The 144,179-nt window shown below is 45.6% G+C and overlaps 2 protein-coding genes across 2 annotated transcripts; both read right to left on the bottom strand.

Moving 5' to 3' along the window:
* Window positions 1-57,260: 57,260 nt before the first annotated feature.
* Window positions 57,261-120,958, bottom strand: LOC134574882 (uncharacterized). The gene is made up of 13 exons (XM_063433929.1): window positions 120,940-120,958; window positions 120,539-120,898; window positions 108,782-108,855; window positions 107,103-108,561; window positions 103,170-103,285; window positions 102,750-102,926; window positions 102,543-102,666; window positions 91,754-93,465; window positions 90,305-90,388; window positions 71,410-71,496; window positions 60,170-60,316; window positions 59,967-60,090; window positions 57,261-59,366 (listed from the first exon to the last, which is right to left on the bottom strand). Exons 1-13 carry the CDS (start codon window positions 120,956-120,958, stop codon window positions 57,496-57,498), a joined length of 6,354 nt encoding a protein of 2,117 aa, XP_063289999.1. The 3' UTR covers window positions 57,261-57,495.
* Window positions 119,785-134,015, bottom strand: LOC134574620 (zinc finger protein OZF-like). The gene is made up of 3 exons (XM_063433755.1): window positions 133,955-134,015; window positions 125,672-126,463; window positions 119,785-121,589 (listed from the first exon to the last, which is right to left on the bottom strand). The coding sequence occupies exons 2-3, from the start codon at window positions 126,318-126,320 to the stop codon at window positions 121,171-121,173; spliced, it is 1,068 nt and encodes a 355-aa protein (XP_063289825.1). The 5' UTR covers window positions 126,321-126,463; window positions 133,955-134,015; the 3' UTR covers window positions 119,785-121,170.
* Window positions 134,016-144,179: the final 10,164 nt, after the last annotated feature.

Raw genomic sequence — 144,179 nt, 5'->3', positions numbered from 1 at the left:
TGCACAGGGGTGCCTTAGGCTGGCCACAATAAAAGGCCAAACACACACTACACCCCTCACTCACACATACAGACTTCCTGCCTCATACACACTACACCCCTCACACATGCACTATTCCCCCTCAAACACGCCCTGCCCCCCACTCACAAATACGGCTCCTTTCACATCCGCACAGCACCCCTCACCCACACACTGCTGCCACACACAGCATTCTTCAGACACACATAGAAAAAAAAGTAGAATAGAAAATAAAAAATAAATTTTAAGTACATATTTAGAAAAAAAAAAAGTAACCCACCTGTGACAAACTGCCATTTGCCACTGGGCATTGGAGAGGACTGATTGCCAGCCTCCTGCCCTGCGACTATGGCCCTGGGATGTATTGCCCTTTAAGGAACTGAGTTGGGGCTTATGGACTTATATTATGCTGTTTCTGGCCCTTTAACTGTGTTGTACAAAGAATGGGTACGTTTGATATGGCACTTCGGATACAGCCGAAGTAGTTGAAGTGGCCGCCATTAGACAGTCGAACACGTGGCAGTGGCCATTTTAATCCAGTCGAACCGCTGACCTGTACCTTCCCCTGCCCTTCGACACTGCTGCTGGAGACGAAGTCCCGTTCGAAGATTCGAAAACACGTTCAAACGGGACTTTGTCATTTTGGGTGTAAAATAGACCTCCAGTAGACAATTGAACACCACGGAAACGCAACCCCGGTTTCACTTCGTCACTTCAACAGAAGTCGAAGTGCGTTCAACGATTCGAACGCCGCCTTTGGATGGGGCCTGAATCTGTGGAACTGTTTTGGGCAGGATTACCAGTACCTACTGGAGCAGGATTACCAGTACCTACTCAGCTCCAGTCAGTTCCAGTATACCTTGGAGGTACCGCCAGGGCAGTGGGAGTCCCAGGGAGCCAAAGGTGTCATCCTTCCTCCCCAGTGGCAGTGCGAGTTACAGGGAGCCGAAGGTGTCGTCCTTCCTCCCCAGCGGCAGTGCGAGTTACAGGGAGCCGAATGTGTCGTCCTTCCTCCCCAGCGGCAGTGTGAGTTACAGGGGGCCGAAGGTGTTGTCCTCCCCCCCCCCCAGCAGCAATGTGTCCTACAGGAAGCAGAGAAAGTTGGTCTCTCTCCCCAGCAGTAGGACAATGTTACGGGAGTGGAAACAATCGGTCTCCCTCTCCAGCGGCAGCATGTGTTTCAGGGAGAGGAGCACAGCCCCCTTTCTCCCCAGCGGCAGCTTACCCTACCAAGGGGAGACACCAATTTTCCAGACGGAGCAGATGGGACCGTGGTCTCTGTGCCTGACCCACAGGGATACTGGACAGCCTGTCCAGATCCCCAGCTACCATCGCAGGAGTATCAGGAGGAGGAGGTAAGCCAATTCTCCCCTCCCCAGCTAACTCCTAACTTGGCCCCAGGGTTAACAGAGGAGATGTTAACCCCCACTGACCCCCACGTTCCCCTGGTTACTGAGCAGAAGAGCTGGCAGCTGGGCAGAGCGCCGCTGGCCTCTGCCCTACCGACCCCCTTGTTACAGGACTGGCCTGTACCCCCGTCACCCCAGCAGAAGTGCTGACATCAGGGCAGAGCGCCGCTGGCCTCTGCCCCTCAAGTCCCCACAGCATGTTGCCCCATCACCCCAGAGGACTACCCAGGTGCAGTAACTGTTTGTTGTGGGTGGGCGGCTCTGGCACTTGCTTATTGTGGGTTGGTGAATCGACTAACATAGGCACTGACGACAGAAGGTCAGGTGCCTGTTTGTCTTCCCCCCCCCCCCCCAAAGGGGAGATATGTGACAAACTGCCATTTGACACTGGACATTGGAGAGGACTGATTGCCAGCCTCCTGCCCTGCGACTATGGCCCTGGGATGTATTGCCCTTTAAGGAACTTGGGGCTTATGTTATGCTGTTTCTGGCCCTTTAACTGTGTTGTACAAAGAATGGGTAAGTTTGATATGGCAATTCGGATACAGCCGAAGTAGTCGAAGTGGCCGCCATTAGACAGTCGAACACGTGGCAGCGGCCATTTTAATGCAGTCGAACGCGGTCAGCGGGGTGTGCCGTCAAATCCCCGGAACGGAAATTGGCCACACATTTGAACGAACACCGCTGACCTGTACCTTCCCCTGCCCTTCGACACTGCGGCTGGAGACTAAGTCCCGTTCGAAGATTCGAAAACACGTTTGAACGGGACTTTGTCATTTTGGGTGTAAAATAGACCTCCAGTAGACAATTGAACACCACGGAAACGCAACCCCGGTTTCACTTCTTCACTTCGACAGAAGTCGAAGTGCGTTCAACGATTCGAACGCCGCCTTTGGATGGGACAGAAATAGACCGACCACACAGCCTGAATCTGTGGAACTGTTTTGGGCATGCAAACAGGCGTGCAGTTGGTCCAAAGAGACTTATTAATATTTCTGGAACCCCTGAACGGATTTGTATGAATTTTGAATATGTTTTTCCCTAAGTTGTGTTGTTCATAAAAATATAAGTTGTATTCCTGTGTGATGAAAAATCATAAAGTTATAAAAATGCGGGGGGCGGAGCCGACTGCCAAACCGCATGGACGTGTGTTAGCTGAGCTCCTCAATCTTGGAAAACCAATCCACTGCCATCGGGCACTAAAACTCTTAAAATGGGTCACCCAAAACGCTCCACTGCTGGACAGCACCCTGCTGGCAAGACACTGGCAGGAAAAAACGGAACTATGACTAAATTTCTCAGAGATACTGCAGAACATGCACCCGACCCAGTAGGCCCCAACGAGGCCCCAGACTCACCTCCAACGAGCCCAGCGGGGTCTGAGGTCTCCTCACATTCGACAGACCCAGACATCAGGGAGATACTCAAAGCTCTCCCCTCTAAACAGGACCTGGCCTTCATGCTGCACAAGTTAGAAGCCTCGTTTCAAACCAAGCTGGACGCAATAGGAGCTGACTTCAAGCAGACTAAACACAGGATATCCTCCCTTGAAGAAGATAGAGACACGATGCAAGCACAAATTAGAGCGCTCCGAGACACAGTGTCAGCTCAAAATAATCAGGTATCAATCCTACAACGATCACTGGATGATCTGGACAACAGGGGACGGTGAAACAATTTGAAAGTGAAGGGACTTCCAGAAACAGACCGGGAAAACCTTCCCAACATACTGCAGGAACTCTTCAACCTTATATTTAGCCGACCTATAGACACACCGTTAAACTTTGATAGGGCCCATAGAGCCCTACGCCCTAGGAGCACACCGTCCGATATGCCCAGAGATTTGATTTGCAGACTGCACTACTACGAGTGCAAGAATAAAATTATGGAGGCTTTGCGTCACTCTCAGCAACCCCTTCTCTACCATGAAGCCCCGATTGCAATTTACCCTGATCTGTCATGGATGACACTGCAGGCCCGCAGAGTGCTGAAGCCCATCACCGATCAGCTCCGAGCTCGGAACCTGCGATATCGCTGGGGCTTCCCACTCTCGCTCACATCTACCTACAATGGGGCATCACACACTATCTCCTCGATCCACGATGTTCCGGTATTCCTAAGAGATATGGACCTACCCAACATCCAGGTTCCAGGCTGGTACGGCACTGTCCCTCCGCCTAACTCCCCACAACTGCCGCACCGCAATCAGTGGCAACAAACGCCCAAGAAAAGAAGAACAGATCGAGCAGCAACCACCCCAGAAGATTCAGCGCACCACTAAATGACCAGCACCCACAGCTATGACCACAAGACAACGCCTAACTGCCACGGACTCACACCACCCCTTCATCTTGCCCTGTCAGACGACGACACCCCACAGAGGAAAAGATACCTTGCTGGGACTCATACTCACCGACATACCGCAACAGCAATGGGAGAAGCTCCAGCCAACACCTCCGTAGCAGCACAGCAACCTCTGACGAAGAGACTCCACTTCTGTTGGACACGCAAGTAGTGCTTTAACCAATGACTATGGCCTTACCCCCAGGGTAGCCCCTGGTACACCCTACTCATAATCAGTAACCCCCTCCCCCCCCGTCCCATACCTCCTTAGCTTAAACTGCCCTCAAGGCACGGAACCGTGCAGAGTGCCCAAGGCTAGGCACAGGGAAGCAGTGAAATATGGCCATATAAGTCCCTAAGCTTGTCATCTGCTAACCTGAACGTTGGACTCTGGCTTACCGACCCACGACCTAGGCAGGTTCATAAGTGCCTACTGTGGTTCACAGGGGCCTGATACTCCCCGATAGATGTGGACTCCTAAACTCAAAGTGTTTTTACCAATATTTTCTATATGATTGTTTGATTTTCCTCCCTTCAAGCCCTGCACATACCTAACCCCCCCTTATGTACCTTACTTTCCCATTTGCACCGTACCCCATTCCCTCCCTCCCTTTTGTAACCGCTCACAACATGGTATACAGTAGTTAGGCATGATCCTAACTGACATGTGATGTTAATGTAATATGTGTGAATGATATGTGGGGCTGAGATAGGAAGGGATTTGGTCTCCGGAACGCTATCCCCGGGGCTATCAAACTCCATTGTGGGCTGTGCTATTTCCACTCTAACCAAGGTAAATTCTCGACCCGCCCGCCCCCCTCTCCTTTACCTGAAGGACCTGCACGCCGCAGAGGCGTGCGGGAGCTCCAGTCCCTAACCCACAGGACACAGCGGCAACAACTGCATAAGCCCCTGAGCCTGTCACACGCCAAGCTGGCCATGACGCAATTCAGCTTAAGTTAAGCTGGCCACTACGCGCTACACGAGCACTCCCCGGGCTTGGCGACACCTAACAGATATGTGCCATCATAACCAGATGTGTTTATAAATAAGCGAACACGGGGCTATCTCAGCGTCTCAGTATTGCGACCATGTTGTCCCCTCCTCGTTCATACCCAGATGTCATTATGACAAGATGTGATACTCTCTGCCAACAATGTCAAACTGTGATGCAGAATTTGTTGTTTGAACATTATACGGGGACATACTCCCTACCCTTACCCTCCTCCTCCCCCCCCCTCTCTAACACGATCCGAGATGAGGGACACATCCGTGACTCCTGTACCCCTTGAGGAGCGATGCAAGCTTAGCCTCGACGGGCTGTCCTTAATTATGTAAATGAGACTTGTCACCAAGGCTGCATCGCTATCTCGAAGGACGACCCCCCCATTCCCTCCCTTTGCCTGCCCCACTCCTTCCTGACAGTATGCCCAAGTATTCCGACACTATGGGACAAAAAAAATAATACAAAAAATAAATAAAAATAAAAACAAAAAGAATAATAATAAAAATAAGATGAATAAATAACTAAAAATAAAGCCCATATGTATATATGTACAAATACCTCTACATAGTGGAGCTCGCCACATCCAGAGACAATGTGGCACTAGCCTCCAGCAACAGTAACTCCCAGATGTCTCACTCTGACATGCAAAATAGACCACACATATTAGAGATCCGATATACCCCTTGAAGTCCATCCCATCCAGCCCCAAGTAACTCATAATGAATCTACCAAGGGTCAATGTGCAGTAGCAGAGGGGACTGGTACCCTGTTATACATGCCCCTCATTATAGGACCCGAGTAACACTAAGCTGCACAAGCGAAACACTATGGCGACTACGCTACAACACCCAAGGCAATGGCCGCTGCAACACGATTGCGCTGGACAATGCCAACTTAAAAACCTAAGATATACACACACAACCACATGGCCCGACTCCTACCTGTCCTATTACCCTCCATTGGAGACTTAGAAATAATAGTGTTAGCTGCACGTCACAAAAAGACCAGGGAGGCCAAAATCCGTACACTTACAGATGACATAAGAACACTAGAGACCAAACACAAAACAGACACACAACTGAGCACCTACACAGCCCTCACAGCCAAACGATCAGCCCTTCAGGATCTACTAAATGCTAAAATCAAACGCACACTTATGCTCACAAAGCACTCTTACTTTGCCCAAGGAGGTAAATGTGGCCGCCTACTCGCAAACTCTCTGAAACAACAAAGGCAGTCGACCTTCATCTCCAAAATTAAAACCCCCTCAGGAGCTGTATCATATAAACTCCCAGACATACTGTCAGCCTTTCACGACTTTTATACTAAGCTTTACAACCTAAGAGATTCCCCTCCACCAAGCCAAGACATTGAAATATTCCTGAATGCCAGAATCCACCAGAATATACCTACCAATGTCCTTCCAACACTAGATGCACCACTATCCACCGACGAAGTTGCCTTAGCTATAAGACACCTTAAACTGGGGAAGAGTCCAGGCCCTGATGGCTTCACGGCCAAATACTATAAGACGTTCTCGACCTCCCTATCTGAACCCTTCACACAAGCATTTTACTCTCTCGCCCACTCTGCTACCTTCCCGAAGGCATCATTGGAGGCCCACATAGCCCTCATACCCAAACTGGGTAAAGACCCGACCAACTGTGGCAGCTACCGCCCTATATCCTTGATAAATTTAGACGTGAAAATATTTACGAAAATATTAGCCACCCGTTTGAAACCACTGCTCCACACTCTGATACACTCAGACCAGGCGGGCTTCGTCCCCAATAGAGAGGCAAAACATAACACCACAAAAATCCTAAACCTGATATATATGGCACAACGCCTTCAAACTGAGAGCCTCCTACTCTCAATTGACGCGGAAAAGGCGTTTGACAGGATAGACTGGTCACTATTGACAGCCACCCTACGAAAGTTTGGTTTCGGACCCAGATGGTTGGAGTGGATAGAAGCCATTTACTCCAATCCCACAGCCCGTCTAAGAGTCAACGGACAACTCTCAGACCCAGTTCAAATAAGAAATGGTACGAGGCAGGGCTGCTCCCTTTCCCCACTCCTCTTTATCATCGTATTAGAACCTTTCTTAAATGGAGTAAGAGACAACCCAGGTATCAAGGGCATCCAAATACAAAGCGCAGAATACAAAGTCTCAGCGTTCGCTGATGATTTACTATTCACCATACAAACACCAGACTCTTCGTTGCCCCCCCCCTCTTAGAAGAAATCACTCTGTACCATAAACTTTCCAATTTTCAAGTTAACTACTCGAAAAGCGAGATCTTGCCACTTCGAATAACCCCCCTCTCATGCACGCACCTGCAAGCAGCATTTCCCTTTGCGTGGGCGGACATATCCATTACGTACCTAGGTGTCCGCCTATCAGCAGACCTATCGTCCATATTCGCTCTGAACTACGACCCATTATATCTAGCCATCTCGAAGGACCTACAAACATGGCACAAACCGCAATTCTCATGGCTCTGTAGAATCAACATTCTTATGGGAATTCCTGATGGGAATGTTGTTTTTCGGAACAAACCCAGAGTCTATGAAGTTCTCAGCAGCCCCGGAATCAACCAAGGCTAGTATGTTTTCAGCTATACAACTCTCTCCCATATGAAGAGAAACAGGGAGAAGCAAACGGTTAGGAGGCAATTTAGGAGACTTAGATATCACACCCAAGGCCAGTCCCCTATAAGGTCTTAGGTGCGAGAGTTTTCCGGAAGCAAAGGACATTCCTTTACCATATGGTCTCTCCTACCACAGTATAGGCAGAGTCCGTTTCTTCTCCTAAGTAATTTTTCAGTATCAGAGAGTTTGGCAACCCCTAATTGCATGGGTTCCTCCTCAGATACTTTAACACTCTCAGGTTTATCAATTCTGGGGTTAATAGGTGTAACAAAACGTCTATTCCTGTTCTTAGTATAGAGCCTGGCACGAATCCTATTATCTATATCAATGAGGTAATCAATAAGCTCCTCTAATGCAATAGGAAGCTCCCTTGCTGCTACCTCATCCAATATAGTGTCAGATAAACCTTCCATGAACGCAGTAGTTAACCCATTATTGGTCCAATCTACCTGTGAAGCAAGGGTACGAAACTGAATAGCATAGTCAGCTACAGACCTAAAACCCTGTTTAATTCTCATTAATGCTCTTGCGGCATTCTTTGGCCTTTTCGTTGTGTCAAAAGTTCTACGAAAAGCCGTAAGAAAACTATTGAAATTATGCACCATAGGTCCATTGGCCTCCCAAATAGGATTTGCCCACTCAAGTGCTTTGTCAGTAAGTTGATGCATACAAAACCCCACTTTAGACCTATCAGTGGGAAAGGAACATGGATACATCTCAAAGTGAAATTCTATTTCATTAATGAAACCTCTGCATGTTTTAGCTTCCCCTCCATACCTGGGAGGGGGTGTTAAATGGGGCAAAGTATTAGGCAAATTGGATACTTCGGGAAGAGGAGGGTTAGGTGCGGTAGCAGGAATCGTTCTAGACAAGAGCGTCTGGAGAGCCTGAGCTATCTGATCCATACGGTGATCCTGCTCTACAAACCTTGCCTCATGAGAAGCCATTTGCTGAGCCAAATCTGCGGGGTCCATGGCCCTATCGTAATGTAACGAAAATATACCCCAATTTGCAGGATTCAACTCGACAAAAGACAACACAGAGGAGAGATACGTCTACCGGACCTTAGAATGGCCGGACTCGACGTAAATGAGAGGAGACTGTGCTCTTGACCTTGGATCGTTCCTGACTCTGAGAGACAGCGTAAACTAGGACTAGCCGGGGTCTGGTACACAGTAAACAGCAAGCCGGCAAACAGAACAGATAAGGATAAAGAAAGCCAGAAAGCCAAGGTCAATACAAAGGAACACAACTGAACACAACAAGCGCTAAAGGGAACTGAAACAGAAACCACGATAGGGCAGGGAGTAAAGGGAGAGGTAAGTTTAAATACTTTCAACTTATTCTTGATTGGCCCCTGTCATGCCCATGCCCCCAATGTGAGATTATGGGGAGTGTGGGGTGACAGGGGCCAATGGGAGACCGATTTGATTTTGGGCTCCCACTTCCCCTTTAAGAGCGTGCTCGTGACGTGCGGCGTGCTCTCAAAGCTAGGTGGGACACGTGACCGCATTCCGCGGTCAGCGCCCGCCGTCATCGGTGCTCTGAGCGCACCGAGAACAGAGGACCTCAGCCGGCCCCCGGACAAGGTAAGTAACGCTACAAGGTGTCCGTTACACCACCTTTCTAAAAAAGCAAACAAATAAACAAAAAATCACACTTGCGCTATAAAATTAGTTACTGCGGCGGGCGGTAAGGACATTTTACCATCAACAAAGATACAAAAGTGGACGGTTGGTATTAAAAGGTTGACTACCCCTGCTTTAGCTAAATGCCATCTCTTAAACTTACTCTACGTAATTTCATATATGCTTTAACTACTTTCTTCCTCCCTAACCAAATTTCTTACTGACTCTTACTTAGTAATTTGCCTATTGCAATTAAACAAGCTGTGAACCTGCTTAAAAGAAAGTTACTGGATGGCATGTGTAACGGAGCTCCGTTGATGGATGCTCCTAGCGCTCTCAGAGGACTCCAAGCACTGCAGACGACACCACAACCACCGCAGGCTCCACAACCGCCGTAGCTTAACTGGAGCCGCGCCGTCTTCCGTCCACCCTGGAATGAACCTTCAGCATTCAGGAACGTGTGGGGAAGATCTCTCCTCCTGGAGAGCGTATCCGGAACAAGCTCTTAAAAGAGCTAAGTGATTAAGAGCTCAGGGGAATATGCAGCGCATAGCAATCCCCAGTGTGATATAGCAGTTCCCTCCAATAACGAGACAAGGCTACGTATTGAGGGTCAGAAGAGGTCTGAGGACTGGAACACCCAGCCTGCTTTTTATTAGGATAAGGTACACACAGGACACTCCCAGGGGGAGGATGAAATTAACCAATAACAGCATAGTACAGCCCACAGGTTCCCTCCCCTCAGATAAACAGTTAAACCAATTATTACATACAATAAAAATACAGTTTTCACATACACACTGTAACTTTAAAACCATACATTCAATTTCAATAAAAGTTGCATATTCAGATTCAGCATACATCAAACATAAACACTTTCAAAAATCAGCCAAATCCCTCCAGTGGATCAAAAGTTAGCTGGAAGTCCTTTATGACTGACCACAAGCACAATTTCCTGCCCAAAACAGTTCCATAGATTTGGGCTGTGCGGTCGGTCAATTTCATGCGGAAAAACGACTAAGTCCCATTTTGAACGCAAGTTCAGTATGGGAGAAGGTAAGGGTCAGCGGTGTTCGGCAAAATGTGTAGCCGATTTTTAGTTCCACAGAATCTTTAGCATACACCGCTGACCGCATTCGAATGACTAAAATGGCCGCCGCCACGTGTTCGGCTGCTGAATGGCGGCCACCCAGCGCTCGGCAATTAACCTGCAGTAACCTCACAGCCTGGGAGGTAAATTGCCTACACTCTTTAACTTCTGGGTGGTCCGCCTGTGTGGTACTTGGTTCAGTAAGCCCTATTTACTGAACCAAGTGGGAGAGAGCCAGGGGCAAGTTATTTTACAGGTCTGGGGACATAGTCTTAAAGGGGTATTGTTCAGCAAAGTCACAATATGTCCCCAGACGGTTCTTAAAGGGCCATACACACCCAATAAAAGTTATTACATTATCAGGGGCACAATCTTCCAGGGGCCATAGTCATGAGGAAGGAGGCTGGCAAATAGGCTTCTCCACAATCCAAGGAAGCAGGGCAATTTTCCATTTAAAGGGCCAGTTACAAATAGCGATTTGTAACACATCTCCCCTTTGGGGGGAAGACTAACCAGGCACCTGACCTTCTGTCGGTCAGTGCCTCCGTTAGTCGATCCACCAACCCACAATAACCAAATGCCAGAGTAGCCCACCCACAACAAACAGGTACAAGGGTGACCCACCCACAAGACACAATTACTGCACCTGGGTATTTTGCTGTGGTGATGTGGTAACATGCTGTGGGGACTTGCGGGAGGGCAGAGGCCAGCGGCGCTCTGCCCTGATGCCAGCTCTTCTGCTGGGGTAGCCTGCAAGACATCAGGCTCTGGACCAGGGACAAAGGTAGGGCAGAGGCCGACTGCACTCTGCCCAGATGCCAGCTCTTCTGCTGGGGTAGCCTGCAGGACATCAGGCTCTGGACCAGGGACAAAGGTAGGGCAGAGGCCGACTGCACTCTGCCCAGATGCCAGCTCTTCCACTGGGGTAGCCTGCAGGACATCAGGCTCTGGATCAGGGACAAAGGTAGGGCAGAGGCCGACTGCACTCTGCCCAGCTGCCAGCTCGTCTGCTGGGGTACTGAGACCATAGTCCGGCTCAGTAGCCAAGGGAACATGGACGTCAGTAGGGGTTAACATCGCCTCTGTTAACCCTGGTGCCACGCTAGGCGTTAGCGGGGGAGGGGAATTTGTACTTACCCCCTCCTCCTGTTGTCCCGGTGAGAGCAGTTGGGGATCTGGACAGGTTGTCCAGCATCCCTGTAGGTCAGGCACAGAGACCACGGTCCCATCTGTGCCGTCTGGGGGATTGGTGTCTCCCCTTGTTAGGGTAAGCTGCCGCTGGGGAGAGGGGGTGCTGTGCTCCTTTCCCGGAAACACAGGCTGCCGCTGGAGAGGGAGACCGCCTGTCTCCACTCCCGTAACATTGTCCTGTTGCTGTAGAGAGGGACCAACTGTCTCTGCTCTCTGTAGGACACACTGCTGCTGGGGGGGAAGGTCGGCACCTTCGGCCCCCTGGGGTACACACTGCCGCTGGAGAGGGAGACCGCCTGTCTCCACTCCCTTACCATTGTCCTGTTGCTGTAGAGAGGGACCAACTGTCTCTGCTCTCTGTAGGACACACTGCTGCTGGGGGGGAAGGACGGCACCTTCGGCCCCCTGGGGTACACACTGCCGCTGGAGAGGGAGACCGCCTGTCTCCACTCCCTTACCATTGTCCTGTTGCTGTAGAGAGGGACCAACTGTCTCTGCTCTCTGTAGGACACACTGCTGCTGGGGGGGAAGGACGGCACCTTCGGCTCCCTGACACTCACTCTGGGGTTGGGGATCTTCCCAGTAAACCTCTACGATATCCTTCCAGCTGAAGGGCTCTAGACCTGGTTCTGCTTGTCGGGTAGGTTGGGGCTGCACGGAGCTGAGCAGGTGTAGGTAGTCTTGCTCCAGCTCCCACTCCCTTGTTACCAGGTGGGTCATGTCTTCTCTCACCTCGCGTTCGTCAGCCCAGACATACATGCCCATCCGGTAATCGTAGATGTCCCAAAACCTAAACTCCTCTGTGCTGCCGAAATCAAGCTCCTCCGCCATGGCATCCTGAAGTAGGCCAGGACCATCGTAATCATCCCCCTCCGGTAAGTCGTGCTCGGCTGTCCAGGGGGTAAGTCGGATGGTATGCCACCAGAGGGCCTGGTATGCGTTGTCTAGCCCGATCTCTCGCCATACCAGGGTCTCCAGTCTTGCCACCCACTCATCTAGGGGTTGCTCTCCCAATAGACCCATTCGCATTGCCACACGCTTCTGTAGCCGCTGCTCATCACTGGGGAGCCTCTCACCTCGCCGCCACTGGGCATCTTCCAGGGCATCATACCAGAGTTCCCCTCTGGCTGCATCCCTGTAATCTGCGGCCTCCTTCTCCTCCTCATCATGGAACGCTGTCCGCAAACCAGCTGATTCCATCCTGTTGTAGCCAGGGGCGCTGCCCAATGGCTAGCGTTGCCCTCAACTGTAACTCCAAACGTTACCAGTGTCTCTGAGCTGCTTCTCCTCGCACTAGGACGCCATCCCACCGCTGCCACCAATGTAACGGAGCTCCGTGTACTCCGACCGAGTACCCTCCGTTGATGGATGCTCCTAGCGCTCTCAGAGGACTCCAAGCACTGCAGACGACACCACAACCACCGCAGGCTCCACAACCGCCGTAGCTTAACTGGAGCCGCGCCGTCTTCTGTCCACCCTGGAATGAACCTTCAGCATTCAGGAACGTGTGGGGAAGATCTCTCCTCCTGGAGAGCGTATCCGGAACAAGCTCTTAAAAGAGCTAAGTGATTAAGAGCTCAGGGGAATATGCAGCGCATAGCAATCCCCAGTGTGATATAGCAGTTCCCTCCAATAACGAGACAAGGCTACATATTGAGGGTCAGAAGAGGTCTGAGGACTGGAACACCCAGCCTGCTTTTTATTAGGATAAGGTACACACAGGACACTCCCAGGGGGAGGATGAAATTAACCAATAACAGCATAGTACAGCCCACAGGTTCCCTCCCCTCAGATAAACAGTTAAACCAATTATTACATACAATAAAAATACAGTTTTCACATACACACTGTAACTTTAAAACCATACATTCAATTTCAATAGTGGATCAAAAGTTAGCTGGAAGTCCTTTATGACCGACCACAAGCACAATTTCCTGCCCAAAACAGTTCCATAGATTTGGGCTGTGCGGTCGGTCAATTTCATGCGGAAAAACGACTAAGTCCCATTTCGAACGGGACTTAGTCTCTGGAGCTGCAAGTTCAGTATGGGAGAAGGTAAGGGTCAGCGTTGTTCGGCAAAATGTGTAGCCGATTTTAGTTCCACAGAATCTTTAGCATACACCGCTGACCGCATTCGAATGACTAAAATGGCCGCCGCCACGTGTTTGGCTGCCGAATGGCGGCCACCCAGCGCTCGGCAATTAACCTGCAGTAACCTCACAGCCTGGGAGGTAAATTGCCTGCACTCTTTAACTTCTGGGTGGTCCGCCTGTGTGGTACTTGGTTCAGTAAGCCCTATTTACTGAACCAAGTGGGAGAGAGCCAGGGGCAAGTTATTTTACAGGTCTGGGGACATAGTCTTAAAGGGGTATTGTTCAGCAAAGTCACAATATGTCCCCAGACGGTTCTTAAAGGGCCATACACACCCAATAAAAGTTATTACATTATCAGGGGCACAATCTTCCAGGGGCCATAGTCATGAGGAAGGAGGCTGGCAAATAGGCTTCTCCACAATCCAAGGAAGCAGGGCAATTTTCCATTTAAAGGGCCAGTTACAAATAGCGATTTGTAACAGCATGGAAATGGTTAATTGCATGGACATCACATCACGATACATCACAACATTTCAGATCATACGATACCACAGTTCAGGGTAGATGATCATCCTTCTGCCTCCAAATCATTAAGATTTAGGGTGACAAGCACGCAACTGGTTAATGTAAACACATTTTTCAATACAATCACTATCTTTGAGAATCTTGATCTTATACTACGGGAGAAATTTTGTCAATAATGTGGTGTGACGGATCACCTGGCATCCTGACTGGTCACCTCTGCCAACAGATGCTTCCTAGCTGATGCTAAGGACCGTAAGCACCGCACCGGACACCACAAGCACCGTAGCTTAGCTGGGATCTCGCCGTCTTCCTCCCACCCTGGACCAACCTCTGATATCCAGGACCGTGTGGGAAAGACCTCTCCTCCAGGAGAGTATAGCTGTATAGTTCTTATATGTGTTGAGGGTTAAGCAGGACTCATTTTTAATGGTGCCACAGCTGGCCTTATATGCAAGTCCCCGTGCAAGGGAACACCCACATGGACCTTGTTGAGAACAAGATGACAATTGTTAGAAGCCAATGGTAATGCAGTACAGTAGGTGACACTCCCACACATTACACACAATCTCTCCCCTCTGCATGGAAGATAATCGATTAAAGTCCTGTGTGTAACTCAATTATCTCCAGGCAGAAAAACACAACATATCCCCATAAATGTCACATCCGCTGATAGCCCTGATCTTGGTGAACAACATATCCAAAAATCATCCAGATCAGAGCAGGGGTTCAGGAAATTACGGGAAGTCTCCTTTTGACTGACCGCACGCATGATTTCATGCCCAAAACAGTTCCAGTGAATCCAGTTCCAGGCTGTACGGCCGATCTATTTCAAATAGTCAAAATACCGTTCGAATTACCGAACGTAGCCATTCGTGAATGTAGTCAGTATATGTCCCCTGTTCATGGGCTTGTGCCCACCGAGTGCCGTTCGACTCCCGTTTGCATTGCCAAAGTTCCATGGAAGGTAACTGTTCAGCAGTGTTCGTGCCGTCGCGTGTCCGATTTGAGTTCACTCGCCGACCAATCACAGCTGAACACTTTCGACTAAACAAGATGTCCACCGCCACGTGTTCCACTATACGAACGGTGACCACCCAGCCGTTTGTCAATTTGGCTGCGGTTAAATAGGCTGCACACTCCACTTGTGTATGGTCCGACTGTACGGTGGTTCGAAGTGGCACTTCGAAAGTTCGAAGGATCATTGTCCAAAGTCATAATAAGTACAAATAGGGTTTTTAACCACAATAAGTTAAAGGGGCCATAGTCACAGGGTAAAGGGCTGGCAAGTAGTCCCTTCCAAACCCCAGTGGCAAAGTGGCTTTCACCATATGTGGTTCCTTCCAAGAAGGTAAAAAATTATTTTTCTTAACCTGGTTTCAGGCAAATTTAAACTTGATCTCATATATCATATTCTTTCTTAGTGGTTGTTAAATCGTAATAGGTTTTAACGCTTGTTGCTGAGTTTTCTAGATTCTTTTGGGCAAACGCATGCTGTAAATTTGGTAAGTGTTATCTATATCCCAGTCCTTCCCTTAACTCAATGAGAACATGTCTAATCTCTATGATCAGTTTATCAAAAGAAGTGCTTTTTAGCAAGACCTAGTCCACATAGGATAAACTTTCTCTTTCGAGTGCATGAACACCGCAAATGCATGACCAAATTTTATGTAAACAAGTCATACGGGTCCAAGTATACTGCTCTTTACTAAAAGTGATGGCCAGTTTGTATTGGTCTTCCTCCTGGACTGGAACAGTCCAATATCCCTGCACACAATCAATAGCAGTAAATATTTTGGATCCCTTAATTTGCACTAAACATTGGTCTATATATGGCACAGGCCATCCAGACATATAGACAAGTTTATTAACTGACACAAGTCAGAATTCCAAAGATGGGGTCATTATACGAACTGTGTACTGGACGTATAATTCCTTGTTCCTTCAAATTCCAAATTATGTCCTGTAGTCCATCATATGAGGCTAATATAAGTCCAGGGCCGGCCTTAGGCATTTGGGCGCCCTGTGCGAAATATCTTCACAGCGCCCCCCCTTCACGTCCCCCCCTTCCCACACACCCTGTCACACACACACAGGCAGACAGCCATACACACACACACAGACATAGAATGTGACGGCAGATAAGACCATTCGGCCCATCTAGTCTGCCCAGACAGTCACACATAGGCAGTCACACACACAAACACACACAGGCAGACAGCCACACACAAACACACACAGGCAGACAGCCACACACACAGGCTGGCAGTCACACACAGACAGCCACACACAAACACACAGAGGCAAACAGCCAAACACACAGTCACACACACACAGTCACACAGACACACAGTCAAACACACACTGGCAGACAGCCACACACACACTGGCAGACAGCCACACACACACTGGCAGACAGCCACACACACACTGGCAGACAGCCACACACACACTGGCAGACAGCCACACACACACTGGCAGACAGCCACACACACACTGGCAGACAGCCACACACACACTGGCAGACAGCCACACACACACTGGCAGACAGCCACACACACACTGGCAGACAGCCACACACACACAGGCAGGCAGACAGCCACACACAGAAAGTCACACACGCAGACAGACAAACACACACACAGGCAAACACACTAACAGACACACACACACACAGGCAAACACACTAACAGACACACACACACACTCACCCACATTAACAATTTTTTTTTAAAATTTATTTAAACACCCCCTCAGCCTCCTTACCTTTGGGAATGTTGGGGGGGGGGGTCTCTTCCTCCCTGGTGGTCCAGTGGCTGCTGCTGGGCGAGTGGCACTGGCTGGCTGGCGGGCGGCTGGCGAGGGAGCACTTCCTCTGAGCTGTCTGCTCAGCTCCCTCGCGCGCCTCAGAGTGAGGCTGGGAGCCGGCATATGATGTCATCTTCCGGCTCCCAGCCTCACTCTGCGGTGCGCGAGGGAGCTGAGCAGACAGCTCAGAGGAAGTGCTCCCTCGCCGGCCGCTTACCAGCGCCGCCCGCCCAGCAGCCCGGCATGTCTGTTAGCCGCAAGGCATTTGGAGGGCGGCTTTTTTTTGCCGCCCCCTGGAAAATGCCGCCCAAGGCAAATGCCTTCTTTGGCCTTGCGGCTAATACGCCCCTGTGTGAGCTATGCGGCTGCAGGGCGCCCCCTGCTCCACGGCGCCCTGTGCGGCCGCACAGCTCGCACACCCCTAAGGCCGGCCCTGTATAAGTCTATACTGTTTGCTAAACACAGGTGGTAAATCTGGATCCATCTGTATTCTGGCGACATGCAGATTAGTTAACCCACAGTCGTAAGAATCTTTAGCAAAGACATCTTGGAATTCCATTAGGATTTCGCTTAGCTGTTGCCGCTCTGCATCATTGGTGGAGCCGTCCACTAAAGATATTTGCTCTTCAAGCCTTTCCTGAAATTCTGGAAAGATTTCAGTTTCTTCAAGCCTAGAAATTAGGTAACTTCAGTACTGACTTACTTTTTCATTTTGGTCATGATATTCTCGTGATTTCTGCTCATTGAGTGGATAACCAAAGATGATAGATTAATTTCTTTAATCTTGCATGAGCCTTCACCAATACTAAAAGAATAAACTGATAGAATTGTGAATAATCCTTCCTCATAACATTATGAGACGCTATGCTGTTGACAACAACATAGATCTGATTTTGACCAATACTTACCACTGGTGTAGGTGTACCACTATCCCTAACTGCTGCATCCTATTGGATAAACAGATTAGGGCATCAGGATTTCTCAGTCTCTGATCCTTGTTTACCTGTATGGGTAAACAAAAATTATTGTCCCTCATGGAATGTTTACATCATCAGACACTTGAATAATTAACCACATGTGGCAGTACTTGTCTTGATTTCAGGGCATCTTCTTAGGGGATCAAAATTTCTACAAAGCAGAACCTTAGCTCCATGCCTTTCCTTGAAGAAAGTTGTTACGAGAGGCTATAAAGGAAGATTTTAAACAAGTATTTGTGCCATTGGACCATGATCTAAGAAAATGAATCATTTTGAGAAACCTGGACCTATCGACCAGGTGAAAAATGTATTTTCAATTATCAAAATGGAGAGGAGGGCAGTGTACAGCCATTTAGTTCTCTAAGTCCAAGACTTTTCCTTCAAGAATACTGGGAAAAAAATCAGATGGTGGCAGTGTCCAGATTGTGCTGGTACTCTTACAGTTTTGAGGTGTCTTGGAAAACATTTCAGATGTCTATGAAGAATCATTAGTAACAGGAGATCAATAAGAAATCCACTACTTTCCACTATGAGGAGGATTTGTCCTCCAATAGATTCCAAGAGATTTAGAGAGCATCCCTTTCTTTGTATAAGCATCAGCCTTTGACAGGCACATAATAGAAGTACCATTGAGAAAAACATTCCAGAGATCTTTTTCTACCATTTTCCTTGTCAAAAAGACCGTGGGGAAATGGAGAATGAAGTTTTATCTACATTGCCTAAGCAAGTTCTTAAAAATTAACATGTTCAGGATAGAATCTCTATCTTCATCAATGTATTAAATGATCACTGTAGATCTGTGTGATGCATATTTCCGTAACAAGGGGTCACCACAGATTCCTTCAGTTTCACAGTTTTCAACCTACACTTTTGATTCAGAGCAATCGAGTTTGCAATCAGTATGTCATCCTGAATGTATACAAAGGTCATTATTGTGGAACAGAAAGGTATTGATGTCTTGCTTGTATATCTCAGCAACATTCTTATGGTGGCTCCAAGCAAGGATGTCATGAAGAAGCGCAGAGTATTGGTTCTGGAGTACATAGAGCATCATGCATGGGTCATCAATTTCCAACTAACGAATACCAAAAGAATGGACTTCTTAAATGCCCATTTCAACACCATGGATGCATTAGTTATAATTAATGAAGGAGAAAGAACTCAAGCATCCAAAAGAAAATTCACGAAAACTATAGGTACACTGTCTACCTTAATGCTGGTGATATGAAGATAGTAATACATATACACGATTCAATGATCTTGTCTTCATAAGTTCAACAACAATTCGGAACAGATGCTATCACACAAAATTCTCTATAATACCAGATGGGGACATCGCTGCTGGGAGTCCGGTGGCCGGGGAAATGGTGGCCGGGGGGGGAAGGGTGGAGAAAACAGGTAAGGTTGAGATTTCCTTACCTGAACCTGTATCTCGCAGGTGCAGTCATCTTGATCTGGCTGGCGGGTCCTCTTCAGTTGCAGAAGCCGATGTCTCTGCTGTGCTCTCAAGCATGCACGTGAGTACGGCATTGAGCACTATTGTAGATCATGCAAGTCCACGGGATCCTCCATAGACAGAGCTAATTCCCTGCAGCTGTCACTGCTGATGGCTGACGGGATTGACACTTAGACTCCGCACTGAGTCTAAGAAAGTCAGAAGGAGGAAATCTACAAAGTCAATGTAGTCCCTATTTTGATTCAGTATATATCTTGACTATGTTGGAATTGTATTGTCCATGTTGGGGACTCTCTCTGCTTCCAAAATGTAACAATACATTTTTTTGCTGCTATCAGCATATGAGTGGCTATATATCCATCTTTTTTTTTTATTCTTTATTTTTGTAGTGCGTATAGTAGTCACAGGCATACATATGGTACCCCAACGGCATTCCATATGCAGGTTTCAAGACATTAGTTACAGTAGGGGGTAAATAGACAATGCACTTTTTTTTTGTTATTTGTAAAGACGAAATATGCATGAATAACAGGTGTATAAAACAGGCTTAGACGACAGGCATATAAATCGAGCTGAGAAAACAGGCTTGTAAATCAGGCTTTTGAGTCAGGCTTTTGAGTCAGGCTTTTAAATCAGGTGTATAGAATATCTGACTATGCTATATAACGATTTGTCACGGGTAAGATGCAGTGCAACGCTACTTAAAGCGTAAAATAGAAGGGGGTGATGGTCCCCTGGTACAGAGTAGGTCAAAGTAGTGTAGCTAGGGTGAAAAGAACTTATAAAGTCCCAGTTATATGGGTCAGCCTGAGCTAGCATTTTCCGTACAGATATAAGCTAACATCAGAGAGAGCTCTCAATTCGTGACAGGCTAAGAGGATGTATGCAGTTAAACCGGGCATATCTTGAGCATGAGTAACAAGGGGAGAAAACTTAACAAGAAGCTTGAGGGAATTATGCCCATGAGCGGTAGCATGTCATTCTTACCCGTATGATAGGTGACAAAAAAATGCAATTGACAGGAATATCATACATACAATATAAAGCTAGTCACTATAATTATCTGGCTAGGTATACAGAACATATGAATATAAGCTTGCCAGTATCCGAGTTTCACAGGTTAGGAAGTCCTGCATAGGCTTGGATGGGCTAGGTAGGTGAAATACGAGAGTCAGCTGTGGAAAAGTGTGTCGGTAGGTTCTTAAAGCGGGAACTATTGTATGCCACCGCGAGAGGCTGCGCATCCCATGCTTCGTGCCTCATGTCCCAGAGTGTCCCCTTTATCCTATGCCTTCGAGAATGTCTGCCGTGCTGTATTTTCCACTTAGGGGCTCACCTATCTCGGCTGTCGGGTCTGGGTGCTTCGGGGACCCCCATGTCCGCTTGCTTAGGTAGTGAGAGGCTGCTGTTCCCTCTGGAACCCTTGCCCGTGTGGTAGGAGTCTCTCTGGTGTTGGGACTCTGGCTCCTGCAGGTTCTGGCAGTGGATTGCACTATGGTTGGTTGCTTGGGTGGGGCTGGCTGTGTTTTGCGCCGGGTGATTGTCGCTTTCGGGCGCCGCCATTTGCTTTTCCCTGCCGGCATGAGAGGGATTCTTCTTCTGCGCCATTTTATTTTGGCGCGCTTTGTCTGCCTAGGTGAGTAATATGGACGGAAGGGTCCTTTGCTGCCGCCACGTGGGCGCTGTGAAGATCGGGCGCCATAACTTGCTGCAGTGTTCTGTCGCATGTGCAGTTCTAATTTGTGCCAGAATGATTGAAAGATGGCATCCAAGTGTGCCGCATATTCAGAGCGGTCTGCTTGGTCTCATGTTGTGGAGTCAGGTGTGTCCGCCATCTTGGGTGTCACCGCTTGTATTCTGCACGAGGGTGTCACCGCTACCTCTACTTTGTCCAGGGCTGCAGTCGTCCAGCTCGGCAGGGACCGGGATATCCCCCACCGGTCCAGGGGGGGGGGGGGGAGGCAATATAAGAGTGCTCCCTCTTTAGCAAGAGAACCGGGAAAACGGCCGCCTCTCCTCGGCTCCCACCTGTGTAGGCCGCAGTCTGCGATGTGGTCGGTTCAGCCACGGAGGGTCTCATAACGGGTATCCCCCGATGCAGCATCACCCCCTGGTTAGGGTTATCGCTATCCACAGCTCGTACGCTTGGGTGGTCGGGCGTTAACACCCAAATCTTGGCCTCAGGCTCAGGAGCTCTCAGCAGGCACGTCTGCTTTGCTCGGCAGGCAAGCTCCGCCCCTCTATATCCATCTTTTTGCGACATTTTAGGCCAATCAAGATGTAATAGGGCAATTTTGCGAGAAAACATCATACGAGCGCCTGTAAGATTCTCTAATATATTATATATTAATTCCCAAAAGGGTTTCAATTTCTGACCATTCCACCAGATATGTATATATGAACCTTCTAGGTGATTGCATCCCCAACAAAGAGAGGAATATGTGGGGAACATTTTCTTGATTTTTCTTTGGATCCAAATGCCATTTATTTAATATCTTGTATTGTAGCTCTAAGATTGAGGCAATGTAAAGATTTCTTAACCTTTGGTATAATCTTATACCAATCTGAGATATGAATCTCTAGTTCAAGATCACTTTTCCATTTATTTATAATGCTGTGAACTGGATTAACTCTAGATGGATCTTCATCATCGAAAATAGGGCTTTTCGTTAAAGTTCTAACATTTTCTCCATATTTTAATAAGGAATCTAGTCCTATGATTTCATTATCTTTTTTTTTTACATGTAACATTTCTCATATAGCTTTTAATTCTGAGATAGGAGAACACTTCTTTTGGGGGAAGATGGAATTCAAGAGCTATCTTATAAAAAGATTTAACATGAGAGCCATTTAAAATATCTTTTAAAGCATTTATACCATTATTTTTCCATGTAGATAAATTCATTTCTTCCATATTATATTCTAGAAGACCTATGCTACTCTTCACTCTAATACTATTATTCCATGTTAGCTTATGTTCTATCTTATATCTGGACCAGAATTTTAGAATTTGATATGTAAAATAGTTTTTCCCACCTTTATTATCCAAAATTCTGTCGGTACCCAATCTTTTAGGATCAATCCACAGTATAAGGGAGAGATCCGATATTTCCAGCATACATTTCTTAATGTCATACCAAGAATCTTTAGATTCTGTTTTAAACCATTTAGAAACCTGTTTAAGGATAGCAGCATCATGGTATTTTTGATATTGGGGATTGCTAATCCACCTTTATCTATGTTTTTCTCTAATATCACCCATTTTATTCTTTACGTTTTTCCTTTATCTATATAGTCAGAGAAGAGTCTCTGTATTTTCAGAAGATTTAATCTATATAGGCATGTGGGAATGACCCCAAAGAGAGAATTCCAGATTGGAAGTACATAAGATTTTATGACGTTAATTCGTCGCAGCCATGATAGTTCCCAAGGCTTCCAATCATTAAGCAATTTGGTCTGATTTAACAGTACCTCCCAATTGGCTTCAATTACATTTTTGCCTGAGAAGTAAGAATTATGCCTCGATACTCAATGCTTTCAGCTTCCCATTTAAAGGTATATTCTCTCTTTAAAATGTCTGTGGCGAAACCAACCTCGCCACTGGGCCCTGGAGAAGCCTGTTTGCCCGCCTCCTACCAGCTGACTATGGCCCCTGGGTTATTTGGGGCATATTGTATTTTATTGTACTGCTGCTGGCCCTTTAAGAACTGTCTGGGGACATATTGAGACTTCGGGTAACAATACCCTTTAAGACTATGGCCCCTGAAAACGAATGGACTTTTATTTGGTGTGTATGGCCCTTTAAGAACCGTCTGGGGACATCTTGTAACTTTGGTGAACAATGCTCCTTTAAGACTATGTCCCCAGACCTGTAAAATAACTTGCCCCTGGCTTTCTCCCTCTTGGTTCAGTAAATAGGGCTTACTGTACCAAGTACCACACAGGCGGACCACCCAGAAGTTAAAGTGTGCAGGCAATTTACCTCCCAGGCTGTGAGGTTACTGCAGGTTAATTGCACGTGGCGGCGGCCATCTTTGTTCAGTCGAACGCGGTCAGCAGTGTATGCTAAAGATTCTGTGGAACTGAAATCGGCTACACATTTTACCGAACACCGCTGACCCTTACCTTCTCCTACACTTCGTTTTTCAGCTCCAGAGACTAAGTCCCGTTCGAAATGGGACTTAGTCGTTTTTCGGCATGAAATTGACCGACCGCACAGCCCAAATCTATGGAACTGTTTTGGGCAGGAAATTGTGCTTGCGGTCAGTCATAAAGGGACCTCCAGCTAACTTTTGATCCACTGGAGGGATTTGTCTGATTTTTGGAAGTGTTTATGTTTAAAGTATGCTGATTCCAAATATGTAATTGTTATGAAGATTGGATGGTTTTAAAGTTATAGCACATGTATAAAAACTGTATTTTCCCTGGCTGTAATAATTATGTTAACTGGTTATCTGAGGGGAGGGAACCTGGGGGTTGTAACCATTATGCTATTGGTTGTTTTGTCCCTCCCTGTGGGCGGTCCTGTATTCTCAACACTTGTAATAAAAGCCAGGCTGGATGTGCCAGTGCTGAGTTCCTGTTTTACCCTCAAAGTGAAGTGTCGTCTCATTATTGGGGGAAGGATTTATTGTATGCTGTTCCAGTTGACTGCTAGGAGTGTAAGCCTATTCGTATGGTTCCTATTCAACGGTCTACAGCATTCAGAGGCTTGAGAGGATTTATATGCTTCTCAGAGTTGGTGATTGTGGTGTCTGCCAGAGTGCTTGGAGTCCTCAGGAAGCGCTAGGAGCATCCTTTAACGGAGGTACCCAGTCGGGGTGCCAGGTGATCCGTTACAATGTCTATGGAATCCTTATCTAGATTCCAACTCATAATAGTAGATTTTGATGTATTAAGCTTGGTATTTGACATATTACCAAATATTTCTAATTCTTTCAAAAGATGATTAATAGAATTGTCAGGGTCTGTTAGTGTCATTATGACATCATCAGCCTACAAACTTAATTTTGACTCTCTGTATTCATATTGAATTCCCTTGATGTTTTATTCAATCTAATATATTAGGTTAAGGGCTCTCAGGTGAGAATATATAGCATAGGGGAAACGGGGCAGCCCTGCCTAGTTCCATTTCGAACTTTTTTTTTTTTTTTATTCTTTATTTTTGGTGCATAGAATGAAAAATACAGACAATCTGGCAATGCCCCAACAGTTGTTGCCAGCAGATGATTTAACATAGATCAGTGTTAGTTAGGCATGAGTAACAATGCACATTTTGTTTGTTAAAGTAGCGTAAAACATTAGATTGCTAGTACAGACTATACAAAGGAACGTCCAGTATGTATTTCTTTATGCTTAAATATATTTAACCACCAGGGGGCAGCAGAGCGCTAGGTTTTCCGAATCGGCCTCACATGCTAGCTCAGGCATTGTAACGCTGCATAATTGCTCTCTATGGGGAATCACAGAAGGAGAGTCAGCTGCAGTGTGCACACAGCGTTTGTTACAGGTAAGGTGCTGCCTCTTTGTTGAGTCGATCAGTGTCCTTGCTGTGTTCAGGTCCCTTGCCAGGGATGTGTTTAGTCTCTTGTGTCTGCTAGTGGCAGCCTCGAGTATATGGAAGAGGGAGCATGTGACCCGTCAGGGTTAGAGTCCCGATTGAGTTCCCTCAGATCTGCAGGTGACCATGGTGAGACGTTGACTCAGGTATTGCAGGTGTGTGCCTTCCTTGCGTTCTGCTCGTTTCCTCCACAGAGTGTGTCTGTGTGACGCTCATTCTGCCGCTGGTGATGGATGCGGCGGCCATTTAGTTTTTTGCCGTGCGGTCCCAAGTTGCTTGGTTTCTCGCTCGGGCTCCATAGGTAGTCGCTGCTTCCCCGGTGGGGTCCGGGATACCCCCCCCTGGCCCACAGAGGGGGGGGGGGGTGAAGGGGCCCTCGCTAAGTGTGTGGGAGGTCCCTCCGGACTAAGCACAGGAGACCGGCCGCATCTCCCGCCAGAGCCTCACGACAGGCCACAACCCCTCGCCAGCAGGACGGGGGTCAGTATTCACTCTCAAAGTTGTGCTCGGGTCCCCCCTCACTTTCTTGCAGTAGCTGTGCTGTTGTTCAGGAGCGAAAAGATTGTTTTGAGCTGGATATTGGGGATTCATTGAGGAGCCGAGGTGCCCCACGTCCAGCCAGCTCGGCGGTCAGGCCCCGCCCCCTCCATTTCGAACTTTGAACCAAGAAGAAGTAATACCCGTTCCTATTATCCTAGCTGAGGGATTGGTATAGAGAGCAAAATTGCCTGTAGAATCCATCCATTAAAGTCTCTATTATTTAATGTTTGAAACATAAAAGTCCATCTTACTCTATCGAAGGCTTTATTCGCATCAAGCGAAAGTAAGATAATCTGATCGGTCCTTCTGTTAGTTAAATCTATCAAGTCTGCTACTCTACGAATAGTGTCAGATGGGTACCTTCCCGTTACAAAGCCTGTTTGCTCGGAATGGATTAAATATGGAATTATAGGTTTCAATCTATCTGCTATAATGGCAGAATATAATTTTATATCAGCATTAATGAGTGAAATAGGGCAGTAATTTTCAATCTGGGAAGGGTCATTATTATTTTTTTATATGGGTATTATATTTGCCTGAAGTAGTTCGGCTCCAATTTCACTTCTATGTGAAAAGAAATTAAATAATTTTGTGAGATATTTGCATAAATCATCTTTCATGGTTTTATAGAATGATCCGGGAAATCCATCAGGGCCAGGGGCTTTTTAAATTTTTTTTTTATCTATGGCTAACCTCACTTCTTCTTCCATTATTGGTTGGTTCAAATCCCCAATTTGATCCTCTGTGAGGGTAGATAGTCCACATTTCTGTAAATATTCTTGTATCTATTTATTTAATGTATACCATGGATGGATGGTATACACATTTGGACGGTGTATCTGAGGATTTCCACAGGGATGTTTGTGATGGAACTCAGTCACTGAGTGCCATACCGACATGTGCCCCCTCCCCCCCCACTTGTCCAGTCACATTGGACCCAGTCGTGGGTCTGGCCACAAGTCTCTCTATTTCTATGGGGGGGGGGGGAGATATGTGATGGATGGCCTGATTTGTTTGCCGTGGGCCACAAGCTTGCTGGCGCCATTTTTGTGACTGTTTTACATGTGTCTAGATGTCACAGCAGCTCTATAGACAGTAAAGTTTAGTTAAGTGAAATATATTGCTTGTCTGTGCCTCTCCCCTTCCCCCTTCCTCTTTCTGTCCTAGCAGGGCGTTATCACAGGGGCACTGACAGCCCAGTTTGAACTAGCTGCTTTGTCCTTCTTCCATCCCCCAGTAGGTTCTTGGGATTGAAACCCCTGGTGTATTGTGTTGGAGATCACATGTAGGGGTCTGTGCCTGTAACACCATGTGTGACAAAATAAACAGAGTTCAGTTTCTAGTTGTACTCCCAGAGCTGTGTCCCCCATGCATTTACTGGGGGAAATGGATGCCTGCTGGCTGTAAGGGTTCTTGAGAGGCTGAGGGAAGGTATTAGCAGAGGTAACCAGTCGGGTTATCCACGGTCTGCTACAATTGGTGGCAAACGGTGGGATGGTACTTCCCAGCCAAACGGAACCAGCATTCGTTAATCGAACAAGCTTGGCACCCAACTGCACTGAGGAAGAGGACTGCTGGCTTACTATGGGCCCAACTTCACAGAGAAATAAGTACACCACACAAGGAAAATAGTGGCCGAGTACCTGCAGCACACAGCAGAACTGGCAAGTGAGAGGGCACGGTGGGTTATACCCACGCCCCAGCAGCAGTGTGCGTCCCAGGGACAGAAGTGTTTCGTCCTTTGTCCCCAGTGGCAGTGTGAGGTCCAGGGAACAGAGACACCCGGTCTTGTTCCCCAGCAGCAGGTTCCAGAGACTGGGTACTTAATAGACTTCACAATTGAGATCCAGGGAGAGAAGTGTTCCATCCTTCCTCCCCAGTGGCAGTGTGCATTCCAGGGAATGGAAACAACCGGTCTCGCTCCCCAACGGCAGTGTGAGGTGCAGGGAACGGAGACAACTGGTCTCGTTCCCCAGCGGCAGAGTTAGTTTGCGGGAGTAGAGACAGTCGGTCTCTCTCCCCAGCAGCGGAGTAAGATCCAGGGGGAGATGGAGTATTGCTGCTTGCCCCACCCCCCCCTGTATCCTGAGAAGCTCCAGGGGGAGAGCACAGTCGGCTCTCCTCCCCTGAAGCCAGCCACGACCCCAGCGAGGAACTGGGAACGGAGCCATGACGGACACTCCAAACGACACCCATCATCCTCAACCAACTGGGAAGACAGCGGGAACCCAGGTAATGGATTGGCGGGGGGGCACACTTGTTTGTAAAGTTGGCCAGACCCCAGAACTGCAGGGGCTGGCCAAGGACAAGTGTTGTTGCAGGCATGGCACTCACCGACTATGTGTCCACTCCAGACAGCAGCGAGCTGATCCATGTGGATCATGCTGTGGCTGTCGGAGGTGGACAAGGGGGAGATGTGTGACGGAACGCCGTCCCTGAGTGCCATACCTACATGTGCCCCCCCCACTTGTCCAGTCACATTGGACCCCAAGGACTTGGACTGTAGACTCAAGGGGATCCAACCGACTTGTTGCAGGCCCGTTGTGGGTCTGGCCACAGGTCTGTCTATTTCTATGGTTGGAGGTATGTGATGGATGGCCTGATTTGTTTGGCCAGCTCAGCTTGAAGTAGCTGCTTTGTCCCTCTTCTATCCCCAATCATGTTCTTGAGATTGAAACCCCTGGTGTATTATGTTGGAGACCCCATGTAGGGGTCTGTGCCTGTAAAACCATGTGTGACAAAATAAACTGCGTTCAGTTTTCAGTTGTACTCCCAGAACTGTGTCTTGTCCAGCTCCTGCGGGGAAATGGATGCCTGCTGGTTGTAAGGGTTCCTGAGTAGCTGAAGGAAGGTATAAGCGGAGGTAACCATTCTGATTACCCGTGGTCCGCTACAATGTTATTTCTGTCTTTGTTGCTGTGAGTACAAATTATAATAAAGAGTATTTTGTAAATAGGTAACCATACAAAACACAGGGATGTGAGTGCTCCAAGATAAACTTCAAAATTAAGTGAAAATTAAAAAACTCATCTCTAACAGCGATCAATAAGATACAATTTTCAACTCTCAATATATGATAAACATGTAGAAATGCCACCATCTACTAGGTAATTTTGTAAATAGGACATTAGTCAAGTGGAAAAGTAAAGATGTCCTTTCAAATATGAATGCCATATTCCTATTGTCCCTCCAAGATCTGTGTACTGATTCACATGACCACCAAATGTGATCCAATTTCTTTATTACATCTCCAGCACAAATTAGCATTATATAGGCTAGCAATGTTTATGACTGGTCCACGTCATCTCTACGACTCCAAAATGATTGAAAATGGGGTAGCCTGGATGACATGGTCACTTTAAGTGTGGGCGTAAAGTCACAACATTTGACTTATAAAAGATGCGCCATTCAAGTGGGCAGCATCTAGTATTATGCAGGGAAGAGAATTTCTGCCCACACAAACCACCTGAGGGATCTGTTCACAGGGCCAAATGGTAAGTATTCCCTGTTTAGGCCGCACAGCCGCGTGGAGTGTTGTGACCGTGTGATCTGAGGAGGGGAGCATCGCAGGCTCCATGAGCAGGTAAGTTTTTGACAATAATATACAAATGCAGGCACTCTGCAGGAAATGGTGGCTGGAGCAGGATTACCAACACTTGCTCAGCTCAACTTGGTCACAATATACCCTACAGGGAAATCCGGAGAGCAGGGTCGCAGATCCAGACCTGCTTGTATTGAGGTAACCCACCATACAAATACCTCTAAAATTAAAGCATATACATCTCCGAAATGTCTCTACCTAAGTTCATTCTATTCAGGCTGTTTCAAAGTCATGGATTGGTTAGGTAGAAGTTTCAACAGAGAACATATGCAAAGCAACTAATCGATCTTTCCTGAATTCATTTATTCTACACTGTCATCTAAATGTGACCTCTGTTTAAAGTTATTTATAGCATTACATTTCCTTGTCTGCTTTGCTTTTTTTTTTTTTTAAATTCTTTATTTATTCCAGTGCAAAACATCACAAGCAATACATGCACAGTAATACAGAAATTCCAAACATAAAGCAAGTATATTGATACCGTTACATGAAATACCAACAAGAGGAGTGAACTAGCATGAATTTCCAGGTCACCCTGTCTCGTATCCCCATAAGCATGCCCAACTCCCGTTCACCACAGAAATCAAAAACCCCACAGGAGCTTGGATGTTCCGCCTGGCTTTTTTGTTATTATATAAAACAGTAATCGGTTAACCGATGAATAAGGTCGGCCGCACCTCCATCGCAAATTTGAGGAAAGAAGCATCTCGATAGAGTTTAGCACCCCAGCGTACTACCTTTCCTGTAGCATTAGCGTCACTCAAAAATAGTTCCGCTACGTGCGGCTCAGCCGTAAGAAGATTAAGAGACAGGAGAAAAGAGAAAGATGAAAGGTAGAGCCCGAGAGGTCGGGGCCTTAGAGAATGGGAGAGAGAGAGAAGGAGGAGGGGGGGGGGGGGGAGGGGGGGGTATCCGAGGAGTGAAGCCCCTCACGAAGCCTCGTGAGGGGTATGATGCCCGCTCACCACTGTCTCATACAGGATTAATTAGTTCTTCTCCCTGTAGGTCGTATCTAGTCCGCCTAAAAAACCGCCTAACACAGAGGTCCCCTAGTAACATCTAGACGCCCCAATCAGTCCCTACCGTCTTAATCGCTGACAGTGCAATCTATCCAGGGGCCCCAAAGTTTGTCAAATTTCTTCGTTGTCCCCCTCACCCGAGCTGTCAACTTGTCCATCAGAAAGGTGTCTTTTATTTTTTGTATCACCGTCGCTATCGTAGGGGTCTCCCCCTGTAGCCATACCTGCGCCAGAGCTCTCCTAGCCGACAGATTTATCTTTTGGACAAGGGCCTGTTCCATTTTCGTCCAACCATCCATGGATCTAGACAGTAGGAACACCCACGGGTCTAGCCTCACTTCCCTGCCTAAAATTTCCCTCAGTAAAGCAGCTACTCGTTTCCAATAGGCTTGCGCCTCCAGGCACTCCCACCACATGTGGATATATGTGCCCTTGTGACCGCAACCTCTCCAACAGAGGTCCGTCGGGTTTTTGCCCATCCGGTGCAGCGTTACTGGGGTTGTGTACCACCTGAATAACGTCTTATAGGATTGTTCCTGCAGCGAGACGCACACCGACGATTTTGCCGCGGCCTCCCATATCTCTTGCCATTCTATTCCTTCCAATACCTCGTTAAGATCTGCCTCCCACCTATGTATGTATGTGATGTCACCCCATTCTAGCGTACTTGTGCTCAAGTGGGAATACAAGCACGAGATCAGGCCCGTAGGGAACTGTTCCCTCTTACACATTTTTTCAAAGAATGTTAATTGCATCGTTGCAGCCGCCTTGATCCTGAAACCCCGGGCAAAATCTCTGAGCTGCAAGTACCGGAAGTAATCAAAGGGACGCAGAGGAGCTCTGCTCTGTAGTGCATCGAATGTGATGAAGGTGCCGTTTTCAAAGAGGTCGCACAACCGCTGTAATCCTGAGTTTTCTATACCCTTGAAATCTCGAGGGCACATGCCCGGTATAAACTTTTTATTTCGCAAAAATGGGGTCATGGGTGATGGTACAGAAGCCAGTCTGTATTTAAGTACTGCAGCGTCCCAGACCCTAAGGGAAGTGTGAATCGCTGCGCAATCCACTCGATCTGCTGGTCTATGTTCCTTAGGAATCCACATAAGAAATTGTGGTCTATCTGGGCCCATCATGGTGGATTCCAGATCCACCCACCTCCGCTCCCCTGGGGGGGAGTGCCACAGTGCAATCTGAGTCAATTGAGCCGCCACATAATAAAAATATAAGTTCGGGAGACCAAGGCCTCCCCTGTCTTTTGCCCTATACAGGACGTTGCGGGAAACCCTTTGCCTTTTATTCTGCCAGATAAACCTTCCTATGGCCTGTTGAAGCGGTCCCAAGGCGGATTTACTCAAGTGGACTGGCAGAGCCTGGAACAAAAAAAGTATCCTAGGCAGCACATTCATTTTTACTGAATGCAATCTTCCGATCCACGAGATCGGCTTGTCTACCCATGTCTCCATGTCAGCTATCAACTGTCTAATCAGTGGGATATAATTTTGCCTATGGAGTTGAGAGGGGTCCGCTGTCAACCAAATGCCCAGGTATTTAATCTGGTCCTTCTCTATCCGTAGGTGATAGGTCCTCCCTATAGACGCTGCGTCTTCGTCCGTCATACCTAAGGGGATCGCGCTCGATTTATGCAGGTTGACCTTATATCCCGACACCTCCCCGTATGCTTCCAGCATCCTAGTCAGTGCCTCCATGGAGGCCTCCGGTTCTGTTAACGTCAACAAGACGTCATCTGCGAAACCCGAAACAACGTATTGTGTGTCTCCCACCAAGATACCCTTAACATCAGGAGCTTCTCGTATGGCCTGCATGAGGGGCTCCAGCGAGAGCACGAATAGCAGCGGTGAAAGAGGGCAACCCTGCCTCGTACCATTGCTCAGGTGGAACGGTTCGACTCGCGCTCCCGAAATTTGAATCTGTGCCCTAACGTTGGAGTACATAGCTTGAATAGTTGTAATAAACGGGGCCGGCACGCCATAGTGTCGCAACACCTCAAATAAGTAAGGCCATTTCACTCTATCGAATGCCTTTTCGGCATCTAGGGACAACAGTAGTGTCGGGGTGCCCTTCGTGACCTGCCTCCCTATGAGATCTATATTGCGTCTCGTGTTCTCGAAAAGTTGTCTCCCAGGTATAAAGCCCACCTGATCCGGGTGAATCATACCCGTAAGGAGTGGGCCTAATCTGCCCGCAAGCACCTTTGCCAAGATCTTTGAGTCGTGGTTGATCAAGGAAATAGGGCGAAAGTTCTCCGGGACCGAGTCGTCCCTTCCAGGTTTGGGCAATAGAACGATATTCGCCAAGGACATATCTCTATCAGGCGTCCCCCCATCCATCAACTCATTAAACCAGGGTTCCAAGTGAGGGAGGAGTTCTTCCCGGAAGGTTTTATAGTAGCTCCCCGAAAAGCCATCAGGTCCAGGTGCTTTGTTGCTTTTCAAGGCGGATATTGCCGCGTCTATCTCCTCTCCCGTGATACGGCTTCCCAGTACATTCGAAACCGCTGCTTCTAGTTTAGGGAGTCGTAATCCAGATAGGAAATTCTGAATCCCTTCTAGTTCCCGGCCCGTGTCCGTGGCGCCTTCCGAAGAGTGGTTATAAAGTTTAGCGTAAAAATCTGAGAACACCGTGGCTATGTCTGTGGGGTTTGTCTGGTAGATACCCGCTTCATTCTTGATCCTCGTAATGTGTGTGCTCCTTTGCCGTGGTCGAAGGGATCTAGCTAGCAAGGTATCCATCTTGTTCGCCTTCTCATAGAAGGTGCGCTTGGCCCATATCATAGCCCTTGCGGTATCATCCAGGAGCGTTTCTCTAATCGAGATCCTTATGTTCTGCAATGATGTCAAATTGGCAGGCGTAGGGTCCGATTTGTGTCTGTTTTCCGCCGTTCTCAATGCTTCCAGTAATGTGGCCAATCGTTGAAATTTACGTCGCTTCCTCAACGTCGCTTCTCTGATCAGTACACCCCTAATGACCGTCTTATGGGCTGCCCACACCGTAGCCTTCGTAACTCCTGACTCCGCTTCCCTTTCAAAGTAGTCCCTGAGTTCCGAACGAATAATCTCTACAATAGCTGGATCTTGGAGTAGAGACGTATTCAACCGCCACGACCAAGGGGACGCCGCGCTTAGCCTGTCTAGGGTTAGGGAGATATCTGCGTGATCCGACCAGGTTATGGACCCCACCCTGGACTCTGATACCCTGGGAACAGTTAGTGAGTTTACAAGAAACAGGTCTATCCTTGAATACGTGTCGTGAGGTGGCGAGTAGAACGTATAGTCAGTATCGTCTGGATGTTGAGCCCTCCATATATCCAGCAAATCAGTGTGTTGTATAAAAGTGTGTAACAATTTATCTTGCCCTCCCCGTTTATGCGATCTCGGAGCTCCCCTACAGGGCCCCCTGTCCATTGCTGGGGATGGAGCCGCGTTAAAATCCCCCCCTACGATGACCATACCATGTGGCAGCGAGTTGACCACGCGGGTCATCTCTGTCCAGAATTCCCTGGACTGCTCGTTAGGGGCGTAGAGATTGAGAACATGGATAGTGTGAGAGTGTAAGGACCCTGATACTAAAACATAGCGTCCGCTCGGATCCGTACTGACCTTGCTAACCCTGAGCGGGCATCTATGATGTATAAGAATAGCTACCCCGTTCCTCTTATTGAGTGCTCTGGCCTCAAACGAGGTTCGAAATGTATGATCTTTAAGGGCAAACTTAGCTGATTTCGGCAGGTGCGTCTCCTGCAGGAAGGCTATATCCGGGTTTATGCGCTTCAGTTCCCGAAACATGAGACGTCGCTTTTTAGGGGCATTTAGACCCTTAACATTAAGGGACATTAGTTTCACAGGCATAACTCATCTTGTGGAATATCGCTATTGTGGAGCCTACCGACACTACCATCTGTGGCCAAGATACTGAGGGCGTTCCTCGATTCCCCCCCCAGAGGAGAGATATGATGGGAAAGGGCAGAGTGGAGAGGGAATAGAAAAAGTAAAGAGAAGAAGAAGGAAGAACAACATAACATATTGTACAAAAGTCGCCTGGTCTTACCTAAAGCCAGGCTTATCCGGGGTATATGTCCCGTCATCCCCATAACTAAGAAAAGGTTCTGGGATGCTCGGGACATGGACCAGCCAATAATGGCACTACTTGAGTGCCAACTGAAGTTAAATATAGGAAAAAACACTGCAGACCCTGCATAACCCTTAACGGCAGGGAGGGCAAACAAAACCGAGTAAATGAGCCAGAGTATCTAATATCTTATGCTCCAATATGCATAACCAGAGGAGACATAGTTGAGAAGGTATTAATCGTAATTGAACAAATGTATTTCTTTTTGTTGTTTTATTTTGTATTTATTTTTTTTTTTTTCCCCTTTTTTTTTTTTTTTTTTTTTTTTAACTATTATTCTTGTTTTTTTTTTTTTCTAATATAAGATATATAGTTTTTTTTTTTTTTTTTTTTTTTGCTAAGTAGAAGTCGTACACACCAATAAAGCAAGCCTAATATAAGGCAATGAATAAACGAATAACCCGGTGCTGAGAGAGTGCTGCAAAAGAAATAAACGAATGAGTACATAGGTATAGTGCAAGAATAAACTCGGGCGGATGGCCGCCGGTGCGGAGGGGCGTCCCCCAAGGTGAGACTACGTTCCCATGCCAGGGATAGGAGGGGCCAGGAGCAGGGAGGGGAAGGTCACTCTACCCCATACTACCTAGGGGGATCCCGGCGCCATCTCGTGGCTCCGGCCCAGACACCACCCTCCCCCACCCATACGGGGACGAGAGAGCGAGCCCACGCTTCCATGCCCCCTGTAGGGCCTAACCATCTAAGCCAACCATAGCAATTACACCTCAAAAAACTAGGGCCCTATTGCCCACCCGGCTCCCCACGGTTCCGTCCCCCACCCGTGCAAACATAATACAACGCAATACAATTGCGCAAAAAAGTACATAGCGACATACATAACAGTAGCCAGACATCATCCCCCCACCTCCCTCCTTGCGGCCGTGGGTTATATAAAAACAGTAGCCCGGGAGAGAGAAAAAAAAAGAAAAAGGGAGGGGGGGGGGGGGGACAATATCGTCCAAAGGCATGATAGTTCCGCAGTCTACCTTGAGATGCTGGCTAGGAGGCAAATGACCCCCAGTCCCGATCCTCTCCGATCCCCGCACCCCAACATGAGAAAACAGAAATATAAAAATAAACGGTGAATCTGACCACCCCGGCGTGCAGCCCATAAAGAAAAAACATAGGGGGCACGCATAATCAATGAAGGGGCGTCATGTCTCAGCAACCCTAACCCACCCAATAAGGGGAATAGGTGCTCCACGAACCCACCCGGGCCCGAGGGCCTTCTCAGGGACCCTCACGGGAGCTCCCCAACCATGCCCCCACTGGGTGAGCCCCAATGGAAATTAGGCTCCAAAAACCCGCCATACCATCCGCATCTTAAGAGCCCCCCCTCCGGAGTGGAGAGACAAAAAACCCGATCTCCTCTCCGCCAACCACCGCCGGATCCGGGTCGGCCTACCACACCGGGACTCACTCACCCGCCGTGTCCCACTCACCGGGGAGGGGACGCAGCTCCTCTACGGCAGGAGGAAGCTCCGACAGCTCGATCTGGTCTCGGATATCCAGGCTCCTCAGAAACGCCGCCGGGTCTCCGTCCGCGTACAAGGTTTTGGTGCGACCATCCCGGAACGCCAACAAACGGAATGGAAAGCCCCAAGCGTATTTCACTCCATGCCTCTGTAGGAGCCCCGTCACAGGGCGCCACAGCCTTCTTTTTTGGAGTGTGGCCGGTGTCAGGTCTTGAAACAGGGTGAGTTCTACCCCGCCATACCTGATTGGGCCCTCTCTACTCCTCTTCAGCAGGGCTTCTTTCGTCTGGTAGAAGAGAAACTTAATAATCACGTCCCTCGGGCGGTTGTCAGTCGCTCTTCTTGCCCTGAGAGCTCTGTGCGCTCTCTCGATATGCCACTGATTATCCGGCATGTCCGGCAGCAAAGGCTTCAGGATCTTGGTGACCACTTCCAGCAGCGGGCCCTCACCTTCCTGTTCGGGTAGACCCCGAAGCCTGATGTTGTTCCGCCTGGACCTGTTCCCCAGGTCGTCCAGGGCAGATTCCGCCGCGGTCAATCTGGAAGACAGCTGGTTAATCTGAGCCGTAGCGGCATTGTGGGCCACGACCGTGGACTCCACACGCTGCTCCAGCACCGCCGTCCTCGCTCCCAAGGCCTGAATTTCGGCCTTGACCTCGTGTGTGTTTCTGGTGATTTCCGCAGCTAAGTAACCGCGAACCTCCGCCAGTTTTGCTAGGATTTGCGCAGTATTAGCTTCCGACACCTCCGAGGCCGCCGCCGCTCCCGGGCTAGAGGGCGATCTCGGAGCCATCGGGCCCTCCCTTCCGCCATCTTGGGCTTGCGATCGCATGGCGCGGGAGGCCGCAAACAGATCAGTCACCGTGGCTCCGTGTTCCGATGGCTTTTTGGACTGTTTCTTCGGTGCCCGCCTGTCCATAATGGCTCCCCCGGTTATTTTCTCGTCCAGGTCAGTGTTTTTAGCGCTATTGTAAGCTTATGGCATCGTGGTCCTAACGGAGCTTCAGGAGGACACGTCCATCTTGCTCCGGCTTCAGACCACGCCCCCGTCTGCTTTGCTTTTTATTGCATCACTTGTGACTCTGTCAATGTGGCTTATTTTCATGCTCCCATAATTTTGGCACATTTTGATGCTAGACACTCTGGATCTGCATTAAAGGCATATAAGATGGGGTACAGAAGAAAAGCAAGGGAAACGTACGAGTGTTTAACAGCATAGGGTTGATACATCATGTGGCAAAATTATATTACATTTCCAGGATAGTGATGCCTCATTTTTAAATTTTTGTTGCGAGTCTATATCAAGGGAATAATACAGCGATAGTGTTAAAGCAGTACCTTTCTAGTATAGTGATGCCTCGTTTTGTAGTGTTTATCATTTAACTCAAGCGTGGCCATAGTAGATAGGGGTTACTAGGTTAACTTGGGATGCATGCTTAACTGTAATGTGGGTACATCAGGGTTTAGAGTATGCTATTCTCATGACCTCACAGTTAGTGTGGAATTAGTGTGTTAGGTAGTTAGTCAGCCCCGTTCTTCTAGACTGTATGTTAACAGTGTATGGATGAGGTACATAGTCATCCAACCAGCCCGTATTGTGTTCCCACGTCCGGGCAGCTCGCAGCGACCATATCAAGTAGTAACAGGCTAAAGAGATGCTAGGCCGACAGGACCAGACTGAGGTTGGCTAAACAAGGGGTTTAACGTGCAGTGAGAACCACGGACGGTACATGTGGGATCAAGACATAAGTAACTGGCAAGTCATGTAGTAATGTAGCTAACATTCTTTAGCGACAGCTTAACCGTATTGCTAGGCTAAGAAAAAACAAAAAACACATGTTTTTAACATTGTTTAACACACTGAGCGCACTCCAGGAATGTGAGGGTCAGTGATTGGAGCGTTTGCCAGGCTTAACATGTATTAGGTATTCTAGTATGAGCAGTGTTAGCTATTCAAACCCTTACGAAACAAGGCATGTCCATTAAAGAGTCACAGCAGCGAGTCCAGCGGTATCAGGGTTCATTATCAGGCAGATAGCTATGCAGTAAGTCCAGTGGGATGCTTATGCCAGATAGGGGGGTTCGTGTTGCATAGTCATGGGCCATTCCGGTCCTGTCCCCAGAGATTCTCAGCCTGCAGTGGTGCTTTGGGGCAGCGGGATCCCGATTAGCCGATCCCTCTGCTGGGGAAGGCTGCTGCGTGGGCTGGGGTAGTCCGTTGGGGAGTAGAGTGGTGCGGGCTTGTGTGGGCCGCCATCCAGCCCCAGGTTGGAGTGAAGGCCTGTACCTGCGGTCCGCAGACTCGGTGTCTCAGTGAGGCCGGGTCTCCCCTTCGTCGGGCGCTGCGTGAAGCCTGGGTGTTACGTCGCCGCCAGGGGCGGTCAAGCTTCCGGCGATGCGGTAGGTACCTTGGAGGCTTACTCCTTGTGGCCTTCAGCCTGGGAAGGTTTTTGGCGCGGTCTGTGTAGACTGTTCCGTGCGGCTTGCTACGTGGTGACCCCCCCTCCTTTCCCCCACTGACTTCTTGTGCCATTGTCGCGTGTTGAGTTTGCTCATTCCTGTTGCGGCTTTCCAGGCGTTCCCAGAACCTCTGGAAGAGCCTGTCAAGCCGTGCCATAAGGTGGTCCACAGGGTTAGTGCCCTGGAGTAGGGTCTGTGTGCATGCTGATTGCTGTCGCTCGGGCGCCATTTTGTGAGGCCATCTGGCCGTGTCGTTTCGTTCATGGAGATGTCCGTCAGCCTGCTGAGCTGTGGGTTGGGGGCTGGTGGGGACCGGGATAACCCCCACCGGTCCAAAGGGGGGGGGGAGTTGCAGGGGCCCTTGCCAGAGTGTGAGCGTGTTGCGACCGAGAGAGAGCGGCCGTCCCTCCCCTGGCCATTCCACTTGCCATGCTGCAGACCAGATCACGTCGCCGGGCTCCGGTTCCCGCTGGGCGATCGGGAAGATTCAGGTATCGTTAGGGGTCTCGTCGAGTGCCAGGCAATACCCGGTGTCAGGCTGCTCGTTTCCAGCGTAGGTAGACCCGGGTGGGTCAGAGATTATGCCCGCTGCCGCCGGAGCTAAGAGCAAACGCGTCTGGCCATCTTGGCTGCCAGGCCCCGCCCCCTGGATCTGCATTTTTTAATTCATGTCATACCCTGCATAATAATGACATATGGCACCCTGCATTATTCCAGGGACAATGTACACGCACATTCCAGGAAAGCAAAGACGATGCAAGATACTCCTCAGGTGTCCATCACTAAACAAACCTCTCAAAACCTGCCTCACATCTCCCTTTTATGGTTCCTTAGTGGTCCCAGTAACACATTGATTGTGATGTGAACATCTCTGATTTTTGATGTGGCTTACTCCCAACTCCTGATTTCTGGTACCTCTGATCCGGCATGACTTATTGCTCTCGTATTCCTTGACCTCTGTGTGACTCTCGTTTCTCTCTCACTATATTAGCCTTTTATAGGTTTTAGCATTGAGACTGGCATTCTAAAAAACATTAATACACATCTATGCTTTTCCTATTTGTAAGATAATATGGGTTCAAGTATTGTGTATTGGGGTATACAGTACCATGACAATCTGAAAGTCAGGGCCAATTTGGACATTTTACAAAATGTAAATGAATGGTGGTAGATTTATAGAACTGACTGTCTATGGTATTATTCATTTCTTAATGCTGCCATGATTAGTCAGGAATAAGGAAAATGTGCTCATGCGTACAGTCAGTTTATTTTCCAGGCTATTTTTCACAGCAGCATTTACTACCTAACCCTATATAGGAGACTAAACACAAAGCTGCTGATAATCTACTTACACTTTACATCAGCTAATGGAGGAGCTATCCATATGTTAATGCTGCTGTGAGTAATAACTAGGAAAATACAGTCACAGTTAGCATTTATACATTTCCTTAGGAATATATTTGGTCTAAAAAGACTTTTTCTTTCTGCTCGTTTAAACATCAGTGTGCAGTTTTGTTTGATTCTCAAGAGTTGACCCTTAGGTGCATTCATTAACCACGGAAAGGCAGCATTATTTCGAGTAACTATTGACATTGCGCTTTAAAAACACAAAAAAGGCATTTATTTGCTATTTATTATTTTCTATATGAATTTACAAGTACGGAAATTTAAAATTGTTTCTACTAAATTGACAATTTTATTTCCTAATTATTTGTGTTAAGATACCCAGAGAATTAGTTTAGTGACTTTTCTGATCCATCCAAATAAAGAAAGGATCTGTGTCTCTTACAATATAATTGGGTTTCATCCATGTGCTAGTGTAGTGGTCATGTTGCCAGGAGTAACCCGGCCCCCTCCCTCAGTAATCTATCAACGTCTATTTGAACAATTTGACACCTTATCTGTGTCCCCAGGCGCCCACGCCACATCCGGTCTTCTCTTGCAGGAGAAGCCATATCTTCACTGACCCAAGTCTTTGTGATCCAGGTCCATACTCACTGGGTGAGAGTGCTAAGCTGATGCTCTAAGGCAGGCAGGTCCAGCCCACGGCCCAGAACCGCTAGTAATGTGGCCCGGTTGCTGGCTGGGTTGCCAGGCGGTGAGGAAAGAAAGGAGCACTTTACTTACTGTACTCCTGCTGCACAGGTCATCACCTCCCTGCAGTGAGCCGGCAGTCAGGATAAGACATCATCCCTGCTTTGGCATCACTACTGGGTGTGTGAGGCACCTGTGCAGGAGGAGCACAGAGATCCCAGCATAGCAGCAAATACTGGCCACAAGGGACAGAGCAAGGTAGGGAGACTGGATGGACCTCTTCATTACTAAATGTGTGTGAATGTGATTTTTTTTTTTTGTGTGGGTATGTGTGTGTCTGTGATTGTGTGTATAGGTCTGTGGTTTTATGTTTGTGTGTGTATATCTGTTATTGTGTATGTATAGGTCTATGATTGTGTGTGGATCTGTGTATGTGATTGTGTGTAGAGGCATGTGATTGTGTGTATGTATATGATTGTGTGTGTGTGTGTGATTATATACACATGCACACAATCACAAACGGAAATACAATCACAGACCTATACACACAATCACATACACACACATCATCACAGATGTACACACACAGTCACATACGTACACAATCACAGACATACACACAACCACAGTGTGCATATCTGTGGTTATGTGTGCATATGTATATACATGTGTATGTGTTTAGTAGATAGTAGATAATTTGGTGTCCTTACATATGGCAATCCCACATAAGGATAACAAATAAGAGAGTTGCATACTAAACAAGTGAAAATTAAGAAGAGGGCTTTTAAAGTTATATTATGTATATACACTAACTATATTATATATTAAATGTGTAGTTGGAAACCCACAGTCCCCAAATACCCCCTACCAGTCCAGGATTTAGGGATTACCCTGTTGTGCCCAAAGTGTTTTTTTTTTTTTTTCTTAAAACACCTTAGACAACTGTCTGGGCGTAGGAACCCCAAAAAATCTGGGGGGGATAGCATTTTTACTCGCCGGGTATATTCTTATTCCGTAAACTAGGAGTTGTTTACCCCATTGTACAGCGCTACGGAATTTGCAGTCGCTATATAAAATGATATTAAATAATAACATTAAAGGGTCACTACAGGGAAGGGGTTTTACTTACCCGGATACAGCACCGGGATCCTCCTGATTAGAACCACCCCTACCCTTCCCATGAATATTAGAACCACCCCTACCCCTTACATGCACAAAAGAACTCCACCTACCCCTTCCACGCATATTAACCCCCTACCCCTTCCACGCATATTAACCCCCTACCCCTTCCATGCATATTAGTACCCCCCTAACCACTTCCATGCATATTAGAACCCACCCTACCCCTTCCATTCATATTAGTACCCCCTAACCCCTTCCATGCATATTAGTACCCCCTAACCCCTTCCATGCATATTAGAACCCACCCCTACCCCTTCCATGCACAAAAGAACCCCACCTACCCCTTCCACGCATATTAACCCCCTACCCCTTCCATGCATATTAGTACCCCCTAACCACTTCCATGCATATTAGTACCCCCTAACCCCTTCCATGCATATTAGAACCCACCCTACCCCTTCCATTCATATTAGTACCCCCTAACACCTTCCATGCATATTAGTACCCCCTAACCCCTTCCATGCATATTAGAACCCACCCCTACCCCTTCCATGCACAAAAGAACCCCACCTACCCCTTCCACGCATATTAACCCCCTACCCCTTCCATGCATATTAGTACCCCCTAACCCCTTCCATGCATATTAGAACCCACCCTACCCCTTCCATTCATATTAGTACCCCCTAACCCCTTCCATGCATATTAGAACCCACCCTACCTCTTCCATTCATATTAGTACCCCCCTAACCCCTTCCATGCATATTAACCCCCCTACCCCTTCCATGCATATTAGTACCCCCTAACCCCTTCCGTGCATATTAGTACCCCCTAACCCCTTCCATGTATATTTGAACCCTCCCTACCCCTTCCATTCATATTAGTACCCCCTAACCCCTTCCATGCATATTAGTACCCCCTAACCCCTTCCATGCATATTAGTACCCCCTAACCCCTTCCATTCATATTAGTACCCCCTAACCCCTTCCATGCATATCAGTACTCCCCTAACCCCTTCCATGCATATTAGTACCCCCTAACCCCTTCCATTCATATTAGTACCCCCTAACCCCTTCCATGCATATTAGTACTCCCCTAACCCCTTCCATGCATATTAGTACCCCCTAACCCCTTCCATTCATATTAGTACCCCCTAACCCCTTCCATGCATATTAGTACCCCCTAACCCCTTCCATTCATATTAGTACCCCCTAACCCCTTCCATGCATATTAGTACTCCCCTAACCCCTTCCATGCATATTAGTACCCCCTAACCCCTTCCATTCATATTAGTACCCCCTAACCCCTTCCATGCATATTAGTACCCCCTAACCCCTTCCATTCATATTAGTACCCCCTAACCCCTTCCATGCATATTAGTACCCCCTAACCCCTTCCATTCATATTAGTACCCCCTAACCCCTTCCATGCATATTAGTACTCCCCTAACCCCTTCCATGCATATTAGTACCCCCTAACCCCTTCCATTCATATTAGTACCCCCTAACCCCTTCCATGCATATTAGTACTCCCCTAACCCCTTCCATGCATATTAGTACCCCCTAACCCCTTCCATTCATATTAGTACCCCCTAACCCCTTCCATGCATATTAGTACCCCCTAACCCCTTCCATTCATATTAGTACCCCCTAACCCCTTCCATGCATATTAGTACTCCCCTAACCCCTTCCATGCATATTAGTACCCCCTAACCCCTTCCATTCATATTAGTACCCCCTAACCCCTTCCATGCATATTAGTACCCCCTAACCCCTTCCATTCATATTAGTACCCCCTAACCCCTTCCATTCATATTAGTACCCCCTACCCCTTCCATGCATATTAGTACCCCCTAACCTCTTCCATGCATATTAGAACCCACCCTACCTCTTCCATTCATATTAGTACTCCCCTAACCCCTTCCAATAATTTTTCTACCTCCCCCCACCTCCCATCCATATTAGTAGCCCCCCTAAACCCTTCCAATTATTTTTCTACCTCCCCCTCCCCCCTATCCTTATTAGTAGCCCCCCTAACCCTTTCCAATTATTTTTCTGCCTTGTTAACTAACGCCAGTGCTGGAGTGCCGCCGTGTTTACATTAAAAGGCCTGCAGGGACAGGCTATAGACACCAGAACCACTACATTAAGCTGCAGTGCTTCTGGGGACTATAGTGTTTCTTTAATGTGAGGTAAATTAGAGATTAGTGCCACGAATAATATGCTAGATTGCCTACTTACAACCAGATGAGGATGATGATGGGCTCTACCTGCAGTCTGGCTCCACTGGTCTGGTGTAGAACAGGCTCTCTGGAGGCTGTTTGTAACTGTGGTCACAAAAATCAATGTTCTGGGAGAACGGGAAGCAGCTCCATTTTTTGAGGGCCATTTACACAGCTCAAGGTCTGGGTCCCAGGGTCCACCTTCACGTTCCACCAATGAGTTTGTTCACAGGGGGTGGAGTGTGTAGGGGATGTCCTGATATGTGTGTAAGGAATGCATTGTGTGAATCTGTGTTTGTATGTGTAAGGGCTGCAAGGTGTGATTCTGTGTATGTACGGGATGCAGTGTGTGCGTCTGTAAGGGGTGCATTGAGTGTGTGTAAGGGGTGCATTGAGTGTGTGTAAGGGGTGCATTGAGTGTGTGTAAGGGGTGCATTGAGTGTGTGTAAGGGGTGCATTGAGTGTGTGTAAGGGGTGCATTGAGTGTGTGTAAGGGGTGCATTGAGTGTGTGTACGGGGTGCATTGAGTGTGTGTAAGGGGTGCATTGAGTGTGTGTAAGGGGTGCATTGAGTGTGTGTAAGGGGTGCATTGAGTGTGTGTACGGGGTGCATTGAGTGTGTGTAAGGAATGCATTGTGTGTTTCTGTGTGTGTGTGTGCGGGGTGCATTGAGTATGTGTAAGGATGAATTGAGTGTGTGTAAGGATGAATTGTGTGTTTCTGTGTGTGTAAGGGTGGCATGATTGTGTGTGTGTGTGTGATGGATGTCAATCTCTCTCTCTTGTCACTCTCTATCCCCCTCCCTTGTCACTCTTTCTCCCCCTCTCTCCCCCTCTCTGTTTCTTTCTCCCCCCTCCCTGTTTCTTTCTCCCTGTGGCGGAACCCACCTCGCCACTGGACATTGGAGGGGCCTGGCTGCCTGCCTCTTACCCGCTGACTATGGCCCCTGGAAAACTGGTACATTTAAAGATTTATATTTGGGCTTGTTATACTGTATATTGCTGCTACTGGCCCTTTTAACAGCATCTATGGACACATTGGGACTTTTGGGACTACTGTCCCTTTAAGACTGTGAAGCATGTTCTATTATACTGCCTGTATATCGTATATGTATTTATGTATGCAGTTAACCTGGGTTATATATATATGCAGCCTTCATCTGATTGTTCGGTAGAATCACTCCATTCATTGTATTGAGGAAACTACCGAACAACCAGACCACCCAGGAATAAGTGTGCCTCCAATTACCGTTTGCAACAATGTTGCAAACGGGTAATTGGCAATCATGTAATGTGTGCTGTGTCCTCTGGGTGGCCGCCATTCAGGAAAACCACCACGTGGCGGCGGCCATCTTTAACTGCCGAACAGCGGTGTTTTGCCGTCGAGTGTCTGGAACTGAAATCGGACACTCGACTAGGCAAACACCGCTGAGACCTCCAGACTTCCAGGATTTCGTGGGGAAACTACCGAATGACCCGCCGTTCGGTAGAAAGAAACGTACGAACTAGGGGATTCATACGAATTCCCCTTAGTCTCTATAACACCAGTAATTCGTGTGTTTCATTCACCTGTTTGTGACCGACCGCAGGGCCAAAATGCATGGAACTGTTTTCGGATACTTTACCCATGCGGTCGGTCAAAACTTTGCCTGCTCATAACTCCCGAACCCCTGGTCCGATCTGGGTGATTTTTGAGTATGTTGCTCACCCAGATCAGGGCTATCAGGGGATACCTGTTTTAGGGTTGTATCATATGTATTTGGGGTACATCCAGGAATTGGGGAAAAGTGTGTACTATATAATTGGGTTAAGTATTATCTAAGGGGAGGAGATGTGTGGGCTGAACCATGTGTGTGATTGGGTGTTTTATGCCTCCCCCTGGGTGGGGACTGTTTGTGTAGTATTGTAATAAAAGCCAGGCTGGATGAGCCAGTCCAGAGTTCCTGTTTTACCCTCAAAGTGATGTGTCGTCTCATTATTGGGGGAAGGATTTATTGCATGCTGTTCCAGTTGACTGCTAGGAGTACAAGCCTATTCGTATGGTTCCTATTCAATGGTCTACAGCATTCATATGCTTGGGAGAATTTAAAGGTCTCTCGGATTCGGTGATTGTGGTGTCTGCCAGAGTGCTTGGAGTCCTCAGGAAGCACTAGGAGCATCCATTAACGGAGGTACCAAGTCGGGGTGCCAGGCGATCCGTTACATTGGTGGCAAGCGGTGGGATGGCGTCCTGGTGTGAGAGGAACAACACCCTGGAGACACAGGAATTATTATGGAGTGGCATAGAACCAGCGAGTCCCTGGACAGTGCTCCAGGTGGAAGAGGAGTTTAACCGGAGGTTACAGAACCTCTTAGCACCACTGGTAAAGCCAATAGTAGAGGCAACCAGGTTGGACTGCAGTGACAGCGCACGACAAGAGATGTGGGAAGAAACCCTAGAGGGTGTCCAGCGTTGGCGAGGGGAGCGTCTTCCCAGCAAGGAGCAGCGGTTACAAGGTAGAGTGGCCCTACGGATATCTATGCTGGGAGAACAGGCTCAGGAGGAATGGGTGATGCAACTTGATTCACTGGCATGGAGAGAACTGGGTCTCGAGGACGCATACCAAGCGCTACGTTGGTACGCGGTTCAGCGGGTGCCTGGAATGGCCAAATTTGGCAAACCCGAGGGCGAGGATTATAATGGCCCTGGCTTATTATGGGGGACATTTGCAGAACCAGAATTTGGGAGTGCGGCAGAGTCACGGCTTTGGGACATATTTGACTACAGAGAAGCCGTGCTGGATCTCCCTATGGCCGAGGACCTAAGGCCAGACTTGACTGAACTGGCTGTCCAGGAATGGGAGCTGGAGCAGGATTACCAACACCTGTTCAGCGCCAGTCAGTTACCATATACCCCACAAGTACCACCAGAGCAGTGGGAGATCGAACAGAATTATGCGGACTTATATGATCCAGTGACACCGCCTGTCTCTAACCTGATGGGGCTTCTGGACTGTACACCATTGGGAGCGGTGAGTTTTGTTCCCCCTCCCCAACAACTAAGCCCGCCAGTAGGAGACCTGCATTTAGTACCTCCTACTGCCCAACCAGCCCCAGAAATGGGGGACCTTATCGACTGGTCCTGGGAAGACCCACAGATGGCAGGTGGAGATGGGACCGTGGTCTCTCTGCCGGCCCTACAGGGAGGCTGGGCAGTTGGCCCAGATCCCCAGCGGCAGTGTGTATTACAGGGGGCTGAAGGTGCCATCCTTGCTCCCCAGCGGCAGCCTAACACACCAAGGGGAGACAGTAAGCCCCACACCAGCACAGATGGGACCGTGGTCTCTGTGCCCAAGCTACCGGGAGCTGAAGGAGATGTTCTTGCTCCCCAGCGGCCGTCTACGGTTCAGGGAGAGGGGTTTGTTGTTTACTCTCCCCAGCGGCAGCACAGCTCACCAAGGGGAGACAGTAAGCCCCTCACCAGCACAGATGGGACCGTGGTCTCTGTGCCCAAGTTACAGGGAGCTGAAGGAGCCGTCCTTGCTCCCCAGCGGCAGTCTATGGTTCAGGGAGAGGAGTTTGTCATCCCCTCTCCCCAGCGGCAGCTTAGCACACCAAGGGGAGACAGTAAACCCCACAACCGTGCAGATGGGACCGTAGTCTCTGCACCTACACCCCTGGGGATAGGGACAGTCGGTCCTAGTCCACAACAGCCAGACAAAATATCGGAAGGGGAGACAGTCGTTTTTCCCCAACCACAGCTGTGTTCAACCAGGGGAGAGGACACCCTGGTTACTTTTTCCCCAAGCCTTGGACTTACAACTGGACACGAGTGGCAGGGGGCCATCTGGACAACTACCCCCTGTAAGGACAGCCAGCCGACTGGAGGTCTGGAGTCTGGATAGTCTAAATGGGAAAGGGGAGAAATGTGGCGGAACCCACCTCGCCACTGGACATTGGAGGGGCCTGGCTGCCTGCCTCTTACCCGCTGACTATGGCCCCTGGAAAACTGGTACATTTAAAGATTTATATTTGGGCTTGTTATACTGTATATTGCTGCTACTGGCCCTTTTAACAGCATCTATGGACACATTGGGACTTTTGGGACTACTGTCCCTTTAAGACTGTGAAGCATGTTCTATTATACTGCCTGTATATCGTATATGTATTTATGTATGCAGTTAACCTGGGTTATATATATATGCAGCCTTCATCTGATTGTTCGGTAGAATCACTCCATTCATTGTATTGAGGAAACTACCGAACAACCAGACCACCCAGGAATAAGTGTGCCTCCAATTACCGTTTGCAACAATGTTGCAAACGGGTAATTGGCAATCATGTAATGTGTGCTGTGTCCTCTGGGTGGCCGCCATTCAGGAAAACCACCACGTGGCGGCGGCCATCTTTAACTGCCGAACAGCGGTGTTTTGCCGTCGAGTGTCTGGAACTGAAATCGGACACTCGACTAGGCAAACACCGCTGAGACCTCCAGACTTCCAGGATTTCGTGGGGAAACTACCGAATGACCCGCCGTTCGGTAGAAAGAAACGTACGAACTAGGGGATTCATACGAATTCCCCTTAGTCTCTATAACACCAGTAATTCGTGTGTTTCATTCACCTGTTTGTGACCGACCGCAGGGCCAAAATGCATGGAACTGTTTTCGGATACTTTACCCATGCGGTCGGTCAAAACTTTGCCTGCTCATAACTCCCGAACCCCTGGTCCGATCTGGGTGATTTTTGAGTATGTTGCTCACCCAGATCAGGGCTATCAGGGGATACCTGTTTTAGGGTTGTATCATATGTATTTGGGGTACATCCAGGAATTGGGGAAAAGTGTGTACTATATAATTGGGTTAAGTATTATCTAAGGGGAGGAGATGTGTGGGCTGAACCATGTGTGTGATTGGGTGTTTTATGCCTCCCCCTGGGTGGGGACTGTTTGTGTAGTATTGTAATAAAAGCCAGGCTGGATGAGCCAGTCCAGAGTTCCTGTTTTACCCTCAAAGTGATGTGTCGTCTCATTATTGGGGGAAGGATTTATTGCATGCTGTTCCAGTTGACTGCTAGGAGTACAAGCCTATTCGTATGGTTCCTATTCAATGGTCTACAGCATTCATATGCTTGGGAGAATTTAAAGGTCTCTCGGATTCGGTGATTGTGGTGTCTGCCAGAGTGCTTGGAGTCCTCAGGAAGCACTAGGAGCATCCATTAACGGAGGTACCAAGTCGGGGTGCCAGGCGATCCGTTACACTCCCCCCTCCCTGTTTCTTTATCCCCCCTCCCTGTTTCTTTATCCCCCCTCCCTGTTTCTTTATCCCCCCCTCCCTCCCTGTTTCTTTACCCCCCTCCCTCCCTGTTTCTTTACCCCCCCCTCCCTCCCTGTTTCTTTATCCCCTCCTCCCTCCCTGTTTCTTTATCCCCTCCTCCCTCCCTGTTTCTTTATCCCCCCCTCTCCCTCCCTGTTTCTTTCTCCCCTCCCTCCCCGTTTCTTTCTTCTCCCCTCCCCTACCTCATGGACGCACCAGCCCGGGCAGAGCTGCAGCCGCCTGAGGCTCTCTGCAGAGCGCTCGGGCGGCTGCAGCAAAAGGGGGGCCGGCGGAGCTGGGGGGGATTTCCCCATTACCTGTCCCCCCCGCATGATTTGCTGGGGAGGATGCGTCCCCCCATCCCCCCCGGTTCCTACGCCCATGCAACTGTGTAATCCGTAAATCCTGGACTGGTAGGGGGTACTTGAGGAACCACTGCTCTATGGCACTGAGTGCAGCTCTGAAAAATCTTGCGGACTTTTTTTTAATGTTAATGGCTGATTTCCTGGTTTGGCTATCTTGTTCATTGCTCAAACCCCATGTGAACCGAAGTCTCCTGTGTTCTTTTAAGTTCATTTGAGCAGGACTTTCACCATCTCTTCTTTCTATCAATATTATTCTGTAGGTCCACTTCTTATTGTCACTTATTCCATTCTAGGATTGTAAAGCTTTGTGGAAAATACATGTTATTAATAATTAATGAATTAATTTATTGTAGAATTTGCATTTCAAGTAAAAGGCCTTCCATGTACCTTCTTATTGTGTTATATATGGAACAAAATACATGTTTACTGGATGCTTCATCCTACATTGTCTTGATCAGGGTTTTACCTCCACCTGAAATAGCTCAGACTATATTTCGCAGTAGCACAGAACCTACTTTTGTTTTGCTTACTGAACTTTCCTGCTACTTTGACTTTCTGCCACTAATCTGTACTAAATACATGATTGCTAATGTTTGTGTTGCCTGATGGTATTGTTTATGTATAGAGTTTTTTTTTTTCTTTTTCAATTCTTTATTTTTAGTTATAAAGAAATAAGATCCCTGATAAAAACGGGGTCTTATGGTGTGTCCATAGAATCTTAGATAGGGGATAACCCTTAATGTCGAAATGAATGTAGGAACTGCTGGTGGACCCAAGCCCAATACAAAACAGGGCACAGGGGCACCAAGGAAGATTCTATGAGTTTACTCTTGTATGGAAATAAAACCACCTTTATTATAGGGTACACATTCCCCAAAAATTAAAGGAAACTTATAAATAATGCTAACACATCTAATAAAATAAATCGAGGGAGGTAGTAATATATATAAATGAGACAGGAGTGAGTGATAGGGTACCTAAGACCCTTTGACCAGGGGAAACTTATGTATCTGAGAGGTCTGTGTAAAATACAGACACGGCTTGTTGAGGGCTAAAAGAGCCCTTGAAAGAAATCGTATTATCTGTAGAGCTATAACTTTGTCAACAATGCGATAGATACAGTTAGGTAATAAAGCTTAGAACATAGTATCAAATGTATCCAGGACTGAAAAAAGTCCTATCTATTGCTCGATGCTTCTAGTTGCTGGGCTTCAACATATGGCCACTTGATTAGGCTGTCCATAAAAAGAGTTAAGGACGTTCCCAGTGCTTGGTGTACTGCTTAAACACTAGGATAGAAAAAATATCTATTTAGTATCTAGCTCGAGTAGCGTGTAACCACACTGTTGTGCCTATTAGAAATAATTTGCCTTCACACGAGTGCCAAGAATACACTATTCGTATAGGCTTAAATTGCCGGACGATATTGTGCCTATTGGAAAGTAGTTTAACCTTCATTTGTGTTCCAAACAATACATTATTCGTATAAGGGGTTTGGATACCCCAAAACCATATGTGAGTTGCTCAGCCCAGAAGTAAAGGGCTATTGCTGTGGTATGCAACAGCATAAGCAGCAGATAAACACGCTATTACTCTTATCGGAGGGTTATTAAACCTATATCTCTGAATCTGCGTTGAATTATCTACAGACGGGGTAAATGCCCCAAGTTGCTGTTGTCTAACCACTGAAAATCTTATGCAGGCATCATTAAACTAAAGTCTCTCCAAAGAATTGCAGTACACCCTGGGTATAATAGTGATCCCACTGGTACTCCTTAATATAATGTTGTTTAACCACTGGAAATTGTTATACAGGCATCATTAAATTGCAGCACACCCTAGGCATAATAGTGATCACACTAGTACTCCTGTCGCAGAGGTGCTAAACTGAAGTTCTGAACCTGAGAAAACACGGCCACAAAGCTCGAAGAAGCCCAGAATCACTCTAAACTGATATATCCATCAGACTCCTATATACTCATCTACCTCCCCCCACCTAGTGAACACACACAAAGTGCTCGGTGATAGTTTAAAAAAAGCATTAACCTAACGCACGTTTCGGCGCTATGCAAGCGCCTTTCTCAAAGGTAAAGAAGACACTGCCATCGGCTCGTTTTTATAACACCTTCCTTTCGTCAGGTAGCCAATCAGAGGGCGCCCCTATTGGGATACTCTCGCGCCAGAATTATAGTGGGCGGTCTATGTATCATAGCTCCGCCCATCCACGTCATTGGGGGCGTGTGTGAGACTGTCGCCCATGTGATCCTGAATTAGCATGGCCGAAAAAGGGGGGTGTGGGACGAGATAATTGTGTTGCACATTATATCGATCCTGAAGATCGATCCGAGACACAATTTACTCCCCTAACGGATTGTAGAGAGGGAGTATACATCCATTACTGTCCTATTACCCTACTGTACCATAATTTATGTCTTCAAGTTGTCCCATATTCCAGGGAACAAATTGCTTTGTTGAATGCAAATATGATCAGGGGGAAATTTACTCTATTAGGAATATACAGAAATCCTAAAAGAGATACTACTAGGACAATATAGTGTGATGTGCATATCCCAATATGAAGGCTAATAGATGCTCACTTAAGGAGGATACATTTTTTATTAAGCCGGGTCGAGGTGTGTAGCGGTAACAGAGGTTATCACCATTTATGGTTTGAATAATTCTGTTATCCTCATCTCAGACTCTTATTGAGATGCAATAAGAGTCTGAGATGAGGATAACAGAATTATTCAAACCATAAATGGTGATAACCTCTGTTACCGCTACACACCTCGACCCGGCTTAATAAAAAATGTATCCTCCTTAAGTGAGCATCTATTAGCCTTCATATTGGGATATGCACATCACACTATATTGTCCTAGTAGTATCTCTTTTAGGATTTCTGTATATTCCTAATAGAGTAAATTGCCCCCTGATCATATTTGCATTCAACAAAGCAATTTGTTCCCTGGAATATGGGACAACTTGAAGACATAAATTATGGTACAGTAGGGTAATAGGACAGTAATGGATGTATACTCCCTCTCTACAATCCGTTAGGGGAGTAAATTGTGTCTCGGATCGATCTTCAGGATCGATATAATGTGCAACACAATTATCTCGTCCCCACACCCCCCTTTTTCGGCCATGCTAATTCAGGATCACATGGGCGACAGTCTCACACACGCCCCCAATGACGTGGATGGGCGGAGCTATGATACATAGACCGCCCACTATAATTCTGGCGCGAGAGTATCCCAATAGGGGCGCCCTCTGATTGGCTACCTGACGAAAGGAAGGTGTTATAAAAACGAGCCGATGGCAGTGTCTTCTTTACCTTTGAGAAAGGCGCTTGCATAGCGCCGAAACGTGCGTTAGGTTAATGCTTTTTTTAAACTATCACCGAGCACTTTGTGTGTGTTCACTAGGTGGGGGGAGGTAGATGAGTATATAGGAGTCTGATGGATATATCAGTTTAGAGTGATTCTGGGCTTCTTCGAGCTTTGTGGCCGTGTTTTCTCAGGTTCAGAACTTCAGTTTAGCACCTCTGCGACAGGAGTACTAGTGTGATCACTATTATGCCTAGGGTGTGCTGCAATTTAATGATGCCTGTATAACAATTTCCAGTGGTTAAACAACATTATATTAAGGAGTACCAGTGGGATCACTATTATACCCAGGGTGTACTGCAATTCTTTGGAGAGACTTTAGTTTAATGATGCCTGCATAAGATTTTCAGTGGTTAGACAACAGCAACTTGGGGCATTTACCCCGTCTGTAGATAATTCAACGCAGATTCAGAGATATAGGTTTAATAACCCTCCGATAAGAGTAATAGCGTGTTTATCTGCTGCTTATGCTGTTGCATACCACAGCAATAGCCCTTTACTTCTGGGCTGAGCAACTCACATATGGTTTTGGGGTATCCAAACCCCTTATACGAATAATGTATTGTTTGGAACACAAATGAAGGTTAAACTACTTTCCAATAGGCACAATATCGTCCGGCAATTTAAGCCTATACGAATAGTGTATTCTTGGCACTCGTGTGAAGGCAAATTATTTCTAATAGGCACAACAGTGTGGTTACACGCTACTCGAGCTAGATACTAAATAGATATTTTTTCTATCCTAGTGTTTAAGCAGTACACCAAGCACTGGGAACGTCCTTAACTCTTTTTATGGACAGCCTAATCAAGTGGCCATATGTTGAAGCCCAGCAACTAGAAGCATCGAGCAATAGATAGGACTTTTTTCAGTCCTGGATACATTTGATACTATGTTCTAAGCTTTATTACCTAACTGTATCTATCGCATTGTTGACAAAGTTATAGCTCTACAGATAATACGATTTCTTTCAAGGGCTCTTTTAGCCCTCAACAAGCCGTGTCTGTATTTTACACAGACCTCTCAGATACATAAGTTTCCCCTGGTCAAAGGGTCTTAGGTACCCTATCACTCACTCCTGTCTCATTTATATATATTACTACCTCCCTCGATTTATTTTATTAGATGTGTTAGCATTATTTATAAGTTTCCTTTAATTTTTGGGGAATGTGTACCCTATAATAAAGGTGGTTTTATTTCCATACAAGAGTAAACTCATAGAATCTTCCTTGGTGCCCCTGAGCCCTGTTTTGTATTGGGCTTGGGTCCACCAGCAGTTCCTACATTCAATTCTTTATTTTTCCTCATTCCATATAAGTGTAAATCATTACACAGGTTAGTCTAACATAATCTTGAAACAAAAAACAAATCTAGCAACATCCAAGACACTGTTTACAACCATGGTATAAAGAGAGGAGTAATGTATCTACTATAGGAGTAAAGAGTGTGGAATGAGGGCTTTTCTATTAAATGAGAATGTCATATAGTATATACCAGTGGAATGTTATCCCACAGGATTCCAAAGTGTTAACCATCCCAGTGAAGACTACCCTCAGTGGGATTACTCCCCCAGTGGGTTTACACTTATGTTGTGTATTGGGGAGGAGGGGATTGGGTTTTCCGCGGTTACATTGTGAAATAGTTAGCGAAAGTGTGTTGCAAACCTGCATGCCCGGCTTTCATTATTCAGTAAACATATGATTGTGACTAGTGAGTGTCTCCCCAGAAATGGGACTGTGCAAAAGAAAAGGAGGAACAAAAGGCACAAAAGTAGGGTTGCTTGAATTACAGAGAGAAACAAAGTAAGATGAAATTGGAGAAGAAAAAAAGGGTGAATTTTGAACGGTTCAGTGGGTTTCAGGGTGGGAAGAGACTCTCGGTGCCATTACACTGCTCTTTTGTCAGGTGATGGCCTTAGCGATTGGTGTGTACAAAGCAGCTCTAAGTGTGAAGTCCCAGATCTGTTCCGGATCAAAGGCAGCCAGCGCAGTCTTGGTAATGGCAGGCGTGTTGCTGAAGCCCAGTGTATGTAGGTGATCCTCAAGGTCTTGATATGATTCGGCTCTAAAGATAGTACCTTGGGCCATGATGAGAAGGGCCCTTGGTAGCCCCTATCGGTAGGGGATGTCTCTTTTTCTCAGGAGTGATACAAGAGGTTGCAGGGTCCGATGCCAGTCGATAGCCTTCAAACATGATGGACGATTTGCCTCTGACAGCTGCTTGAAATTGGGCTTTGTCTTGCAAGGATTGGAAATGGACGATGAGGTCTGGAGTGGCAGAAGGTGACACCCTCCCTTGGCTTGGGTAAGCGAAACATGCCATTTAATTTTATAGCCTTGGCCTGTTTTAGTGGTAGATGGACCACAATGAGCCTCTGAATGAAATGGGGCAAATTGGTGAGTCCCAAAGTCTAAGGAAGGCTCCTGATCTTTAGATTACATCTGTGTATGTGCTCTTCCAGGGAATCCATTCTATGCTCATTACACAGCTTGCGTTCCACAGTGGTGAGCCTGGTGTCTTGCATGCCATGGGCGATTTTTACAGATGGGCACTCCACAGGTTTTTTTTTTTTTTTTTTTTAAGAAGGACATGTAAGTTGCAATATTCAAGCGAAGCTCAGCCAGCATGGTCTTGAGCACTGTCGTGGTGACCAGGTATCAGTCCTCCACTATAGGAGTTTTTTGTCCTGATTGTTGGGTGTAGAATGCTCCTTCACCAGGGTGCACCAGGAAGTCTTCAGATAACTATGAACAGTCTTCCTCAAGAAGCACCATGTTGCCCCAGGTGACCTTCTGGGAGTTGCAGAACAAATTGCCGATATCTCAGCCTGGGAACCTTTTTGCCCTCTGGGTTTCTTATTCTTTCAACCCATAGTGTGTCAGCCTTCTCAGGTTATGTTAAAAGATCAGGTAGGCACCAAATATCACCATAAAACAGTCTGACACTTTTACACAGAGCTCCTGTGGAATGAGTCTACTCCAGTTCACAGCTGGCTCAGCCCCCCCGGATGTACAGAGTATTATATCATCAAATTGTACCCCATGTCATATGCTACATTGCTACTGTTCATGTCCTCATCCACCTTTTTGTCCATGTCAATTTGCACACCTGTTACCGTTTCATTACATTAGTAATATGCATCATCCCCATCCACAGTTTATTTTCCCTGATACGCCATCTTTATCCTTATCTGCTGCTTCCCTGCCGCCTCTATCACCATCTTCTTTTCAGCCCAGATATGCAGTCTCTATCCTTGTTCTCTTCTTCCCTCTCTGACACACCATCTCTATCCCTTTCTGCTGCTTCCCTCTCCTATATATTGTCTCCATACCCACTACTTCCCTTCCCCATGTGCCATCTCCAACCACAACTTCCTCCCACTACGTCATCTCTATTCACGTCCACTTCTTCCCTCCCTCTTGCGCTGTCCATATCCCCACCGCTGCTTCCCTCCCCATTGCATAGTCTCTATCCCACTCTGCTGCTTCCCTCTCCATGTGCTGTGACTATGCCAGTTTGCTGTTTCTCTCTCCCATTTGCCGTCCTTCTCATTCTCCTCAGTACTGCACTACAGCCTTATTCCTGCAAGTCTGAACTTTAGTAAAAGCTCTACACTTTAGTCACTTTACATAAACCATACTGCACTATTGATCGTTTTTGTCTTTACATATTTCCCTGTGACCCATGGGAGAAATCATACTTTTAGCCATATCCACTAGAGCAGGGATAGGCAACCTTCGGCACTCCAGATGTTGTGGACTACATCCCCCATAATGCTCTTACACCCATAATTTTGGCAAAGCATCATGGGAGGTGTAGTCCAAAACATCTGGAGTGCCGAAGGTTGCCTATGCCTGCACTAGAGGGTATTGTACCACTACTGGAGCTTTTATGATAGCTCTAGTAAATGTGAGTGGGCACTTATGCACTTTATGTTGTTTGTTATTCTTTGTGTTACATACTACACTATCAGTATCTTCGTTGTTTCTATTTTTTATCTACATATGCACCTTTGAAAACCTATTCCACCATATAAGATTTGAAATCATTAGAAGAACATTAAGACTAGTTATTTCATCATGCTTTACCTGTTGTTTTTATATCTGTTCATTATACCTTGTTTTCTATTCACAACTTGTTTTCTTGTCTCTTTTTATAATGTCTCCATCCGCTGCATCCCTCCTCGATGAACCATCTTAGTCCTTGTCTGCTTCCTTCCTCCTGGATACACCATCTCTATACAAATCCGCTGCTTCCTCTATGATAAATATCCCCATCCACAGCTTCACTCCCACTTTAATAGATCTGGAACAAAAAGCCTGTCCCTGCATGCTCAGTAATGTAAACACTGTCATTTGTGAAAAAAAACTTGTTGTGGCTGTCACTCAGCCAGTCAGTAGGATGATTTTCTGATTGAGGTCCTGCAAAGATTGCAGGACAGATGTTTGATTTCTCCATGGAGACTCTGAACACTCCCCATAGGGATGCAATGAGTCAATGCTTCTTTATAAGGTGATGCTGATAATTACAGCTATTGCAGTGCATGCGCACTAGCCTCCCAATGCATTGGATTGGTTGAGTTCATCGGTTTTGATGAAATGGGGCAGCCATGGTAATTACGACACCATGTGCAAAACAGGAAGGTAGGGGTAGAGGTTTCAACTATGTCTCTGTTCAGTGATGGAATGCACCTACAGGTTACCTGGGTTCAGTATCCCAGGTTGTGTCTACACCTTGAAATAAACAACACCATAATTGTTCGTAAAGGAGATTTATTTCATCAATTAGTTAACCTAGCAATATATCAACCCCCCCCCCCCACTGTGGTCTTTAACAAGTTAAAGACCCCACTGTGGTTGGAAACATTGCTAAAACCACTCTTTAGTTGAACAAGTCTCCTTTTTGATAATCAGGTACACTACGACTTGTGCACATACTGTTTAAACGTGATGCTGGACTAGTAGAATTAGTTACATAATATTTATTAAAAGAAGAAAGCAATATAAAATAAAGTTAACATAACTGAGTAAGTTCTATTACATAAAGGAATATGATCTTATCCAGGGGTTTAGAAATGTCTAAATCTTTACACCATTTTCTGTAATGCCAATGTCCTCTCTACTATGTGAATGCGAACATGATTATTCAGATTGCTTTTGTGTCCAAAACATTTCCCGCACTCAGAGCATGTGAAGGGCTTCTCCCCAGTGTGAATTCGCTTGTGTCGATTTAAATCACTCTTTCCTCCAAAACTTTTACCACATTCTGAGCAGGAGAATGGCTTCTCTCCAGTGTGAATTCTCTGATGCGTGATAAGATTTGCTTTGCTCGTAAAACCTTTTCCGCATTCTGAACACGAAAATGGCTTTTCCCCAGTGTGAATACGCTGATGGGTAACAAGATGCGATTTTTTGGTAAAACATTTTCCACAGAAAGCACAAACAAAGGGCTTGTCTCCTGAGTGGATCCTCTGGTGTTTGTGAAGATCTGCATTACAACGAAAACATTTACCACATTCCGAGCAAATAACAGACCTGCTGCTGCTGTGGATTTTTTGATGGGCTGCAAGGTTTGCTTTGTTAATGAATGATTTTCCGCATTCAGAACACGGAAAAGGCTTTTCTCCTGTGTGCATTCTTTGGTGCTGGAGAAGATGTGAATTATTCGAGAAGGATCTTCCACAATTAGAGCAATCATACTGCTTCTCTCCAGAGTGATTTCTCTGATGGGAGGCAAGATGGAGTTTTTTTGTAAAACATTTCCCACATTGTGAACATTCAAATGGTTTATCGCCAGTGTGAGTTCTCTGATGACGACTAAGGTCTGCATTATAATAAAACCGTTTGCCGCACTCCGAGCACACAAATCTCTTTTCTCCCGTGTGAATTCTCTCATGTGTAACAAGATTAGTTTTTCTATTGAAGCATTTGCCACATTGAGAACATGAAAATGGTTTCTCTCCTGTGTGAATTCTACAATGTCGAACCAGATGGGAATTTTTCGTAAAAAACTTCCCACAATAGGAACAGACAAATAACTTTTCACCTGTATGAATTCTTTGATGAGCAGAAAGGTGCGAATTCTTAGTAAAATATTTTCCACAGTAAGAACATATAAACGAGGAATCTCCTATGTGAATCTGTTGATGAGAAGTTAGTTCTGACTCATTACAGAACTGTTCCCCACATTCAGAACATGACAAGATGGCCATTTTGTGAACTTTTTGATGTTCGATAAACCCAACTCTACTTGTGAAAGTCTCTAGACACTTGGCACAGTTATACATTGTGTCTATATGGTCAGTCACCTGAGATGTTGATTCTTCATCATTACATATAGATGCATATTCAGTCTCTACACGCACTGTAGTTCCACAAGTTTCAATATTTGTAACTGTGCCTTCCTCGCATGAAGTGCATTCTTCTTTAATAAGAAATGATGTGTAACATCTCTGGAAATGTTCTGATGGTGTATAAATATCTGTAAGATTTTCTTCTTCACATGAGGCTGGTTCCTTTTTAATACGAGTAGATGGATATTCGGTGGGTCTATAAATGTCTGTAAGATTTCCTTCTTCAGACGTGACTGGTTCCTCCTTAATATAAGTAGATGGATATTCTGTCTGTGGATGTTCTGCCGATGTATAAAAGTCTGTGAGAATTTCTTCTTCACATGAGGCTGTGTCCTCCTTAATATGAGTGGATGGATAATCCGTGGGTGTACAAATGTCTGGAAGATTTCCTTCTTTACTGGAGGTTGGTTCCTCCTTAATACAAGTAGATGGATATTCTGTATGTGGATGTTCTGTGGGTTCAGACAATTCTGTGACATCTTCACATGAGGCTGGTTCATCAGTCAAAGTTTGAATAGTTTTCCTTGGCTTCTCTTTGTTTGTGTAATCTAATGAAATACAACTGATGTGAAAATCTTCTAATGTACTTTTTGCCTCAGAGTTATCTGTGGGAAGGACATAGACTTTTGTTAGACAACCTCTTTGCTAATGTAAAAATTCCTGAAAAATAGTGCTAAGTACCCCAATCATGTTGATATAGAGGTTATGGTACCATTAGGTTGCAGAACCATCCCCCAGTTTTGGGGCAGACTGTTTTATAGTGAACTGGTCAAATGCAGGGGTGCTTTGGCTATGTCGCCCCAATGCTAAGTCTAGGTGTCCCACATCAACATTAGTTGCAATTTCAGCCATATTTAGACAACATTGATTGACAGTGTGAGTCAGCTGACCCATTGAGTAAATCAAGGCCATCTAAATATTGGTAATGTGTTAGTGGAACTTCTGAATTACCAATAAGGAGCAGTGGGCTGTACCATAAGTGGCTTGGGAACCCCCAGACTTTGGCCAACCTATTAGCACCATAACCAGTACACTGACATGTGGAGATTATGATGATAACTCCTTAAAGTAACAGACATACATATCTTTATATTTGTATACACAGGCATGGTCAACCATCTGCTGTTTCATGTAAAAAGTAATTCTCCCATCGGCTACTCATTACACAGTCCTATTATATACCCAAAAATCAAACCTTTTCTTACCCATTGTTCTTAATGGTCGCACTTTTTCCATTACTGCATTCTTGTCAAGATCCTGGTGTCTTCCTAAATTTTCCCAGTTTTCCATGGAGGAACTCACAGTAATACCGTCACATCTTATGGGAATCTGTTACACAATGATACAGTTACTACACAGACACATTAATTGCTTTTACTGTATAATGTCTTATTAAAAGCAGCCTCACCTCTCCAGTCAGCAGCTCGATGATTTTATTGGTCAATTCCAGGATCTTCTGGTCTGTGTTTCGGCTCAGGGACCTACAAAACCCTTCTGAGTCGTGGGGCCTCTTGCATGCAACATGGTTACTTAAGTTCTTCACAACAATATATTCCTAATGTTAAAAGAGACACTATTAGAAAAAACACCAACAAATCTGCTAAACCAATTATAATTTAACTTTTTTCTTGTCAATCTTTTTTTAGTCACATCTCTCCAGTAAAACAAACATTCTCTTGTTAAAAAAAAAAGAAAAAAGTGGCACTAATTTACCATAACTACATGCAATATTTAATGTGCAGCATATAACCCATACTAATTTACCCATGTAATTACATCCCGTGCCCAAAATTAGCATTAAACACTGATACAGTGACAAAACACTTTAACCCCTTAAGGACCAAACTTCTGGAATAAAAGGGAATCATGACATGTCACACGTCATTTGTCCTTAAGGGGTTAAAGGAACACTATAAGCACCAAAACAATGGGGGCAGGGCCAGACCACCATGGTGGCAGGTTGCGTGTCAGAAGAACTCCTGCCAGATCTTACTTGTTAATCTCCAAATAAGCAAAACTTGATCCCTTTTGGGTCTAAAAACTGGCAGCTGTAATTTAAGTACCTACTGCTAAGCCTGCAGAAACCTGGTCTGGACGTTGTGAAGCCCTGCTGGGTGACTGAGCATCCGGAGCTTGTGGCCCACTCGAGTGGGGGGTGAGGTAGATGGCTGCCGCCTTACCTACTTACCGATAGCCTAGGGCAGCTCTTTGATGGATCATCTTCCTGGCCCAGTTCTCCCCCCTTTGGACCGTTGGGGGTTATACCGGTCCCCACTGTCTTGACACACGTGCTTCTGCTGGTTCTAGTACCACACCGCAGTTCAGGCATTGCAGATGGCGATCTGAATAAAATGGCGGTCGGGCCTCCATCAACTGCTGTAACATGGTGAAGCGCTCAGTCGAGCGAATAGACAAGATCCTTCAGCACTTCTGGGCGATGCTGGAGAAGGGAAATAATCCAAAAACAACTCAAGTAGAAAGGGAGATGAAGAGGGGCGGGTATTTAGGACTGAGACAGCCTCTTTCGGGCAAAACCCCTGTAACAGATCACCTGGCACCCCGACTGGGTACCTCCGTTGAAGGATGCTCCTAGCGCCTACAGAGGGCTCCAAGCACTCCAGACGACACCATAACCACCGTAGACTCCTCCAGAGAGCAAGACAGGAACAAGCTCTTAAAAGAGCTTAGAAGTGATTATCCAAGGGAGCATGCAGAGCATAGCAATCCCTTGTAGTGATACAGCAATTCCCCCAATAAGAGACAGGACTCTAGATTGAGGGTGAAGAAGAACTCTGGTTTATTGACACACACTCTGCTTTTATGCAATTCTCCCATGCAAGGGAGACGCCCACAGACAATTATACATTACCCAATCACACACTGGTTACAACCCACAGATTCCCTCCCCTTAGCCTGAGAGGTAACCCAATTATCCGTACAGTTTAAAACATACTTTTTACCCAAATTCCATAACTCTAAAACTATACATCCAATATTAATAAAAGTCACTTATTATTAATCAGCACATTTCAAATACAAACATACACAAAAATCATTTGAATCCGTTCAGCTGTTCGGGAGATAGGTATAAGTCACTTTTGACCGACCGCAAGCACATTTTCATGCCCAAAACATTTCCACGGAGAAAATGAGTTTCAAGTGTTCGAATCTTCGAATGGGACTTAGTCTCCAGCCGCAGTGTCGAAGTGGAGTAGAAGGTACGGGTCAGCGGTGTTTGTGCAATTGGATAGCCGAAAACAGTTCCATAGATTTGGCTGCACACACCACTGACCGCGTTCGAATGAGTTAAAATGGCTGCCGCCACGTGTTCGATATTCGAATGGTGGCCACTTCGGCACTTCGACTGCATCCAAAGTGCCAGTTTAACAGTACAAATCCTTTTCTCTGGGAGTTAAAGGGCCAGGAACAGCAATATAAAAATCCATTATGCACAGATCAGTTCCTAGAAGGGCAATACATCCCAGGGCCATAGTCGCAGGGCAGGAGGCTGGCAAACAGGCCCCTCCAAAAACCAGTGGCGAGGTTACTTTTGCCACATATCTCCCCTTTGGGGGGTAGACTAACCAGGTACCTAACCTTCTGTCGGTCGGTGCCTGAGTTAGTCTGACAACCCACCCACAACAGCAAAGTGCAAGAGCAGCCCACCCACAACAAACAGTTACTGCACCTGGGTATTTCTCTGGGGTGATGGGGTAACACGCTGTGGGGACTTGAGGGGCAGAGGCCAGCGGCGCTTTGCCCTGATGCCAGCGCTTCTGCTGGGGTGAGGGGGGTGCAGGCCAGTCCTGTAACAAGGGGGTTGATAGGCAGAGGCCAGCGGCACTCTGCCCTGATGCCAGCTCTTCCGCTGGTATAGCCTGCAGGACATCATGCTCTGGACAAGGGACAAAGGGAGGGCAGAGGCCAACTGCACTCTGCCCAGCTGCATGCTCTTCTGCTAGGGTGCTTGGGACATAGTCCGGCTCATTAGCCAGGGGAACATGAGGGTCAGTGGGGGTTAACATCTCCTCTGTTAACCCTGGGGCCAAGTTAGGAGTTAGCTGGGGTGGGGAGAATTGGCTTACCTCCTCATCCTGATACTTCTGCGATGGTAGCTGGGGATCTGGACAGGCTGTCCAGCATCCCTGTGGATCATGCACAGAGACCACGGTCCCATCTGCGCCATCTGGAAGATTGGTGTCAGGCTGCCGCTGGAGAGGGAGACCAACTGTCTCCACTCCCGTAATATTGTCCTGCTGCTGGAGAAAGAGACCAACTGTCTCTGCTCTCCGTAGGACACACTGCTGCTGCTGGGGGGGGGGGGGACGACACCTTTGGCCCCCTGGAACTCACCCTGCCGCTGGGAAAAAGGACGAAACCTTTGGCTCCCGGGAACTCACACTGCCGCTGGGGAGGAAGGACGACACCTTCGGCTCCCTGGAACTCACACTGCCGCTGGGGAGGAGGGACGGCACCTTCGGCTCCCTGGAACTCACACTGCCGCTGGGGAGGAAGGACGACACCTTCGGCTCCCTGGGGCGCACACTGCCGCTGGAGATTAGGTGTCCATATCCTCAACCCCCACAGTTTTTGCTCAAAGACCATTGCCGCATGGTTCTCAGCACTCAACTGGCGCATTACTTGGAAGATCACCTTGTTCAATGGGTCTGGGCCATAGCAGACCAACTGCCTCTTTACCTCCTCAATGTAAGCGTCGTCCTCGTAGCGACGTATTAGGTTGAGGTGCTCTTCGCAGGGTTCTATCCAGGGTCTTGCTCGCTCCATGCTGTTGTAGATAGGGACGCTGCACGGTAGCTAGCTCTATCCCTCTATTGTAAATCCGTATCGTTACTGGTGTCTCTGAGCTGCTTCTCCTCGCACTAGGATGCCATCCCACCACTATAACAGATCACCTGGCACCCTGACTGGGTACCTCCGTTGAAGGATGCTCCTAGCACTTACAGAGGGCTCCAAGCACTCCAGCCGACACCAAACCCCCGTAGACTCCTCCAGAGAGCAAACATATGGAACTATTTTCGGCTTACACATTGTGTGCCGTCGGTAAAACTAAGACCTTCTATAAAATTGTCGAACCCCTGAACCAATCTGGGTGATTTTTCAGTATGATGCTCCCTCAGATCGGGGCTATCAGGGGATATCTGAATTGTGGGAGCAGGATAGGTTTTTGGGGGTACTTCTGGAAATGTATGAAAATTTTTATTTTTTCGCTTGGACATAATTTAATTGATACAGTAATTAACTCAATTATCTCCTAACAGAGGGGAGGGATTGTGTGGAATGTATGGGAGTGACTCATTAACTGCCTTTGTGTTTTTTGGTTGTGTACTGTTTTTACCTGTGCACAACAAGGTCCCCCTGGGTGGTAACCTTTTGGTAAAAACCTGCATTGAAGGCCAATTTGGCCATTAAAAGTTTAGTTCTGCTCCTAATACTGAGTGTTGTCCAGTTATTGGGAAGGGTGATGGGATATTCATGGATTATTATATGTTTATGTCTGCCTTCTTGAAGTATCCTGTATGTTCCTGAGTAGCTGTTGGAGTACCCAGCAGAGAAAAAGTCCTGCGGCTATAACTAGCTCTCCGCTACACTTTTTCTTAAAAAAAAAATTAAAAAAATGTAAAAAGATGTTATTGTCATTCAGCGAAGTCTATGACTGGAATTGTGTATCACATAAGCTGTCAAACTCTGTCATTTTGATCCTTGTGTGTTTCATGCTATCATCTCAATAAAACAAAGATTAATTTAAAAAAAAAAGCATCAAAACAACTTTAGCTTATTGAAGCAGTTTTGTTGTATAGATCATGCCCCCACAGTTTCACTACTGAATTGTTTGCTATTTAGGAGTTTAAATCACTTTGTTTATGCAGCCCTATGAGGTAGTAAGTCTTTAATTTTCACCTGTGCGTATTTTTGTATATCTTCATAAACCCACAACTAACTCACTGAGCTTTCTCACTTGCAGTTGCTTAAATGTAGTTTCTTTTAAATAGGCTATTTTTAAGTACGAGTTTAAACACACAAGGTATTTATTATGTATAAAGTAGTCCTGCATACTTGTTTTTTTTCTATCGGGGGAAATTAGTGTTGGCAAGATTGAAGGTTTGACTCATTGCACATCTTGCTACATGTATGCATGCTTAGATGAATCCGTCCAGGGCCCATACCGCTGTGATAAGTGCGAGTTGCTTCTCTGGCAGCTCAGATTGGAGATCTGGAGAAGCAAATTGTAACACTTGAGGAGATCAACAATCTTGAGAGGAGTCTGCTTCTTATTGAGCAGAGTTTAGTGGGTGTAGTTGGTGAAGTGCGGAGAATACAAGACAGCTGGGGAACAGGCAGGTGTTTGGGTGACAGTTACACGTGGTAGAAAGGGGGTTGGGGGAAGAAAAGGTTTAGCTAGTCCTGACTTTGTGCAGCCTAACAGATTTGCCTGTTTGAGTGAAGATGTTGGGAGCATCAGCTCGAGAGTAGCTGTACTGGATATAACTGTTCCTTCTACCAGCCGAGGCAAGAGCCCCTCTCTAGTACGGGTAGAACTGAGAACGTAAGGAAGGATGTGGAAGCTTTATGGGTAAATATCTGCTTGGGGGAAAAGAGGGGAAACCAACTATTGGTTGGGATATGTTATAAACCACCTAATGTTAATATTGACGAGGAACAACAGCTGTGATGCTCCGGCTGCATTCAGAAAGTCCTTGGGCTTCACCTGTGGTTCTAGTACCGAAGCTGGATGGTACAACCCGCTTCTGTGTAGACTACAGGCGGCTCAATGACAAATCAGTCACAGACGCCTATCCAATGTCCCGGATGGACGAACTGCTTGACCCCATCTCCAAGGGGAGGTATCTGACCACAATAGACCTATGTAAGGGATACTGGCAGATCCCCCTCGCGGAGGATGCTGTCCCCAAATCAGCGTTCATCACCCCGTTCGGCCTCTACCAATTCCGGGTTATGCCGTTTGGGATGAAGAACGCTCCGGCCACCTTCCAACGGATGGTAAACCGCCTACTAGAGGGTCTCCAGGACTATGTATGTGCCTACCTGGACGATATCGCCATTTATAGCGATACCTGGGAGGCACATCTGGAGCACGTAGGGTCAATGTTAGATAGGATTAGGGGGGCCGGCCTAACTTTGAAGCCGGACAAGTGTCACTTGGGTATGGCGGAGGTACAATATTTGGGCCACCGGGTCGGATGTGGTAAGCAAGGGCCAGAGCCCGGTAAGATCGAGGCCGTTGCCAATTGGCCCACTCCCCATACCAAGACACAAGTCATGGCCTTCCTGGGGACAGCCGGCTATTACAGACGCTTTGTGCCAGAATATAGCGCTCTAGCCAAACCCCTGACTGACTTACCCAAAAAGAAATTACCCCGACAAGTCCTGTGGTCCCCGGAGTGTGAGTTGGCTTTCCAAGCGTTGAAAAAAGCTCTAATTAATGCTCCTGTGTTGGCTGCCCCAGATCCTAACAAAAGATTTATTGTCCACACAGACGCCTCAATGTTTGGACTGGGGGCAGTATTAAGTCAGATCGGAGAGGACAGAGGAGAGCACCCGGTAGCCTACCTGAGTCGGAAGCTGCTGCCAAGGTCTGGGTGCTCAAAAAACTCACTCCCTATTGTTACGATTGCCTCCGGTCTAGCAGGAGGTTGGATCGCTTGGATGTCCTTGTTTCCGAAGTCAGAGAGGCGAACGATGCTCCAGTCGGTAGAAACCTGCAAGTGTAGAATCTCCCACTAGCTATAGCAAAGCTAAGATTTCCGGATCCCGACAACACGAGTCGAGGCTACGAGTTGAGGGTAAAACAAACTGACTTTACTGGCACGTAAGCATGGCAATTTATGCAAGTCCCCAGGTCCAAGGACAGCCCCCTGTGGACCTGGTGGGATACAGGTACAATACAACAAGGTAACCAATCACAAGACACTGTATCATTTGAACTTGTTACCGCCCAGCTTGTAGATAATGAATCCAACGGTTTCAGTAATACAATTATCTCCAAGCGCCCAAAACCCACGTTTATTTTACATACAGAAAACCGATTAAAAATACATAACTCCAACAGTTTAATAACTATTTCGGTACTTTCACCACTCATTTTATAGCTCCAGTCCGTGTGTATTAGTTCAACGAATAGCAACTCAAACTCACGAACCCGCTGCTGTATTTCGTCAAGGGAAAGTCTGTTCGTGTGTTTGGGTCGCAAGCTGAAAATGGCGGCCATGTTTTGAGGTGCAACAATAGGCAGCGGGACCTCGGCATCAACTCGAAGTAATAAGGGCCAGAGTTGTGCCCGAATTCCCGCTCTCTGGCTGGATGTCGTTGCCGTTTGAGATACGAATTTAGCCCGCCGTGAAGGGGCACTTAATCTCCGGTTAACTGCAACATTCCACATTCTAATTGAGGCCACACGCCGGATTGAAGGTGGTCCCTGTTCGTGCCTCTTTCGGTAGTTTAACCATCAGTAGATAAGGCACGAACGGATATATACTGGGGCCGTCAATTAGCCTGCGGTTAACCGCAAACCACAACCCTCTGGGTGATCAATTGGTGGCACACGCTCTCACTCAGCCGGGTGGTCGACCGTTCGGTAGTTTGAGAGGTGACCGGGGTTAAGTAGCAGCACACGCCAGGAGTCGGGTGGTCGGTTGTTCGTTTGACGAACTAGGGTATATATATTCCATTTGGGAGAGGGTGCAGCATTCAAGTACCGAGGTCATAAGTTACAAAATAGTCAATATAATCCTGGTTGGTAACAGTCTTGTAACACCTATCTCTATGGCCGGGCCTTCACTCTCATTACTGACCACAATCCCTTGGTCTGGCTCAACCGGGTCTCAGGGGATAATGCCCGTTTACTGCGCTGGAGTTTGGCCCTTCAGTCATATGACTTCACTATCCACTACCGCCCAGGCAACCAAAACGGGAATGCGGACGGGCTGTCACGTCAAACTGGCTTACTATCAGAATAAACATTGGACTTCCCGTCAGCCCCTATTGGACCAGGAAAGGTCCAACCAGGTCTGCCGGAGCAGGGAGTAAAAGGGGGGCCATTGTGAAGAATCACCCTCCATTCATTCGACTATTTCCCTCCCTGCTACTGTATTTGTTGGATTTATTACTTTTATTACTAGTTCATTCGTTACTTTCTATTCGTCAAAAGCCCTTGTTCGGTAAAATAGCTATTTTACCGAACGAGGACCACCCTGGGTAGCAATTAGAACTTCTTGTGAAACCGCAAGTTAATGGAGTGCTCCTGGGTGGCCGCCATTTCGGGACCCGAACACGTGGCGAGAACAATGAATGGAGGCCATCTTAAACTCCCGAACGGCCGGTCAGCGGGACTTAGGTGTCGAGCGCCTGGAACTATTTTCGGCATGGCCCTCCTGCATGACCCGGTCCCCCATGGAAGTCCCGTCTGATTTATTTCCACGAACTTGACACGAACGGCGTTCGGGAAATTCAAAGTACCAAATGAGGGGAGCACTTTCCACGAACTCTCTGCATTCTAACCCTGGTAGTTTTCGTGTAAATTGACACAAACAGAGACCGGCTCTTAGCCCCAATTTCATGGAACTCTAAATCGGATAACAACACACGGTGAGCCGGTCAAACTTCCACACGACGCGACACGAAAACTACTGAACGGATTTTCGTGAAATTTAAGTATGTTGCTCCCCAGACCATCAGCTACCCAGGGATGTATTTATATTGATATGTGATATGGAAAGTATTGTTTTAAAAAATTGTAAAACTGTAAATTTTCTGGCCAGTAGATAATTGAGTTTAGCATGCTGCTCAAACCCAATGATCTAGCCTGGCCCAGAGGAGGAGTTTTGTATTGTATAAATTGTGTTCCCTCTGTGCCAGTAAAACAGTCTTGTCCCAGCATTAAGCTTTGGCTCATGTGTGGATTATTTGGCGATACCAGCGATATTTGTTCCTGTGGATTATTGGAGTTATTCTGCTATTGGGAAATGGAATACTAGACAGTGATACTGATTACTACCGTCACAGTACATTTCTCAGTATGTACCATTGGGAAATAAATATAAAAGAAACAAATTAAAACCAATGTGGCTTAGTAGAGAAGTAAAACAAGAGATTAAAAATAAGAAAAGGAAATTTAAAGCATTTAAATCGGACAAATCAGAGGCATCCTAAATAAGATATAAGGAAGCAAATAATGCGTGCAAAAAGGCAATTAGACTTGCTAAACTTCAAAATGAAAAAATAATAGCTAAAGAAAGCAAAACCAACCCCAAAGCATTTTTAAAGTACATAAATTCTAAAGAACACAAAAATGAAAGTGTAGGTACACTAAAAACTAGGCATGTGCATGGGGAAATTTTTTGGTTCAGTATTCCGAAATCCGGAACCTTCGCAATTCGGGACTTCGGCACTTCTCTTGCAGCCACTTAGTAGATAACTCCCTAATACTAAGTAAAAATTACTTAGTATTAGTAAATTTTGCCCCTACTTGCTATACCGCGAGTAGGGGCATGTCTACTAAACCGTGAGCAGCCTAATGTCCTTCCCCCCTGAGCGGCGGGTGGGGGTTGTAACGGATCGCCTGGCACCCCGACTTGGTACCTCCGTTAATGGATGCTCCTAGTGCTTCCTGAGGACTCCAAGCACTCTGGCAGACACCACAATCACCGAATCCGAGAAACCTTTAAATTCTCCCAAGCATATGAATGCTGTAGACCATTGAATAGGAACCATACGAATAGGCTTGTACTCCTAGCAGTCAACTGGAACAGCATACAATAAATCCTTCCCCCAATAATGAGACGACACATCACTTTGAGGGTAAAACAGGAACTCTTGACTGGCACATCCAGCCTGGCTTTTATTACAAACAGATACATACAGGACACTCCCAGGGGGAGGATGAAATTAACCAATCACATACATGGTTCAGCCCACACATCCCCTCCCCTCAGATAACATTAAACCCAATTATCCGGTACACTTTTCCAGCCAAGTTCTGGATGTACCCCAAAAACCGGGGGTACACCTTTAAATCCAGCATCGCTGGATAGCCCTTATTCAGGGGGACAACATTTCCAAAATTCAAGTCATTCGGAGGAATGGTTCGGGAGATATGAGGTTCCAAAGATTTGACCGACCGCATGGGTAAAGTATCTGAAAACAGTTGCATGCATTTTGGCCCTGCAGTCGGTCACAAACAAGTGAATGAAACAGACGAATTACTGGTGTTATAGAGACTAAGGGGGATTCGCATGAATCCCCTAGTTCGTGAGTTTCTTTCTACCGAACGGCGTTTCCCCACGAAATCCTGGAAGTCTGGAGGTCTCAGCGGTGTTTGCCTAGTCGAGTGTCCGATTTTAGTTCCAGACGCTCGACGGCAAAACACCGCTGTTCGGTATTTAAGATGGCCGCCGCCACGTGTTCGGCTCCCGAATGGCGGCCACCCAGAGGATACAGACCACACTGCACTGATTGCCAATTACCCGTTTGCAACATTGTTGCAAACGGTAATTGGAGGCACACTCATTCCTGGGTGGTCTGGTTGTTCGGTAGTTTCACTCAATATACTGAATGGAGTGATTCTACCGAACAATCAGATGAATGCTGCATACAAATCACCCAGGATAAACTTAACACATATATAAATACATATATAATATTACAGGCAGTACACTCGAATATGCTTCACAGTCTTAAAGGGACAGTAGTCCCAAAAGTCCCAATGTGTCCATAGATGCTGTTAAAAGGGCCAGTAGCAGCAATATACAGTATAACAAGCCCAAATATAAATCTTTAAATGTACCAGTTTTCCAGGGGCCATAGTCAGCGGGTAAGAGGCAGGCAGCCAGGCCCCTCCAATGTCCAGTGGCGAGGTGGGTTCCGCCACAGGGGTCTTACAGTAAAACAAGGGGGGGGGACCTAATGTCCTGCCCCCTGGCCCCCACCCCTGAGCGGTGGGTGGGGGCCCTAAATACTAATAAGGGGGGGCCCTAATGTCCTCCCCCCTGACCCCCACCCCTGAGCAGCAAACTGTCCACTAGTGGGCGGTAGGGACCAGGTTGACTACCCCGATTTAGACGCTCAATCTCCTAAGGTGGTCTTTTTAAGGATTTTAGCCCAGTCCATTCTGATATACATGTATATGTATATATTTATGTATAGTTGAAGTTGATAATTATTGGACTATCATTGGTAGATATGAAGACAAATATGTGATTGTGATTTTTGCGGAAATGTGGCGGGATTAAGAGTTTACTATTTACATATCTTATTTCAGTGGGGGTGGGCTTTGAGAAATCCTGCTCTGTCTGGTGCATGAGGATTCCGAGAGCCCCTGGGAGTGACTAAGGCATTTTAGGACTGTTAACCTCTGGGAGTTGCAGACTTAACATGAGTTTCTTTGCTTCCTGCATAGGATGCTGTGAGTGTATTTAATAGTAATGTTTGTAATGTATTAGTTTAGTTTTTGTGACATAATTTCTATGGTCTCCAAACACATAACTCATGTGAATCCGAACAAGCATAAGTCAGAGTATGTATTTATACATTTTTCCCACTTCATTTGCTATTTGTGTTCTGCTTGCCTTGCATACTTCTTGTGATCACACAGATATCATAACGACATCTCACCTCTCCAGTTAGAAGATAGATGATCTCCAAAGTTAGATTTATTATCTTGTCAGCCATCAGATTCCTTTCATTGCCCATGTTCGCTTTCTGGAAAAAAATATATATTAGTTTGTGTGTTTGAGCGTATAAATTCATATACTTAATTTAAGGCCTAATTCAACCCATCAGCTAACAGAAACAGAACCGCTTCATTTCCACCTCTCCTGTAACTATCAGACTTCATTCCACAAACCAGCCAACAGAACCGCTTAATTTCCACCTCTCCTGTAACTATCAGACCTCATTCCACAAACCAGCTGACAGAACCGCTTCATTTCCACCTCTCCTGTAACTATCAGACTTCATTCCACAAACCAGCTGACAGAACCGCTTCATTTCCACCTCTCCTGTAACTATCAGACCTCATTCCACAAACCAGCTGACAGAACCGCTTCAGTTCCACCTCTCCTGTAACTATCAGACCTCATTCCACAAACCAGCTGACAGAACCGCTTCATTTCCAGCTGTAGCTATATTATTTTTACTATAACCCCAGAAGGACTGAGCCAATTGTACAAGTTGTGATGTAAAAAAAAAAAAGTAAACAAACCTGCAATGTGCGCTACATGTAGTTCAACCATAATTTACCTCTTTCATATTAAGTGCACTTACACTTATAACATATAGTTTTGTTCAGGAGAAACACGGCTTTCATTTTATATAACATTTATATATGAAACAGAAATTAATATGAATAAAATCTAGAAGAGTATGAGAAAATAAGAAATTCTGCATGACATTTTAACTGACAAAGAGAACCCCCAATATGTGTTCAGCAACATCTCCCGAGTACAACAGTGCCCCCAATGTACAGGTTTTATGGGCTTTTGCAAACTTACAGTGGTCAAATGTAGGGCTTTCCCTTTTTCCATGTTTGCACATTGAAATTTGCCAGATTGGTTTTCTGGGTATGTAACAGGGTTGATGTTCCAAGAGGGATAAGCCAAATGGCTAATGGTTTAGGTAAACTAGAAAAATGGTCAGAGTTGTGGCAACTGACATTTAATGTGGATAAGTGCAAGATAATGCATCTTGGACGTAAAAACCCAAGGGCAGAGTACAGAATATTTGATACAGTCCTAACCTCAACATCTGAGTGAAGGGATTTAGGGGTGATTATTTCTGATGGCTTAAAGGTAGGCAGACAATGTAATAGAGCAGCAGGAAATGCTAGAAGAATGCTTGGTTGTATAGGGAGAGGTATTAGCAGTAGAAAGAGGGAAGTGCTCATGCCATTGTACAGAACACTGGTGAGACCTCACTTGGAGTATTGTACGCAGTACTGGAGACCGTATCTCCAGAAGGATATTGATACCTTAGAGAGAGTTCAGAGAAGGGCTATGTGGCAAACCTAGCCACTTCTGAACTGTTCCTGTCTAAAGGCTGTCCGTATTCTTTGCTGTACTCTGTATATAATTCTGCCTGTCTTATGTTGCCATTGGGATTCGTGTGTTAGCAGCCGTATGCAGCTAGCATCCAGATACTTTGTTTCACGAACAGCGGCTATCCGGGCTGTTCGTGAAACGAATACAGGCCCACCTGATAGCCCACCCACTTAGAGACGTGTGGCGCTCGTTAACCGATTGCAAAAATGTTGCAATCGGTAATTAAAGGCTCTCCTAGGTGGCTGCCGTTCGACTACCGACCATGCGGCGGTCGGCCATCTTGGATCCTTTGTCTCTTCAGCGGTGTTCGGTCGTCGAGTGCCTGGAACTGAAAACGGCTACTCGATGATACGAACACCGCTGGACTTCGAGAGCGTTCAGGAGTTCCGCTCTCATCACATTATGTTCCCCATCGGTGTTCGGTAGTTTCAAACCGAACTCGATGGTTAAATGTATTTTGTGCGGCGTTCGGTTAGTTTAGCTGGGATCTGAGCGGTATTCTCACTAAATGTGCCCGCAGACCCCAGCTATCTACGGAACGGCTGTTCGTGTAAAAGAGATGAATATTGTGTAAAATACAGATTTTTATGTGAATTGTCGGTTTTGCTGCACGAGGGGATAATCCACTTAACCGTCCATTTTAGTAGGAGTATCCCTCTCGTGCAGCAATGCCTGTTGGGATAATTACACTGCCTGATGGGAGAAATCCCCTGTAACATCTGTAAGGAAACCCCTTGCATGGGGAACTGCATAAATATGGAAGTCTGTGAATAAAGCAAGTTAGTTGACTCCCAGACTGTGTTTCGTCCGGTCATTGGGAGGATTGGGATATTGCCTTGCTTTCTAGCGCTGACTGTGGATTTACCTGTGATACCAGCGGAGATCGTGGATTATACTACTGCACTCCGCTACAGGCTACTAAACTGGTTCATGGCTTGCAGGATAAAACATACCAGGAAAGGTTAAAGGATCTTAACATGTATAGCATGGAGGAAAGACGAGACAGGGGGGATATGATAGAAACATTTAAATACATAAAGGGAATCAACACAGTAAAGGAGGAGACTATATTTAAAAGAAGAAAAACTACCACAACAAGAGGACATAGTCTTAAATTAGAGGGGCAAAGGTTTAAAAATAATACCAGGAAGTATTACTTTACTGAGAGGGTAGTGGATGCATGGAATAGCCTTCCAGCTGAAGTGGTAGAGGTTAACACAGTAAAGGAGTTTAAGCATGCGTGGGATAGGCATAAGGCTATCCTAACTATAAGATAAGGCCAGGGACTAATGAAAGTATTTAGAAAATTGGGCAGACTAGATGGGCCGAATGGTTCTTACCTGCCGTCACATTCTATGTTTTTATGTTTCAATGGGCAGAAGTGGTCTGGGTGCCTGGAGTATCCCTTTAAGATAGAAATTATAAAAGTATATTGTAAGTCACCATTAAGTAGATGTGACTCCATTTTGTAACAAAAATGCAAAGACAGACACATTTCCTTTTTCTGTAACTATATTTATAGAAAAAGAGCCCAGCCCAGACACATATATACCGTATTTATCGGCGTATAACACGCACCTCATTTTAAGAAGGAAATTCCCCCCCCCTCATCCCATAGTTCCCCCCCCTTTCCATAGTATTCTCTCCCCCTTTTCCATAGTATTCTCCCCCCCCTTTACATAGTATTCTCCCCCCCCCTTTCCATAGTATTCTCTCCCCCTCCCATAGTATTCCCCCACCATAGTATTCTCCACCCACTCCCATAGTGTTCCCCCCCCTCATCCCATAGTATTCCCCCCCTCCCATAGTATTCTCCCCCCCTTCCATAGTATTCCCCCCCTTCCCCCCATAGTATTCCCCCCCCCTCCCTCCCATAGTATTCCCCCCCTCCCTCCCATAGTGTGCACACTTCCTATGCGCGCTGAACACCGGCCCACGCTTCAAGACAGGTAAGTAATTATGGGATATCGGCGTATAACACGCACCCACGATTTCCCCCCTATTTTCAGGGAGAAAAAGTGCGTGTTATACGCCGATAAATACGGTATCTCTGTATATATCCATATAGACTAACTATACTTATGTTTTTTGTCACGGTTCTCGCCACGACATCCAGTCTGCCAGACGAGGTCACCCCAGGAGTGCCCAGCAGGGGATTTAAACACTGGACCTTGGTTTTGTGAATCCTGCTCTTTTGCCACTGTGCTATCCAGCCATTCATGTATTGCTTTAATAGGTGTCCTCGCCTTGTTTCCAGCACTGGGAGCTGAACTTACCCGTGGCTGCTCTGCACACCTGTATCTTATATTAATTGGCTGGATATAAAAGCCTGCCTCACCCTGGGAGGGATGTCGGTTCATTGACTCTGGTTCCCTTGTTTGGTTCCTGTCTCTCCGTACCTGCGTTCCAGTGTTTCCTGTCTGATTCCGGCTTCTGACCTTGGCTTTCCTCCTGGACTACTCTGATCTCTGGCTTCCCTGATTTTGGCTTCCCTGGACTATGCTTCTGCTAATCCCTGCTGTACTGAGACTTGGAGCACACAAACACACACTCTGCATTCACTATACACACTACACAAACACACTCTGCATTCAGTATACACACACTGCATTCTCTATATATACACACTACACAAACACTGAGCGCCATTCGGTAATGTGCGCTCAGATCTAAGCTATCTGGGGATATGTTGAATGTATATGTTTTATGCAGTAATTGTAACACTGTGTAATTATGTCTTTTTACTAACATGTGGCTAATGAAGTTTTGCCTCTGTCCTTGGAGATAATTGGATTACTTCCCAATTATCTCCAGGACAGAGAGGGATTGCAATGCATTGTGGGATCTGTTTAAATGTGTAAGCTTGTGATTGGTCCTTTTACCCTTTGTGTCCCAGTTTCCCATCTGGTCCCCTAGGGGAGTGTCCACCAGGTGGGAGACCTGCATAAAAGCTGGGCAGGTAGACCCAGTAAATCAGTTCTGCTTGATCCTCAAACCAAGTGTCGTCTCGTTCTTGGGGAAATTTGAATTTTATGCTGTTACAGTGCGACTGCCAAGAGTGTAAGCTGTTTGTATGGTTTTTCCTGTTTGGCTATTTAACAGCATCCGTGTGTTTCCAGTTCGGGAGTTGGAGAATTTGTGTTTGCAGTTCGGGAGATTGGTGATTGCAGTAGCTGCCTGTGCATCTGAAAGGGGAATATCGCCTAAACGGTTTTTAACCTTGTAATGGTATCTATTAATTAATGACTTTACATCATAAAGAAAGCATATTTAGTGTAATGCTTTGGAGGCACCACTAGGAGCAGTGTGTAGGAAGACATGTGCTTCTGGCAGTGACATCACAGGCCAGCCTACTTACACTGAATAAAAACCAGGTGTAGGAGAAACTCTGGCTCTCTTTGCCGGTACCTGACTGAACCTAAAACGTAGTACCAGCTCTGACTTAACCCCAGCCAAAGGGCTGGGGCCTTGTAAGTAATATGAATCCATTGTAACATTTAGCAATTGTAATAGCCTTTTGTATAACATTTAGCAACCTTTTGTAAGTAATATGTTGTAGTTTTGTATTGTATAATTATTGTGGTAAATTGACATTCTGCTAGCATCTGTTTATTTATTATAGTTATATTACGTTTTGTGTATTTTCTATCCACATATTCGACCATAATACCATGAACTATAAAAATATTAATGTTGTTCCGTATTGCTTAATTATTTTGTATTAAGAGATTAATATTCATATTTAAGTCACGACCACAACAAACCTCTTGTGTGCAAAACGGTCCGTTACATAAGTCACTTGTCACTGTCTCGTGGTAGAGGAGTGATCGAGAGTTGAGCTGATAGTTAAAGCTCTGTTATTGTCAGATAGAAAGCTCTATTAAGTAGGGAAACAGAAAGCTCTGTTAGGTATGGACATTGAAAGGCTCAATCAGGGGCAAAAAACTGTTAACTATATAATTTAAAGTGTTCAAATCTTTTTGCTCCACGTCTAACTCAAAAATCCTGTATAAGTTCAGTTCTTTCCAAGAGTTATTAAAATCAGCATCCTTTTCAGTCAGGTTCTGAGATCTGTATTTTTTCAAAGTGTTCAAATTTTTTTTTTTTTTTTTTTTTTTTTACCAATAAACCATGAATTTGGAAAGCTGGTTAAAGCAGGGAACTCTTCAGAGAAAAATTACTACTACTTCTACCTGTTCGGCACTTATAGAAACTGAGAAAGAAGATACAAGTAAAAATCCAGAAAACACGCCCGAAATGGTTTGTACCTACTGTTCCTCAAATAGCAGAGACAAGTGACAAGTCAATAAAAAAAGAAAAGCACGCAATGCTAGCCAATCTTCTTCTCAAACAAAGAAAAGAAAATATGATGATAGCTTCTTGTCATTTGGATTCACAAGTGCCAGAAATGAAGATTGTCCTGAAGCACAATGCGTACTTTGCAATAAAATATTGCCAAACCGTTCGTTAGCACCTGCTAGATTACATCGTCACTTTGAGCAAAACCACGCAGCGTACAAAGATAAAGACATTGCCTTTTTAAGCGAAGGCTAAATGAGTATCAGAAGAGTAAACTATTTATGAGCAAAAAATATCAACATGCTAATGAAAAAGCCAGAGGCTTCTTACAGAGTGAGTTGGCGCACAGCACTTGCAGGAGAAGCACACACAATTGCAGAATCACTACTAAAACCATGTGAAAATGAAATAGTGTCATGTATTTTAAGTGACAAGTTGAGTAAAAAAATTTAAGCTGTGCCACTTTCCAACAACACAGTTTTGCGCCGTATTCATGATCTTGCTGATGACATCCATACTGAACTAATTTATCGACTGCATCAATGTGATGGGTACTGCAATTAGACGAGTCCACCATGGGCATCCGCGGGGGGAGGAGGGGGGGGGGAACGGGGGGCACTGTGTATAGAGAGAGACAGGGATAGGAAGCTACATCTTATCCCTGCTACTCTCTGCTGACTGAAACCGCAGGGGAGCCGCAGAGACAGCCTACAGATCAGGTAAGTGAGGGGTGAGCCTACAGATCAGGGAAGTGAGGCATGGGGGGGGTGGGGGAGAGAGAGCCGATGGATCAGGGAAGTGAGGCATGGGGGGGGGGGTGGCAGCCTGTAGATTAGGTAAGTGAGAGATGGGGAGTGCAGCATACAGATCAGGTAAGTGAGAGATGGGGGAATCCACATACAGATCAGGTAAGTGACGGATGGGGGGCGCAGCCTATAGATCAGGAAAGTGAGGGATGGGGGGGAGGTAGCCTACAGGAAGGGTCAGCAAGGAGCAGGAAGGTGAAGTAAGAGAAGAAGCAGAAAGAAGAAGGAACAGAAATTAGCAGGAAGGGTCTGCAAGGAGCAGGAACGCAAAGCAGCACAAAGGTAAAGTAGAAGGAGCAGGAAGGGACATCAAGGAGCAGAAAGGGTCAGCAATGAGCTGGAAGAGGCAGAAGGAGCACAAACGTAAAGTAGGAGAAGGAGCTGAAATTAGCAGGAAGGGTCTGCAAAGAGCAGAAAGGGACAGAAGGAGCACAAAGGTAAAGGAGCAAAAATTGATAAGTAAAGAATGATTGGCCAAATGGGGGGGTGGTGGTGGTTTGTCCCAGAGGACAGACCAGGGGGTAACCCTAATTGAATTAGTAGCAAAAAGAAAAGAGGAGGGTCTGTCCCTCAAGAATGTAAATATATGTATGTATAAATATAGAAGAGACACTTAAAAAATTATATACTTTACTATACGGAAAAAAGACACACACATCAATAACACAACCCTAACCATAGCTAAATAACTTAATATAACAAGTTAGTGACCGTAGTCTATGTAAGGAACAAAAAGGAGGTAAAGGGAAGTGAGATATGACACACAAAAGTGAACAAGTAAATAAAATAAACTGGGCTGACTAGAAATATATATACCTTAAAGAGCTAGCTGAAAAGCTGCATAAGGTATTAAGAAATCACCTAGGCGCAATATGTCAAAAATAATTATGTATAAATCTCAAGCTCAATAATGTAACTCTGTATATGTTACACGGGCTATCAAATAGTAATATGCAGTGGTGTATCAAAAGTGCATCAATAAAATGCAACAATGTGATAAAAGCACAAGATCAAAACGGATTGTCAACATGTAATCTGCCACCTTAATACTCTTGCGGAATAATTCTCCTGATAGTTGAGAAACTTAAACGGTGACACGCTACTGTTGTCAGCGCTGAGATATATAAAGCGATATAGTGAGATCATGCAATCAAACAATATATCTAAATGTAGTCAGCCACAAGATACTCTCTAAAAATCACCTAACACTTGCCAGGAAACTAGGTATATTGCACACTACTAATATCAAAAATCCAGCCCGAAGTACCCAGAAAGGGCCAATCTGGCTGTTGATGTAGGGGTTAATAATACGTGCAGGTGTACGAACAAAGAATTCAACATTAAATAATCCAATTCACACTGGTGACGGGAAATGAAGTTGTCAGTATCCGTAACCCATATGTGTAGTCGATAGCAATAAAGCTATTAGGGCTAGAAATAAAGAATCAAATAGATAGAATGGTGCCTTCGTGGGCACCTGGTTTAGCAAAGAAGTGTGGAAGGAAAGATTAGGTCAGATAGCTATATAACAGAGTAGTAATATAAGAATCCTGCAAGCTTGAATTTGGTGATAAATCAAACTACCCTGATCAGTAACAGACTTCTTGTTCAGCTAAGACGGCTGTCAGCCGTCAAAATACTAAAGGTCCCAGAGGGGCTGTATGATAACACCAATGTGGAATATAATCACTGGGAGTAAAAAGGAAAGAAATAATGCCCAAGGAACAAGAATAACGAAAAATATCGGGCAGGTATAAATCACGAAAGATATCGTGTAAGTGTCAATCCCGACGCGCGTTTCGCCTGGATTAGAGGCTCATCAGGGGGAACTAACTCCCCAAACAGGTAAGGTTTAAAAAGCCTGCTCTCAAAAATCATTGGTTATGTCAGAGATCGGGGGGAGGGGGGTTGGTGCACCAGTACGGTCGCCGAGAATACTCAAAAAAAGAGTATTCCAAACCTCTTAAATAGTTAATAATATGAATACCCGTAAGGTCACAAAATGGGCTCATATAGATTAGTCCATTACACTGGAAATGTTTCCAAAGCAGACATCTAATATTAAGAGTAATTTTAAACGAATTATAAGGAAGAAGATAAATAAATATAACGAAATTTGAGACATTAGCAATTCGTTGTGTCCACATTGTAACCACTTAGAAGATGACTAATAGTGGTTCAAAAGAAGGTTTAAATGAATGTTGCAGAGGTTTGCGGAGCTTGACATGTGGGACAGAGTGTAATGGATTCTGGTTACAGAATAAACAGTATGACATAAGATTGTAACATTTCAGAGGATAATGAAAGAGGAAACCGTATCTAAAATGTTGTTATGTCCTGGTGAGATTAATTTTCCATGTCATAATTAAATAATGCAGTAAAAACGGGAGAGATATATTATATTAATATGAATATAAAGTAGTGCCAATATTGTAAGGAATGTAAAGTTACAGAGGTCTAATGATAGAATTATCAAAATAATTATGGAAAAGTTGAAGAATTAGCCCGATAGTAATAGATCATTAGTGTATAAATTATGTATAGTTGAATTCTTTATTCAGACCAAGGGGAGCCAGGGTCTTAAATGAAAAAATCCAGAGATTCTTTTCGTAATAGAACCTTGTTGAAGTCACCCTTTCTGGGGTTAGGAAGTCATTTTTCAATGGCTTGGAATCTTAAATTCTCAGATTTACTGGCGTGGAAATTCTGAATGTGTCTTGCCACCGCAGTCGGTGTAACAATATTGTTAATAGACGTTATATGTTGTAGAATTCTACGTCTGAACTGTTGAAAGTTTTTCCAATATATTCAATTTCGCAGCTGCATGTAATTAGATAAAATTATTCTAGTAGTGCTACAGTTCACCAAGGCGTTTGTATCTATGGTGGCATCATTGAAAGTGAATGGATTAATAGAACAAATATTAATGATTTCCTCCTGGCCTAGGTTGGGGTCCCCTAGTCTGTCAAGGAGGTCAGTCAATAAATTAGATTGGCACTACAGTTATATTGATAAAGGAGCAAAAAGGTAAAGTAGGAGAAGAAGCAGAAAAGGATAGCAAGGAGCACAAAGGTAAAGTAGGAGAAGGAGCAGAAAGGGTCTGCAAGGAGCAGAAAGGCGCAAAATAAGCAGAAAGGTGAAGGAGCAGAAGGAGCCAATGAGGAGAGAAGACAGTGTCAGAAGAAAAAAAGGACTGTGTCAAATGAAGGAGAAGAAAAGGAGATTGGAGCAGGAAGGACAAGTGAAGTGAACCCTCCACTTTATTCTGGACATCACATCATAAGGCTTTGGTACCTGGACCTGGCAGGGAAACGTTGGACCTTCTCATCTCCCCAGGAAAAAATAAATAAAAATATCAGTTTTAATGTGTCCACTGTCACTGTGTTAGGAAGCACAGAGTGCCGCTGTGTAGGGGTGTCGCTGATTGGCTAAAGTGGTCAGCTGGCACTCTAATTTCCACACGGTGGCGTTTCAGCTCTGTTCATGGGATCTGAGTGCTTTTCGGATATGTTGGGCGCTCAGATCCAGGCTACCTGGGGGATGTATAGACTGTGGGGGTTCTTATGTGGAAAATATGTATTTTTTATGTGTGTTTTTAATATTGTGTATTTTATGCTAAGACACAGTGAAACTGTATTTTGTGGCATATTGTGGGTGTGTTTGGGGGCGTGTCACTGTGCTCAGATTCTGCATATAAGTGAGCCATTTGGCTGGGAATAAACCGTTCCTGCTTACCCTCAACAGAGTTTTATCTCATGTGTGGGGGGAACAGCTATATTCACTCTGGGGATTGCTATAATCACTATACTCCCTTGGATCACAACAATTGCTCTTGTAAGAGCAGCTTGTTTTACTCTCGGGACTAGGAAAGTTTTACCCACTGGAAGCTGGATCCTGGTCTCGGGTCCAGGGTGGGTGGAGGACAGCGAGATCCCAACCAAGCTGTAACGCTGTCTGTGGGGTTTACGGTGGTTATGGTGTCTGGTGCGGTGCTTATGACAGTCAAGGATTACTAGGAAGCAACAATTTGCGGAGGCACACATTCGGGGTGCCAGGTGATCCGCCACACCCATTACTACACAGATCTCGTTATTACACAAATCTCATATTACAAATCCCATTATTACAGACCCCATTATTACACAGATCTTTCATTATTACAACTGTGGCAGAAACGCCTCTGCCACATGTTCTTGGAGGGGCCTGTTTGCCAGCCTCCTGCCTCAGGACTATGGCCCCTGCCATAGATCTGGGCTAATATACTTTAAAAACGCTCTGTTCGTGCATTTGGGATTAAATGGTTCGGGAATCGAACAGCCGCACAAACCAAAGACCACCCTGGGAGCTTGTTAACCCCTTAAGGACACACGACGTGTGTGACACGTCATGATTCCCTTTTATTCCAGAAGTTTGGTCCTTAAGGGGTTAAACCCCATTAACAATTGTTAACGATTCTAGCTGCAGTGTTCTAATTGTCTGCGAACACAGGGAGCGGTGTTTAGGCATGAATCTCATGGAACTGAAATCGGACACAGAACATCTGTATGGACTCTGATAAAACCACCTTTTCAGGCAGAGAATTCCATATCCTTATAGTTCTTACTGTAAAAAACAACAACATTTCTTTGCCTTAAATTAAATCTTTCTTCCAGCCTAAATGCGTGACCTTGTGTCCTATGTATAGCCCGGTTTATGAATAGATTTCCAGATAATGGTTTATACTGGCCTCAAATATATTTGTATAATGTTATCATATCCCCTCTGAGGCGCTGTTTTTCCAAACTAAAGAGATTTACATTTTTTAACCTTTCTTCATAACTAAAATGCTCCGTTCCTTTTTGTGACAAACTCCCCTGTCCAAGTGAGTTTGCTACGAGTTCTTGGAGGGGCATGTTTGTCAGCCTCCTGCCCTGTGACTATGGCCCCTGGGTTAAACCCTGATTTAAACCACAGTGTGTGCGCCTTTTTGGACTTGTATGGCCACACTTTGAACTCGCGAAGCGGCATTCGAACTCGTGGTGGTGGCCATCTTGTTTAGTCGAACGTATCCAGCGGTGTTTGGTCGTCGAGTGCATGGAACTAAAATCAGCCACATGACGGCACGAACACAGCTGACCATTTTCCTTCCAGGGTTGGGCGGTGAACAGCGTTCGGTATTTTGTGTGCACTTAGAATCCACGAACTAGACCGACCGCACAGCCCAATGCTCTGGAACTGTTTTGAGCATGGAATCATTCGTGCGGTCGGTCAAAATGTGACTTCCAGGAAATTCATGAACGCCTGAACTGATCTGGGTGATTTTTGGAAATGTTGGTCACCCAGATTTGTGGGGAAATTATGTGTTTTGGGGTACCTTTGGGACTTTATAGAAATTTATGTTTTTTTCTGTGCTTGGAGATAATTGGATTAGAATTAGTACAATTATCTCCCAGGCAGAGGGCAGGGATTGTGTGCTGTGTGTGGGAGTGTCGTGCCTTTGTAAATCAGTCCACCATCAGGTCCATGTGGGCATACCCCTTACATGGGGATTGTCATATAAAGCCAAGTGTGGCACCATTAAAATCTATTCCAGCAATACACTCATTATTACACAGATCCCCCCCCCATTATTACACAGATCCCCCCCCCATTATTACACAGATCCCCCCCCCATTATTACACAGATCCCCCCCCCATTATTACACAGATCCCCCCATTATTACACAGATCCCCCCCATTATTACACAGATCCCCCCCCCATTATTACACAGATCCCCCCCCCCATTATTACACAGATCCCCCATTATTACACAGATCCCCCCATTATTACACAGATCCCCCCCCATTATTACACAGATCCCCCCCCATTATTACACAGATCCCCCCATTATTACACAGATCCCCCCATTATTACACAGATCCCCCCATTATTACACAGATCCCCCCCATTATTACACAGATCCCCCCCCATTATTACACAGATCCCCCCCCATTATTACACAGATCCCCCCCCATTATTACACAGATCCCCCCCCATTATTACACAGATCCCCCCCCCCATTATTACACAGACCCCCCCCCATTATTACACAGATCCCCCCCATTATTACACAGATCCCCCCCATTATTACACAGATCCCCCCCCCCATTATTACACAGATCCCCCCCCCCCATTATTACACAGACCCCCCCATTATTACACAGATCCCCCCCCATTATTACACAGATCCCCCCCATTATTACACAGACCCCCCCATTATTACACAGACCCCCCCATTATTACACAGATCCCCCCCATTATTACACAGATCCCCCCCCCATTATTACACAGATCCCCCCATTATTACACAGATCCCCCCCATTATTACACAGACCCCCCCCCATTATTACACAGACCCCCCCCATTATTACACAGATCCCCCCATTATTACACAGATCCCCCCATTATTACACAGATCCCCCCCCCCCATTATTACACAGATCCCCCCCATTATTACACAGATCCCCCCCATTATTACACAGATCCCCCCCCATTATTACACAGATCCCCCCCCCATTATTACACAGATCCCCCCCCCATTATTACACAGATCCCCCCCCCATTATTACACAGATCCCCCCCATTATTACACAGATCCCCCCCATTATTACACAGATCCCCCCCCATTATTACACAGATCCCCCCCATTATTACACAGATCCCCCCCCCCATTATTACACAGATCCCCCCCCCATTATTACACAGATCCCCCCCATTATTACACAGATCCCCCCCATTATTACACAGATCCCCCCCATTATTACACAGATCCCCCCCATTATTACACAGATCCCCCCCCATTATTACACAGATCCCCCCATTATTACACAGATCCCCCCCCCATTATTACACAGATCCCCCCCCCATTATTACACAGATCCCCCCCATTATTACACAGATCCCCCCCATTATTACACAGATCCCCCCCATTATTACACAGATCCCCCCCCATTATTACACAGATCCCCCCCATTATTACACAGATCCCCCCCCCCATTATTACACAGATCCCCCCCATTATTACACAGATCCCCCCCATTATTACACAGATCCCCCCCATTATTACACAGATCCCCCCCATTATTACACAGATCCCCCCCCATTATTACACAGATCCCCCCATTATTACACAGATCCCCCCCCCATTATTACACAGATCCCCCCCCCATTATTACACAGATCCCCCCCATTATTACACAGATCCCCCCCCCCATTATTACACAGATCCCCCCCATTATTACACAGATCCCCCCCATTATTACACAGATCCCCCCCATTATTACACAGATCCCCCCCATTATTACACAGATCCCCCCCCATTATTACACAGATCCCCCCCCATTATTACACAGATCCCCCCATTATTACACAGATCCCCCCATTATTACACAGATCCCCCCCCATTATTACACAGATCCCCCCATTATTACACAGATCCCCAGTAATCACATGGACCTTTATCTGATGTCACAATAATAATAATAAATATTAAATCTCTGAGTAAATCTCTCACCTGCACCAGAAATTCTCCTGTCAGTCATCAGACTCTGGTACCGGAAGTCAGTTAAAAGGAATAACTTCCGGGGATGCGTTTCATTGCGGTTTTATTTGCGTTCCAACTCATTTCCGGGTTTGCATTGGATTCTCATAACATTAATTGGTAGATCTGTAATACCTGCAGTATTAATACTAATTATTAATGGTGGGATCTGAGAGCACTCTCAGCCAGCCTGTTACCTGCAGTATTAATACTAATTATTACTGGTGGGATCTGAGAGCACTCTCAGCCAGCCTGTTACCTGCAGTATTAATACTAATTATTAATGGTGGGATCTGAGAGCACTCTCAGCCTGTTACCTGCAGTATTAATACTATTTATTACTGGTGGGATCTGAGAGCACTCTCAGCCTGTTATCTGCAGTATTAATACTAATTATTACTGGTGGGATCTGAGAGCACTCTCAGCCAGCCTGTTACCTGCAGTATTAATACTAATTATTAATGGTGGGATCTGAGAGCACTCTCAGCCTGTTACCTGCAGTATTAATACTATTTATTACTGGTGGGATCTGAGAGCACTCTCAGCCTGTTACCTGCAGTATTAATACTAATTATTACTGGTGGGATCTGAGAGCACTCTCAGCCTGTTACCTGCAGTATTAATACTAATTATTACTGGTGGGATCTGAGAGCACTCTCAGCCTGTTACCTGCAGTATTAATACTAATTATTACTGGTGGGATCTGAGAGCACTCTCAGCCTGTTACCTGCAGTATTAATACCAATTATTAATGGTGGGATCTGAGAGCACTCTCAGCCTGTTACCTGCAGTATTAATACTAATTATTACTGGTGGGATCTGAGAGCACTCTCAGCCTGTTACCTGCAGTATTAATACTAATTATTAATGGTGGGATCTGAGAGCACTCTCAGCCAGCCTGTTACCTGCAGTATTAATACTAATTATTACTGGTGGGATCTGAGAGCACTCTCAGCCTGTTACCTGCAGTATTAATACTATTTATTACTGGTGGGATCTGAGAGCACTCTCAGCCTGTTACCTGCAGTATTAATACTAATTATTACTGGTGAGATCTGAGAGCACTCTCAGCCAGCCTGTTACCTGCAGTATTAATACTAATTATTACTGGTGAGATCTGAGAGCACTCTCAGCCTGTTACCTGCAGTATTAATACTATTTATTACTGGTGGGATCTGAGAGCACTCTCAGCCAGCCTGTTACCTGCAGTATTAATACTAATTATTACTGGTGGGATCTGAGAGCACTCTCAGACAGCCTGTTACCTGCAGTATTAATACTAATTATTACTGGTGGGATCTGAGAGCACTCTCAGCCTGTTATCTGCAGTATTAATACTAATTATTACTGGTGGGATCTGAGAGCACTCTCAGCCTGTTACCTGCAGTATTAATACTAATTATTAATGGTGGGATCTGAGAGCACTCTCAGCCTGTTACCTGCAGTATTAATACTAATTATTAATGGTGGGATCTGAGAGCACTCTCAGCCTGTTACCTGCAGTATTAATACAAATTATTACTGGTGGGATCTGAGAGCACTCTCAGCCTGTTACCTGCAGTATTAATACTAATTATTAATGGTGGGATCTGAGAGCACTCTCAGCCAGCCTGTTACCTGCAGTATTAATACTAATTATTAATGGTGGGATCTGAGAGCACTCTCAGCCAGCCTGTTACCTGCAGTATTAATACTAATTATTACTGGTGGGATCTGAGAGCACTCTCAGCCTGTTACCTGCAGTATTAATACTAATTATTACTGGTGGGATCTGAGAGCACTCTCAGCCTGTTACCTGCAGTATTAATACTAATTATTACTGGTGGGATCTGAGAACACTCAGCCAGCCTGTTACCTGCAGTATTAATACTATTTATTACTGGTGGGATCTGAGAGCACTCTCAGCCTGTTACCTGCAGTATTAATACTAATTATTACTGGTGGGATCTGAGAGCACTCTCAGCCTGTTACCTGCAGTATTAATACTAATTATTACTGGTGGGATCTGAGAGCACACTCAGCCTGTTACCTGCAGTATTAATACTAATTATTACTGGTGGGAGCTGAGAGCACTCTCAGCCTGTTACCTGCAGTATTAATACTATTTATTACTGGTGGGATCTGAGAGCACTCTCAGCCAGCCTGTTACCTGCAGTATTAATACTAATTATTAATGGTGGGATCTGAGAACACTCTCAGACAGCCTGTTACCTGCAGTATTAATACTAATTATTACTGGTGGGATCTGAGAGCACTCTCAGCCTGTTACCTGCAGTATTAATACTAATTATTACTGGTGGGATCTGAGAGCACTCTCAGCCTGTTACCTGCAGTATTAATACTAATTATTGGTGGGATCGGAGCACACTCCCAGCCTGTGTTACCACATTATTAAAACTAATTATTACTAGTGGGATCTGAGAATACACTCAGCCAGTCTGTTACCTGCAGTATTAATATTATTATTGGTGGGATCTGAACACACTTAATATTAAGTATTAATACTAGTACTAGTAAGCCGTTACCTGTGCCTTAAGCACATGTTAGGAGTGTTGGATGCGGCAGGTTCTAGCTAGGGCATAATGGTGGGATTCAATAATACCTGTTAACGGCACAACACTGGTATTGAAGAATATTATAAGAACTTAATGCTGAATTGAGTCTGCGCTAATCGCTCAGCCTTTAGAGCCAAGGGCCCTCCGATGTACGGAGCAAGGGCCCTCCGATGTACGGAGCAAGGGCCCTCCGATGTACGGAGCAAGGGCCCTCCGATGTACGGAGCAAGGGCCCTCCGATGTACGGAGCAAGGGCCCTCCGATGTACGGAGCAAGGGCCCTCCGATGTACGGAGCAAGGGCCCTCCGATGTACGGAGCAAGGGCCCTCCGATGTACGGAGCAAGGGCCCTCCGATGTACGGAGCAAGGGCCCTCCGATGTACGGAGCAAGGGCCTTGACAGTTCAGGTCTTCATGAAGTATCAACACTTTATTTTATCTCTGAGGAGGCAAACCTTGGATTTTGTTGGTATTATGTCACCTCACCTAGAAAGAAGCAATGTCTGGTCGGCTAAACCTATTAACTCTGCAATAAGTATCTGAGGACTGAACTGGAAAGGGAAAAATGATAACGGATGAACTTTCAACAATAACCAAAACAAGAGAGATCAATGAAATCCGATAACAGGTACCCATAATGATCATCAATGATCTAAAATATCCCGTATGAACTCACCCAATGCAGAGTTATGAGAAAGATCTGGAGTCTACTAAGAATACTGGATTTGTATTTTTCTTTTACCTCTCGATTGATTTATTATTTCATACAAGTTATTTCTTCTGCAGTAACTCCATGCAAATATAAAAGAAATGTGATGTGCGATTATCCTGACTTTTCAATCATCTTCTTGATTTGCAAAGCATGAGCGTATTGCTAAAGCCAGTGACGATGCTATGAAAACATGCACACACAATATGTAACAGTAACTCCAATATTTAATGGAATTTATGCAAAATGAGAAATACAATTTAAAAAATAATATAGCATAAACATGATTAACATGAAATCTACTTATCAATCTAGATGACTTACCTGCAAAAAATACTTAGGTCCATGCAATATACACAAAAACAAGTAAATGGAAAAACAGTCTATAATTAACACTAAGAAAGTCTTTAATTGGTGTGGTGGGCTTGTCTTGTTGTGGGATCTTAGGATACAGTGGTAAAATTAAGGTGAGGACAATGAATTTTCGATTCTTCACAATGCACTGATTGTGTAGCCTTCTCAAGAAAATGCAGCAAAATGATGAGAAGGACATCAGTATAACAAAAGAAAATCTACAAACAAATTATTTAAAAAGTGTTCAAAAACCTGGTTTTATCAATGAAATATAAGGATCTGTGGGAGTAAGTGTTTTTGTTTTTTAAATGAAAATGTATATTTTTTTCTCGAAAGCCAGCAAATGTTTATTAAAAAAAATTCTATGAAAGGATTAGAAATTTGGAACATACTGATCAGTATGCAAGTAAATTGATGCCATTGTAATACAAATTGTTTCAGATCAAACCCTGAGAAGAGAGAGGAATAAGAGAGTGACACTGTGGGAAGACAACTTTACCGACACACTGTGCTACAGGGAGCGGTTCCTTCACATCTCAAAATTGCAAATAGTCCTGTGCTGAGGAGGCTCACAGAATAAAGCGGTGGAATACATGAGTCACCCAGACTATCAGCTGCTGCACCTCATTGTGTGCATGTAATGAGAAAATCAATAAATAAGGGTACCCTCTCAGAATGTCCTCCCATTGTAGTCTGGAAGATCACTGCATGATCCTGGCCTTAGCACCGGTTTCAATGTAAACTAGAACAATTCATGCCTACATATTAGGAATTATCATATACAAACGTTCTATGCAGGTGTTAAAAATGCAGTACAGTAAGAATACTTTTTAACCCCTTAAGGACCAAGCTTCTGGAATAAAAGGGAATCATGACGTGTCACACACGTCATGTGTCCTTAAGGGGTTAAAATCAGTTAACTATATGCAAAGTGAGTGATCAGAAGAAAATTATTATTTGATTGGACCACACTTTGACTTGAAAATAGGATCAATTCTTTTAGATACACACAAATTCAGGGATTTTGTTGACATATTGTCAGGTGCACGATTGAACCAGTGCTAATGATCATCGATTTAATATGTAGGTTGAAACAATCATGTAAGGATTCCTAGCGCTCTATAGTCCCTGTCCTTAGTAATAATAAAATAAAAGTTTGACTTACCTTGTCAGTCCTCACCGCCTCTCACAATGTCACGGAGGTAGTCTGACCTCCTCGGCATTTTGTCCAATCCAATGCTGCTCATTTGCTCACTTCTCTTACATTTTGTTAACTGAAAATAATTTATGAACATTTCTATTTTTCAAAACAATCTTACTTTTAAGCACTTGTTTCAGACCTGCAGAGAATATGCCTGTGCTAACTTTCATTTTGTATTGTCTGTTAAGCCCCATTACACCTCCTAGTTACTCCAACGCTGGTTTTCGCTATGTAGAGAAGTGAATCCCTCTACCAGGCCTCCATTTTGTACTTCTGCATTCCCAAGCATTGTTAAAAGAACTCTCCAAGAGCCATAACCACTACAGCTCACTGTAGTAGCTATGGTGTCAGGAGTGCCCTGACGCCCCTCCATTGTAAGCAAACTGTTTGATTTCTTAGCTGGTGTCCTACATGCATCCTCTCTGCCTCACTACTAGGTCTGGAGACCAAACAGACCCCTGGGAGAGGGAGATTTCTTCCCAACTCAAAAGACCAGCTCAACAACAAACAGGTGAATGTTCTGCAAGAGCCAAGTAAGACTCGATCTCACACTTGTGAAGAATCCATGACAAAGTTTAGACATTGTGGTTCACAACGTCCTCTCTTCTGGAGCAAATACGACATGTACGATGAGCAAAACAAAGATGGATCCTGTTGATCCCAGAAGACTTACAATGAATATACATGTGGATCAGCAGGTTTCAGCTTAGAGTATTGTAAATATGCAACAGAATAATATACACAATAACTGAAGTACCATTTATAAATTAGTGAGATTAGACAAGAGCCCATGTGTTCGAGTATGTTTGCATTGTACACAAACATACGGTACAAAAAGGAACCTTACAGAGAAAAATAAAACCAGGATAGAACAAAAAAAACAAACTTTTCTTTTACATGTAAAACAATACCAATGCAATCAGGGAAAAACAAACTCTATAAAAAGTCGCAAAAATTTAAACAATCTTAAAAAGTAAAGAAACCATTTATGCAGTTTTCCCAACCATGTTCCCTCTAAGCACTGAAAGTTATGTAGCAAGCTTTATAATACACTCCATTTTCTGCATAGGAAGAAGGTGGAAGAAAATAGCTTCGCAGATCTCTGTTAAATAATTCCTTCAAAACACAAATACCCCGAATGTGCCCCGGAAAGGTTCAAACAAAAATCTGCCAATTAGTGAATTCACTGGAAAAACACATTGTGCAAATGAATTCTCTAATAATAAAACCTGTAACCACATTGTCTTTAGAATATAAAAAGCTGCTTAAGATTAGTGGCTCGTTAAAAATAATTTAATGTATGTAACCAAAATGAGTACATATAGCTCTCAAACCTCTTTAATAAAAAGAAAAGGAGCAATATGTTCTAGAAACAATTACATTTAACTTTTTTTTTTTTTATTATTATACATTTAAACTTCTCCCTGAAGTATTAAAAAGTGATTGCTTTCTCCCGGATGTGTGTTTTCAGGTGACTGTTCAGTTGTGTTTTACGTCCAAAAGAATTGCCACATTCAAAACATATGAATGGTTTCTCACCAGAGTGAATTTTAATGTGTCGATTCAGATCGCTTTTTCCTCCAAAGCATTTACCGCACACAACGCACGAGTAGGGTTTCTCTCCAGTGTGAATTCTCTGATGCGTAATAAGATTTGATTTATTGGTAAACCCTTTCCCACAGTCAGAACACGCAAAGGGTTTCTCTCCTGTGTGGATCCTCTGGTGTCTAACTAGGTGGGAATTCTTGGTGAAACACTTCCCGCAGTAAGAACATACATATGGCTTTTCCCCTGTATGAATTCTCTGGTGTTTATGCAGGTCAGACTTTGAGCGAAAATACTTCCCGCAATCAGTGCAAATAAATGTCTTGTCTTCACTATTAATACTTTGATCTCTCACAAAGTCGGACTCATAGCACATGTAATTTCCGTAGTCTATTTCTGGCAGTTTCCTTACTTTGTGCACAGTCTGATGTTTTACAAAATCAGAATAGTTAGTAAAACATTCCTGGCACATAGGGCACTCGTATATCATATCTGTGGAGTGCATTAAGTCATAAGACGTGGATGGTGACTTATTGAATTGGCCATCAAATTCTTTGTACTTTAATAAAAAGGAGTTATTTTGTTTTGGTCGATTTCGTTTGACTTTGTGGTTTCCAATGCTATGAGTAGGTGTATATCCTCGTTGTTCAGGGAAGGTGTAAATGTCAGTGTCCGTAAGGTCTCCTTCATCACATGAAGCAGATTCCTCCTTTATATAAACAGATGTATATTCTTCCTGAACATGTTCTCGCACTCTATAAATTTCAGCATCTGAAAGATTTCCTTCTTCACACGAGGCTGGCTCATTCTTAGGATGACCATAGGTGTGTTTTACGTTTCGATGACGATGATCTGGTGGTGTACAGCAATTAGTACGACCAAAAATCAGTTCTTCACACGAGTTAGATTCTTCTTTAATAAAAGCAGTTACATAATTTTTCTGTGTGCGCTCAGCAGGTACATAACTGTCTATGTCAATGACATTTTCTTCAGCAAGTGAGGTGGATTTCTCTCTAGCATGACCCGACACATGTGATCTTGGAGAATGTGCTGAAGACACGCATGTGTCAATGTTAATGACATTTTGTTCATGACATGAAGCGGATTCCTCCCCAAGATGACTAGATACATAAGTTGTCCGTGGTGTGGGTGCGTACGTGTCAATGTCAATGACCATTTGTTCATCGCAAGTCGATTCCTCTTTAGCACACCTTGACACTTGTGTTTTCTGTCTCAATTCCGTGGGCATGTAACGGTCATTTTGCTTCACTTCTGAGGACAGCTGGTCCCTAGCACGAGGGGATATATACGTGGTCTCTGTATGTACTTGGGGTGCATTAGTGTCTTCTCTCCTCTGGGTATGATATACTGCTGGTTTATGTTCCAGTGATTTATTACAAGTGGTGTTGGTGAGATTTTCTTCACATGAGCTTGATTCCTCATTTGAATTTTTCACACATTTTTTCTGCCTTTTTCTTCTCTTACCCATTTCTAGAAATGTTATTTCTTTATTATTTCTGGTTATAGTTTTGTCTTCATTTTCACTGCTTGGTGAAGCCATGTTGGGTTTCACATTTTCTGTTGTGTTTTTGGACTCTGGGTCACCTGTTAGGAAGAAATTAAAGACTTTATGTACGATTGATAACTCTTACCGCCCTCCTCATTTCTTTGTTAAATACAGACTCTGCTTAAAGAAATGTTAATTGAACAACTGAATCTTTTCTGAATCATTTACTCTTACCACGTTCCATCATTATCATCTTCACTTAAAATTACCCTTCACAAAAGTACATGTTTAAAAGGAAAACTAATAAAAATATATTTTTAATATTAGTGTTCCACAAACTAGGGATCGACTGATTATCGGTTTTACCGATATTATCGGCCGATATTCGGTATTTTCGGCAATATCGGTATCGGCCAATATAGCTACCGATATTGCCGATAATACCTCCTAGGACCGCCAGGCTCATTGCAAGCCTGGCGGTCCTGGAGGGGCCGGCAGCAAGCGCTGACTTACCTTGCCAGCAGCTCCTGGGCCGCGAGATTTACACTGGGGAGCTGCAGGAGCTGCTGGCAAGGTAAGTCAGCGCTTGCTGCCGGCCCCTCCAGTACTTAAACCACCGGACCACCAGGGAATACTATATCCCCCTTCCCTGGTAAGAAGCAGGGAGGGAGGACCAAAAGAAAAAAAAAAAAATTAAATATTTTTTTTTTAAATAATTAACATAAAAAAATCCCCCCCCCATTTTACACAAATTACATCACTACACAAACACACACACACTGCATTACACACACACTGCATTACATACACACACACACACACATTGCATTACATACACACACACACACACACACACTGCATTACATACACACACACACACACACTGCATTATATACACACACTACACAAACACACACACTGCATTATATACACACACTACACAAACACACACACTGCATTATATACACACACTACACAAACACACACACTGCATTATATACACACACTACACAAACACACACACTGCATTATATACATACACTACACAAACACACACACTGCATTATATACACACACTACACAAACACACACACTGCATTATATACACACACTACACAAACACACACTCTGCATTATATACACACACTACACAAACACACACACTGCATTATATACACACACTACACAAACACACACACTGCATTATATACATACACTACACAAACACACACACTGCATTATATACACACACACTACACAAACACACACACTGCATTATATACACACACTACACAAACACACACACTGCATTATATACACACACTACACAAACACACACACTGCATTATATACACACACTACACAAACACACACACTGCATTATATACACACACTACACAAACACACACACTGCATTATATACACACACTACACAAACACACACACTGCATTATATACACACACTACACAAACACACACTCTGCATTTACTATACACACACTACACAAACACACACTCTGCATTTACTATACAAACACACACTCTGCATTTACTATACACACACTACACACACACACACTGCATTCACTATATATACACACTACACAAACACTCACTGCATTCACTATACACTCTGCATACACTATATATACACACTACACAAATACACACTGCATACACTACACACACAGCTCCGCTGTCTAAATACACTTCATCCACTACATGTGGCATGTATATTTTGTGCATTTACCGTTAGAAATAGTTTATTTTTTCAAAATGGTAAATGTACAGAATATCGGCAAGTTATCGGCTATCGGCCTGAAAGTTCAAAGATTATCGGTATCGGTATCGGCTCTAAAAAATCAATATCGGTCGATCCCTACCACAAACCACAGCTTACAGTTTATGCAGCACTGGGCAATCTCTGGAGGGCATCCTGATTAAATTAGTTCAAGTCTTAAAAAGACTCACTACAGACTTGGCCTAGTTTCCTTGGAACCATTCAGGGTCCCTACTGGGGTCTGAGGCTCCTTTCCTCTCCAGTGATGTGCTTCAGCACAACTGCAGAACCTGAAAGACGATCTGGTCGGCATTTACTGGCTGAGAGCATCAACTGACCACTCTCAGCCAATGGATGGCACACTGTGCATGAAATTTTGCTTGTTTTTGGCTGGCAGATGACGCCCCAACTGATGGAGATGGAGTTAAACCAGCAGCAGCTAGGGATTAAACGTGGTATGCGCAGCGTTTATCAGCAATACATCGCACTTACAGACTCAAGGCACCATAACCACTTCAAATCACTCAAGTAGTCATTGTGCTTGACCACCACTTGAGGCATAAATGTAAACATGGAATTTCTCAGATAAATTGTTTACAATTGCGAGACTGCAGAGACAAGTTCTACGCACCAAAAACTGCTACCTTTAGAGCGTGGCACCAGTGTGTTTCACATGAGCTATTTTGTTTTTTGTATCCATTTTATTACCCCAGTCACAATTTTTAATGTCATTCAGTTACATATTATTTGTAATGGTTTCAGGTTTTATTTTTCACACATAAACACTACATTGTGGCTGTGGATACTGTACACAGGGTGTATGCCAGTGCAATATAAAAAAAGATCCTAATGTGTGTCCAGCCCTATCGTCACAGCACAATGACATATCCTACACACCGGTTTGCCAGATTTTTGGGAAGTTATAGAACAAGCTAGCAGGGCAAACACTCATTAAAGTCTTCAAACAGGCAGAAGGCATGTTTCTTCTATAGCCGACCACTAATGGAAACTAACTGCACTCAAGTTTTACATTTTAAATAAATGAAGACAGGCGGGGGTATCTTGTTACCAATGGAGCATGGCACCAAGTTATATATAGTGGAGTAACTTCATGAGTACCCAACTTAAATTAAAACCACACTAGCTCTTAATAGTTTTATTTATCTTAATTGTTTGAGCCTCTGAATTGTTTGAGCTTATTTTATTTCCCATTAACTACCTAAACTTTCCCTAAGCCAAACAAACATATAAACAAAACAGATCAGCGCCATGTACTAATTCCATGAATGAAACTGGCTAAAATACGTAGAGGGACACTATAGTAACCAAAACAACTTTAGCTTAATGAAGCAGTTTCAGTGTATAGATAATGTCCCTTCAGTCTCACTACTCAATTCACTGCCATTTAGGAGTTAAATGACTTAGTTTCTGTCCATGCAGACCTAGTCACACCTCCCCAGGCCTCCCACAGCCTGCATGAAAACAAAATTGTTTCATTTTCAATCAGATGTAACTTACCGTATATACTCGAGTATAAGCCGACCCGAATATAAGCCGAGGCCCCTAATTTTACCCCAAAAAACTGGGAAAACTTATTGACTCGAGTATAAGACTAGGGTGGGAAATGCAGCAGCTACTGGTAAATTTCTAAATAAAATTAGATCCTAAAAAAATTATATTAATTGAATATTTATTTCCAGTGTGTGTATATAATGAATGCAGTGTCTGTGTATGAATGCAGTGTCTGTGTATGAATGCAGCGTCTGTGTATGAGTGCAGCGTGTGTGTATGAGTGCAGCGTGTGTGTATGAGTGCAGCGTGTGTGTATGAGTGCAGCGTGTGTGTATGAGTGCAGCGTGTGTGTATGAGTGCAGTGTGTGTATGAGTGCAGTGTGTGTGTGTATGAGTGCAGTGTGTGTGTGTGTGTATGAATGCAGTGTGTGTGTATGAATGCAGTGTGTGTGTATGAATGCAGTGTGTGTGTATGAGTGCAGCGTGTGTGTATATGAGTGCAGCGTGTGTGTATATGAGTGCAGCGTGTGTATATGAGTGCAGCGTGTGTGTATATGAGTGCAGCGTGTGTATGAGTGCAGCGTGTGTATGAGTGCAGTGTGTGTGTATGAGTGCAGTGTGTGTGTATGAATGCAGTGTGTGTATGAATGCAGTGTGTGTATGAGTGCAGTGTGTGTATGAATGCAGTGTGTGTATGAATGCAGTGTGTGTATGAATGCAGTGTGTGTGTGTGTATGAGTGCAGTGTGTATGAATGCAGTGTGTATGAGTGCAGTGTGTATGAGTGCAGTGTGTATGAGTGCAGTGTGTATGAGTGCAGTGTGTATGAGTGCAGTGTGTGTATGAGTGCAGTGTGTGTATGAGTGCAGTGTGTGTATGAATGCTGTGTGTATGAATGCAGTGTGTGTGTGTGTGTGTGTGTGTGTGTGTATGAATGCAGTGTGTGTGTATAAGTGCAGTGTGTGTGTATAAGTGCAGTGTGTGTGTATGAGTGCAGTGTGTATGAATGCAGTGTGTGTGTGTGTGTATGAGTGCAGTGTGTATGAGTGCAGTGTGTGTGTGTGTATGAGTGCAGTGTGTGTATGAGTGCAGTGTGTGCATGAATGCAGTGTGTGCATGAATGCAGTGTGTGTGTGTATGAGTGCAGTGTGTATGAGTGCAGTGTGTGTGTGTGTATGTGTGTGTTGCAGAGCCTTGGGGGGGCAATTTTATTATTTTTTTTACATTATTTTAATATTTTTTTTTAATTATTTTTTATTTACTTATTATTATTTTTTATTATTTTCATATTTTGTTATTATTATTTATTATTTGTAATGTTATTTTTTTTTTTTTTATTATTATTTTATTATTAATTTATTTTTGTTTCGTCCCCCCTCCCTGCTTGCTAGCTGGCCAGGGAGGGGGGCTCCTTCCCTGGTGGTCCAGTGGGGTTGGCAGTTCAGTGGGGGGGCTGTGGGGGCTGCAGAGATGTTACTTACCTTTCCTGCAGCTCCTGTCAGCTCTCTCCTCCTCTGCGCCGTCCGGTCAGCTCCCTCTGTCAGCTCACACTGTAAGTCTCGCGAGAGCCGCGGCTCTCGCGAGACTTACACTGGGAGCTGACCGAGGTGCTGAACGGACGGCGCGGAGGAGGAGAGAGCTGACAGGAGCTGCAGGAAAGGTAAGTAACATCTCTGCAGCCCCCAGTCTGTATTATGGCAATGAAAATTGCCATAATACAGACTATTGACTCGAGTATAAGCCGAGTTGGGGTTTTTCAGCACAAAAAATGTGCTGAAAAACTCGGCTTATACTCGAGTATATACGGTACATCAATTTACATCTTTGGTCTGGCAAGCTGTTAACAGAGTAGGAGATAAAAAATTCTAAATTAAACAGAACTTGCAATAAAGGAAGTATAAACATTAGATCTCCCTTTACAGTGCGTGGGAAGGCTGTTTAAGTCACACAGACGGAGGTGTGACTAGAGCTGTATAAAAACAGTGATTTAACCCCTAAAAGGTAGATCATTGGGCATCGAGACTGCAGGGACCTATATGTCAAAACAGCTTCATTAAGCTAAACTTCTTTGTGTGACTATAGTATTCCTTTAACTCCTTCCCGACGCAAGACGAAAATTTTCTGTCATTGCAGCCCTATCCTAAAGGACTCATGACGGAAAATTTCCATCATTTACAAAAATGTACCTTAGATTGTCGCGATCGTGGAATTAATGCTGCTGCAGTCTACCTCAATGTCTGAATCAGACAGGCAGCAGCCAATTACACTGTTCCAGCTCATGTGATCGCTCTGACTGGCGTGTTCAGTGTGAAGTGGGGAGACAGATCGCTGCAGATCTGCTTCTCCCTGCAAAAAAATAAATAGTGTAAAATCCCACCCCACTTTACCATGCTCTAATAAAATGTAAGCTTTCCCTGCCAATTGATCAGTTCCTACATCAAGCATAGTCCCATAGTGTTCTTCTCCCCCCCCGTCCCATAGTGTTCTTCTCCCCCCACGTCCCATAGTGTTCTTCTCCCCCCCCCGTCCCATAGTGTTCTTCTCCCCCCCCGTCCCATAGTGTTCTTCTCCCCCCCCGTCCCATAGTGTTCTTCTCCCCCCCCGTCCCATAGTGTTCTTCTCCCCCCCCGTCCCATAGTGTTCTTCTCCCCCCCCGTCCCATAGTGTTCTTCTCCCCCCCCGTCCCATAGTGTTCTTCTCCCCCCCCGTCCCATAGTGTTCTTCTCCCCCCCCCGTCCCATAGTGTTCTTCTCCCCCCCCCGTCCCATAGTGTTCTTCTCCCCCCCCCGTCCCATAGTGTTCTTCTCCCCCCCCGTCCCATAGTGTTCTTCTCCCCCCCCCCCGTCCCATAGTGTTCTTCTCCCCCCCCCGTCCCATAGTGTTCTTCTCCCCCCCCCGTCCCATAGTGTTCTTCTCCCCCCCCCGTCCCATAGTGTTCTTCTCCCCCCCCCCCGTCCCATAGTGTTCTTCTCCCCCCCCGTCCCATAGTGTTCTTCTCCCCCCCCCGTCCCATAGTGTTCTTCTCCCCCCCCCGTCCCATAGTGTTCTTCTCCCCCCCCGTCCCATAGTGTTCTTCTCCCCCCCCGTCCCATAGTGTTCTTCTCCCCCCCCCGTCCCAAAGTGTTCTTCCCCCCCCCCGTCCCAAAGTGTTCTTCTCCCCCCCCCGTCCCAAAGTGTTCTTCTCCCCCCCCCGTCCCATAGTGTTCTTCTCCCCCCCCGTCCCATAGTGTTCTTCTCCCCCCCCGTCCCATAGTGTTCTTCTCCCCCCCCGTCCCATAGTGTTCTTCTCCCCCCCCGTCCCATAGTGTTCTTCTCCCCCCCGTCCCATAGTGTTCTTCTCCCCCCCCGTCCCATAGTGTTCTTCTCCCCCCCCGTCCCATAGTGTTCTTCTCCCCCCCCGTCCCATAGTGTTCTTCTCCCCCCCGTCCCATAGTGTTCTTCTCCCCCCGTCCCATAGTGTTCTCCTCCCCCCGTCCCATAGTGTTCTCCCGTCCCCGTCCCATAGTGTTCTCCCGTCCCCCGTCCCATAGTGTTCTCCCGTCCCCCGTCCCATAGTGTTCTCCCGTCCCCCGTCCCATAGTGTTCTCCCGTCCCATAGTGTTCTCCCGTCCCATAGTGTTCTCCCGTCCCATAGTGTTCTCCCGTCCCATAGTGTTCTCCTCCTCCATCCCCCGTCCCAAATTTTGGAAAATGTGACCCGTTTTCGTCTGAAACGGGATAGGCCCATTTTTCGGTGCAATTTCGGTGCATCCCTAATATGAAGTATTATACTGCCGTAGCACACAAAGCATTTGAAAATATACAACACAAACTCAAGGTGTGTCAAAAACGCAGAAACAATGCTTAATACCACTACACTTGGTACAAGCTAGCGAAAAAATGATCACACGCAGAGGTGCAAAAAATGCCTTTTGAAATACCCTGCGGTATCTTCTTTAAGAAATGGCATGCCTCTATGGGGTAGTTTGAATAAGCAACCTGCAAAGATGCTCCAAAACCAAATACGGACCCATCAGAATCAACTATGAAAATACACACTTAAAAACATGGAATTGTCACTCTCTTTTACAGCACTGTGACTTCACAAAATAGTGTCTAGGTCATACAATGGGCATATTGTTTTAGTCAGAAGATGTAACTATAATAAGCATAATTTGTGGGATTTTATGACAGTGGCAAAATGTATCAAATGTACAATACCAAAAAGGCAACGTGTGTAAAAAGCCACTTTGGTGAAACGCATTGTGGATATTTTATATTGTTTATTTTCTATCAATAAAGGTATTTTGGGTACTTCCTATTGCGAGTGTGCCATTTTACTTTTTTATTTGTTACTATTTTATATTTTTACCTTCTACATGGCATTCGATTTTTCTGTTTCACGGAGGACTACTCCTAGAGAATCCTCACTCATGATTGATGTGATGGAAGTAACAGATTAGCTCAATCACATGCTTAGAAACACAGAGTAGGTGGTAAAGAGCACTACTGAAAAACTAAAGCACACATTGACAAATTCATTTCTATGATGAGCGCCACTATTCGTCTAAGGAGGTGTCTGTGAAGTTCTTGACAACTCAATAAAAAGATTAAAAGACATACAATAAACCACAACAGAGGCGAAGGTGAGAGGATTCTAAGAAGTGAGCGAGTGTATATTGGTATTCTACAGTATTACACTATGTGTCCATCTGCAAGACTGAAGATATTGTGCATGGATCTGCTTGAAGATAAACGATGCAATAAGAATGTTGACGTCTGAGGCCTACAAGAAGAACTCTTTATACACCGACTCCTCTCCGCCGTTCCCTGAATAGTATTGTCAGGATCGGGACAGGGATCCAACACGCAGAGTACAAACAGTAGCCAGATACGTATACCGGACCTTAGAATGGCCGGACTAACGTAAGTAGTACCGTATAGAATGGTCAAAGACAAGCCGAGGTCGAGGGTAACAGAAGACAGGTAAGCGAGAGACAAGCCGAATCAAGGGTAACAGAGATAAGCAGAGTAAGGTAAACAAGCCGGGTCAAAACCAAAAGGGAAAATAGAATACACAAGCACTGAGTGACTAGAACAAGCTAGAACCACGACAGGGCAATGAGCTAATGAAGGAAGCTCTGTTAAATACCCTGTTCAGAGCAGTAACCACACCTCCGAGACGTCCTGATTGGTCCTGCAGCAATTGACTGACAGGTCGATCCGGGGGAGTGTCCGGATGATGACTTCCTGCCTAGATGGTGTAAAAGGCAGTCACTCCCTCGCGGCCGGCCTTGCATGACCGGATAGACCGCGGGGAAGGGAGTCATCAGACCGTCTGGATGGTGGAACAGCTAAGTCTCTACCTCTTTTGGAGGTAGAGACCACAGGTACCCTGACAAGTATGTCCCATAGTCTAAGATGGGGAAAGCACCCACCTCTGCCAATAGGCCAGTGTTCATGAAGTTTTAAAATGGCCAATATACTGTTAAAACATTTAAATCTGTTAAATGGAACTCAAGACAGAAGATTACCCTCCTCAAGAAAGAGTACCCAACACTGGCTGATAAGAGTCTGAGCTGGGAGACCATGGGATGGGTTTAGTTTATTATTGAAACAATCTATACATTGTGAAATCACTAGTTTCCGTTTGCAGAAATAACATACGCTAGCAATCTCGACAATATAGAGCCATTGCTGCTGTAAATCCCAATTTCATTATGATTGAAGCAGAGCTCTCAGCTCCAGCACCACTTCAGTGCGTTGTGAAGCCACGGCCATTAGTACAGCTTATTATTGGTGGGTGCTTTGTATGCCATGTGCATTATTAACAGATAATGTTGGTGCTGTCTATGTGTAAGATAGGGAATATAAATACAACAGCAATTATTTAACTTCCTCTTACCCAGAGAGCAGAGGGGCTGGTGGTTCTCCATTATCACATCCTTGTAGAGATCCCTGTGTCCTTCTATATACTCCCACTCTTCCATGGAGAAATAGACCGTGACATCCTCACATCTTATAGGAACCTGATACACACACAATGATACAATCACCATACAGACACATCCCTTGGTTTTAATGTATAATGTCCCATTCACAACAGTCTCACCTCCTCAGTCGGTGAGTTTAGGATCTTGCTGGTCAGTTCCAGGATCTTCTTGGTAGGGTTCCCTTCACCTATCTGTGAATGCAAACTCTGGTTCTTCTTCAGTTCTTCTGGTACAAAGGCAGGAGGATGGCTGCTGTGTGTGACATGGTCACTAGACTTTTTTACCACAGTATAGTCCTACATGTGGAGATACACATCATTAGGCATCACTGTAAACATGTTTCCTACATTCACCAGCCATCAGTGTGTCAATGTGCTTAGTCATCTGCAGCTCAAAACAATCTTACAACCTAATATTTGCAAAAGATCTCACCTACCTCTCAGACAACCACATTGTGATCATTAAAAGATTCCCAATGACCACCAATTTTACCCTCTTTTCATTCTGCTAATAAAAGTCTATTTCCCACAATGGCTCACCTCTCCAGTCAGCAGATAGATGATCTCCAGAGTGAGATTTAATATTCTCTCTGTCACCCGCTTACTGTCTTTACCCATAGTCAGTGAGGCAGTTTGATGGTGGACAGGTGTTTTCCCTTGTTAGGTGTGTTCACAAACCTTCAGGATCTAAAACCTTGGAAAATAAAGGAAATTGAAGTTAATTTCACTTTAATTACACACAGCATGCTGCAGCAATTAGAGCAGGAGAAAAGAAATGAAAGTCTCCCCACACACCTCCTGTAAAGAGAGATCTAATGTTTTTAGACAGTCTGTCTAATAAAGGAAACTTCACATCAGCTCTCTTTACAGGAAGGGAGTAGGAGACTGTGTGTGTCTCAGACAGGGGATTTAATGGCAGAGAATTTAGCAGTGAGGGGCAAACTGCTTCATTAATCTAAAATGTATGTGCGTAGCGTGCACCTTCAAGCTAGTTTCTACTTGCCTGATCTAAGAACACAAGACTGAAACATCCAGTCAGATACAAGTAAAGCTTGCTTTGTGTAATTATTAGTCTAGTGCAGCGTTTCCCAATTAGTGTTCCACGGCCGATATACTCTGCACGTCCGCGGCAATTTGTACCCATGTACTTCCCCCCAATCGGGATCGCCGGTCCAGGTGACTGCCCGAGACCCCAGCAGTCCCTCTGTAGCAGCTCCGTCCTCCTGCACTCCAGGGCCACGTGATCACCATGATCACATGGCCGCAATAGCAGTATATGCTATACTAAGAACTTAAAGGATTTACTGGTACACACAGATCCACTCAGAAGTTACACCAGGGAAAACGGGGGTCGGTACGCTGCCTGGGATGCGCAACGTGTGGGCACATGACACCTTCCAAAAGTTTTACCCATCCTCATACAACTAAGAAGTATACTATACAACATACTATTACATGTAAAACGACGCATGTCCTCTATAAACTATTTCATTTCTTTCATTCATATGAGTCTTAACTCCGACTTGGAATTTTTGTAATAGTTTTTTAATAGCCTTTTAACTCAACTTTTTTGAGTAGATGTTAACAGTAGTGCACACAACATATGTTCTTATTGTGTTCTTGATAATGCAGTAGTGTATAGACTAGTTATATCATATTAGAGCAGTTGGTACATTAAGCAGACAAAAAGGAAAATGCTTAAGAAATTTGCTTCAAATTCCATTATAGTTTCGAAAATGTATAATGTATCATTAATCTGTATATTGAAGTAATAGAGTCCGCAATAAGTACTCTAATAACTTGGCCCATGGTCTATGTATTGGGCACTAGATATATATCCATAAAGTCACTACTGTTAAATAATGTTTATGTAATTGTTGTTTATTGTATATGCATAGTGCACATATGATGTAATGTTGGATCAGTCCCTCGGCACTTTATATTTATATATATTTGTTTGCACTATTTGCTATTTGCACTGCAACATTTGCTTTGCCCAAATTCACATTTGCACTTTACTCTCAAGTATTTTGAATAAGCACTGGTTCACTTTATTATGATCGTCATATCACATCATCAGTAAGTTTGAGCACTTATTATTGCATATTCTAAGCCCTTTATTCATTATTCATCTGTTGCTAATATTCGTAGTCTTCTATTTCTCTCACTTGTATGGTGTCTATTTTACTGTTTTCGGCAACCGCAGCCTTATTCCTATGACGACCGCGTTTGTATTCGGTCGTCATGGGAACGGGCGCGATGACGTCATCACCTCATGTGGGCGGAGCCTCTTTGCACATGCGCACGGGGTGGCATAGGACGCCGGTCGGGAAGGCACTTCACCTGAGGGTAAGCTTATTTGTGTAATGTACCTTGCTATATAAAAGTTTGTTTAATTGAATGTATTAATGTATTGATCCTGAAGAAAGTCCTGTTTGTTGGACTGAAACGTTAATCTTATTTTTTAACATGAAACAATAAAGATTAGATTTTTTAAATTCCGTGAGTGCTGCTACCTTGTTAGATATTCTGGATAACCAAGCCCTGGCTAAGCACCCGGCGCACAAGGTGAATAATAGCGTGAATGCAAGAAATTTTTCTCTCTCTCTCTCTCTATATATATATATACAGGGCTCGAGTCCTGCAGGAACGCGTGGGAACGGCGTTCCTGCACTTTTTTTAGAGCAGGAACGCCGTTCCCGTTTGTGGTCCTGCAGGCACTCAGGGGGCGGCAAAAAATGCCGCCCCCAAATGCCCCTGTGTTCCCCCTGTAATGGGGGGCCCAAGAGGTGGCCTAATGGCCACCTGAAGGACCCCCCCGGCCGGCTCTTGTCTCGCTGTCAGACGCGGCGAGGGAGCTGTGTTCTCTCTGCTCCCTCTCGCCGCGCGCCGTTTGCTGATGCTGGGAGCCGGAATATGACGTCACTTCCGGCTCCCGGCATCAGTAGACAGCCCGCGCGGCGAGAGGGAGCAGAGAGAACACAGCTCCCTCGCCGCGTCTGACAGCGAGACAAGAGCCGGCCGCATTGAAGCCCCACTGGACCCCAGGGACAAGTCCACGCCAGCTCTCCAGGTAGGGAGGCTGGGTGGACATTTTTTAATTTAAAAAAAATATACAAATAATTGTGTATATGTGTGTGTTGTGTGTCTGAGAGTGTATGTGTCTGAGAGTGTATGTATGTGTGTGTGTCTGGGAGTGAGTGTGTGTGTCTGGGAGTGAGTGTGTGTGTCTGGGAGTGAGTGTGTGTGTGTCTGGGAGTGAGTGTGTGTGTGTCTGGGAGTGTGTGTGTCTGGGAGTGTTTGTGTCTGGGAGTGTGTGTGTTCCGGCTGAAAAGGATTCCAGAGCCCACGGATGGATGTTGGATGCCGGGGGGGCCCTGGCGTGGCAGCGGTAACCTGTGGTAGTAAGTAGACTTGTCGTAATGGTAAGTAAATACCAACGCTATTCGTGTGCTTGGAGTGACCGGCATTGTCAGCGAGGGATCGAGTTTCCAGGTGAGTATCGAACCGGAAGCACAAAGGATCAGCCCAGTGGTGTAGGGGGCTTGGGTTTAAATAGCCAGGTAACCCCTCCCACAACTTCAGTCTCCGCCTTCTTCTAATATATCAGAGCTCGACAAATCCCAAGCGCTAGGTCGCCATGGGGACCAGGAATTATGAGATATATTATACTTGCCATCAGATGTATTCTTTCTTCTAATTCTTCTGTGCCATGCACAGCGTGGAGACTCTGAATGGCAGTGCTGCCTACTGTGCAGCACTGCCCCAGGAAGCACCTCCAGTGGCGGCCACTCAATGTTTGCATGAAAATGCCTGAAGGGTATAATTATACTCACCAGAACAAAAACATTAAACTGTAGTTGTTCTGGTGACTATATTATCCCTTTAAGGCTCCCGCACAGAGCTTCCATTAGCTCCCCTGGGCTAATCCCTGCTGTGAAGGATCAGCTCACTGGCTTATAAATCAGTTCAGCTGCCTCAGCCAATGAGCTTAGCCCTGCACCGCTGGGAATAGCTCACTGCAGAGAGACATTCCAACTCTGCAGTAAAGGGTCATTTGAGCCCAGCGGACCCCAGGTAAGTTTACAGGTGCTTGGAGTGATCCTTAAAACATTTAATTGGCCAGAGCACGTGCTTTGCAAAGGATTCTCATTAAGCTGAATTGGGAAGTCTATGATTGGAAGGGGAGTGCTTGTTAGGGCTACAAACAAGAGAGCTACATCTTTTGCATGCGGTTTTTAAAAGTACCCCCAAAGAAAAAATACATAATTAAATCCATGTAAGATTTTGTTTGGGAAATAACTACTAATCAGTGATTTTAATATTTGGTAAATGGAGTGTCTCTGTGAGCGTAATTCAGACACTTCCTTTCACTGCACCGAAGATTCAGCAATGATCATTTGTTGTGATTCTAACTGACCCATTTCCTATTGTTGTTAACCTGATCCAGCCACTGCTGTGTTCCTGACTAACCCCCTTCCCGTTGCTGTGATCCTTGCTCGGCATCTTGCTGCTCTGTCAATTCAGTCACTTCCCACTGCTGCTCTCTCCATTCAGACACTTCCCACAGCTGCTCTCTCCATTCAGACACTTCCCACAGCTGCTCTCTCCATTCAGACACTTCCCACAGCTGCTCTCTCCATTCAGACACTTCCCACAGCTGCTCTCTCCATTCAGACGCTTCCCACCGCTGCTCTCTCCATTCAGACGCTTCCCACTGCTGCTCTCTCCATTCAGACGCTTCCCACCGCTGCTCTCTCCATTCAGACGCTTCCCACTGCTGCTCTCTCCATTCAGTCACTTCCCACTGCTGCTCTCTCCATTCAGACACTTCCCACTGCTGCTCTCTCCATTCAGTCACTTCCCACTGCTGCTCTCTCCATTCAGTCACTTCCCACTGCTGCTCTCTCCATTCAGACACTTTCCACAGCTGCTCTCTCCATTCAGTCACTTCCCACAGCTGCTCTCTCCATTCAGTCACTTCCCACCGCTGCTCTCTCCATTCAGTCACTTCCCACCGCTGCTCTCTCCATTCAGACACTTCCCACTGCTGCTCTCTCCATTCAGACACTTCCCACTGCTGCTCTCTCCATTCAGTCACTTCCCACTGCTGCTCTCTCCATTCAGACACTTCCCACTGCTGCTCTCTCCATTCAGTCACTTCCCACTGCTGCTCTCTCCATTCAGTCACTTCCCACTGCTGCTCTCTCCATTCAGACACTTCCCACAGCTGCTCTCTCCATTCAGTCACTTCCCACCGCTGCTCTCTCCATTCAGTCACTTCCCACAGCTGCTCTCTCCATTCAGTCACTTCCCACAGCTGCTTTCTCCATTCAGACACTTCCCACCGCTGCTCTCTCCATTCAGTCACTTCCCACAGCTGCTCTCTCCATTCAGACACTTCCCACAGCTGCTCTCTCCATTCAGACACTTCCCACCGCTGCTCTCTCCATTCAGTCACTTCCCACCGCTGCTCTCTCCATTCAGTCACTTCCCACCGCTGCTCTCTCCATTCAGTCACTTCCCACAGCTGCTCTCTCCATTCAGTCACTTCCCACCGCTGCTCTCTCCATTCAGACACTTCCCACCGCTGCTCTCTCCATTCAGTCACTTCCCACTGCTGCTCTCTCCATTCAGTCACTTCCCACCGCTGCTCTCTCCATTCAGTCACTTCCCACCGCTGCTCTCTCCATTCAGTCACTTCCCACAGCTGCTCTCTCCATTCAGACACTTCCCACAGCTGCTCTCTCCATTCAGACACTTCCCACCGCTGCTCTCTCCATTCAGTCACTTCCCACCGCTGCTCTCTCCATTCAGTCACTTCCCACCGCTGCTCTCTCCATTCAGTCACTTCCCACAGCTGCTCTCTCCATTCAGACACTTCCCACCGCTGCTCTCTCCATTCAGTCACTTCCCATTGCTGTTCCTGGTTCTATATTAGAGAAATAAAGTCAGCACTGACCTGCAGCAGGTTCTCTCCTCGGGATAATTACACTGACACGGAACTAGCTGAACGGGAAGACAAAGCAAGGGTTTGCTATCACTTCCTATGTGCAGGAAAACCACTTCCGGATTTTGCGTTCCACCACACTTCCTGGTTTTGCGTTCCATTGGGTAGTGACGTTACATGCGCTTTCTTTGTGGGGAATTACGTTGCGTTCCAAACCACTTCCTACTTTACGTTCAATGTGCGTCATTTCCTGTGCTTTAGGGGGCGGGTTCTTTTCTATAGGTAAAATAGAAAAAAGACAAAAAGAAAAAAAGTCTCCGTAATGACATCATAACCCCTCCCCCATTATAACCCCGCCCCTATAACTCCTCCCCCATTATAACCCCGCCCCCTATAACCCTACCCCCTTTATAACTGTCCTCTCACTATTTATACTCCCATCATCCTCTCTGTCCCTCTCACTATTTATACTCCCATCGTCCTCTCTGTCCCTCTCACTATTTATACTCCCATCGTCCTCTCTGTCCCTCTCACTATTTATACTCCCATCATCCTCTCTGTCCCTCTCACTATTTATACTCCCATCATCCTCTCTGTCCCTCTCACTATTTATACTCCCATCGTCCTCTCTGTCCTCTCACTATTTATACTCCCATCGTCCTCTCTGTCCTCTCACTATTTATACTCCCATCGTCCTCTCTGTCCTCTCACTATTTATACTCCCATCGTCCTCTCTGTCCCTCTCACTATTTATACTCCCATCGTCCTCTCTGTCCTCTCACTATTTATACTCCCATCGTCCTCTCTGTCCTCTCACTATTTATACTCCCATCGTCCTCTCTGTCCTCTCACTATTTATACTCCCATCGTCCTCTCTGTCCCTCTCACTATTTATACTCCCATCGTCCTCTCTGTCCTCTCACTATTTATACTCCCATCGTCCTCTCTGTCCTCTCACTATTTATACTCCCATCATCCTCTCTGTCCCTCTCACTATTTATACTCCCATCGTCCTCTCTGTCCCTCTCACTATTTATACTCCCATCGTCCTCTCTGTCCCTCTCACTATTTATACTCCCATCATCCTCTCTGTCCCTCTCACTATTTATACTCCCATCATCCTCTCTGTCCCTCTCACTATTTATACTCCCATCGTCCTCTCTGTCCTCTCACTATTTATACTCCCATCGTCCTCTCTGTCCTCTCACTATTTATACTCCCATCGTCCTCTCTGTCCTCTCACTATTTATACTCCCATCGTCCTCTCTGTCCCTCTCACTATTTATACTCCCATCGTCCTCTCTGTCCTCTCACTATTTATACTCCCATCGTCCTCTCTGTCCTCTCACTATTTATACTCCCATCGTCCTCTCTGTCCCTCTCACTATTTATACTCCCATCGTCCTCTCTGTCCCTCTCACTATTTATACTCCCATCGTCCTCTCTGTCCTCTCACTATTTATACTCCCATCGTCCTCTCTGTCCTCTCACTATTTATACTCCCATCGTCCTCTCACTTTTTATACTCCCATCATCCTCTCTGTCTCTCTCACTATTTATACTCCCATCATCCTCTCTGTCCCTCTCACTATTTATACTCCCATCATCCTCTCTGTCCCTCTCACTATTTATACTCCCATCATCCTCTCTGTCCCTCTCACTATTTATACTCCCATCATCCTCTCTGTCCTCTCACTATTTATACTCCCATCGTCCTCTCTGTCCCTCTCACTATTTATACTCCCATCGTCCTCTCTGTCTCTCTCACTATTTATACTCCCATCATCCTCTCTGTCCCTCTCACTATTTATACTCCCATCATCCTCTCTGTCCCTCTCACTATTTATACTCCCATCATCCTCTCTGTCCCTCTCACTATTTATACTCCCATCATCCTCTCTGTCCCTCTCACTATTTATACTCCCATCATCCTCTCTGTCCTCTCACTATTTATACTCCCATCATCCTCTCACTTTTTATACTCCCATCATCCTCTCTGTCTCTCTCACTATTTATACTCCCATCATCCTCTCTGTCCCTCTCACTATTTATACTCCCATCATCCTCTCTGTCCCTCTCACTATTTATACTCCCATCATCCTCTCACTTTTTATACTCCCATCATCCTCTCTGTCCCTTTCACTATTTATACTCCCATCGTCCTCTCTGTCCCTCTCACTATTTATACTCCCATCATCCTCTCTGTCCTCTCACTATTTATACTCCCATCATCCTCTCTGTCCCTCTCACTATTTATACTCCCATCGTCCTCTCTGTCCCTCTCACTATTTATACTCCCATCATCCTCTCTGTCCCTCTCACTATTTATACTCCCATCGTCCTCTCACTTTTTATACTCCCATCATCCTCTCTGTCTCTCTCACTATTTATACTCCCATCATCCTCTCTGTCCCTCTCACTATTTATACTCCCATCATCCTCTCTGTCCCTCTCACTATTTATACTCCCATCATCCTCTCACTTTTTATACTCCCATCATCCTCTCTGTCCCTCTCACTATTTATACTCCCATCGTCCTCTCTGTCCCTCTCACTATTTATACTCCCATCATCCTCTCTGTCCTCTCACTATTTATACTCCCATCGTCCTCTCCCTTTTTATACTCCCATCATCCTCTCTGTCCCTCTCACTATTTATACTCCCATCATCCTCTCTGTCCCTCTCACTATTTATACTCCCATCATCCTCTCTGTCCCTCTCACTATTTATACTCCCATCGTCCTCTCTGTCCCTCTCACTATTTATACTCCCATCGTCCTCTCTGTCCCTCTCACTATTTATACTCCCATCATCCCCTCTGTCCTCTCACTATTTATACTCCCATCATCCTCTGTCCCTCTCACTATTTATACTCCCATCATCCTCTCTGTCCCGCTCACTATTTATACTCCCATCGTCCTCTCTGTCCTCTCACTATTTATACTCCCATCGTCCTCTCTGTCCCTCTCACTATTTATACTCCCATCGTCCTCTCTGTCCCTCTCACTATTTATACTCCCATCATCCTCTCTGTCCTCTCACTATTTATACTCCCATCGTCCTCTCTGTCCCTCTCACTTTTTATACTCCCATCATCCTCTCTGTCCTCTCACTATTTATACTCCCATCATCCTCTCACTTTTTATACTCCCATCATCCTCTCTGTCCCTCTCACTATTTATACTCCCATCATCCTCTCTGTCCCTCTCACTATTTATACTCCCATCGTCCTCTCTGTCCCTCTCACTTTTTATACTCCCATCATCCTCTCTGTCCTCTCACTATTTATACTCCCATCATCCTCTCACTTTTTATACTCCCATCATCCTCTCTGTCCCTCTCACTATTTATACTCCCATCATCCTCTCTGTCCCTCTCACTATTTATACTCCCATCATCCTCTCTGTCCTCTCACTATTTATACTCCCATCATCCTCTCTGTCCCTCTCACTATTTATACTCCCATCGTCCTCTCTGTCCCTCTCACTATTTATACTCCCATCGTCCTCTCTGTCCCTCTCACTATTTATACTCCCATCATCCTCTCTGTCCCTCTAACTATTTATACTCCCATCATCCTCTCTGTCCTCTCACTATTTATACTCCCATCATCCTCTCTGTCCCTCTCACTATTTATACTCCCATCGTCCTCTCTGCCCCTCTCACTATTTATACTCCCATCATCCTCTCTGTCCTCTCACTATTTATACTCCCATCGTCCTCTCTGTCCCTCTCACTATTTATACTCCCATCGTCCTCTCTGTCCCTCTCACTATTTATACTCCCATCGTCCTCTCTGTCCCTCTCACTATTTATACTCCCATCGTCCTCTCTGTCCTCTCACTATTTATACTCCCATCGTCCTCTCTGTCCTCTTACTATTTATACTCCCATCGTCCTCTCTGTCCTCTCACTATTTATACTCCCATCGTCCTCTCTGTCCCTCTCACTATTTATACTCCCATCGTCCTCTCTGTCCTCTCACTATTTATACTCCCATCGTCCTCTCTGTCCCTCTCACTATTTATACTCCCATCATCCTCTCTGTCCCTCTCACTATTTATACTCCCATCATCCTCTCTGTCCCTCTCACTATTTATACTCCCATCATCCTCTCACTATTTATACTCCCATCGTCCTCTCTGTCCCTCTCACTATTTATACTCCCATCATCCTCTCTGTCCCTCTCACTATTTATACTCCCATCGTCCTCTCTGCCCTCTCACTATTTATACTCCCATCGTCCTCTCTGCCCTCTCACTATTTATACTCCCTTCATCCTCTCTGTCCCTCTCACTATTTATACTCCCATCGTCCTCTCTGTCCCTCTCACTATTTATACTCCCATCGTCCTCTCTGTCCCTCTCACTATTTATACTCCCATCGTCCTCTCTGTCCCTCTCACTATTTATACTCCCATCATCCTCTCTGTCCCTCTCACTATTTATACTCCCATCGTCCTCTCTGTCCCTCTCACTTTTTATACTCCCATCGTCCTCTCTGTCCCTCTCACTATTTATACTCCCATCGTCCTCTCTGTCCCTCTCACTATTTATACTCCCATCGTCCTCTCTGTCCCTCTCACTATTTATACTCCCATCGTCCTCTCTGTCCCTCTCACTATTTATACTCCCATCATCCTCTCTGTCCCTCTCACTATTTATACTCCCATCGTCCTCTCTGTCCCTCTCACTATTTATACTCCCATCGTCCTCTCTGTCCCTCTCACTATTTATACTCCCATCATCCTCTCTGTCCCTCTCACTATTTATACTCCCATCGTCCTCTCACTTTTTATACTTCCATCGTCCTCTCTGTCCCTCTCACTATTTATACTCCCATCGTCCTCTCTGTCCCTCTCACTATTTATACTCCCATCGTCCTCTCTGTCCCTCTCACTATTTATACTCCCATCGTCCTCTCTGTCCCTCTCACTATTTATACTCCCATCGTCCTCTCTGTCCCTCTCACTATTTATACTCCCATCGTCCTCTCTGTCCCTCTCACTATTTATACTCCCATCGTCCTCTCTGTCCCTCTCACTATTTATACTCCCATCGTCCTCTCTGTCCCTCTCACTATTTATACTCCCATCGTCCTCTCTGTCCCTCTCACTATTTATACTCCCATCGTCCTCTCTGTCCCTCTCACTATTTATACTCCCATCGTCCTCTCTGTCCCTCTCACTATTTATACTCCCATCGTCCTCTCTGTCCTCTCACTATTTATACTCCCATCATCCTCTCTGTCCCTCTCACTATTTATACTCCCATCGTCCTCTCACTTTTTATACTCCCATCATCCTCTCTGTCCCTCTCACTATTTATACTCCCATCATCCTCTCTGTCCTCTCACTATTTATACTTCCATCGTCCTCTCACTTTTTATACTCCCATCATCCTCTCTGTCCCTCTCACTATTTATACTCCCATCGTCCTCTCTGTCCCTCTCACTATTTATACTCCCATCGTCCTCTCTGTCCCTCTCACTATTTATACTCCCATCGTCCTCTCTGTCCTCTCACTATTTATACTCCCATCGTCCTCTCTGTCCTCTCACTATTTATACTCCCATCATCCTCTCTGTCCTCTCACTATTTATACTCCCATCATCCTCTCTGTCCCTCTCACTATTTATACTCCCATCATCCTCTCTGTCCCTCTCACTATTTATACTCCCATCGTCCTCTCTGTCCCTCTCACTATTTATACTCCCATCATCCTCTCACTTTTTATACTCCCATCGTCCTCTCTGTCCCTCTCACTATTTATACTCCCATCGTCCTCTCTGTCCCTCTCACTATTTATACTCCCATCGTCCTCTCTGTCCCTCTCACTATTTATACTCCCATCGTCCTCTCTGTCCCTCTCACTATTTATACTCCCATCGTCCTCTCTGTCCCTCTCACTATTTATACTCCCATCGTCCTCTCTGTCCCTCTCACTATTTATACTCCCATCGTCCTCTCTGTCCCTCTCACTATTTATACTCCCATCATCCTCTCTGTCCCTCTAACTATTTATACTCCCATCATCCTCTCTGTCCTCTCACTATTTATACTCCCATCATCCTCTCTGTCCCTCTCACTATTTATACTCCCATCGTCCTCTCTGTCCCTCTCACTATTTATACTCCCATCGTCCTCTCTGTCCCTCACTATTTATACTCCCATCGTCCTCTCTGTCCCTCTCACTATTTATACTCCCATCGTCCTCTCTGTCTCTCTCACTATTTATACTCCCATCGTCGTTCTTGTGGCAAAATTTGTCCCATAGGAATGAATGGCAAAGCTAGAGTGGGAGCTGGCAAAAGCTGAAAAATCAGGACATGATTTCTAAACTGCCACCACTCACTCATTTTCAAGCCCACCTACACAAATCTTATATCAAAACGTTCAGCTATCCCTGCTGCCACTAAAAATGTCCACAGCTAAGCCATAGTCCTTATAGTTTTCGCAATATGACCATTTGTTTGCAACTCACGCAGTCTATTGACATTCATTGAAACTCCACTCTGCAAAGTTCACATTTGAAGAGCAATTTCTAAACTGTGACTGTGCCTTCATTGTTAATATCTCAGAGACATACTTTACATCAAAATGTAGGTCTGGGTCTTGTGATTCTCACAATATAAAGCTCTTCTCTGTAGGATTTATAGTTTTTAAAATACGACCGTTTGAAGATGTCAACCGCAAAAATACTCTGACCTGTGCCAAGCTGCAGCAGCAAGTGATGTCATAGACAGGGCCTTTTGCACCTGCTAATGTTTTTATAACTATGTTTTTATGTAACTGTGAAGCACTTTGGGCAACAACATTGCAATTAAATGTGCTATATAAATAAATACTAACAGTTACTCCGCCCACTTAGTTGTAGACTCCTGATGGAGGCAAGAACACTTCACACAATTTCCCCAGAAATTGTAGCTTTTCTAGTTATTAAGTGTTCTTGCATAGCAAGACCACTTAATGTTATCTCACATATATATTATTAAGTGTTCTTGCATAGCAAGACCACTTAATGTTATCTCACATATATATTATTATTCTTATTAAGTGTTCTTGCATAGCAAGACCACTTAATGTTATCTCACATATATATTATTATTAAGTGTTCTTGCATAGCAAGACCACTTAATGTTATCTCACATATATATTATTATTATTATTATTCTTATTATAGCCAAATTTGCCACCCTAACTCCTCCCACAGTTTTTACACTACATAGACAAAAATTTACCAAAACGTGCAGATTGTTCCCGATCGCGTTGCTATTACTTTGTGGAACGTTTCGCCGAATGGTTCACGGAATATCGTCGTTCTTGTGGCGAAATTTGTCCCATAGGAATGAATGGCAAAGCTAGAGTGGGAGCTGGCAAAAGCTGAAAAATCAGGACATGATTTCTAAACTGCCACCACTCCCTCATTTTCAGGCCCACCTACACAAATCTTATATCAAAACGTTCAGCTATCCCTGCTGCCACTAGAAATGTCCACGGCTAAGCCATAGTCCTGATTGTTTTCGCAATATGACCATTTGTTTGCAACTCACGCAGTCCATTGACATTCATTGAAACTCCACTCTGCAAAGCTCACATTTGAAGGGCAATTTCTAAACTGCGACTGTGCCTTCATTGTTAATATCTCAGAGACATACTATACATCAAAATGTAGGTCTGGGTCTTGTGATTCTCACAATATAAAGCTCTTCACTGTAGGATTTATAGTTTTTAAAATACGACCGTTTGAAGATGGCAACCGCAAAAATACTCTGACCTGTGCAAGGCTGCAGCAGCAAGTGATGTCATAGACAGGGCCATTTGCACCTGCTAATGTTTTTATAACTGTATGTTTTAATGTAACTGTGCAACAACGTTGCAATTAAATGTGCTATATAAATTATAACAGTTACTCCGCCCACTCCAGTTGCATACTACTGGTGGAGGCAAGAACACTTCACAATTTCCCCAGAAATTGTAGCTTTTCTAGTTATTAAGTGTTCTTGCATAGCAAGACCACTTAATGTTATCTCACATATATATTATTATTATTATTATTATTCTTATTATAGCCAAATTTGCCACCCTAACTCCTCCCACAGTTTTTACACTACATAGACAAAAATTTACCAAAACGTGCAGATTGTTCCCGATCGGATTGCTATTACTTTGTGGAACGTTTCGCCGAATGGTTCACGGAATATCGTCGTTCTTGTGGCGAAATTTGTCCCATAGGAATGAATGGCAAAGCTAGAGTGGGAGCTGGCAAAAGCTGAAAAATCAGGACATGATTTCTAAACTGCCACCACTCACTCATTTTCAGGCCCACCTACACAAATCTTATATCAAAACGTTCAGCTATCCCTGCTGCCACTAAAAATGTCCACGGCAAAGCCATAGTCCTGATAGTTTTTGCAATATGAGCATTTGTTTGCTACTCACGCAGTCCATTGACATTCATTGAAACTCCACTCTGCAAAGCTCACATTTGAAGGGCAATTTCTAATCTGCGACTGTGCCTTCATTGTTAATATCTCAGAGACATACTATACATAAAAATGTCGGTCTGGGTCTTGTGATTCTCACAATATAAAGCTATTCACTGTAGGATTTATAGTTTTTAAAATATGACCGTTTGAAGATGGCAACCGCAAAAATACTCTGACCTGTGCCAGGCTGCAGCAGCAAGTGATGTCATAGACAAAGCCTTTTGTACACCTGCTAGAGTTTTTATAAATGTATGGTTTAATGTAACTGTGCAACAACGTTGCAATTAAATGTGCTATATAAATTATAACAGTTACTCCGCCCACTCCAGTTGTAGACTACTGGTGGAGGCAAGAACACTTCACACAATTTCCCCAGAAATTGTAGCTTTTCTAGTTGTGTAATTATAATTATAGTGGGAATGTTATGAGGGGAATAACCATATGTCTGAAAAGCCTGTAGTATACCGTTTGACAGATAGGAGTCAGTATAAAAGCGAAAATGCTGTAGTTATTTTGTTTGCCTATGAAGTGAAATAAAGTCTGAGAAGCCTGTAGTATACCGATTGACTGGTAGGGGTCAGCATTTAGGCGAAAATGCAGTGGTTCGTTGGTTTGTACACGAAATGCAATAATGTCTGAGAAGCCTGTAGTACACCAAGAGACCGGTAGGGGTCAGTGTGTAGGTGAAAAATGCAGTGGTTCGTACATGAAATGCAATAATGTCTAAGAAGCCTGTAGTACACCAAGAGACCGGTAGGGGTCAGTGTGTAGGCGAAAATGCAGTGGTTCGTTGGTTTGTACATGAAATGCAATAATGTCTGAGAAGCCTGCAGTACAGCAAAAATACTGGTAGGGGTCAGTGTGTAGGCGAAAAATTGTATTTCGTTTGTAGTTTTAACCGAACAGATTTTAAACAGATTTTTACATGAACAGCCAGGTGAGTATAAGGTACGAAATAACCGTGCCAAACGAAAGGAAACCGTAAAGTGAGGACCTGTGCTGTACTGAACGTCGTGGGAACTAATCCTGGCGTGACAGGTGGGTCAACTTACGGTTTGAGAGTCCCCGAGACACCAAATGCGATGCTGACTGGAGAGAAGGCCACTGGATTAACAGAAAGCCCTGCTGCAGGATTCCTGGACACAGCTTGGAGTAGGAGACCTCATGGAGCAAAGGTGAAACCAAAATGGCGTCTTGTATGACCTGGAAGTGGATCTCATGCAAATGCTGACTAACAAAGGTAAGTAGGGAAAGGGGGGGGAAGAGTCCCTTTTATAGGTCTATAGCCCCTCCCACAACTTCAGGCCATGCCTTCCAATATATACTATAGTTAAGGTATATAAGTAATAAAGTAATTTATTTTTTTATATTTTTCATATATATATAAAATGTAAAAAAACAAAAAAAACCTTACATGGCTAATAATAATAAACGCCTCTAATCACAGAACACTTTTAGGTAGGTCCAAATATTATATATTGTGTCAAATTGCCACAAGCTAACATGTGCAGCAGGTTGCGGCGTTAGCACTACCCCCTTCCCTACACAGTATTTCATTGTTTCTACTTGTTCTATGCAGTCCGTGCTCGAGCACCGCGCAATTGAGTCACAAAAGCACAATAATAATTATTGATGGGATCCAGTGGCAGAGCTAATGAAGAGAGGGCCTTAGTTCAAGAATTTTCTTTGAGCCCCTTTAGCGCAAGCACGGCCAAAAGGCAGATAGATCCCCATTTCTTATACAAATCCCACAATGCTTTTCCTGGTGGGGATCTACCATGTAGCCATCCTTCCAGAACTGCATTTGTGAGCAGAGTTTGTGTTTGCGTGTAAACATGTTTTGTGTGTTTTAATGTATGTATGACTTTGTGTGAAGTGTTGGCATTTGAATGAAGTTGTATGTTTAAATGTACTGTTGCTATTTAAAAGTAGTGGTGTACTTGTATATAGTGTTTGTGTTGTAGATATGATTAGTCTTAGTGTTTTTAATGTTTGTATGTAGAGCTAGCGTTTGCTGTGATTTACACACATACACTGCAACACGCACTGACACATACACACATAAATATAAAATGCGCACACTAATGTTACGCACACACTGATAACACACACACACCACACACGCTGGTAACACACACACACACACACACACTCATTGAAGAGAAAAAAAAGTTATAACACTCAAATCTACACAAAAGATCCCAATTTACAATATCTGCTACATACCTTTCTGGTGCAGGGAGGTGGATTCCCTGTGTTTTCTGTGGCATCTGGCTGGTTGTAATAGGAGTCTCTGTTGGCTCCTATTTAGTATCTCCCGCGCGGCTTCTTCATAAGCCAGGAGGAAGTGACTTGCACTCACTTCCTCCCGGCACAGCAAAGCAGGGACCCGTTCAGATAGCGCAACCGGGCCGCAGGTTGGACATGCCGGCACTAAAGCTTACTAAAGGGCAATAAACATGTACCTTTTATTAAAACTCTGCAGAAAACAAGCCTAAGGAATTGCATGTGTCCATTTACAGACTAGTCTTGAAGGCAGTAAAGATTCTCCTCCAAGCAGTAGTGTTTAAAAATAAATGTACTACTTGACAATAAACCGTAAACACAAATCATGTGTTTATAAGTAGTGAGTGCTCCAAGACAATGATCAAGGAATACTTTAAATATAGACTTAACTCATCAAGATGGTGATTTTATATTGTCTGTCCCCACACAGGAATTCTCTGTGCGCAAGACAGTGCAAGGTATCAGATGGAAATAGGGAACTGGTAAATTAACATTATTGCAAAGCAGTAAGAGGGACTATGGATCCGGGATACACGGTTCTCTCAGTTTGAAGGTACATTTAGTCAATATTACTATTAACTTGTACAGCTAGTCAACTAATAAAGTTAATGATCTTTTGTAAAATAAAGTGTTTGATGACTCAGGTAACGTTGTCTTGCCAGACACTGCGGTCAGGATGGTAATCTAGATTCAGAGGACATCTTTTGGCATGAAGATGCTAGCTCAGGCATTGGGCTACAGCTGGTCAGGTAAGTCAGAGTTGTGTGTCTGGATTTGAGCTTAAAAGTTGGAGAATAGTAGGCATGTCCATAAACACTGGGATAAGTCATTTTGGGTGAGTGGCAAGGAGGGCATGAATCAGTTGATCAGAGACTTATCAGTGATTTGCAAAAAATAAATAAAAAAAAAGTGTGAAATTCATTGCACTGGGTTCAACAACATGCCAATTAATGTCAACTAACTAAAATTTCACAAAAAAGAGGAATCTGTCTGAAACTGACCAGGTCTAGTTTCTCTGGCCAAAATTATTACACAATTGATTTCCTAACTTAAAATAAAAACAAAACACATTTCTAAAGTGAATCAACTTTTAAATGTGATGCAAGACCCGATTCCTGCTTAAATGTTTTCTCACATTCAGGATTCGACCGTGACTTCTTTGCGACATGGGTTTTACGATGCTTACCAACATAATATTTACTGGAAAAACATTTCCCACATTCTGGACATGAATGAGGTTTCTCTCCTGTGTGAACAGTTTGATGAATTATAAATTTGGAAGAACTATCAAAAAGTTTTCCACATTCTTTACATGCAAGAGGTTTCCGTAATGCATGACTTCGTTGATGGTTTGCAAGAACAGATTGGCAACTAAACCACTTTCCGCATGTAGGGCAAGAATATGTGGTCTTCTCAGTGTGCCGTTTTAGATGTAGATGAAGATGCAGATCAAGATTTTGTTTATGGTTGAAACATTTTCCACATTCATGACAGGAATATGGATTCTCTTCTGGGGGAGTTGCTTCATATTTAACAATTATAGATTCTGTCAAAGAAAACTTTCTTATGTCAGGAAATCCATAAGACGTTCCAGATTGTGGAACATCTTTTTCCCAAGAGTCTGAATCCTCTTTAATACAAGCAGGTGGATATTCTGTCTGGGGTTCCTCAGTGAGTGTAGAAATGTTGGTGAGATTTCCTCTCTCAAACAAGGTTGGTTCCTCCTTAATATGAGTAGATGTATATTCTACATGTGGATGTCCTGTGGGTGTAGAAATGTCTGTGAGATTTCCTTCTTCACACCAGGCTGGTTCCTCCTTAATATGAATAGATTGATATTCTGCCTGTGGATGTGCGATGGGTGTAGAAATGTCTGAGATTTCCTTCTTCACACCAGGCTGGTTCCTCCTTAATGTGTGTAGATGGATATTCTGACTGTGGATGTTCTGTGGGTGTAGCAAAGTTCATGAGATTTCCTTCTTCACAAGAGGCTGGTTCCTTCTTAATGTGTATAGATATAATTTCTGTGAGTGACTGTTCTGTGGATTTATACATATCTGTGAGATTTCCTTCTGAGGATGGCTGTACAGACCTGTTATTCAGGCGGTTGCATATCCCAGGTTTATACCCCGTTGAGAATTCTGGTACATTAATACATTCACGTATTTCCTCTTGGTTAAGACAGGAAGGTAGAGATGTGTGTGCGTCTGTTACAGATGTACTGCTCGTGGATAAACCTGTGAAAAATAAAATGCATAAGGATTAGTTTTACTGCAAAATTCCAAGATATCGAAAAGGCAATTTTTTGTATTCCACTTATCACAATGCCCAGATTGGTATATAAATGAAGAATATAAAGTGCATTGACCCTCCCAATACATTTAAACATTCTGCACTGCATGCCCAAGTGTGACCGCCCCTTCACAACCCAGGCTGCACTGGATGGCCAACGATTCCCCTGTAATACATAGACAACCCCCACCAGTGCTATACATGAGGCCCTTGCAACCAACACCTATACTAAACACACAGCCCCCACTTGCTCCATATTACAAAACACACAGCCCCCACTTGCTCCATATTACAAACACACAGCCCCCACTTGCTCCATATTACAAACCTAAAACATATCGCCGTTCCATTGATATTACATACAGTGTTCATTGCCTCCACATTACACGCCTGTACTCTCTGCATTACACACAGCCCCCCTTACCTCTGTATTACACACATGTTTAAATGTGTTCTCACATTCAGGATTCGACCATGACTTATTTGCTGCATGGGTTTGATGATGCTTATCAACATAATATTTACTAGAAAAACATTTCCCACATTCTAGACAGGAATTACGTTTCTCTCCCATGTGAATACTTTCATTAACTAGAATTTTGGAAGAACTATCAAAATATTTCCCACATTTTTTACATGCTAGATGTTTCCGTAATGCATGACTTTGTTGATGGTTTGCAAGAACTGACTGACACCTAAACCGCTTTCCACACACAGAGCAAGAATACGTGGTCTTTGCAGCGTGCAGTTTTAGATGTAGATGAATGTCATGGTGTGATTTCTGGTTGAAACATTTTCCACATTCATGACAGGAATATGTTCTCTTTTGGGGGAGTTTCTTCATATTTAACAATTAAAGAATTTGTCGGAGAAAACTTTCTAATGTCAGGAAATCCATAAGATGCTACAGATTGTGGAACATCTGCTTCACATGAGGCTGGTTCCTCCTTAAAATGAGTAGATGGATATTCTGTTGGTGTAGAAATGTCAGATTTCCTTCTTCCCACGAGGCTGGTTTATTCTTAATAGAAGTAGATGGATAGTCTGTGCGTGCATGTTCTGTGGATTTATACCTTTCTGTGAGATTTCCTTCTTCACATGAGGCTGGTTTATTCTTAATAGAAGTAGATGGATAGTCTGTGCGTGCATGTTCTGTGGATTTATACCTTTCTGTGAGATTTCCTTCTTCACATGAGGCTGGTTTATTCTTAATAGAAGTAGATGGATAGTCTGTGCGTGCATGTTCTGTGGATTTATACCTTTCTGTGAGATTTCCTTCTTCACATGAGGCTGGTTTATTCTTAATAGAAGTAGATGGATAGTCTGTGCGTGCATGTTCTGTGGATTTATACCTTTCTGTGAGATTTCCTTCTTCACATGAGGCTGGTTTATTCTTAATAGAAGTAGATGGATAGTCTGTGCGTGCATGTTCTGTGGATTTATACCTTTCTGTGAGATTTCCTTCTTCACATGAGGCTGGTTTATTCTTAATAGGAGTAGATGGATAGTCTGTGCGTGCATGTTCTGTGGATTTATACCTTTCTGTGAGATTTCCTTCTTCACATGAGGCTGGTTTATTCTTAATAGGAGTAGATGGATATTCTGTGGGTATAGGAATGCCTGTGAGATTTCCTTCTGAAGTGGACTGTAGAGACATGGTAATCAGGCAAATACATATCCCAGCTTTATAGCGCATTGAGAATTACGATACATTGATACCTTCACGTATTTCCGCTTTGTTATGACAGGAAGGTAGATAAATGTGTGGATCTGTTACAGATGTGCTGCTCATAGATAAACCTGTCAAAACTAACATGCATAAGGATTCATTTTGCTGCAAAATTACACGTACAGAAAAGGCTAATTTTGTATTCCACTTGTCCCTTACAATGCTCAGATTTGTATATAAACACAGGTTATAAAGTACAACATATACAGTGCATTAGCCATCCCCAGACATTTATACATCCTGCAGTTTTAACGTCAAGACAAAGTGAATTTTATGCATGATTTTTACACAACATACCGAACAGTGACTGCCCCTTCACAACTTGGACATCACTGGGTGGCCCTCTATCCCCCTGTAATACATACAGAGCTCCCATGCAGTGCTACACAGAAGACACATGTAACAAATACACCTAAAGGATAGGATTGTTGAAAATCAAAAATCACATGGATTTCAAGATCAGAGACAACATGGGTTTACTTCAGGGAGATCATGCCAGACTAATCTTATTGATTTTTTTGATTGGGTAACTAAAATTATAGATCAGGGTGGTGTAGTAGACATTGCTTACCTAGATTTCAGCAAGGCTTTTGACACTGTTGCACATAAAAGGCTTATCAATAAACTGCAATCTTTAAAGGGACACTCAAGGCACCCAGACCACTTCTGCCCATTGGAGTGGTCTGGGTGCCAACTCCCACTACCCTTAACCCTGCAAGTGTAATTATTGCAGTTTTCATAAACTGCAATATTTACCTTGCAGGGTTAACTCCTCCTCTAGTGGCTGTCTACTAGACAGCCACCAGAGGGCACTTTCTGGTTTATAGCACAGGTTGTCTGTGCTATAGCGTCGCTGGACGTCCTCACGCTATGTGAGGACCTCCATCGTCGCTAAAATCCTCATAGGAAAGCATTTTCAATGCAGAGGTCTAAAATCCCCAAATGAATGCATTGAAAGCATTTTCAATGCTTTCCTATGGGGAGGTCATTAGGTCTTCCCCGCCACCGGCCGCGCATGCGCAGTCGGTCTCCCCCGCCGGCTGATGTCGGACCATGGACCAGCGCCGAGGGACATCGGCGCTGGACTTTGGCAAGTCCCTGAAGGGGTTTTCACCCCTTCAGCAACCTGGGAGGGAGGGAGAGGGGACCTGTAGTGCCAGGAAAACTGATTGTCCCTTTAAGTTTTTTTTCCAATATTGTTGAATGGGTAAGGCAGTGGCTGGGTGACAGCAACAGAGGGTTGTAGTCAATGGAGTATATTCGAAGCTTGGGCTTGTCACCAGTGCGGTATCTCAGGGATCTGTACTTGGATCCAGTCTCTTAAATATTTTTATTTGTGATATTGCACAAGGTCATGATGGTAAGGTATGTCTGCTGACATTTAATGTGGATAAGTGCAAGATAATGCATCTTGGACGTAAAAACGTCCCAACGTCAACATCTGAGGAAAGGGATTTATGGGTAATTATTTCTGATGACTTAAAGGTAGGCAGACAATGTAATAGAGCAGCAGGAAATGCTAGCAGAATGCTTGGTTGTATAGGGAGAGGCATTAGCAGTAGAAAGAGGGAAGTGCTCATGACATTGTAGAAAACACTGGTGAGACCTCACTTGGAGTATTGTACACAGTACTGGAGACCGTATCTCCAGGATATTGATAAACTACCACAACAAGAGTACATAGATTTAAATTAGAGGAGCAAAGGTTAAAAAAAAAAAAAAAAAACCAACACATTAGGAAGTATAACTTTACTGAGAAGGTAGTGTATACATGGAATAACCTTCCAGCTGAAGTGGTAGAGGTCAATACAGTAAAGGAGTTTAAGCATGCGTGGGATAAGCATAAGGCTATCCTAGCTATAAGATGAGGCCAGGGACTAATGAAAGTATTTAGAAAATTGGGCAGACTAGATGTGACGAATGGTTCTTACCTGCCGTCACATTCTATGTTTCACCTACAATAAATACAGAGCCCCAATTACCTCCACACTTTGGGCACGGCAACTCTAAGTGCCCCTCCAGACTATGGACATGGCACACCGCCTAATGATTTTCTGTATTAAGGGCACCTCCCCTGTGCCCTTTTGCACTAGGGACATGTCTTCTGTGCCACTCCGCACTAGGAACATACCCCCTCATGCCCCTCCACACTACAAACACGGCCCCCGTGTTCCACCACACGCACAGCTTCCCTTCCCTCCACATTACACGAACGGTGTTCGTTCCTTTTGTATTAGTGCAAAGTACCCAAACAGACCCAATTCCCTCCATATTACACACATTTGAATGTTTTCTCACATTTAGGATTTGGCAATGCCTTCTTTGCTCCATGGGTTTGACGATGCTTGCCAACATAATATTTTCGGGAAAAACATTTCCCACATTCTGGACATGAATGAGGTTTCTCTCCAGTGTGAATTCTTTTATGTATGAGTAATGTGGAAGAACAATTAAAAAGTTTCCCACATTTTTTACACTCAAGAGGTTTCCATAATGCATGACTTCGTTGATGGTTTGCAAGAACAGATTGGCAACTAAACCGCTTTCCACATGTAGGGCAAGAATATGTGGTCTTTTCAGTGTGACGTTTTAGATGTAGATGAAGATGCATATTAAGATTTTGTTTCTGGTTAAAACATTTTCCACATTCGTGACAGGAATATGGTTTCTCTTCTGGGTCAGTCACTTCATATTTAACTACAGAATTCTTCGAGGGAAACTCAGGAAATCCAAAAGATGTTTCAGATTGGGGAACATCTTCACATGAAGCTGGTTTATCCTTAACATGATTAGATGGATGTTCATTGGGTGCAGAAAGGACTGTAAGATTTTCTTCTTCACATGAGTCTGGTACCTCAATGTGTATGGATGTAATTTGTGTGCGTGGATGTTCTGTGGATTTATACATATCTCTGAGATTTCCTTCTGAGGATGGCTGTACAGACATGTTACTCAGGCGGTTGCATATCCCAGGTTTATAGCCCGTTGAGAATTCTGGTACATTAATACATTCACGTATTTCCTCTTGGTTAAGACAGGAAGGTAGAGATGTGTGTATGTCTGATACAGATGTACGGCTCGTGGATAAACCTGTGAAAAATAAAATGCATAAGGATTAGTTTTACTGCAAAATTCCAAGATATCGAAAAGGTATTCCACTTGTCCCTCACAAGGCCCAGATATGAATACAGGCAGTCCTCACTTACCGACCAGGTTCCGTTCTAACGACCCGGTCGTAAAATGAATTTGTCTGTAAGTGAGGATGCGCAAGACAGCAGGTCTTCCCCCAAACAGAGCAGTTTACTAGCGCAGGGAATAGCTGAAATCTATGTTCAGGGAAAAATCCCCAAATATAGACCAGTTCACTAAGGTGAGGAATCACTTGAATACCCACGCTAGAGCTGGTCGTAAGTGAGAACCATCATAAAAAAGGGAGATCTTTAAGTGAGGACCACCTGTATAAATGAAGGCTATGAAGTACAACATATAAAGTGCATTGACCCTCCTAAGACATTTGCACCTTCTGCATAATTAAATTAAAGATAAAGTGAATTTTATTTAGGATGTTACACAACATATCAAACTGTGACTGCCCCTTCACAACCGAGGCTGCACTGGGTGGCCCTCGATCTTCCTGGAATACATAGACAGCACTACCAGTATACATAGATATTCCGGCATCAAGTGCTACACAGGAGGCCCCGGCAACCAACCTATTCTAAACACACATTAATAACCTCCATTTAAACACACACACAGTCCAGTTCCTTTCATAATATGGACAGTCACTATTACAACCCCATTATCTCCAAACAAAAATCGATCTCTCCATATTACACACAGCCCCTCCTCTCTCTCTCCATATTACACACAGCCCCCCTCTCTCTCTCCATATTACACACAGCCCCCCCTCTCTCTCTCCATATTACACACAGCCCCCCCTCTCTCCATATTACACACAGCCCCCCCTCTCTCCATATTACACACAGCCCCCCCTCCCTCTCTCTCCATATTACACACAGCCCCCCCTCCCTCTCTCTCCATATTACACACAGCCCCCCCCTCCCTCTCTCTCCATATTACACACAGCCCCCCTCCCTCTCTCTCCATATTACACACAGCCCCCTCTCTCTCCATATTACACACAGCCCCCCCCTCTCTCTCTCCATATTACACACAGCCCCCCCCCTCTCTCTCCATATTACACACAGTCCCCCCTCTCTCTCTCCATATTACACACATTCCCCCCTCTCTCTCCATATTACACACAGTCCCCCCCTCTCTCTCCATATTACACACAGTCCCCCCCCTCTCTCTCTCTCCATATTACACACAGCCCCCCCCTCTCTCTCCATATTACACACAGCCCCCCCTCTCTCTCCATATTACACACAGCCCCCCCTCTCTCTCTCCATATTACACACAGCCCCCCCTCTCTCTCTCTCAATATTACACACAGCCCCCCCTCTCTCTCTCCATATTACACACAGCCCCCCTCTCTCTCTCCATATTACACACAGCCCCCCCTCTCTCTCTCCATATTACACACAGCCCCCCCTCTCTCTCTCCATATTACACACAGCCCCCCCCTCTCTCCATATTACACACAGTCCCCCCCTCTCTCTCTCCATATTACACACAGTCCCCCCCCCTCTCTCTCCATATTACACACAGTCCCCCCCCCTCTCTCTCCATATTACACACAGTCCCCCCCTCTCTCTCTCCATATTACACACAGTCCCCCCCCCTCTCTCTCTCTCTCTCCATATTACACACAGTCCCCCCTCTCCATATTACACACAGTCCCCCCTCTCCATATTACACACAGTCCCCCCTCTCTCTCTCCATATTACACACAGCCCCCCTCTCTCTCTCCATATTACACACAGTCCCCCCCTCTCTCTCTCCATATTACACACAGTCCCCTCTCTCCATATTACACACAGTCCCCTCTCTCTCCATATTACACACAGCCCCCCCTCTCTCTCCATATTACACACAGCCCCCCTCTCTCTCCATATTACACACAGCCCCCCCTCTCTCTCTCTCCATATTACACACAGCCCCCCCCTCTCTCCATATTACACACAGCCCCCCCTCTCTCTCTCCATATTACACACAGCCCCCCTCTCTCTCTCCATATTACACACAGCCCCCCTCTCTCTCTCCATATTACACACAGCCCCCTCTCTCTCCATATTACACATAGCCCTCTCTCTCCATATTACACACAGCCCCCTCTCTCCATATTACACACAGTCCCCCCCCTCTCCATATTACACACAGTCCCCCCCCTCTCTCTCTCCATATTACACACAGTCCCCCCTCTCTCTCTCCATATTACACACAGTCCCCCCTCTCTCTCTCCATATTACACACAGTCCCCCCTCTCTCTCTCCATATTACACACAGCCCCCCTCTCTCTCTCCATATTACACACAGCCCCCCTCTCTCTCTCCATATTACACACAGCCCCCCCTCTCTCCATATTACACACAGCCCCCCCTCTCTCCATATTACACACAGCCCCCCTCTCTCCATATTACACACAGCCCCCCCTCTCTCCATATTACACACAGTCCCCCCCTCTCTCTCTCTCTCTCCATATTACACACAGTCCCCCCTCTCTCTCTCTCCATATTACACACAGTCCCCCCTCTCTCTCTCCATATTACACACAGTCCCCCCCTCTCTCTCTCCATATTACACACAGTCCCCCCTCTCTCTCTCTCCATATTACACACAGTCCCCCCTCTCTCTCTCCATATTACACACAGTCCCCCCTCTCTCTCTCCATATTACACACAGTCCCCCCTCTCTCTCTCCATATTACACACAGTCCCCCCTCTCTCTCTCCATATTACACACAGTCCCCCCTCTCTCTCCATATTACACACAGTCCCCCCTCTCTCTCTCCATATTACACACAGTCCCCCTCTCTCTCTCCATATTACACACAGTCCCCCCTCTCTCTCTCCATATTACACAGTCCCCCCTCTCTCTCCATATTACACACAGTCCCCCCTCACTCTCTCCATATTACACACAGTCCCCCCTCACTCTCTCCATATTACACACAGTCCCCCCTCACTCTCTCCATATTACACACAGTCCCCCCTCACTCTCTCCATATTACACACAGTCCCCCCTCACTCTCTCCATATTACACACAGTCTCTCTCTCTCTCCATATTACACAGTCTCTGTCTCTCTCCATATTACACACAGTCCCCCCTCTCTCTCTCCATATTACACACAGTCCCCCCTCTCTCTCTCCATATTACACACAGTCCCCCCCTCTCTCCATATTACACACAGTCCCCCTCTCTCTCCATATTACACACAGTCCCCCTCTCTCTCCATATTACACACAGTCCCCCTCTCTCTCCATATTACACACAGTCCCCCTCTCTCTCCATATTACACACAGTCCCCCTCTCTCTCCATATTACACACAGTCCCCCTCTCTCTCCATATTACACACAGTCCCCCTCTCTCTCCATATTACACACAGTCCCCCTCTCTCTCCATATTACACACAGTCCCCCTCTCTCTCCATATTACACACAGTCCCCCCCTCTCTCCATATTACACACAGTCCCCCCTCTCTCTCTCCATATTACACACAGTCCCCCCTCTCTCTCTCCATATTACACACAGTCCCCCCTCTCTCTCTCCATATTACACACAGTCCCCCCTCTCTCTCTCCATATTACACACAGCCCCCCCCTCTCTCTCCATATTAAACACAGTCCCCCCCCTCTCCATATTACACACAGTCCCCCCCTCTCTCTCCATATTACACACAGTCCCCCCTCTCTCTCTCCATATTACACACAGTCCCCCCCTCTCTCTCCATATTACACACAGTCCCCCCCCCTCTCTCTCCATATTACACACAGTCCCCCCCCTCTCTCTCTCCATATTACACACAGTCCCCCCTCTCTCTCCATATTACACACAGCCCCCCCCTCTCTCTCTCTCTCCATATTACACACAGTCCCCCCTCTCCATATTACACACAGTCCCCCCTCTCTCTCCATATTACACACAGCCCCCCCTCTCTCTCTCTCTCCATATTACACACAGCCCCCCCTCTCTCTCTCCATATTACACACAGCCCCCCCCCTCTCTCTCTCCATATTACACACAGTCCCCTCTCTCTCTCCATATTACACACAGCCCCCCTCTCTCCATATTACACACAGCCCCCCTCTCTCCATATTACACACAGCCCCCCTCTCTCCATATTACACACAGCCCCCCCTCTCTCTCTCCATATTACACACAGCCCCCCCCTCTCCATATTACACACAGCCCCCCCCCTCTCTCTCTCCATATTACACACAGCCCCCCCCTGTCTCTCTCCATATTACACACAGCCCCCCTCTCTCTCCATATTACACACAGCCCCCCTCTCTCTCTCCATATTACACACAGCCCCCCTCTCTCTCCATATATTACACACAGCCCCCCCTCTCTCCATATATTACACACAGCCCCCCCTCTCTCCATATATTACACACAGCCCCCCCTCTCTCCATATATTACACAGCCCCCCCTCTCTCCATATTACACACAGCCCCCCCCCTCTCTCTCTCCATATTACACACAGTCCCCCCTCTCTCTCTCCATATTACACACAGCCCCCCTCTCTCTCTCCATATTACACACAGCCCCCCTCTCTCTCTCCATATTACACACAGCCCCCCTCTCTCTCTCCATATTACACACAGCCCCCCTCTCTCCATATTACACACAGCCCCACCCTCTCCATATTACACACAGCCCCCCCTCTCTCCATATTACACACAGCCCCCCCTCTCTCCATATTACACACAGTCCCCCCCTCTCTCTCTCTCCATATTACACACAGTCCCCCCTCTCTCTCTCTCCATATTACACACAGTCCCCTCTCTCTCTCTCCATATTACACACAGTCCCCCCTCTCTCTCTCTCCATATTACACACAGTCCCCCTCTCTCTCTCCATATTACACACAGTCCCCCCTCTCTCTCTCCATATTACACACAGTCCCCCCTCTCTCTCTCCATATTACACACAGTCCCCCCTCTCTCTCCATATTACACACAGTCCCCCCTCACTCTCTCCATATTACACACAGTCCCCCCTCACTCTCTCCATATTACACACAGTCCCCCCTCACTCTCTCCATATTACACACAGTCCCCCCTCACTCTCTCCATATTACACACAGTCCCCCCTCACTCTCTCCATATTACACACAGTCCCCCCTCACTCTCTCCATATTACACACAGTCTCTCTCTCTCTCCATATTACACAGTCTCTCTCTCTCCATATTACACAGTCTCTCTCTCTCCATATTACACAGTCTCTCTCTCTCCATATTACACAGTCTCTGTCTCTCTCCATATTACACACAGTCCCCCCTCTCTCTCTCCATATTACACACAGCCCCCCCCTCTCTCCATATTACACACAGTCCCCCTCTCTCTCCATATTACACACAGTCCCCCTCTCTCTCCATATTACACACAGTCCCCCTCTCTCTCCATATTACACACAGTCCCCCTCTCTCTCCATATTACACACAGTCCCCCTCTCTCTCTCCATATTACACACAGTCCCCCCTCTCTCTCTCCATATTACACACAGTCCCCCCTCTCTCTCTCCATATTACACACAGTCCCCCCTCTCTCTCTCCATATTACACACAGTCCCCCCTCTCTCTCTCCATATTACACACAGTCCCCCCTCTCTCTCTCCATATTACACACAGTCCCCCCTCTCTCTCTCCATATTACACACAGTCCCCCCTCTCTCTCTCCATATTACACACAGTCCCCCTCTCTCTCTCCATATTACACACAGTCCCCCCTCACTCTCTCCATATTACACACAGTCCCCCCTCTCTCTCTCCATATTACACACAGTCCCCCCTCTCATTCTCCATATTACACACAGTCCCCCCTCTCTCTCTCCATATTACACACAGTCCCCCTCTCTCTCCATATTACACACAGTCCCCCCTCTCTCTCTCTCCATATTACACACAGTCCCCCCTCTCTCTCTCTCCATATTACACACAGTCCCCCCTCACTCTCTCCATATTACACACAGTCCCCCCTCACTCTCTCCATATTACACACAGTCCCCCCTCTCTCTCTCCATATTACACACAGTCCCCCCTCTCTCTCTCCATATTACACACAGTCCCCCCTCTCTCTCTCTCCATATTACACACAGTCCCCCCTCTCTCTCTCTCTCCATATTACACACAGTCCCCCTCTCTCTCTCCATATTACACACAGTCCCCCCTCACTCTCTCCATATTACACACAGTCCCCCCTCACTCTCTCCATATTACACACAGTCCCCCCTCTCTCTCTCCATATTACACACAGTCCCCCCTCTCTCTCTCCATATTACACACAGTCCCCCCTCTCTCTCTCCATATTACACACAGTCCCCCCTCTCTCTCTCCATATTACACACAGTCCCCCCTCTCTCTCTCCATATTACACACAGTCCCCCCTCTCTCCATATTACACACAGTCCCCCTCTCTCTCTCCATATTACACACAGTCCCCCCTCTCTCTCTCCATATTACACACAGTCCCCCCTCTCTCTCTCCATATTACACACAGTCCCCCCTCTCTCTCTCTCCATATTACACACAGTCCCCCCTCTCTCTCTCCATATTACACACAGTCCCCCCTCTCTCTCCATATTACACACAGTCCCCCCTCACTCTCTCCATATTACACACAGTCCCCCCTCTCTCTCTCCATATTACACACAGTCCCTCTCTCTCTCCATATTACACACAGTCCCCCCTCACTCTCTCCATATTACACACAGTCCCCCTCTCTCTCTCCATATTACACACAGTCCCCCTCTCTCTCTCCATATTACACACAGTCCCCCCTCTCTCTCTCCATATTACACACAGTCCCCCCTCTCTCTCTCCATATTACACACAGTCCCCCTCTCTCTCTCCATATTACACACAGTCCCCCCTCTCTCTCTCCATATTACACACAGTCCCCCCTCACTCTCTCCATATTACACACAGTCCCCCCTCTCTCTCTCCATATTACACACAGTCCCCCCTCTCTCTCTCCATATTACACACAGTCCCCCCTCTCTCTCTCCATATTACACACAGTCCCCCCTCTCTCCATATTACACACAGTCCCCCCTCTCTCCATATTACACACAGTCCCCCCTCTCTCTCCATATTACACACAGTCCCCCCTCTCTCTCTCCATATTACACACAGTCCCCCTCTCTCTCTCCATATTACACACAGTCCCCCTCTCTCTCTCCATATTACACACAGTCCCCCTCTCTCTCTCCATATTACACACAGTCCCCCCTCTCTCTCTCCATATTACACACAGTCCCCCCTCACTCTCTCCATATTACACACAGTCCCCCCTCTCTCTCTCCATATTACACACAGTCCCCCTCTCTCTCTCCATATTACACACAGTCCCCCTCTCTCTCTCCATATTACACACAGTCCCCCTCTCTCTCTCCATATTACACACAGTCCCCCCCCTCAGTCTCTGTATTACACTCGGTGTCGGTTCTTACTCTCCAGTCGTGTTTCCCCCACGCGACAACCGGAAACAAAACGGAGAAAATCCCGCCCTAATTTTTTTTTTTGTATCCATCTCCTCTCGCGGCGCTTCATTATTACGTCATTTCCTGAGCTTGCGTTCCACACTGCGTTCCATTATACTTATACCGCATTCTATGAATTTCAGGTGTGCCATCAAAATCCCCTAAACCTCCGGATAGGGGGAACCAGCGGAGCCCGCGCTCCAACTGGGGGAGGGAAGACCCCCCCCCCCAATCCCCATCCCCTGTCACTCCTATTAACCCCCCATCCCCTGTGTCACCCCCATTAACCCCCATCCCCTGTGTGTCACCCCCATTAACCCCCCATTCCCTGTGTCACCCCCATTAACCCCCCATCCCCTGTGTGTCACCCCCATTAACCCCCCACCCCCTGTGTGTCACCCCATTAACCCCCCCATCCCCTGTGTCACTCCCATAAACCCCCCATCCCCTCTGTGTCACCCCCATTAACCCCCCACCCCCTGTGGGTCACCCCCATTAACCCCTCATCCCCTGTCACCCCTATTAACCCCCCATCCCCTGTGTGTCACCCCCATTAACCCCCCATCCCCTTTGTCACCCCCATTAACCCCCCCATCCCCTGTGTCACCCCCATTAACCCCTATCCCATGCGTCTGTTCTAGACCAAACCAAGTGTTTGAGTATCTGCCCCTGTCCAGATTTTTGAAGTAAAATGCGTGTACGCTGAAGAAATCACACTGACAACAAGTTCAGATAAATTAAAACTTCTAAGTGTTTATCAAGGGGGTGGCAAGCCCCTTAAAAAGTCAAAAGAATGCATTGTGTGAGAAATATGAGATGTACATTTTTAATTTTTTTATCTTGATGTACTTCCTCCAAGGTGTGATGTCATCATCGTCATGGGGTGTAACTCCGGATGGATACGCCATCTTGTTACACAAAGTGTTTTGGTCAATGGGAGGGGGTTCTCCAGCGGCCATTTTGAGTAGGGAATGAGCACAGGTATACATAACAAATAGACATTTTACCTACATTAATTTCTATCCATCACAGTCCCCCCCCGCCAGGAGGACCGCAAAAGGACAGGAAAGCTGGTACCACCATCCTGACCTTTTTCCCTTGCCTCTGATCCAACTGAGTGTTGATCAGGGATGAAGGGAAACTTACCATTATATTTTTCCATTAAATGAAAGCGCCCACACCTCGCCCTCCTGTCTGGCCCTGGCTCCCCCAGACTCCCCTGGCTGCTGACACGATGGCGCGGCCGAGCGAGCCCGGGGGACCCCTCTGGACCCTGTGTCCCCCCCCTACACTCCTATTATGGCCTAGACCGGGGGTAGCAATCCAGACAGAACCCGACGGACACACATACGTTATCTAATGTTGAAGTGTTATACTTGTTATACCTTGATGTTTTACCCATCCTAATGGTTTATCTACTTGCTCACTGGCAGCAGGGTTTGGAGGACCCCATGCAGTGCTGATCCAGACCCACTACTACGGTAGCCCCAACGGTCAGAGGCACGCCACCCACGCTCCAGCGGGTTTACTGCCATACAACAGGACCGGGACGCCGGGTTACGCTCCCTGGCGAACACCGCTCCTGAGGCAAACTACCCCTCTCTCACGCCACCACCCAGGAAAGGCGGACAAGACACATGTACCAACACACCACATACTAGACAAAAGGCCCCAGGCCTACAGTATCTACCCTACCTACACCCCCACCACACACCTACACCCTTGTTGGTGAGGCACCACACCGGCAGGCCGGGTGCGCTCCCCCGTGTGCCCCCACTGGAAGCCAGCGGCAGCGCCGGTTGGGCGTGCCCGTGGGACCTCCCCCGGCTACGGCGCACCCCCTCCATATAGGAGGACACTACCTTTTCTCTGTCTGCCCCCCTCTCCTTCCCTCCCTCCTCCTCATTCCCTGCTCCCTAGGTGGACCGCCTCCCCCCCCCCCGCCCCCGAGATGCCCGGGACTCCGCACCGGAAACGAGCCACGGCCGGCACCCACCCTCTCGCTCTATTCGATCAATGCAAAAGGACTCAATTCCCCACAGAAACGGGCGAGAGCCCTACGGGAGCTGAGAGCACTACACATCTCTATCGCCTTTTTCCAGGAAACGCACTTCAAGACGCGCAACCATCCACAATTCTCCTCTAAATACTACCCACTGGGCTTTCATGCCACGAGCCTAGAGTCGAAAACCAAAGGAACATCAATCCTCTTTTCCTCCGACACCCCTTTCAGGAAGGAAGCAGAGATAGCAGACCCAGAGGGAAGATACCTCTTCCTGAAGGGCACCATACACCACACCCGCTTCACACTTGCGAACGTGTACCTACCCAACAAAAGCCAGAAACCGTTCCTCAACAAAATCCTAGCAGCCCTAGAACCCTTCAGTGAAGGCACCCTGATACTTGGGGGAGACCTCAATGCCCCCCTGGACCCGAGACTGGACACTTCTACGGGCACCTCAAACCTCCCGGAACACGTGCTCCGAGGCATGAGGGAGACCTTGAACGAATTTCAACTGTCCGACTGCTGGCGGGTTCTACACCACGCTGACAAAGACTACTCATACTACTCCCCGGCCCACAAATCCTAATCTCGTATAGATTACTTTTTCCTTACCCACCGCCACCTCTATGACCTACACTCGGCCACCATCGCGCCAATGACTTGGTCGGACCATGCTCCGAACATTATTACGCTCACGTCACCCACGCCCTTCCACAAACAATGGGTCTGGAGAATCAATGAATCGCTATTGGAGGACCCACTGCTCAAAGCAGAAATAGAAGATCAAGTAGAACACTTCTTTCTCACGAACACGCCAAGAGACTCCACCCCGGAGACCATCTGGGAAGCACATAAATGCGCAATACGAGGCACCTTAATTCGCCAGGGAGCGCAGCGCAAGAAACAACGCGCCAAAGCTATCATGGACCTCATCCAGAGGTCGCCAAACTGGAAACAAGAGACAAAACCACACTGGATGAGCAGGTATATACAGAACTGGTCGTGGCTCGGGCTGCCCTAAACTCGCACCTATCCCACAAGATAGCATTCCAACTACGCAAGGCACAAAAGACTTATTATGAATATGGCAACAAAAGCAGCAAAATGCTAGCCAGAGCCCTCAGGAAGAACAGACAAAAAAGCTTCATAAACAAAATTGTCCACAACGGCACGACTCATGCCACGCCAAGTCCATAGCCGAAGGCTTCTGGGATTATTATGAAACACTGTGCAACATCTCTCCGCGGGGCACAAACTCAGAGGAAAGAGAACCCAACAACCACGCCTTAGGACGACAGGCTTACCTAGACACCCATATCCACCAAAAATTAGATGATGACACTGCACACTCCATGGAAGAACCGATCACGGCAGAGGAACTATCCTTAGCCCTGAAACTGGCCAAAAATGGGAAGAGCCCAGGACCGGACGGCTTTACCACCAAATACTACAAGACATTCTTTAAGACCTTGGCCACACCCCTCCTTAATATGCTAAACAACCTGATCGACGGTGGCACGCTAGACCAAAACACGCTACTAGTGCATATTGTAGTATTACCAAAGGAGGGGAAGGACCCGACCGCATGTCCCAGTTACAGGCCGATCTCCCTGTTGAATGCGGATCTAAAACTGCTTGCAAAGATCATAGCGCTACGTATTCAACCAACCCTGCCACAACTGATCCATCCAGACCAGGTGGGGTTTATCAGAAACAGGGAAGCACGAGACAACACTACCAAAGTGATCAACCTGATACACGCAGCCAGAAAGACCATGGCGCCTTCGCTTCTGATATCTACAGATGCGGAGAAGGCATTCGACAGGGTGGATTGGCCTTTTCTGTTTGACACGCTGAAACAAGTGGGACTAGGACCAAACATGCGGGCATGGATCGGAGTTCTATACAGCAATCCAACCGCACGGGTCTATGTAAACAACACTCTGTCAAACCCGTTCGAAATACGGAATGGCACCAGACAGGGGTGCCCCCTCTCACCCCTACTGTTCGTCCTGAGCCTGGAACCATTTCTAAATGCCATAAGGGAAAGGCCAGATATTAACGGCATACGCAGCGGATGGGGAGAGAGCAAAATATCAGCGTACGCAGATGACCTACTATTCACAGTGCAGAATCCACTAGCGTCACTCCCGGCCATTATGCAGGAATTCGAACAGTACAACGCCCTAACAAATCTCCAAATCAACTATACAAAATCGGAAATCCTCCACATCGGATGTGACCGCACACTGATTGCATCACTTAAAACGCGCTTCCCACTCCGCTGGTGCAAGGAAGCAATCAAGTACCTAGGAGTTTGGATAACCTCTGCTATCTCGCACCTCTTCCGACGCAACTTCCCTCCCCTACTGGAGACGGTGACTGCAAACCTCAAAACGTGGACGGTGCCTCACATCACCTGGCTGGGGCGGGTGAGTGTCCTCAAAATGAACGTGCTCCCAAGGTTCCTGTACCTTCTGCAGACACTGCCAATACCAATCCCTCAGACATTCTTCGCTCAGGTGCGCAGAGCCTTCACAACATACATATGGAACAACCGGATGGCCCGAATTAAATACGAAATCCTGATCAAACCCAAACCGCAGGGCGGCCTTGGGCTCCCTGACCTAGCCACATACCACCGAGCGATCCACTTACTACGGGTGATTGAATGGACAACAGCACCCCCGGATAAACTCTGGACGAACACAGAAGCCAGCTTCACGACACTTCCTCTGCGAACACTCCCGTGGCAACCCAAAACACCAGTGACCAGGGGAGACCGAAGCCACCCCACAATAGCCGCCACCCTCCACATCTGGAAGAAAATACAGGCAGGGGCGGACCTCTCCCCACCGACTTCTCCCCTTTACCCCATCACTGGAGATCCGATATTTAGGGGTCTGGACATCGCCCGGACAATGGCCAGCCTGGGACTGCCGCCACAATGTAACCTACATCACCTGCTCACAAACGGAGCCATCACACCGCTCCCTGAACTGCACACGCCGGAACCTCCAGATCTATTGACAAGATTCAGACACCACCAACTCAGACTCAAACAAGTACCTAACATAAACTCGGCTGACAGACCGCTAACCACGTTTGAGACACTCAACCACTCCCCCCACCACATGCCATATCGCTGCTCTACCGGCTACTGCAGACAGTAGCTACCTGTTCCCAACCCTCACACTCCATCAAGGGGCTGCCAACACCAAAGCTCTGCTTTGATCAATTCCTGTGGTGGGCCACGATAGGATGAGATACCTCAAATCTGTAGCACCTTTCTGAATACCGAAATGTCGTTTTCGCTCCTGTCCGAGGTACCATTTCTGTTCTTTTGTATGTTTTTATTTTTATTTGTACACACATATGTTTGTGTTATGTCTGAATGTATATTTCAATATGCTGCGCAGGTAACAGCCTTGATCCCCCGCCTGCTTGTTACATTATGTACTTGTACCTTGCTTAAATCACAAAGAAAAAGAGAATTGGAAAAAATATATATATATAATTTGAGCCCCATGATGCACATACAAAAATCATAGTGGAGCAGTACCTTTTAATACTCCTTTATTTCAGTAGAAGAATTTTGAAATGCCTAATTCTCTGGAAAATCCTCCTTTATCACATTAGAAATGCTTTACACTTGCTAAAGTGAGGGATCTCCTAAAACCCTTTTGTTTCAACAAAATCATTAGTAGAAAGAAAAAATATCTATCACAATATACTGCAACACTATTATAGAAAGAAAGTTGGCAAACTCCACCTCTGCCAACAGAGACGCCTCCTACACCCATCAGTAATAGCTACCATCATGGTATATTTCTTCCTTTTTGGTTTTTTTTTTACTTCCTGTAGTTCAGTTTTTGTTACGGTATATTCTCCATATCCATATTCTCACTCTTGATAATAAAGGCCATAGAGCCACGAATTGATTTATCCACCAGCTGGAAGTACCCACAGACAAAAACCCTGAACAAACGGGCCACAGTGTTAACGCCTATACAATGTATTGATCAAATGTATAACCATGGACAAGCCTAATGCAATCAGAATTTGCATACCTGTTGACTCATAATGCAAATGTATGTGTACTAACCTGTGCAATGATACCTTTCTGTAACGATTAACGCTATGCCAAAAATACCAAACCAATAAACACAGAATGTCAAAAAAACCAAAAAAAACAAGACAAGATAAGATAGGCAAAACAAGCGGAGAAATAACTAAGCACTATAAATGAAAACCATGGGGATTTAGTCACATTATACGATCATACATTGCATAAGCCTGCCAACAACGCCAATGTACCCCATATTTGGCAGGTCCTAAACTGCCTAATGTATGCTAAAACAACCAAAGAAGACATATATAGCACTTACCTGTAAGAAAGGGCAGAAGCCTTGAGCAGCTGCCTGCAGGAACACTGAAACAAAAAGAATGATGGAAAACAAACGGGTGTGGCAACATAAAACAAACATTTAAAGGAAACCTGGAGACTGGGAATTCCAGGGATGGATTACAGGAATGAACCCAGAAAATCCCAGCATAAAGAAAAACAGACTTGGAATAGAAAACCAGAAAAAAACAAGAAAAACTAAACAAGAATTGTTTCCGCAGAACATGGCATGATGTGACATGAACCCAGCAGAGCTAGGAAGCTCAACAATAAAGTCCATGGATAAGTGGGACCATGGGACCATGGAATCTCAGGAACAGGAAGAGGCTGCAACAGGCCACAAGGAAGTGCATGAGTCACCTTAGAAACTGCACACACAGAACATGCCTGCACATACTCCTTTACATCTTTCCTGAGTGAGTCCCACCAAAATGATCTAGTGATCGCCGCAGTGGACTTATTGATGCCCGGGTGTCCAGCAGTTATATTGTCATGGAACACTTTCATGATATTAACCCTTTCACATAGGGGAACGAACAGTTTATCACACGGTTTACCACTGGGCGCCTGAGGCTGGGCCTCCAGTATGGTGCCAAGCAGTGGAGAAGACAGTGAGAGGACAGTAGTAGCAATAATACACTCTGGTGGAATAATAGGAGATTGTAACGGAGCTCCGTGTACTCCGACCGAGTACCCTCCATTGATGGATGCTCCTAGCGCTTCCAGAGGACTCCAAGCACTCCACCAGACACCATAAGCACCGCAGGCTGCAGCTATCTCCCTTCAGAACGAAGCAGGAACAAGCTCTTACAAGAGCTCAGTGATTATAGCAAGGGAATATGCCTAGCATAGCAATCCCTTGTAGCAGATTACCCCAATAAGAGACAGGACTCAAGTTGAGGGTAAAAATAGAACTCTCTGGCTGCTAGCTTGCAGCCCTTTTTATTAGGTGCTCCCATGAAGGGAAGGGACACACACAGTAACGTACATTAACCAATCACACAATAGTTACATCCCACACATAGCCCTCCCCTCTACCTGTAAACTAATTATCTGTACACACAGGAAAATACAATTATCATAGGTAGGGAAAATACAGTTTTTACACAACATTCATAACTCCCAAAATATACATCACATTCGCATAAAAATACATATTCACAATCAATCCATTCAGGGGAACAACATACTCAAAAATCATACGAATTGGACCAGGGGTTCAAAAGTTAGTACAAATGTGCATTTGACCTTCTGGAAGCATGGTTTTTCCAGCTCAACTAGTTCCCCAGAATCCTCTATCCTGGAGACAATGGAGAAGCTGATTTAATTATATCCAGGGACAAACGCAGCCTCCATTAAGCACATGTTACCAGCAACCACCAAACGACATAAAAATACATAACTCCTTTTATACTAAACAGAACCCCCACATTCAACCCATCCCCAGATGGCTTGGATCTGAGCGCTCAACATATCCAAACAGCGCTCAGATGCCACAAACACAGTTCAAACGCCATGGGGTTTAAGTTTCGTATGGGCTGATGAGAGGGCCCATAATCCTGGGGCAGCCCAATAACCCACAGTATGCCCAAATACCGTGCATAAAGGGCCAAATCGCCCAGGGACCGTAGTCACAGGGTAAGAGGCGGGCAAGCAGTCCCCTCCAAAACACAGTGGCGAAGTGGCTTTCGCTACAGAGATGTCACCTGTTCCGGAGCTGACTCATTATCAAATTGCCTGGATAAGGCATCAGCCTTGGTATTTTTAGAACCAGGTCTATAAGTAATGAGGAAGTTAAAAGGTGAAAGGAACAGTGACCATCTAGCCTGTCTGGAAGACAAATGTTTGGCATCCCCTATATATGCCAGTTTTTTTTCGTGGGTTATGATCAACAGGGGGTCCTTGGAACCCTCCAAAAGATGTCGCCACTCCTTGAGGGCAAGAATAATGGCCAATAGTTCTCTATTGCCAATATCGTAGTTGCGCTCAGCAGGAGACATCTTTCTGGACAAGTAGCCACAAGGATGCAATGGTGTTCCCTGGCTTTCTCTCTGAGAGAGAACAGCCCCTACCCCGTCTCGGATGCATCAACCTCCAATATAAAAGGTTTACTGGTGTTGGGATGTTTTAGTATGTCCGCAGAGGCAAATCTTTGTTTAAGAGTCTCAAAAGCATTCACAGCCTCTTTGGACCATACCGTGCTACTAACCCCTTTGCGAGTCATATTAGTGATGGGGGCTATTACAGAAGAAAATCCCTTGATGAATCTTCTGTAATAGTTGGCAAAACCAATAAACCTTTGAATGGCTTTTAAACCAGAGGGTAATGGCCAGTGTAGTATGGTCAAATATGCACTTTTCTAATTTACAATAAAGTTTATTTTTCAACAACGTCTGCAGAACCTGTTTCACATGGGAGTGGTGAGTTTGAAGATCAGGGGAATACACCAAAATATCGTCCAAATAAACCAAGACAAATGAGTAAATGAATTCCCTGAGTACATCATTTATAAAGTCTTGGAATACGGCCGGGGCGTTGCATAACCCAAATGGCATTACCAGATATTCATAGTGTCCATTACGGGTATTGAATGCCGTCTTCCACTCATGATTCTCTTTAATTCTAACCAAATTGTAAGTGCTCCTAAGGTCAAGCTTAGTAAATACTCTAGCTCCCTGAAGTCTATCGAACAATTCGGAAATGAGTGGGATAGGGTATGCATTTTTTACAGTGATTTTATTAAGTGCCCTGTAGTCTATGCAAGGGCGTAACTCACCACCCTTTTTCTCAACAAAAAAGAATCCTGCACCAGCTGGTGAGGATGACTTTCTTATGTGCCCTTTGCTCATGATTCTTTGACGTATTCCTCCATTATTTTACTCTCCTGGGGAGATAAGGCATAAACTGCCCCCTTAGGTGGCATAGCGCCTGGAAACAGGTTAATGACACAGTCATATGCTCTGTGGGGAGGCATTACATCGGATTGAGCCTTGTTAAACACCTCCTGAAGTTCTCGGTATTGTATGGGAACTCCAGGAGTTTGGGGAGTGGTAGTGGGAAGGTCAATAGTATCCAATCTCTTTAGTACTGGTTTTATACATCTCCCCATACACTCTTTACCCCATTCTAATATCTCCCAATTCGCCCAGTCAATATAGGGTTTGTGCTTACTCAGCCACGGAAACCCTAATATGATAGGACATGATGGAGAAGTAATAACCTGAAACGTCATCTCCTCCCTATGGGAGGCCTCAATAGAGATCGTAATAGGGCCAGTTTCGTGGGTTATAAGAGGTTGTGTGAGTGGTCTACCATCAATAGCCTCTACAGCTAGCGGCGTAGGCCTCTCCCTGACCGGTATCTCATTACCCCTAATAAACTGGACATCAATAAAATTTCCAGCAGCACCTGAGTCCATTAGGGTACTGCAAGAAAACGTATTGTTATCAAGGGAAATAGATACCTCAAGAAGGAATCTACTTTTGTTTTTGTTAGAGGACCACTCCATCACACCTAAGATCTGTCCCCTTAAGGTTCTTAGGTGCAGAAGTTTTCCGGATGCACTGGGCAATTAGTTATCATATGTCCCTTTCTACCGCAATATAGGCATAACCCCTCCCTTCTCCTGTACTGTTTTTCAGCCTCCGACAGTCTAGTGACCCCTGCATAGGTTCGGGTTCGGACTGTACAGGGAGGTTAGACAAAACAGGTTTAGAGAATCGAGGTGCTAGGTACATAGCCGTACGTCTGGTCTTGCTTCTGGTGACTTTTCTGAGTCTTAACCT

This window comes from Pelobates fuscus, chromosome 10 (genome assembly GCF_036172605.1).
Source record: "Pelobates fuscus isolate aPelFus1 chromosome 10, aPelFus1.pri, whole genome shotgun sequence".
Classification (NCBI taxonomy): Eukaryota; Metazoa; Chordata; class Amphibia; order Anura; family Pelobatidae; genus Pelobates; species Pelobates fuscus.
This window is presented reverse-complemented; position numbering and strand designations above follow the sequence as displayed.

Excerpts from the sequence above, each read along its gene's own strand:
- LOC134574620 (XM_063433755.1), bottom strand. The coding sequence starts at position 126,320 with ATGTCTGTACAGCCATCCTCAGAAGGAAATCTCAGAGATATGTATAAA. Across the intron at positions 121,590-125,671 it reads GGCATTGCCAAATCCTAAAT|GTTTATCCACGAGCAGTACA; the intron begins GTGAGAAAACAT and ends TATTTTTCACAG.
- LOC134574882 (XM_063433929.1), bottom strand. Across the intron at positions 108,856-120,538 it reads TTCCAGTAAATATTATGTTG|AAAAGAACCCGCCCCCTAAA; the intron begins GTAAGCATCGTA and ends TTTTACCTATAG. Across the intron at positions 71,497-90,304 it reads CAGACTACCTCCGTGACATT|AAAGCGAACATGGGCAATGA; the intron begins GTGAGAGGCGGT and ends ATTTTTTTCCAG.